This window comes from Rhinatrema bivittatum, chromosome 14, assembly GCF_901001135.1.
Source record: "Rhinatrema bivittatum chromosome 14, aRhiBiv1.1, whole genome shotgun sequence".
Classification (NCBI taxonomy): Eukaryota; Metazoa; Chordata; class Amphibia; order Gymnophiona; family Rhinatrematidae; genus Rhinatrema; species Rhinatrema bivittatum.
This window is the reverse complement of record NC_042628.1, coordinates 14342136-14450237: the sequence shown is the minus strand read 5'-3', so window position 1 is coordinate 14450237 and position 108102 is coordinate 14342136. Positions and strand designations below refer to the sequence as shown.

The 108102-nt window shown below is 43.6% G+C and overlaps 1 protein-coding gene across 17 annotated transcripts; it reads left to right on the top strand.

The window, feature by feature from the left end:
- Positions 1-896: 896 nt before the first annotated feature.
- Positions 897-107482, top strand: SUN1 (Sad1 and UNC84 domain containing 1). Of its 17 annotated transcripts, none has more exons than XM_029577084.1 (23): positions 897-1094; positions 23215-23311; positions 38002-38205; positions 41414-41607; positions 48650-48679; positions 48762-48956; positions 62297-62419; positions 63103-63186; positions 63543-63653; positions 65302-65400; positions 65972-66065; positions 68759-68817; positions 69041-69186; positions 70490-70723; positions 76696-76770; positions 78243-78286; positions 79775-79913; positions 81753-82001; positions 83137-83221; positions 83840-83955; positions 95866-96033; positions 98684-98776; positions 105222-107482. In XM_029577084.1, exons 2-23 carry the CDS (start codon positions 23235-23237, stop codon positions 105333-105335), a joined length of 2733 nt encoding a protein of 910 aa, XP_029432944.1. In that variant the 5' UTR covers positions 897-1094; positions 23215-23234; the 3' UTR covers positions 105336-107482. The 17 variants fall into 17 exon arrangements, with proteins under 17 accessions (XP_029432944.1, XP_029432953.1, XP_029432946.1 ...); XM_029577083.1 differs by lacking the exon at positions 897-1094 and adding an exon at positions 9969-10164; XM_029577085.1 differs by lacking the exon at positions 897-1094 and adding an exon at positions 11454-11496.
- Positions 107483-108102: the final 620 nt, after the last annotated feature.

Here is a 108102-nt window from a genome sequence, read left to right as displayed (position 1 = left end):
GTGCAAACAAGCTGAACCGCTTCCCAAACAGCATGGACTGCACTAATGCAAACCGGAAAAGCAACCCATGAAGACCACCCACCCCCAGTGCTCCTGTTTTGGGGAAAAAAAAAAAAAAGAAATGCCCATGGCAGAGACAATGCATACTTTAGTTTATTTATTTACTTATTAGATCGCTTTTCACCATAAATCAGAGCCTTGTCACATACACAGGGCAGCGTTCCTGCCTGTGACCATGGCTTAACAGACATTAGCCCTTACTCAACCATACTGACTTGTTTTCCTCCGACAGGATGCTGGCTTTAGTGTGGCCCTCCAGTTTCGTTACTACCCGTAGAGTGAATGGTACTGTTCACCAGATGCCCCCATCCTTCAAGATTCATCTCCATGACAATGGGAGGGGAGGGGCTACAAAAGGGTTTGACTATCTATCAATGAGAGGCATGCGGCATATGTGGGGGGGAGGGGGGAGGAGGGGTGCGCTGTTTGCTTGTCCTTTTGCAGAAGTTACTGTGGCAATTCTGAAATATTTGCTCTGTGGAAATTAAAGATGCAGACTTAAACCATGCAAGGTTTACCGAAGTGTGAGAGGATGAAAACAGAGAGAGAGATCTTGCAGGTCCTAAATAGCATAAGTCACCAATGACAACACACATTATTATTATGCCACTTGCGCTCACTCCAAAACCTTGTGGCTGGTCTCATCCGGCACTTTTAATGCAAAGTTGCTCAGTTCTTCACTGCACTGGACAGCTGCGTGGGGAGATAAGCCCCCATTCATTTGTACCCTGCTGTACGTGGGTAGGGTGTTGAAGAAAGATAGGAGAGTTATATAAAACAAACAAGATATCCAAAACAGGCAGGCACAGAAAGATATTAGCTGGCTCTGCCATGTGGTGCTGAAAAGGAAGATCTCCTCAGGTGCCCAGAACCTTACAGCCTTTCTTCTCATGCCCTTGCCTGAAGCCCTTCTGGGCACTGATAGATTTCGGACAAGAAGCAGCTGCAGACTGGAAGAAGAACTTGCCAATCAATCTCAATCAAGCTTTCTCTCTTCCAAAATAAAAGGCCCATCCTTGGAGCTTGAGCCTCAGGTAAAATTCACACTACCTTCTTACGTCCTGATTCTCTAACCTTGCCATTTGATAATACTGAAATATTCTTTTTTCTGACCATCGCCTTCTACATCTATCGCTATTACTCTGCTGTCAACAACTGAGTGTTTAAAATCAGTCATTTCCTGAACTTAAGGTAGCATGGCTCCAAGCACAGAGTTAGTGATAGTTTTTTTTTCTAATTTTTGCTGTGGAACAGCTGAAAGCATAAAGTCTCATGCAGGACAATGTGGCAGCAGTCAGCGGAGGAAAAGAAAGCCTTTTAGGCTGACAGGAGTTCCCTTGAGGAAGGCTATGGGGGAACAGTGAGGGATTTAAAATTTTGCTGCCCCTAGGCACTGTTGCCCTCCCTCCCCTTCAGATAAGAGACAAGAGAACATCTAAAGTACAGCTTTCTTTGTTCTGCTCCAGGCTCACCTCCTTCTCTTAAATCCATGAAAGACAGGAGGAGATGGGCAGAGTGATTTTTCTAGGCTTCCTGCTATGTGCTGTGGCCTCACTTCCCTCCCCCCTTGTTTCCTGCACAGGATAGGAGAGGAAGGGCTGGAATAAGGAGAAGAGCAGTTTTTCTTTGCTCTGTCCCTTCCAGCCTCATCCCTTCCTTCCTGTTCTCTGCACTGGAAGGGGAGGGTTTAGAACAGGAAGGAGGCCAATCTCTGTTGAGTGAGCAGAACTAGGAGGCATCAAATTTTCAACTGACCCTGCTGCCCCTCAGAATTTTGCCACCCTAGGCACAGGTCTAACATGCCTATTGGCAAATTCAGGCCTGATGGAGCGAGAAGTTGAGAGCAGTATTCAAGGGTCTGTTTATGCAAGTATTTGAAGATTTAAAAAAATGTAAATCTCTGAGTGGAGTGGGTTAAGTTTTTCTCTATAGAGTAACTGAGATTTTTAACATGACATAGGAAGTTTTATTTTTATAAAGTAAAATACAAATTAATAGTATTTAATATATAAATATGTTCAAACTCTTGCTGCAGAAACTACTTTTAGTTGCTGCAGAAAACTGGGCGCTGTGCTTCTAACTCTTAATTTGCCCACAGTAAGGTCCTAACTCCAAAACAGCCGCATTGGTATGCTCTATGAGGAAGTTAGCTAGTGAACAAGTTAGCCAGATCACTTGACCCCTATAGTCAGTGGGATATACTTCTGCGGTATCTGTCTAACTGGCTTCTGAAAAGTGAGCTGGCAGCTTCCCTTTTTGATTCGCACAGCATCAATGACTTAATTTTTAGATGAACCTTGTACTTTTTCTCTGACACCCTATTCTACGTTTACCTTACGTTTTCACAAACGCGCATGGTGAGGTGAGGAAAGAGATTCAGCTTTCTCTAGGAACAAATAATCTTCCAGAGCTGCCCTTCTTCAGGAAAACCTCCTTCTCATGGCAGGGACTGGCCGGTGCCACCCAGATTTGGTTCCTTGCTCCTCTGTGACGTATATGTTCGTGGCCCCGCACAAGAAACAAGCGAAAACGCGCAGAGATGACGTTATCCCGCGTTCCAGGGCGCAGCCTCCCGCGATGACGCCACAGCGCGGCCGTGACGTCACGGTCTCGAGGAAGCCGCTCAGGGGAGAAAGCGGAAGGCGGGAGTTTTGATGCGCAGATGTTTTGTTTCTCTTTGAATGGCGTAAGGTCGGTAGTGGAGTTTGCATGGTTCACTGCGGCCCGGCCTTGTCCTGGTGGTTCTGACGTTGCGCTCTGCCTGCGCGGTTCTCTGGAGCCGGTGGAACCCCCCCCCCACCTCCCTTAGGCTTTCTCCGCGGGGGCGGGGAGGCACGGCTGCCGGCGCAGGTAAGAAGGGGAAAGGCCGCGGCTCCGGGGCCAGGCCTAGGTGGACTTCCCGCCCCTAGTTGAGCGGGCACGCGAGGAACCGCGAAGGCCCTCCTGCTCTCACGTTTCGGGTTGTGGATGGGCGGGCTTGGCGACTCTCTGCTCCCCCCTCCTCCCTAGAAGCTGGAGAGACGCTTGGGCGGGAGGCGGGCCTGCTTGCGGATGGGCGTGGAGCGCTTCCTTTTGCCCATTCCCAAGCCTGGTGTGGGCTTCGGAGCAGGCGCAGCCGGAATGCGGACGCTGTTGCCGTTTCTGGTTGTGCTCTGCCCGGCGCTTCCTCCAGATTTTGTCTTTGTTACTCTGGGATACTTAGCGGCAAGTGATGAAAATAGCAAGTAAAGGGAAAGCGTGTTTATAGGCGGTCTTAAATTGCATGGCTTCCCGAGTTAAGGCGACTGTTCAGCCAGTCTGGTTTTCGGCATATCCACAATGAATATGCATGAGCTAAACTTGCACATTTGTTGTGGGATCCTGCGAATCCAAATGCCTGTGCGATGACCAGCACAGGTTTTGGTTACGGAGAAAACTGGAACCCTGAATGCATCTGGCCTCCCCTATAAGGCGCCCGAACTGCTCTCCTTTTTCTCTCCTCCCCCTTTCTCTCCCTCCCTGCTGTGCCTCGCCCTCTTTCTCTCCCTGTTTGTCTCATGCTGGCTGTGCCCTGAAGCACCTATTCCGTAACAGGAAACTTGTTAAACTCGCCCACCTTCCTCCCCTCCCTCGTAAAATAGCCAGAGGTAAATTTGTGGTAGATGAGTGAATTAAAAATAACATGTAATCTGCCTGTATGTGGATAGGCGCATTTACTAATTTTAATTAATAAAAATGTCATGTAGCTTGAACAATCCATATTTGGAACACTGTCACAAAACGCTGAGTGGGATCAATCTCTTTATGCAGTGTGTCATGATACTTGTGATATGATGAGTATCATTGAGTCAGAAGTAAATCTTTACTTCTCCTTGCATACCTAATCCACAGGGCCAGTTCAATAAGATGTGCCCAGCCTAGTGCATGGTTTTAGTCCCGTTTGGTTGTGCGTTTCCGATGCCCAATAATAGCATCCAATGCAGCAAGGATATTAGCGTGTTTAAAATGTGACATAAGAAACGTGTACCAGATAGTGCCCATCACATTTAAATTCCATGTAAATGAAAACCGCTGTTACCACCTGATGCAGGAAAGTGCGCCCAGTGCACATAGTTTTCCAGTGTAAAAAAAAAACTCCAGCTCTGGAGGTCAGCGGTGTAGCCAGAACTGATTTTTTTTGGGGGGGGGGGGGGGGGTGCGCCAGGGTTAACATGGGTGAGCAGATTGGGTCTGATGTTTGTGTGTTTGCTTTTTACATGATATTCTTGTGTATTTATAAGACAAAATACAGATTGATAAACATATTTATTTATTTATTATTTTTATATACCGATGTTCCTGTATAATATACATATTGCACCGATTTACAAGGAACTGAAACTGTCGCCTCTGGGGCAGAATACATTGGAACAAGTTGAAATAAAGAACTTACAGAGAGATAAAAAGGACTACATTCAAAAACTGTTAGCTGAAATAAAGTACAACTCAAAAACATATGTACAGTGTGATAGATGGACCGGGGTCTATAAAGTCATCGACTTCATCGGGCCTTAGCTCTCCGGGAACGCTTGGGTGAAAAGCCACGTCTTTAGCTTCTTTTTGAATGTCATGAGGCAAGGTTCTTGGCGGAGATCCATGATGCATATGTTGCAAACTATTTAGAAATTCTTTGTCAGGTGCACTCTAAGGCATTATTTATGGATAAATATTTCAAGCACGTACCAACATTTTATATGCTTTATCAATCTGTATTTTGTCTTATAAATACACAAGAATATCATGTAAAAAGCAAACACACACAATCAATCATGTAATAAAACAAATATCAATGTATTCTTCATGAATCCTCTTTCTAAAAAGACAGATCATCATAACTACAAAAAATAGCAATAATCATAAGAACAAATGCAGAGCAGAACTAGGACAATTCACATTACAATTCAATATGCAAAACAAAAAAATTTTCAAATTCTGGTATCACCTCAGCGAAACAATCCTTCCATTGCTAAAATTTTGTGAGATAACACAAACCTCTGCAAAAAAAAACAAAAACAAAAAACATCTAGAACCTTGCCTTTGCCATTCCATACAATCACAGCACTAATGCTCAGGAATCAAATACTCTTTTATTTATAAAAGGCAGCAATACAAATATTACACCAGGCCTCAGAACACTAATACGCCATCTTCTCGGGAACGAGAACAAGCCAGACTGGTACAAATCCCTACAGAGAAAATACACATCAACAGAAATACTGCCCCTTGGTCACACACTGGCAGAGCACTGACTGACCTTTATCTAATAGAGAAATAAGGGACTGAAAACTAGAAACCAAATCATGCAGACAAAACAGCCTAAGAGACCAGATTCTGAACAGTGGAACTCTAAAGAGAGAGCAAAATACAATACATAAGAAATGCACATTCCCAAAGATAGCACATTCCATCTGCTTAAAAAAAAAAATCAATTAAAAAAATTGTTTGTTTTTTTTTTACATTTGTCTGATCTTTTCAGTTTTCTTTTCAGTTGGTCCTGGTCTCCCACTCTCCTAATAATTCCTAACATTCTGTTTGCTTTTTTGACCAATGCCACACCCTGAACAGAGGATTTCAAAGTATTTTCCATTATGATGCCCAGGTCCTTTTCTTGGGTGGTACCTCCTAATATGGAACCTAACATCTCTCTCACACACCCAACAGGCTCTCACTTTCAGGCTCCCACACACTAACACAGATCTCCCCCCCCCCCCCCCCATCTACAGTCTCACACTCTCCCCTCACTGCCCCCATCCCCAGCAGTCTCAATCATTCTCTCACTCCCTACCTTGTTCCAGCCCCTTCCATTCCCTCCCTTACCCCCTTTTCTTCTCTCACTCCTCCATTTCAGTTCCTTCCCTCCCCTCTCCCTTCTCCTCCGTTCCCTTTCCATTCCATTCCTTCCCTCTCACTCACAATCCCCTCCTCGGTAAGAGGGAAAGAAAGGAAAGGGAAGCTGAGCGAGTGAGGCAGATGGAAAGGAAAGGGATGAGGAGAGAGAGGCAAGGGAGTGAGGCATTCTTACTCCTCCTCCCTTCCCTTTCAGAGCGTGTCTCCCTCTCCTCCTGCGGCCTGTCACATCACTGAAGTCTTCTTCAGCTCGGTCTTCAGCAAGCCGTCCGATCATCGTTGTCCTCTTCAGCCCGCGGGGGGGGGGAGGCCAGGAAACCTCGTGGGCAGATCTTCAGTCCGCTGCTGTGGTTCTGCTCATGCGCCTCCGGGGGGAGGATGGGATCCCTGCAGACACATCAGTGCGCCACCGCCGCGGTTCAGCTCATGTGCCTGCGGAGGGTGGGATCCCCGCAGACATGTCGTCATTGCGCCGCCTTGGTTCTTGCTATGTGCCCGCATGGATGCTGCTTCGATGTCGGGAAGCTTTGTTTGGTTGGGCCACGGCCCACTCGTGGCTACGGTGGAGTAAAGCTTACTCGCAGTCAAGGAATCATGAGAAACAGAAAAAAAATGTGGTCCTTTGTGTTGCGGTAAATGTGCCCCTTGTAGGGTAGGGTTGTTTAGAGAGAGTAAGATTTTATGTATGTACTATTTATTTATTTATTTTATATTCTGCTTTCCGGGGTTAGAACACGTTTTTTTTAAAAATGTATGTAGGGAGTAGTGGAGCAGAGCGTGATTAGCTAAAGGACACCTTAAAAAGTCCTGGGTGACTCCTTTCCGTTTGGTAAACACACACTGCAGATTTCTGTAATTTCATGTTAACAATGCACTTTTGTTAGGAATGTACAATTTAGACATCCTTTCGCCTGATGCAGTACACTTTTGAGGCACCACAGATGCTTATTTCTCTTTAGTGTGCCCTTTCTGTACGCCACTCCGCTTTCCTTCTCATTTAAATATTGCATTGGGTGCACAGAGGATGTGGTTGCGTGTGCATTAGGAAAACAGGCTTTCGGTATGAACGCCCATTTTTTTGCGCGTCTTATTGCATCAGCCTGCCTATGTAGTGTGTGGGGGGGGGGGGGGGGAAATAACTAGTAAAATGTTTGCAGGGTGGATATTAATTATATGGGCTATTGAAAAATACTGTACAACAAGATCACTTTTTTTTTAAATTATACATTGAAAAATGTACATTGCTCTTTAAAAATTTCCAGGAGGTGTACTGAATTCAGATTTTTCTTTTGCCTCTCTTAGTTATATTTAGAATTGTTAGGTAGCAATCTCTCTTGCATTTCTAAAAAATGTACAGATAAGAACAGAAACATCATTTGTTGTGCTTATTTTAACTTAGCCTGGGTGGTTTTGTCACTAAAACTCACAGTGTACTGTTTTTTTTGCACCTCATCATTTTCTTACATTGGACCACATCTATACACTCTCCAATCACCAGAGCCTATAGTGACCAGGCTCTGTAGACTGTTCATTAGTGGAAGTCTGCATGATTTGCATCGTGAAGCTCAAGGGTGAAATGCTCTCAACCACCTGAAAATTGCTTAAGCTGCTAAAACGTAGGTCTTAGTTTATTGTAGTTATAAAATGATTGTGTGGGTTTGTTTTTTTTTTTAAGCTGAAGGTTATTTTATATTGGTTTCAGTCTTCACCAGATAGTAATGGAGCAGGTTCTTCCTACTGTTTTGTAATAGGTTAGTAGAATCTGCCGTAATATTAGATGTGATGTGCTCACGTGTTCTGCAGGAGGTGAGGAACAAGAAAAGAGGAACGTGCTTAGGCTGCCTTTTTTTGTGAAAACTCTTTTCTTGACAGTGCAATACAAATTTGGTTTATATAGTAATGTATCAACACTTTCAGTCGTTGTGGGAAAACGTTTGCTGTATTACGAACGGTTTAACCCTCCTTGTTTGGCTGTGATCCAAACAGTGCCATATCCCCAATGGTTTCAGGGCAGGGTTCTCTCCTCCTTTTCCCCTCCCCCCTGTTATATACAACCTAGCCAGGCACCCAGTATGGCGATTTGCCTGAGGCTAAGAGACGCATTGATAGGTTAAGCACTCGAACTGCATTAATGGCCAGCAGAGGACTGGTAGGACTGAAAATCAGGATTGAACTCCAGGTTCCCCTGATGATACTCTTTGAGACCTTGGACAGCTCACTTTGCTTGTTGCCTCAGGTACCCATTTAGATTTTTAGCTGTGTGGGGCAGGGACTTACTGTACCTCAATGCTAATAATACTATATTAATAATACTAATAAGGGCATTAAGTAGAACTCCCTGATGCAGAGAGCTATGCTGGCCAAATGCACTCTTAGCCCTGGAAACTTAACTCTGGGATCAAAGATGGAATTAAGCTTCCGGGGCTGCTGTGCCGTCACCTAAAAAATAAAAAAATTTTATCTGCTTCTCTGCCTCTTAGCCGGATAAGTGAGTTTGGCCAGTGTAACTCTCTGCATTGGGAAGTATTACTTAATGCCCTCATTTAGCATGGGATCTCCTTGTAAGGCCACTAAGCAGTACTCTCGTACCCATACGTTTTCTGTGAGTAAAACTCCTTACTACATCGGAGGTAAGATGAACACAGAACTGTGGGTAAAAATAGTGCATTGGGCCAAATGTGCCTTTCTGCATTGGCCTGTTAAATACTGAACTCCCTGGGGATAGGAAAATGCCTACAGTACCTGATTGTAATTAGCTTTGAAGTTTCATGAAAGGTGAAATGTAAATAATTCAGAATTTATTATAACGATCAGGAATTGACAACTGCTTTTAGAAATCTCTAATTTCTTATTTGTGTATAATAAGGCTGCAACCAATTTGGCTGGTTAGTTGAGATTTATAAACGCAATCTATTGATTTTTAATGTATAAATTGGGTCTGAAATATCCTTATTTGTGTGAAGTTAATTCCTTAATCCAGGGCTTCCCAAACCTGTCCTGGGACCCCACTGCCAGTCGGGTTTTCAGGATCTCCACTATAAATATGCAAGCGAGAAACCTGTGTATGGTGGGAGACTTAGTATATGCAAATTTATCTCAGCTGGCTTTGGGGTTCCCAGGACAAGTTTGGGAAGCGCTGGATTAGTCTCTGTGCAAGGGAATGAGCCTAAACATATGCTACAATAAAACAGATATTGTTGTATCAGTAGGCTTCATAGTAAGTCCGACTCCTTTTTTTAGAAGGATGTATATTTCATATTTGAAACTTCGTTTTGCATGACCAGAACCTAATTGTTAGAGAGGTTAAATGTTGAAATCTTATTCCCATCTGCAGAACAGATTTAGTTACAAAAACGTAAACTGTTCGATATTATTTGTCAGCAGTCTCCTGATGTATTCTGCCAGCCTTTTGCACGTTTTAGAAACTATAGGAAATTGATCACAGAAAAGAATGGGGCAATCTAGTCCTGAAGGCGTGCTATTAAAACGTTTGTCTTTTTGCAAGTGGCCTATTTCAAGAATGCTTTGCCTTTCACTTTGTATCAGCATCTGCTAGAGTGACAAATTAACTGCATGTTGTGTTCTTCTGCCTTGTTTCTGTCATCATTCTTCTACAATAATTGTTGATTTTTTTTTTTCCATTTAAAGAAAAATAGAAAGTTAGACAGAATTTTGTGTTTTCCAGCTGTAGCTAGAATTTGCTTTACGCTGTATTACTGAAACTTTGAAGCCTTTTATAGTAAGACATCGGCTTTATCTTAAAGGTTATTGTTACCTTTTAAGTTTATTTAAATAAGAGACTTTGAAATGCAGTACTGCTGCAAAAGCAGTGAGGGACAATGCAGTCCAGGTCTATCTATCTAAAAATAAACTCGTACACAGTGGTGGCAACACGGGGCATTTAAACTTAGGCTGACATTTCTCTCCTAATGGAAGGGAGCCAGAGGGTTAAAGGCTTAGTGGGCTGGTCCAGATACAGCAGCATCCAATAAATTCAAACGGCATCAGACTGACAGGAGCAGCAGTGACTGGGAGGACCGGATTAGTCTGATCCTCCAGGCTTTGTTGAGACTGGGAAGCCATTTTGGGATTCTGCAGCAGTGTGGAATTAGAATATGCTTTAAACTTGGGAACTTCCCTTTTGAGAAATACAGCTGGAGAGGATGAAGGGCATAGGCTACAACCTGATCCTTTCTTCCGAAGGTGTGAATCAGAGAGGACACTGGATTTGAGACATAGGTTTGATGCATCTATTACTCTTAAATCAGTCTGGGAGCTGTACAAGAGAGCAAGTTGTAAATGAGAGACTGTTTTTGAATGTGCATATTGCATGCGGATTTGCTCTTGTCTGTTTCACTGTGGTTGATGTGCTTGTTTACACAGTATTGTACTGCTGCTATTTCACCGGAACAGATCTGTTTTGCATTCATGTGCAGCCCGTAGTTTTGATTTTTTTAAGTGTTTCTGTTGTTGGCATTCTCCGTGTGCAAACCTCATCGTTTCACATGAGCCAGGCTGCATTTCTCAATCAGGGCTACTATGTCACAGTAGCTGTATTTGTTTGCTCTCAGTTTTGTGGTGTTTAAAGCTGCTGGTTTGTTCCATACCTGCAGTATTTCAGACTTCTGATGTGCTGTGCTAAGTGACGGAAGTCATTTAACTTAGTAAATTACTGCATGACAGCCAACGCAGCATTACATTGTACAGAACTTTGAATGCATTGCTCAATCTGTATAATTTTATTGTTACCTGGCTTTGCTCTTTTTGGCAGTACACTAAAACTGTGTTTAAAACAATCAGTAATATATATATATATATATTTTAAAAAGGTCAAAGGCTTTTGTGTATGATTCTTTATTTTTGCCTTAAGTTTGTTTTATGTTCAATCCATGCCCTGTGCTTTTTCAGCCTGTTCAGTTTGGCAGTCTAGCAGTTGTTACCTGTTGGATAGATGATAGTGTTTAAAAAGGTTAAATGCAATACAAAGCAGCAGAACCATTACTTTAAATTTTTGGATATCAATGTCTTATTTCTTTATGTAAATGCACTTGTAAATTGCTTACTTTTTTTCTGTTTTGAACAACCAGAAAAGAAAATTGGTTAGAGCTATAAGACTTTTTGCTTTATAAGTTAATTTTTTTTAGTTTAGTCAGTTGAAAGCAGTGTTCTTTGATCTTTTTTTTTAATTTGCCTATAAACATAAATGCTTTTCTTTCAAAGGGGGAGGCAGCAGGTACAGGTAGCAGGGGTTCATATTGTTTGTAAAGCAGAAATCCTTAGCCACATATTGTGTCAAAGTAATTTATCATTGTAGAGTGACATTTGGGCAGGGGACAAACCTGAAAAACAAAATATTTTAAGTTTTAATTTTTTTCCATATAGATTTGTGTACGCCATACAGTCGTGAAATCCTTTTCCTCACAACTCCCGTCCCGTCCCCCCCCCCCCCCCCCAACCTTTCCAGGTAGTCTCCATGGAGTCACATGACCTGTCGTGTGCCACCCCCTAGGGCATGTGACCCATCTGTAAGAATCCATGAAATATACTACCGTCAAAGAATGGCAATTACAGGTAATTACCCATTTACGGTCTAAATTAATTGGTGCTATGGCTGGTGTTTTACTGTTTTATGGTCACTGCTTGCAGGTTTGCAGCGATGACTGCAAGGTGGCAAGATGGCAAGAGGTTGCATTGAGCTAGACCTGTGGTACAATGTTACTGCTGGCGCATCTTGCTGTGTAAGACTAAAATCTGGCAGCTTATCATAAAGCACCTGTAGACTGTATGTAAAGAGAGCACTAGGTGCAAGCCTGCAGCTTGCAAAAGAGAGGTTAACCTAATCGTAGCATGTCTTGTGCTGTCGGTGTATCTGAAGGACAGGCAGAGTGGGTTGCAGCCAGTCGAGTAATCTGATTGGCCAAATGCCTGTGATGCCTTCACAAGAAGTAATCAGACTTGCACTGCCATACCTCATTCCCGGAAGGAGCTGCATTTTTAGCTCTTAAAACAGTTTGGTTTTCTGCGGTTTATTGTTTTATTTCTGCAGTTTATTGTTTTATTTCTGCTAAGGAGGATAGGTTAGAGTGTAAAGACCTTTTTGTAAAGGTGTGTAGCATAACATGGCAGCATTATTTTCCATGTATTTAAATGAAACAAATACCTCAAGGAGCATAGGCTGCTTGTGCTGATTTTAAATATATGCGCCCAACATTTGTGACTTTATTTTTTTCAGGTTCATATTTTTTTTTTTAATTTTTACTTTAAAACTGTTAGCATATATATTACTAGAACACTTTTCTTGGTACATTTACAATCCCACAGCCACCAGTCCAAGTGCATTATTTTAAGGGAGACGTTTGTTCAGGCAAGGTATTGTGGGGACAGAGGGTGTAGCAAACCCTCTGTACTTAAGGAGAACTTTGCTTGCGGGAATGAGTCCCAGTACTCAGCCGCGTGCTGTGAGTGAATGTTTTAAGCCAAGGGAATACAGGCCTTTTCAGTTTCTCCCCACTCAGAAAGCTACTAAAGTGTAGCACTGTACACCCTCAGGTGATTGAGAACTTAATTTTAAAGTTAACCTTCTCCATGGTTACGGGGCTTGGTGCCAGGCCTTCAGTTCCTCTTGTGCATCCCATGAGGAAGTAGCTACAGGGATGCATAACTCCCTGATGGGATTCACAGGGCTTTGGTTTGAGGGGGGGGGGGGGGGGGGGTATTTTTGTTTTAGGCATGCACCATGTTTGAAGGTGTATAGCATTGTATATATTCTTGGGGAAACTTTTTTTTAAACGTTGCTGAACATTTGAGTTGAAGAAGCTACAAGAAGTTCCGCTTAACACTAAAGGTGCCTACTTTCCAGGATGTGCACATCAGTAGTCCATCAATGTGTGAATTTGAAACACACCCCATCCCCCCATCCCTGTCAGTCTTCATATTCTCCCCGATGTGTCCTGAAACAACAAAAGCTTTTAGGGACACACATTCACACCTGAAGTCTTGTTTCCCACGTCTTAAAAAAAAATAGTCTTGTTTTGGATTGTCCTGACAACTTCATGGCAATGTAACAACCAAATCAGGGGAAAGTGTTCACAGTTAATTAATATCCTTAAAAATATAGCATCTGTAATAATTCATACAATAATTTCCAAAGCACATATACATTTTATATAATACAAAAAATAACAGAAAATCAATATATCTACTACCCACCAAGTACAACATATATATACTCTAAGCCCCAATTTCTTAACATCCAGTCAGATGTATCCAGAACAAGTGGGTTATGCACCTCTACCAGCAGATGTAGGTGTCGCCGTATATATACCCCTGCAGTGACCTCAGCCTGCCGCTCTTGGTGGATGTGCATATCCCCACTGGGGATTGCTTCATTTTAAAGAGAGGAGAATTCAGGAAATATGTTCGCCCCGCTCTCCTGAGGTGATACCAATTGATCCCTCCCCCAGCTGAGAATTCCTGAGGTGATTTTCCATAGACCCTCGGACCAGTTCCTAGGTCCAGTAGCTGGTTTTCAGCTGACGTGGACTTGGCTGCTTGAGCAGCCGAAAGGCACCAGGTGCAGGAAGCTGAGTGCGGCGGTGATGGCACGTGCTCCCCCCACTGCGGCCAGAGACCGCCTCTGTACTCAGCCAGGTACGGCTGAGTTCTGATAAGTTTTTAAACAAACAAAAAACCCAGACTTGGAGGGAGGTTTTTTTTGTTGTGCAGGACTCCCTCCGCTATCGGTCTCCGTGCTCGGTGCACCGGTCCAACATTTCATCCTGCTCCGTGCGGGCTCGAGGGACGTGGGCAGGTTGAGCAGCCTCCCCGTTCCGAGGCTTTTTGCTGCACACCGCTTGGGTAGGCTGCGACAGCTTTTTGCGCGCTTACTAAGGCTTACCCTCCACAGGATGGTCCGGCGTGCGTGTCTGGTTGGGTGCTCAGTTTTTGGGCACACAGTCGGGCCTCTTAGTCTCTGTCCCCATGTTAAGCGCCATTTCCTTCCGTGCACAAGTGGGGCACTGTGCGCTTAATTTTTTTGCCGACTAGATAAGCGTGCCTAAGTGTTGTTTGTGTATGTTTTGGGTGCCTAGTTGGGCGCTAAATAAATACATTAAAAAAACCCAAAACCAAATAAAAAAAAATAGCAGCTAGACTCATGCCTCCGGCCGCCACTCAGCTCACTGTCGGCCATAATGGTGTCTGTACCTAAGAAGACTAAGCATCTTTCCTTTTTCAGGTTTGTACCAGCACTGTTTGGAGGCTCAGGTAGAATTGTCGTCTTCTGATTTCACTAAGCCTGGTTCTGCCCAGTTGGATGGGGGTTCGGGTAAAGACGTCTCAGGTGGGGCACCTGATGTTTAAACTCCCCTAACTGGTTCTGTAGCAGGGGAAGGTGGCTCAGTGAGCACTCCTCAGGCTTCTCCTGGTCTGGATACCTCTACTCCTTCATGGGTAGAATTTTTTTTTTTCCAGGGGATGCAATCTTTTTCTTCAGGCGCAGTCCTCTGCCCTGTCCAGTGCTGCTCGGGCAGAGGCCCAGACTTTCTAGTCAGCACCGGAGGACTCCTAGAGCGGCAGCAGAGGGTGAGGTTCCCCCCCCAGATTAGAACTGTCTAGAGCTATGTGTTGGTTCTTTCATAGAGATGAACTGCCAGCTCTGATTTCCCAGACCTTGACTTCCCATTTTGGTTTCCTTCTCTAAAACCTCTTGTTTTTTTCCCCATGATGGAGGCCATTGCAGTTTCCGATGCCCCTATGGAGTTTTAATTGGAGTAGATTTTAACTTTGCTATGGGTAGATAATGGAACATTATCTACCCATAGCAATGGAACATTAGTGTAACTGAGCAAAAAGCTGGCTGTGTTCCTTCGCCCATATGTACAGTATATTATGTAATGCAAAATGACCTCTAGCACAGTGTTTCCCATCTAGTGTGCCTTGAAACCTGATCAGGTGGACTGTGGGAAAAGTCACCACTGCTTGAGCTCTGCTGTATGCAACTTGCAGCAGCGGCTCTAAAACTTGTAGGAACTCCCTTTCTGAAAATGTGTAATCATGCATGCCCCCTAGCTACAGCATGAACCCCAGAGGGTGGTAGTAAGTAATGGATGGCATGCAGGGCATGGATAGCTGGAATCCGCCTTGGGCACCATACACAATGCACACGGTGCCTGCTCATCTGCGGGTGATACTAAGATCTGCAATAGAGTGGACACACCTGAAGAAGCAGAAAGAATGAAAAAACAATTTAAGAAAGCTTGAAGAGTGTTCAGATTTGGCAGCTAAGTTTCGGTGCCAAGAAGTACAAGCACTTGGGGTGCAGTAATCCAGTTGAGCCCTATGTGATAGGGGGAGAAGTACTAATGTGCATGGACTGTGAAGTAGACCTTGGGGTGATGGTGTCTGGAGATCTGAAAGAATCAAAGTAATGTGACAAGGCGAAGGCTAAAGGCAGAGGGATACTGGGCTGCCTAGAAAGAGGAATAACTAGCAGGAAAAAGAGATAATGCCCTTGTACAGGTCTTAGTAATGCCGCACCTGGAGAAATGTGTTCAGTTCTGGAGACGGTTTCTCCAAAAGATGAAGGCAGTCTAGAGAAGGGCAACCAAAATGGTTCAGGGTTTGTATTGGAAGATCTTTGAGGAGAGGCTGAAGGATCTACCTTGAAGAGATGAGGTGCAAGAGAAGAGAGACAATACAGACCTTCAGATTCCTGAAAGAGTCTGGGCATCATTAAAGTCTAAATCTTTTCCATTAGACTAGGGGTTCTACAGTTTTCTCTGTGGAGAAAGGTGAATAGTGGAGTTAGGATCTATACTGGGATCATTGCTTTTTTACAGATTTGTGGAGGAGCGGGTAGGGTAGTCAAATTGTGCTGATGATATAAAATTGTTAAAAGCTGTTGAATCACAAAATGATTGTGAGACTGCCCCTTGAGTACTGTTTGTAATTCTGGTCACCACTTCTCAAAAAAAGATATAGTTACACTAGAAAAGATACAGAGAAGGGCAACCAAAATGATTGTGGATGGAACGGTTCCCCTATGAGGAAAGGCTAAAGAGATTTGGACTGTTCAGATTGGAGATGAGACAGCTGAGCGGGGGATATGATAGAGATCTATAAAATCATGAGAGGACTACGACGGGTAAATGGGAATTGGTTAGTTACTCTTTCAGGTAATAGACTAGGGGGGGGGCACTCCATAAAGTTAGCAAGTAGCATATTATTTAAAACCGGAGAAAATTATTTTTCAGTCAGTGCACAATTAAGCTCTGGAATTCATTGCCAGAGGATGTGATAAAGGCAGTTAGAGTAGCTAGATTTAAAATAGGTTTGGACAAGTTCCTAGAGAAGTCCATAACCTGCTATTAATCAAATTGACTTAGGAAATAGTCATTGCTTATTACCAGCATGGGATTTTGCCAGGTACTTGTATCCTGGATTGGCCACTGTTGAGCAGGATGCTGGGCTTGATGGACTTTCGGCCTGACCCAGTGTGGCAACTTCTTATGTTCTTAAGGGTCACAATATGAAACTCCAAGACAGTCGAATTAGAACAAACATCAGAAAATATTTCTTCAGAGAGATGGTGGTGAATGCCCTCTCGGAAGAGATGGTGAAGACTAGATTAATGGAATTCAAGAGGGCATAGGATAAGCACTGTGGATGATAGAAATAAAACAAAAAACATTGGGGTTAACCTATATTAACTTTAGGAGTAACACTTTTTTTGCATGGTGTTAACCTGCATGGTGCGCAAATTTATTACCAAAAGCAAGTTACTGGGAAAACTGGATGGACCTTTGTTTTTTTTATCTGCCGTCATTTCCTATGTTACTATAAGAGAACTCTTCCATCTCCTTTATCATTTTTGTTGCCCTTCTGTGTACCTTTTCTGTGTCTCTTTTGAGATGGGGTGACCAGAACTGCACACACATACTCAGGTGCATTCGCACTATGGATCTATGCAAAGGCATTAGGCTATTCTCCATTCCCTGGCTCTTCATTTGGCCATATGAATCCTCTCCATGTCTGCACTACCTGCTCCGTGAAGGGTAGTGTGCCACACGACGGTTTTTGTTAATGTAGGTGTGCTTTGGGCATGAAAGAACAGTGTTTCCCCAATTTTAACATTTGACTTCATTGAGAACAATTTTTTTCACCAACCCTACTTTGGCTGTTTTGCAAACTCCTCCTCTTTGGACAATCAAACCCATGGTATAGCGAAAAGATAAAGGAAGTCAAACGAAAGCTAAGAAAAAGAGAAAAAGAATGGATTTATTTATTTATTTTAAAACTTTTATATACTGATTTTCACGGAGAGTATCCGACCAAAACGGTTCACAAGTTCAATTTATAACAAGGCAAAAATAATAAAAAATTAATAAAAAATAAATAAAAATAAAATAAAAATAAACAGAAAATAAAAATATAGTAAAAGGTTTGAAAAAAATACATCGTGTAGATATAATCTCTGACTCATTTAGAAAGCCTAAACTAAAAATTATTACAAAAAACAAGAAAAAGCCGGAAAATATACAAAAGTTAAAAAATCAGAAGCCATAAATGATTAAGTGATTAGAATAAGCAAGCTGTTGAGGGTCCAGCATATCATAACCTGGTACTGACATTATGAGGAACTTTGAGGAAGGGTATTTGTTTCCTCAATTCTGGCATAAGCTATCGTGAATAGGTAGGTTTTCAAAGCCTTTTTAAATTCCTTGTGATCCGTGATAGATCTCAAGGTATTTGGAATTGAGTTCCATAGAATGGGACCCGCCACAGAAAAAGCCCTCTCCCTAGTTATGTTTAGTCTAGCCAATCTGACAGGCACATCAAGAAGATATTTGGAGGTAGACCTAAGATTTCTAATAGGCTTATATAACCGCAATGAAGTGCAGAGCCAGGTAGAATCCGGGTCATGAATTAGTGTATGTATTAATGACAAAATTTTGTATTTCACCCTAAACTTAATGGGTAGCCAATGTAACCCATACAATACGGGGGTGATGTGATATCTCCTAGGTACTCCTGTTAACAAACGAGCAGCAGTGTTCTGAATCTGTTGCAAAGGTCTTAAGGTGGAGTCCGACAGACCCAGAAAAAGACTATTACAGTAATCTAGACCTGAGAAAATAATAGCTTGAATGACCATTTGAAAATCTGATTTAAATAGAAGAGGCTTTAGCCTTTTTATTGTCTGTAATTTAAAAAAAGAAGTCTTAATCAGATGAGAAATGTGATGAGTTAAGGACAAGTTGGAGTCTAATTGTATTCCCAAATTGCGAACTACTCTTTTTATCTCAATCACCTCTGTACCTAGTGTGACCGATGAAGGCGGACAGTTGATGGGATTTTCGATCACACTTAACAGGAGTAAATCTTCAGAAAGTCTGACTAAATTCAGGAAGCAACTAGCCTATTACAAGAAAGTAATTCTTGATACAAAAAAATTATTCTTCAGCACAAAAATTGAAAAATTTGCTAACAACCCAAGATCTTTATTTAATATTGTAAAAAACCTGACGAATGACAAAACCGAGGCACCCCAAACCCCTCTAGAGAGCAAATGCAACGAAATAGCAATTTTTCTCAGACAAAATCATAAACCTTAGAAATAAGATCCTTAATTCAGCAAAACAGGAAATAAAAATGATCAAAAGAGATGTGACACAATGGTCCACCTTTGACGAAGTATCCGACATCGAAGTTCAATCCATGTTTAAAAAAAAAAAAAAAAAAAAAAGTCACTCCTGCCCCACATAAACTAGATACCATACCTGCTATGAATATAAAAAAAATTTGCCGACATAACCTTTCATACAATAGCCAAAATAATCAACCTATCAATTAACCACGGAGTAGTGCCAGATATTCTAAAAGGGGCAATAATCAAACCACTACTAAAGAAAAAGAACTGTGACCCCAAATATCTTAAATAACTACAGACCAGTTTCAAACCTACCCCTCCTTGCTAAATTAATAGAAAAAAGGTACAGAAACGACTAGCTGAACACCTGGAAAACAATAACATACTTTATCCCTCACAACACGGCTTTAGAAAACACTACTGCACCGAGACACTGCTAATCTCTCTCGCAGATAATGTACTACGAGGTTTTGATAGTGGCAAACACTACATAATGATACTATTGGATTTATCAGCAGCGTTCGACACAGTAAACCACTCCATACTTATAAACAGGCTCGAAGAAATAGGTCTACAAAACAAAACACTAGACTGGTTCAGATCCCACCTAAACAATAGATTTTTTTCAAGTACAGATATAAAATAAAGTTAATGACAGTGCAGAGCCCTGAGGTACTCCTATCAGCAACACTATTTAACATCTACATGTTACTACTGTGCCACCTCCTAGCAAGACTCGGTATAACACACTACATCTATGCAGATGACATTCAACTAATCTTGCCCATAGACGAAACAATTGAAAAAACACTAAACTTAGCAATGATGTACCTAGACATAATTAGGCAATTACTAAGCAAAATGGAGCTAGTGATAAACATTGAAAAAACGGAACGAAAAAACATGGCACTAATACAAAATCCTATCAAACTTAAAAGCGGTCAGGAAGGGAATATAGCCGAGAGAGCTCGAAACCTAGGAGTAATAATTGACACAGAACTTAATCTTAAACACCACATATCACTGAAAGTCAGAGAAGGCTACGCCAAACTCATGATCCTAAGGAGGCTGAAACCATTACTAACCCAGAAACATTTCAGGACAGTCCTCCAAGCACTTATCTTCACAAGTACTGATTACTGTAACACACTATTTCCGGGATTACCGTACTCCACAATAAGACCTCTACAAGTCCTTCAAAACTCTGCGGCCAGAATACTCACCGGCAAAAGGAGACCACATTACCCAAACACTGGCCGAACTACATTGGCTACCAATAGAACAGAGAGTGCAATTTAAAACACTTTGCATAATTCACAAACTAATCAGTGAAGATAAAGCTGACTGGTTAAACACAGCACTACGATTACACGTACCCCAAAGAAATCTGAGGTCAGCCAATAAAGCACTACTAACAATCTCATCAGTAAAAACAGCGAAACTAACACAAGTTAGAGAGAGCGCGCTATCCTTGGCTGGTCCAACGTTATGGAACATATTGCCACTAGAGACAAGATTACAGAGTGATCCAAAAATCTTCAAAAAAGTTTAAAAACCTGGCTATTCAGAAAAGCATTTCACAATGACCTAGGTGTCATAGTGGATAACACATTGAAATCGTCGGTGCAGTGTGCTGCAGCAGTCAAAAAAGCAAACAGAATGTTGGGAAATATTAGAAAAGGAATGATGAATAAAACGGAAAATGTCATAATGCCTCTGTATCGCTGCATGGAGAGACCGCACCTTGAATACTGTGTACAATTCTGGTCGCCGCATCTCAAAAAAGATATAATTGCGATGGAGAAGGTACAGAGAAGGGCTACCAAAATAAGGGGAATGGAACAGCTCCCCTATGAGGAAAGACTAAAGAGGTTAGGACTTTTAAGCTTGGAGAAGAGACGACTGAGGGGGGATATGATAGAGGTGTTTAAAATCATGAGAGCTCTAGAACGGGTAGATGTGAATCGGTTATTTACTCTTTCGGATAGTAGAAAGACTAGGGGGCACTCCATGAAGTTAGCATGGGGCACATTTAAAACTAATCGGAGAAAGTTCTTTTTTACTCAACGCACAATTAAACTCTGGAATTTGTTGCCGGAGAATGTGGTTCGTGCAGTTAGTATAGCTGTGTTTAAAAAAGGATTGGATAAGTTCTTGGAGGGAGAAGTCCATTACCTGCTATTAAGTTCACTTAGAGAATAGCCACTGCCATTAGCAATGGTTACATGGAATAGACTTAGTTTTTGGGTACTTGCCAGGTTCTTATGGCCTGGATTGGCCACTGTTGGAAACAGGATGCTGGGCTTGATGGACCCTTGGTCTAACCCAGTATGGCATTTTCTTAGGCTCTCAATCATTCTCTTTCACATATACAGGCTCTCAATCATTCACATACATGCAATCTCACTCACACACACACACACACATACATGCTTGCTTGCTCATTCACTCTCTTTCCCTCCCTCCCTCCCCGGAACTAGCGGCAGTAGCAGCCTCCTCCCAACCCTAATCTCCTTCATTTTCAGCCCTTGCGGAGAAAGGAGTCCCATCGGCCATGGGGGTTGACGTTCTTCATTTTTCTCCGAGCCGCGCTGCTCATTCCTCCGGCCGCGTCTCTCTTCTGTTCTTCGGGCCGACGCTGAACCCACTAGCATGGTCTCCTCTTCCCGCGCATGCACCCGCTGCTCACCACTTTCTCTTCCGGGCCACGGGGGACGGGAAGAAGAGACCATGCCGGTGCCGCTGACTCCAGCTGTTCAGTGGGGGACTGGGAAGTGTGGAGACACACCTGCGTGTTCTTGGCGACACACCGTTGAGAACCACTGTATTAGGCTGACATAAGGCAAAGCTTCTTTAAATCCTCCATCAAGGGCATGTGATGGTAAGGGCATTTTGCAAGCAAATTAATGCGTTCCTGTTTTCCAAATATTTCGTGTGCTTCCAGCTGCACGTTTATATATAGCAGCCTTGCCTTTGCCTGACTTGTGTGACTGCTGTCCGTGTTGCTTGATTTGAAAAAGCAGGACAGGGTAAACACAGTAGGCCTTGAATACAGCTTCATGCAACAGCAGTAACTGGATTCTAGAAAATCTTCTTGCTTGTTTCTTGGTCTTATTGCTAGATTGCCTTTTTTTTTGTCTTAATTAAAAGATTTAACATATTTAATTATGGCCACATATCCTAGTGTTCTTTATTGCTCTTTGTTTAAAACCAAACATTGGTATCTTTCATGACTATCACCAGCAAGTCGGCAAATTATTCCTACTAGTCTCTGAACAGTAGAAGTCAAGTTTCCTCCTCCTCCTAAATTAGGAAATCCATTTTGTGCTTAGAGGGGGGGGGGGGGGATATGCAATGGTAAGTAGTGTGTTTATTAAGAATATGTGAAAGGGTTCGGCCCAGTAGCTCTTCATCAGCGCTATGCATGACCATGCAGTGAATCCCTGGTTTGACCCCCAGATCAGGACGGCTGGGGCTGAGGACTCTGTGAAGGCAGTGTTTGCAGCCTCCGGTTGGGACTTGAGGCCTATGATGCAAGGTTTCTGAGGGAGTTTGGTGGAAGGGTCCCTGAACGTCACTGGAATGAGGGGGAAAACCTCCCCAGGTAGCTGTGAATGAAGGCTCACGGTGCTAGAATCCTAGCACTGGTTCCATCCGAGCAGGAAGGAAATAAAAGGGCAGAACCACTGGGCCATAAAGACAATTGTATTTATTGCCTGCCTTTGATTAAGAAATTCACCCAAAGAATGTGGAGTCTTAACATGAGAATGGTGTTAAAGGGTGGTTTTGTGATTCAGCCAGCTGTTGCTTTCTTGCTTGGGTGTGTCCTGAATGTTTTTACTCCTAAGGGAAATTTTGGTTGAACCATTGCCTGAAAGATAAAACAAAAACACACAATTCCTTTAATAATTTTATATCATTTAGTTTAGATTTGGAAAGATGGGCAGTCTCCAAACTTTACTTTTTGGTTATAATATTTTGTGCTAGCTTATATACCTAAGGGATGAGTTGTTTGATCACCAATGTTGGTCATCTTTTGAGCAGTAAGGTACATTTGAGCCAAAAACAACTGCTTTAAAACATGCTGTACACATGTTTTAAAGCAGTTGTTTTTTTTATCCATTTTAACAATTTTTGGATTAAATTGTCCAGTTGCATAGTATTATTCTCTAAAACGTTAGGTAAAGCATACTTTCTATGTTTTGGAGTCCTTTTTTTAAATTGCTTTATATGCCCATGTCTTTGATATACACGTGTAAGAAATGCGATTCATCACAATTAATAAATAACTTATTTTAATGGCACTTATTGATTGGTTTACTGATTCAAAATCGCCCAAAGCTATTTTAATAGTAATTGAGGCAAGAGTAGAAAAGAATGAGGAAGAGCAGATATTGACAATGGAAGGAAACTGGCTTCAGCATGTTGCTTGCTTTTGGATAGGAATAAGTCTGTTGTCTTTGCTCAGTAGAGTAGTGATAACTTTATCATGATGCAGCATTTCCTGGTCTGAAATCGTTTACATGTATCTGGTCTTCTGCTGCTTCCAGACTGCAAGCTGAACAAAGCAAGGGCATGTTTTCTTAATTTAAAAAAAAAAATGTTAAATATTTGCAACATGCTTTTTCCACCTTTTGCAGTATGATTTGAAACGGTGAGCATGGATTTTTCACGTCTGCACACATACACTCCTCCTCAGTGCGTGCCAGAGAACTCTGGCTACACATATGCGCTCAGGTGAGAATGAATCTTTTCTAAATTCAAAGTTACAATTGTCAGTATTAAAATACTTTATTTACAGTTTTGCTTGGACTTTCCTGCTAAGCAGTTTTCAAGTAATGAATTGTTACTAATGCTTACGAAGTAAAATGTTTTTGGGTGGGATTTGATGCACATCTCTGTTGTTAATGCAAACTGTATGCTAATAGTTGATTTCAACACGAGCAAGCCGGTGACTCAGAGCTAGTGACTCAGTCGTTATGCATCTTAGTATGAATACTGTTGTCTACCCAGTCTCCACCCAAAAATATTGTGTAAGATAAATGAGCAATTATTCTCAAGGTTCTTCTCCCTTCTTTTGCTAATTAACTTGTAAAATCTGCTCTCCAGTAAAACAGTGAAATGCTTACTTTTTTACTACAGGACTAGTTTTAAGTCTCATTTCTTTTTAAACCAGTGTTACAAAAAGTTATTGAATTAGCTTAAGTTTGAAACTTGCAAGCTGTATTGCCAATAGTCAAGGCTTCAGCCTTTGCTACCATCCATTCATGTAACAGTCGAGTACATTCATAATTCAGTCATCTTTAAAACAAAAAATAAAAATCTAGAGTGGCGAATACATCTCAGATCTACTTTATCTCCTGCTTGGATCAGAAATGGGTGGACATTCAATCTAGTTGCAAACTCTTAAGGAGTTTCTTTGGGAAATTTAAATATCAATAAGGGAACACATTTGTAGGTGGATATGATTGCCCAGGGAAGAAAGCATATTTTTTTTCAGTAGCTGGGATCTTGTCCTGGGGCTTGAGGTTAAAAATCACAAAAAGACATAGCAATGATGTAAACATAGTGTGACGAATAATCGATTGCAATGCTGCGTTTTGTGTTAAGTATTCCAAATCTTTAAAAAAAAAAAAATGTGGGTGTAAATTGTGTTCTATGTATAAATCCCAAATACAGGACCAGGTTCAACCCCCATAGACTAACAATAGTCCCAGAAACTCCTGACCCAGGAGTTAAATTTCCAGTGTTAAGAAAACATGAGTTTAGCCTGTGCACCTCTATGCATAGGGCAGTAATAGCCAGCGCCTCTGTCTCCCACAACAACTTGAGAAGGGCTGCAGAATTTGGGTCTTCTCGCAGAATTGGAACAGGAGCAGTGTCGTCGGTAGCAGCCCTGTATCTCGCCATTGACGCAATCCTGGCGTGTTTTCAGTAAAGCAGCAATGCGGCGCCAAAAGCCGCACGCTCTGTCGCAATCTGAATTGCACGGCACTAAGACGATGCAGACTGAGGTGCTGCAGTGCTGTTCCTACTAATGGGAGGCAGAAGAGTTAGGGGATTTGAGCAGGTGCGGGTGGGTGGTGGTGGTTGAATTAGGGGTGAAAGAGGAGGGAGGCAAGCGTGCGAGAGGGGATATAAGGAGTTGCAGGGAGAGAGTGAGGGGTGAGAGGATTGGAGGCACTGTGGAACGAGAAGGGGAGTCTGGGAAGGAGCGACCTGTGTGGTGTGAATGAGCTTTGGAGGCGGGGGGTGTGTAGAGAAAGGATCATTGTTGGGGTGAGCAGATCATTCTTAATTCTCTGATTTCCAATCCTGCTTTCCTGTCCTCCTCAGTCCCTTATTCCACTATCCTTCAGCCTTAGATCTCTTCTTCTTCTTCTTCCTGCCCTGTACCATTTGCTAAAATCCCTTTTCTTCTAACAAGCCAAATTATCTGGACACTTAAATGTTAGGAGAAGACTTTGTTTATAAAATAAGGAAAAAAAAACATTTTTAATATGCAAGTATATGTAAAATTCTCCAAATTTGTTACTATTACCACAGAATATTGAAAAATCTTCCTCAAGAAACTGGGAATGCTGGTAATAGCTAAAGCCTTGATTAACGGGATTTGCATGGGGCGCAGGGCTCATTTGTGCGCACTCTTTGTGCTCTAGCTTCCTTATTAAATTGGTTGTAAAACTGTACAGAGCAAAATGTGTGCACATCCATCTGGGCCATAGTACCAGCTTTGCATACTGTACATGTTCTTTTGTGCCGGCAGAGAGAAATAGATGTGTTGTGATTTCCCATGACCTGTCCTATTCCAGATTATACTGTGCAAAGTATTTCAGATTCTGCATCAAGAAATTGGTCTTAAAAACCCTCAGATTGTTTGTTTTTTAAAGATGGTGATGTGATGGATGAGCTAATTGTGCGCTTTGGAACGGTCTAGTCCCGTGTTTTCCAAGCTCTCCTGAAGGCATGCCTAACCAGTCGGGTTTTCAGGATTGCCACAATGAATGTGCATGAGATAGATTTGCATATTCTGGGTATGTTAATCTCTCTCATGCATATTCATTATGGATATCCTGCTTAGGTTTGCCTCCAGGAGAAGGTTGGGAAACACAGGTCTAGTGGAATAAAATGGGGAGAGGGTAGAGAAATCCCCTCCCCCTCCCCTTTGATTGTCCAGTTAGCCTTAGCATATGCTGAACTTTATTTGTAAGAGTTGAGATATCTGGTGTCCACTGTCAGTGAGGTAATGATTTCAGGGGCCGATGCAATAAGACGTGCTGAAAACACATATTGAGGGCCCGTTTTGTAAATTCTGTTAGCTCTTTCCTCAAATGTATTTTTATTTATTTAGATTTTTATATTCCGCTTTTTGCACTTTTTCCGGTGCTTCAAAGTGGATTACATTCAGGTACTGTAGGCATTTCCCTATCCCCAGAGGACTTACAATCTAAGTTTGTACCTGAGGCAATGGAGGGTAAAGTGACTTGCCCAAGGTCACAAGGAGTGACAGCAGGACTCAAACCCTGGTCTCCTGGTTCTTAGCTCACTGCTCTAACCACTAGGCTGCTCCTCCACTGGTTCATTCATGCTTTTTCCTTCTGTTCATTGAAATAATTGTCCAAGCTTAAGGGTGGACATCCATTTTTGTTGTTCGCTTTTGTACTTCAGAGCTCTTTGAGTATTTGGATCTGATGCTGTTCTGTATGCCTAGACGCCTATAATAGCAACTCCTTTGAATTTGTAATCTATTTTTATTAGACCCATGCTTGCTTCTGCTTTTGGGATCAGCTGATTCGTGCCGATTCTTTTTTTAATTTTGCATGGAAGAGGTTTCTTGTTCTTGCAACAGACTATTCAAGATCTTTATGCGGCCAGTCAACATTTACAAACTTGTAGGAGAAAGCATGGATTGCAAGTTAATTGATGAATTGTATTTTATGCTGTGCTAGTGAAGTGATTTTTTAATACCAGTTGAATACTGTAGTGTCCTTTTGATGACGGGTGCTGGATTGTTACACCTTCTACTTCTAAATAACAATATGCAGCTTCCTGCTAAAGTTTTTGAATGTTAGCTTTCAGTTTTGCTTTGTTTTGGTTTTTTTTTTTCCTTTCAAGGACTGTTTCCTTAGCACATTTGTCCAATCCAAATGACATCCTGATGCCATCTGAGAAACTCTTTGCTACTCGCAGAAAAGCTTCAATCCATCTACAAATAGTTGATGCAATGTTATCTGTGGATCATTAGTGTGTCTAAGGTTAACTCCACAGCTCAAGGAGTTAAAGTTCTCTGTGGATTTGGTGTTGGACAAAACATGAGAATGGGGAATCTCTCTGAAAATAGTACATTGTCGATTAGTTTTAATTGAGAGAGTGCAGTCTGGTAAGCTTGATGTACTCTAATCAATCCAGAGTTCACGCTGTACGTTTCAAGGCAAGTTAGAATCACATACTCTTGGATAATATCGAGTGCTTTTTTTTTTTTTTTTTTTTTTATAGTCTATCCATGCTATCCTGGGGTTTTGACTTTTCATGCACCTGGCCTTGATGGTTTTATTCAGCATCAACTGGTCTTTGTCCCATATGCTTTCTCTTTTGTTCTGTCACTGAGATGTTAATGTCTGTGATCACATATTCTATTGCGTTGAAAAGCTTGTAGCTTGTTGGTAGGCATGTTGTTAGTAGTTTGAGGGAACGTTATTTGAGTCTCCCTATGTAAGGCGAGGTAGCGTTCTGTTAGCCATTGTGGTGTAGTTTTGGCTGTTTGGTCGGTTGATTTTTGAAGTTTGCCAGGCCTTAATGGAGGGGTGTTAAATGTTTGAGCCGAAAGTTTGACATGCCTTCAGGACAAGGTCTCTCCAATTTGGGTGGGTTGTTTGTTTTTTTTTAAACTGGTTTCCATCTATTTAGTTGGTTTGGGCCATACCATGATTTTGATATAAGTGGGTAGCCATTCTGTTTGTTTATGGCAGGGTTGGCCAACTCTGGACCTCAAGAGCCACAAATAGGCCAGAATGAATATGCATGAGACAGATTTGCATACAGTGGAGGCAGTGCGTACAAATCCGTCTCATGTATATTTATTGAGGATGTCCTGAAAACTTGGCCTGTTTGTGGCTCTTGAGAATCAGAGTTAGCCACCCCTGCTCTATGGGATCCTTCTACAAATTTCTCTACAACTCTTTTTTTTTTTTTTTTCTATTTTAGCTTTGATTTGGTTGTATTTTTAACTGCACTAATACTCTTCCCTAGTTCCCTACTGCAGTGGTGTTCAAACTGGTCCGGGGGGGGGGGGGGGGGGGGGCTCTAATTGGGTTTTCAGGATATATCTAATGCATATGCATGAGATTTATTTGCATACACTACCTCCTGTGTAGGCAAATATTTCTCATGCATATTTATTATGAATATCCTGAAAACCTGTCTTGGGAGAGGGGGGGGGGTTACTCCTGCCCTGTTGAAATGCTTTGTGTTCTCTAAATGTTTTTATTTTAATGTTCATGTCATGCACATAGGGAAATATCCCAACTATAGGCACACAATGCAGGATTCTGTATTGGGAATCACCACCTAGGGAAAGGACCTTTTTAAGTCCTTGTGGACAGTACATTGAAATCCCCAGCTCACTGCACCAGCAGCGGATGTAAATCAAACAGTAGAAAGTACTTTTTCACTCGGTGCATAATTGGGCTGTTGAATCTGTTGCCAGAGGATGTTGTCAAGGTGACAAGCACAGTGGGATTCAATAGAAATTTTAACATAGTTCCTGGAGGACAAGTCCATTTATTTAGGGGTTTTTATATACCGATTGCCATTTGCACATCGTTATCGGTTTACAATGAAAACAGTGCAAATAAAACGGAGAATAACAGATACAAGCATTGTATCTGTTTACAAATAACATCATGATTATAGTAAGAGGCATAACAATTGCATAGAGCAAACTGAGATCCGATAAATATACGTAAATATAAGTCCATAACACATTAGCCAGGTAAACTAAAGAAAGGTATTGCTTACCCCTGGGAGTGAGTAATCTTCTTTATGGGATCTTACGAGTATTTGCAACCTGGACTGTCTGCTGTTGGAGAGAGGATACTAAATTCAGTGGAATTTGTTCTGACCCAACATGGCATATATATTCTCAGGGTTTCTTCGTATCTCTGCAACTTTTGTGCTTCGGCTGTTTTCAGTTTGTTATGGGAGCATTCGAATTTTATTTATTTATTTATTTATTTATATGTCTTTTATATACCGAAGTATTGGTAGAGGCCTTCACTCCGGTTTACATTTATAACAACGCATACATTGAAAAATCAGGTGAACAGTTTAAACAGAGTTAAAGTTATAATGAATATATATAATATATATATAGGATTTTAGATTTTCGTTCAGCATGTTTACCTTGTGGTTTTGATTTTTCTTTTTTTGTTTCCTCAGTCCTTTGAGGTACTCATCTACTGGGTATGGTTCCCCCCCCCCCCCCCCCCCCCCAAAGATGTTATCTGTCCCCTCCTCCTTGTTGGCAGGTCTCTCTCCATTATGGTTTTTACAGCACAGTATTGTCTCAGATTTATTTCTTTGATATCCATAAGTAGTCGCTTTTATACAGTTTGACCTTATTGATCTGTGCTTTTTAGGTTGTGTTTAAATGTAACTTAGGTAGTCTTGCCCCCTAGTGGATCCCATTATAGCATCCAGCAGCTCAGCCACCTTCTCTTGCTGCCTCTGCTTCCTTGACTGTCTTTGCTTTTGTCCACCACAGGTGTGTTGGACCATTATCCTTCCCTGGGATCTCACCCGTTACCACCTCTTAATTGCTGTAGCTGTTCTTTTTTTTCTAGTGCTGCGTTTTTTGTTTTTTTTTTTCCTTTTTCTCTCTTCCTTCTTAAATTTGCCTCGTTTACTTTTTGCAGCTTTTCCTCTCATGGTTTTCCTCGTCCTTCCAGTTTTTGCTGTGCTCTTTGTAAAGCCTCTTGACTTTAAATATGGGGGGTTTGTAGCATAGCAGTAGATTATCTGCTCCCTTTGTATCTTCAGGGGTCCTTCTGACTGTAGCGCATCCTCCTTTAGCTTTTTTTTTTTTTTCCTCGCGCTTCTGCGTCTTAGCTGCAGTGGGTCCATGAACAGATTCACCGTGGCGCATAGCTGCCTTCTGGGATGTTACCGTCACCTGAAGGATCTGCGCTATTGCTACCTCCTTCGTTGGCCCATAGTGCAGAAGCTAAGGGGGACCACTTCTTTTATTTATTTTTTTTTTTTCTGGGTGCATGAGAACATAAGAAAATGCCATACTGGGTTAGACCAAGGGTCCATCAAGCCCAGCATCCTGTTTCCAACAGTGGCCAATCCAGGCCATAAGAACCTGGCAAGTACCCAAAAACTAAGTCTATTCCATGTAACCATTGCTAATGGCAGTGGCTATTCTCTAAGTGAACTTAATAGCAGGTAATGGACTTCTCCACCAAGAACTCATCCAATCCTTTTTTAAACACAGCTATACTAACTGCACTAACCACATTCGCTGGCAACAAATTCCAGAGTTTAATTGTGCGTTGAGTGAAAAAGAACTTTCTCCGATGGCCAGTATGAATTTTTCTTTTGTTCTTTTCATGCTTTCAGTGGTGGCTGCCTTGCTGAGATTTGGTATAGATGCAATACACCACCTAAAGGCGTTCAGGAAGACTTGGCAAGAGAAATTTATTTTCACCCCTTCAGAAATGCACAACGATTTTGCTAAAATTGTTGTAGGCTTCAGGGTTGTAGGGAAATTGCAGTACAACTACTTAGAGAAAAAATTTTTTTTTTTAAAGTAATTATCTGATAGTGGTATTTTATTTCATACCTGGTAATTACTACTTGTCATTTATCCTTTTGAAATACTGCGTAGTAGGCAGAGGGAAACGTTTCTTTTCAGAAAAAATATCTATACACTATTGGAAAAACACTTAACCTAGTACTTTGGGTTTTTCACTAAAAGATGATATTGTGTGAATAAAATTTGGTGAGGACAGAGGGGAGAATATTGTAACATGTTTACCTTCTGAAACTGCTTTGCCAGGGCAAAAATGTATCTTAATTAGCATGCAGTTAGTTCCACGTACCGGTAAAATTCAAGTTTTCTGCAAGGAAGGTGTCCTTGTTGCTGTGAACGAGCTAAATTACTCCCGCGCTTTCACAAACAAGTCCACTTCTAGACAAAAACATCATTGCAGCTGAACGAACAGGGAACCAAGAGATGGTCCTCTGCTTTCTTCTCTTCCTCCATTTCACTAGTTATGCCTCTGACCAGCAGGCTGGGTGCTTTAAAGTGGCTTTTGGTTTCAGCAGGTTATGCAACCCACTTTCAACTGTTTTTGTTACCTGGCTGGAGCCTTGCCCCCATCTCATTGAATTGTATTTGGGTGCTCTTTCTTCTACCTCTCCCTCCTGCCCCAAAATGCTTTCCTTTGGCTTCAGTAGTCTAGTCGTCGTGGACTTCACAGTGTTGGAAGCATGTTGAAATAACTGGTATTGCTGTATCATAAGTGGCGCAAGCAAAAAATGTTTGAGCGCTATATTCTTAGTGGTCAGGAAATGCTACTGTATGTGCTAACATTTTCTAATTGATTTTTTAAAGTTGTTTTAGTCTTGCAGTTTTAAGTGTCACTTTTTCTATGTATTTTAGGTATAGCATGCCTGGATAAAGTTGAAATTGTACTTTAAAAGATTTTTGATCTTGAGCACCTGTGTTTTCTTTCAAAACTCAGTGAGAGAGGATTTGAGAGAGGGAGGTATTTTTTTTTTTTGTAATCCATTTAGTCTGCCTGATTATTCTGACCACATTAAGGATAGATCTCAGCTGCCAGCCGCACTCGGGTCGATACTGTAAAAATTGCGGGAGAGTGTGCCCAGGTACCTCTCCTGGGCACGTGATTCTGTATTTAAATGAGGCCACGCGCTAATAAGGAGGCGCTAGGGACAGATCCTTATTAGTGGTAGGTCTGGCTGTCAGCGAGTCCGACAACCGACGCTCTATTTTACTGGCGTCTGTTTTCAAACCCGCTGACAGCCACGTGTTAGGGAAACGGACGTAGTAAAATTGAGCGTCCGTTTTTCTAACCCGCTGACCGGTGGGCAGATTTTTTAAAAAAAATAAATTTTTTTTAAATTATATTTTAAGTTCCTCGACTTAATGATGCTAGGATATTAAGTCGGAAATGTACACAAAAGCAGTTTTTTTTCTGCTTTTCTGTACACTTCTGGGTTGTTTAGAACTTAATGCCTGCCCTTTGGCAGGTGTTAATTTCTGAGAGTAAAATGTGCAGCTTGACCACACATTTAACTTTCAGTATCCCGGGCGACTAATAGGCTCAACAGCATGCATGAGATGAGCACTATTAGTTTTCGGGGTGTTGGCCACGCATTTTCGCTGTGCTATTGCCCCTTACAGTAGGACTCAATAAGGACATTGGCTTTCTCACAAATATAAGCCCTTTCAACTGCAGTTTTACAGTTTCATCACCTCTGGCATTCCTTTTTCCTTCATTGAGCTATGATGAGATATGCAAACAACCTAATTACCTAGGTGACTGTGTTATAGTGTAACTGCCTGGTTTCTTCACCGAAATGAGGCAGAGAGGGCAACTCTCAGCAAAGGTGTATTAAGTCCAATAAAAAGGCATCTCCTACAACTTACCTGATGCTTAATTAGAGATTTACATAAATCTACAAGTTCATAAGCAAATTAATGAAAAAAAGTTAGTCTAAACAGAAAGCAAAGCTTTAATTTACTTTCAGGTATCAGAAGTATCAAGCTGTTATGCTAGTGACCATACTATGGTCGTCTGAGGATCTCTGGCAAAAGAATGTCCGTATACCTCTTTAATAGATCCTCAGAATTTGCCAGAGAACTATATTATCCAAAAAAAAACAAACCCCGCACAGAGTGAAAAAAAGAAACAAAAAACGAGATTTCACCCTAGTATGCAATGCAAATTTCCAAAAATATATAAAAAAAATAATTTGCTTAACTAAGACTGCACCATGAGAAACGGTGTCCTATATCTTTTCTGCTGAACAGGTGCCTATATTTTATTTATAATCAATGACCCAAGCAGAGTCCAATCTGATATGAGTACCAAATGAACTTGATGATTTATCTTCTAAAATGCACCACTAACAGTCGAGCACAGTCTCTTAAATTATCTGCTTAACCCATAATGAGATCTGCCCAGGATTTAGGGTTTTATGTGTCTTTTTTTTATTTTGAATTTTGTATGTTTGGCGGATCCCTGTGCTATTGTACAGCCCTGTGCACTGCTTTGCCGGGGAAGTGCTCTAGAAATTGATTAAATATTTTCAGAACCATTTACTCGGGTAAATTGCCAGTTTTTGCCCAAATGAAATGGATTGGCTCAAAATTGCCTTGTGCCCAGCTAACGATGTGCACTGACTTTCATAGTGTGTGCACTTTTAGCTGAGTTAAAATGAGGTGTTCCCAGGGGTGTGTTTAGTTCAGGGAGTAAAACAGTACTCGTACGTTTTGATTTTCAAAGGTGTGGTACTATTTTGCCCCCTTTCAGCCAGCTGCATAGTTAGAAGGTGCAAAGTGAAGTGAACAATTTTTAGTGCACGTACATTGCGGCAGCCAGCTTTCAAATGGGAGGAAGCATGGGTGGGTTCTGCTGGAGATCCACCTGTGGGTGGGTTATTCAGAATTGCTCCCACCCCCCGAGAGGACTAAAGATTTTCTAGTCTTCTCCATGTAGTCGTTCATAGACCTCCATACTGATTTTTCCCCCTTTGAATCTTAGTATAGGTTACTTCACCTCCAGAGGAAGTCAAGTATAAAAATGGAAGGAAGACATTTAGATATAAAACAGTCTCGGCGAGCCTGCTCTTTCCCAGGTAGAAATCCTTAGAAATTTTATAGCAGCTCCCCTCGCCTGTTTCTCCTCTTTCTACTGGCAGAGGAAGGCCTAGCTGCCCAAATCCCCCTCCCTGTTTTCTACACCTAGATTTTGTTCCCTTTTGTTCATAACCATCCGATACGTTCATCTCCAAAGGCCACTTCCGGCAGTTCCATCTTTACACGAAGATCTGTTGCAGGGTGCCCCAACTAAAAGCCTCTTCCATCACCAGGCCTGTCTCGGGTAAGTCTCTCTTCCATTTGAGCGTCGCAAAGGTTCAGATTATTTGAGTCTTAGAAAGATGATGAAAGGGCTATTGTTGTTTTTCCCAGGCCTTTGAGCTAGAAGTAACTTTTTTGAATAAATAAGATATGTAAAACCCTTATTGTATGACACCAGGCCCTGCATTCATATACTGGTCTGACCAGTTCCCCCGTGCTCCCATGCATAGAGAGACACTTAACACATCTCATTAGACACCAGCTGGGAAGCTTACTGGAGAAGATCAGACCCATTTTCCCCATCTACCCCCCCAGCATACACACATCCAGCGCTCTGGGTCTCTCATCTGAGTCCTGAAACTAACACCTGTGCCCTCTGAGTTCAGTTCAAAGGCTAGCCAAGCCAGGAAGCTGCAAAAACCACCAACATTTAAAACAAATAAAAAAAAAAAATAATTATTATTATAAAAATTAGGGATACAAGGGGCAATTTTTCTTTTCTGTTTGACAGGGTAGGTTGTTGAGAATTTTCCAGCAGCCATGGTGAGAACCACTGAGATTAACAGAAGGTCCTGCAGATTGTGTTTATAACTTTTCTAGTGGTTTTCAATAAAATAGCTCCACGGACTAAAGAAGCGGTCAGACTCCCATGCCTTTTCCCACTAGAGCTGGCAACTTATCTATTTTCAAAAACTGAATGTTTTTGTAAACCACACTTCAGAATTCAGCTTTATAATATCCACTGTAATAGCATAATATTTCCATCATAAAAGACAGGATTCCAGATACTGTACTCTGACATAATCATACATTCAGGGTCTCCAAGCTGCAGTCAGGCAGCTGCTACAGATTTGTAGATGAAAACTAGTTTATTCTAGGTGAAATGACAACTTTAAGATCTTGATCCATGCACAATTTATTTTGGAGCAGTTCCAGAAGCAAATGAATCTGATAACTTTGCAGATAATCACAGTATTAGCTTTTTTTTGCAGAATATATGTATAAAGCATCTAAAAGATAATTAATACTACTTAAAATGCAGTGATCCCACATGATAACAATTTCTATAGAGCGCTTTCTAAAGTATCAGCAATTCATCTAATGATGAGGATATCCTAATCTGATTAATGAAAATGTTAGATGGAAAAATCAGTTCTGGATTGGAAGACCAGATATAATTTGATGTAGTAGCAAGTTTCTAATTATGGCTTAGAAATTTGTTTTGCATGTTTCAAAAAATAGCTTCCTCCATAGTTTCCAAATGTAATATTCTTTATGTACCATTTCAAATACCATATGAATAGACGGGTGTTTAATTTTGAATTCTCCACCCAGATAATTGAGGGAGATATCAGCTAATTGACTAATGGTAATGTATGAGCTTGTTGCCATGCCCATAGCATGAATGTAACATTGATAGGAAAAGCAATAAGAAAAATAGAAGAAAAACAGTCAGGTCATTCTAGTAGTACCAGATTGGCCAGGGAGGTCATGGTATGAAGGTCCAATAGTAATGGAAGATCTTCTCCATTTTTTTTTTTTCTTATAGCATGGTTCTTATAGCAAGTCAAAGGTTACATAAAGGCTACTTTCTCCATGATTCCTACTTTAAAAGCCAGATCAAAGGTGTTGTACTCGTATAAAGCTGCTCATAAAAAAAGATTTAAATGCCTGCAGAATTGCAGGTGTATCTGTGCATTGTTGACCTCTATATAGTATACATGTAATAAATGGTTTAGTCTTGACATCATGCACTAAATTGGCGAGCAACCTATCCGATTTGTTCTCTCATTGAAACAATTTATATTGGGGGAAAAAAAATGTTTGCCTTTGAAATCTAGAAAAGCATTTAGGGTACAGCTGCTGTTTAAGAGCTGGTGACAACTGTTGCACATGAGCAGCCTTAAGACAAAACAACTCCTTTGGTAATGCCAACATCCGCTTCTCTCTCTCTCTCTCTCTCTCTCTCTCTCTCTCTCTCTCTCTCGAAATGCAATGATTTGCCCTTGTAGGACTGCCTTAATGCATTCCAAAATGCATCTAACTATCCAACTGATTCCCTCACAGGCTTCCTATTTTAAATAGTTTTTATTATGAGTTTTCGCCTCTACGGCCAGCTTCTTTTCAAATTTTCTCATCATGTTTTACATTTAGCTTGCCAATGCTTATGCTTTTCCTATTTTCATCATATAGATCCTTTTTCCAATTTTGGAAGAAAATTGTTTTGGATAAAATAGCCTCTTTCACCTTGTATTTTAACCATGCCGACAAGCGTTTGGCCCTTTCACCTTTGTTAATGCGTGGAATACATCTGGACTGTGCTTAAACAATGTCCATGCCTGTTCTATACTCTTAACTTTTTATTATTTATTCATAAAATTTATATTCCACTATCTCTCTATAAAACTGATGTGGAGTACAACACCTTTCAGCTGCACCTTTTCAGTTTTTTCCCCAACTTTTATCAAAGTTTCCCTTTTGAAAGTTTAAGGTTAGAGCTGTAGATTTACTTATTGTCCCCTTCCAGTCATTAATTCAAATTTGATCATGTTATGATCATTATTGCCAAATGGCCCCAACACCGTTCCCTCTCACCAAATCCTAAATTACACTAAGAAATAGATGTAAAATAGTTCCCTCTCTCATCTGTTCCTGAACCAATTGCTCCATGTCACGTGCATCTCTTCAGAGCCTTTACTGTGTGGTCTTTCGTTCTGCAGAAGCTTTGTTAAACACAGATTAAATGACTACCCACATTTTAAGGTTAAAATAAGTTAGTACAAGAGTCATAGAGTGGCATGTGAATCGGAAATGACTCAGTACACTTACCAATTTATATCATTTACAAACTATGTTACCGACCCTAAATTGGCACCTATGTAACTTAAGAGACGTTAGCCTCATTTTATGTGCCTTGATGTAAACCGTTGTGAAGGTTCCCACCAAACGACGGTATAGAAAAATTGTTAAATAAATAAATCTCTGCAGCAGATAGGATGGCAGCAAGAAATATCTGCAGATACACATGAAAATGACCCTTTAGACTGTACTTCAGCAAGCAGATCCTTTCACACAGCCCAAATTTTTCTGTCTTCTGTTTTGAAATATTTCTTCAAGGAGTGACATTGAAGCCTAGTGCATAGACCACGGTGCCACGGGATCCAGAATCCCACATCTTCCTGGGTTCAGTTTCATTCCATGCCCCTTACTGTATCCTCAAAGGGCAGAAACTACAGCACCTTCTGATAATTTTTTTGCCAACTGCAGATAATGCTTCTAATTCTGAGTAATACCTTTTTGTTGCTCTATATTTTAAATTGAATGTAAACACACAGTTCAGCAGTGATCAAATTTGTTACTTGTGCAAATATATTTAAACAGTTACAGCTGTTGTGCTTGGGAAGTATGTGCGTGCACATTGTGCTGAAGATGAGCCAAAACAGATGTTTCATGGCAAGTAGAAATGGCAAATCTGACTGTGCCATATGTTTTGAGGGAGGGTCTAAAAGTGAATAATGGGCTATTGCAGGACTGCGGGAACATAGACTGTACTTAACACTCAGTTCCTTAAATGAGAATTTCTTCTTGGGATCTTGGTCTGGAATGGGCTGGAATGGGCTTGTTGAGCTAAACCTGCATTTTTATTTATTTTTTTTACATTGGAGGCAAGTTTAAAGCAGAGAGATCTGTCAATGCTATTGACTAGTAAGTATGTGAACCCAGTATCTGCAGCGCTCTCCTGTAGATGCCACAATGTGGCGACTCTTCTAATGATGCATAAAATACTTCTGCTGCTTGCAAGTGTCTGCACATGCAGAAAACATCTGCTGCTATGTTTTCTTTATATCCCCCTGGCTTCAAAAAGAAAAGGAAACTAAATGTTTGAGAGAGCGGTGGTTGAATTCATCTTTATAATTTTAGATGGGAATATTCATGAGATTTCTCATTTCTGATACTTTCAGTCAGAAGAACTGGACTATGAACAGTTTTGCTTATACAGTTTACCATGTTGTACCTTGGAAGTTATTTATAGTTAGGGAACATCTATAAACTGTTTAAAAAATGGTGAGGAGTTAGAGTTGTTTTTTTTTATTTGTTGGTTGCACATGGTATGAGGGTAAAATATAATTTGTTGGTTGCACATGGTATGAGGGTAAAATATAATTTATATAGCTTATTGCCTCCCCACAACATCGACCACTGATTAATATTAAATTATGTGGGGCTTTTTGAACTTTAATATTTCCAGTTTTCATAAAATGTTTAAATCAATTTGATTTTCACAATTTGCATTTTTAAAAAAATCCTTTCATTATAGTTCAAGTTATTCATCTTCTGCTCTGGATTTTGAGAACAAGCACAAGTTGGATCCAGTATTTGATTCTCCAAGAATGTCGCGACGAAGCTTGCGCCTAGGGAATACAGCAAGATATTATTCTCTCGACGATGCCCACCACAGTAACATCAGCAGCAATGCCTCTTTTACTGAGAGCTTGTCATCCGGCAAGGATAGCCTAGCCAAGTAAGCCAATTATGAACTGTATGCAAAATGGCTTATTAAAAAAACAACGTTTATAAATTTAAAGCTTGGTGTAACTTGCGCAGTCCCTCTAGAATCTGTGAATTCAAATGGAATGTGGAGAGTCCTGCTGCCCATCCAGCACTGGCAGGAGCAGATATAGTGTGGGCGTAATTGAGGTTTCTCTCATGAATTTATTTAATAATTTTCTTTATTCTTCCTTTCCATATAATACCAGATTCTTTGTAATGTCACTACCTGTACTGGATCATGTGGTAGCTATATTGGAGCTAGTCTCTCTCTTTTTTTTTTTTTTTTTAAGAACAGCAAATAAGTTGTTGTACATGAGCTTTGTAGACCACACAAGTCCCTCTCTTCAAACATGAGCCATCTGAGGTGGGGATCTGTCTCATCTTGAAAGCTCTTGTATCACCTGAGAAATCCATATTAATATTGAGGGGGAAAAAAAGCAGCTTTAAGATGAGCGAAAGGGGAACCCCTGCTGCCACCAGCGTTTTATTTGTATATATCCTAAATACAACTTCATTGGTGTTTGGGTAAATAGTAACGCAGTAAAAGACCAGATTGGTCCATCTAATCTGCTCAGCTGAGATGCTTTCACTTTGAATTGCTAATCACGTAGGCACCCTACTGCCTTAGCTTGCAAGTTTAAGATGTGAGTAAAGGGAGACTTGTTTGCAAAGTGCCATCAGTGTGCACAGCGCTGTACAAAAAGAAAAGAATCTAGAAGTTGGAATATGCAAGGTATGTTACACGGCGCACAACGAGAGAGAAACAAGTGCCCAAGAGATTTTCTTCCTACCATGAAGCGTGGTCAGAGGGGGATGAGATGCAGAATAGGGAGTGATTTGTAGTAGCTGCAGCATTAAAGGAGCTGGGCCCCTGAATTCTGATAAAAAGGCTTTCTGAAAACAATGGGATATAAAGGTGTGGGAGCTCAGTTGTGAGCAGAAGAGTTTTTCAGGGAGAGAGAACAGCATGCAGAAGATCAGTTTTAACATTTATCCTATGTTTTACAGTTACTGTAGCAATGGTTCTTTGTAGACAAGCAGGCATGAATTAGCCATAATGCGTGGGTGACGTCATCTGATGGTGCCAACATGGAACCAGTTTACAGAGCTGTCGTCTTCGTCAAACTAATGAGTGGACATAATATCCTAATGTCATTAAATGTTTCTACTTTTTTGGGCCTTGTGCCCTCTTTACTGCCTTATTGCTTCTTTTAATTTTTTTATGCTGCTCAGCATGACCTCAAACTGAACCTTTTTAAGTTGTAATTTAAAAAAAAGGCAAAAAACAAAAACAAAAAACAAACATGGTAAAATCTAAGGCCAAGAAGCTGGCAGTCGATGGCTAAGCACACATGATCCCTCCAGCATGCCTTTTGGGAAGTACTCTAAGCTATTGGATGCGTTTTGGTAAGGGGAGAAAGTCTTCCAAGGGTTAAGGCTGAGTGCCCGAATAGCAGCCCACCAGCGCTACATGTGTTCAAAAGCTAAAGCATCTGACAGACTCTGAGCAGGCAGACTTCCACCTTGCAGTTGAGGACACGGAGGAATGTGAGAAGCGCCTTAAGGTTGCATTTTCAAAACTTTTGATTTGGCCAGGACCTCAGCCACTTCTGTAAGAGCCCGATGGCTCACTTGGTTGCAGGCGTGTGCGCCACAGTATATCTCTCCCCACAGGACTCCCCACGTGTTATAGGTGATTCATGCCAGCTTGTCAGCAGAGAAAGCAAGTTTTCTTACCTGTAAAAAGGGTTCTCTGTAGACAGCAGACTAATTTAACCCTGCCTGCCTCCCTGGAGAAACAAAACGACCTCGCTAATGCTTAAGCTCTGGTAGAGAGAGAAGAACTCATGAGGTAGTGCACGTGTGGGGATTCCTGTGTATGCTCATAAGTCTCTACTGACATCTGCGGGCTGGCTTCATGTCTGTGCTATCGGGTGATGTCGCCCACGTGTTGCGGCTAGCTAAATCATCCTGCTGTCTACACAGAATCCCGTTTACAGGCGAGCAAATTTTGCTTTCTTACAGAACTTTCTTGGATAAATCCCTATTTCGATAGCGTGTTGTGTGGTGGTGTGTTGTTGTTTTTTTTAAAAAGAAAAGTCTTGTCCAAAAACAGCCAGACTGTTTGTCCTGTGTCTGTGCCTTCCCCTGCAGATTGTTTGGGAATATTCTCATGTATTTGTAAACGGGGAAAATTCAAACTTCCTCAGGTCAAATTTTCAAAAGATTTGCCCAGTTAAGGTTTTTGAAACTGGACAGCTAAATCTCTTGATTCTGAATGTTTCCCCCCCACTGACAGGCTAAATTTATCCACCCAAATTCAGAGTGCACAAACTTTAGCTGAGTCAGGGGCTTTCAATTTAGCTGATTTTGAGCTAAATTTAGCAGAAGAATCCCAGTAGCTAAAATCACTGGGCAAATTTTTGTCTTGTTAGGTTTAGGTGAATTTTGAATTGTAAAGCGAGCCAGTTAGAAATGGGCTGAAAATGTAGCTCAAGTTAATGGAGTAAAATTATCCAGTTATTTTTGCCGTTCCGCGGTGTCTTGATGATTGACTCCTCTCCCGGGAAGGTCAAAGATCCGTCTACCCCTCCAGCCACTGCCCCCCAGCATACACATGTTCAGCAATCTCTAGACATATCATCTGGTAGGAAGATGTATGAGAGAACCACTTGTTTTCATTGTGATGTAATGCAAAATGGACTCCGAGTTATGATTGCTGTGGCAGCCAGAACATTTAATTTCCTGAAATTTGTGAATCATTCTGCAGATGGAAGCAACATTTTATAGATTTGCTGTGCGTGAGAATATTTGATTGGTAAAATGCACGGATCTCTTATCTTTTATTTTTTTTTCCTGAGAATGTCTGCTTGCTTTTATGTTGTACCCTGAGATTTTAAATGTCAAGTTTCGCCCCCAAATACCTAGCAATTCCTTTCAGAGACCTGAAAATTTTGCACTAGCAAGATTAGCAGTTTCTCACACATGTCCTGTCAATATAATAGGATTAATTTTGTCTCTGAAAAACCCTTTGTATATAAAAGAAACTATACAGTGTGTTTCCTTTCACTGCAATACATACAATAGAATCAAAATGCTACTTTGTCAGATAAGGTTTTGTCTGCTTAAAAGTACATTTCAGACCAAAGCCTTTAATATGTCATCTTATTTTTGGTTAGAACTGCCAAGAAGCATCGGAGTTCAAGCAAGCAGTCGGCTATCGCTGTCAACCACACTCCAAAAAGAAGTGTGTCCAACTCCTCCTTACTCAGCCACAGCAGCTACAACAGCCATGTCAGTGACACATCCGCGATGTCCACCATATTAGACGAGTCCTTGATCCGAGAGCAAACGGAGGTGGACCATTTTTGGGGTGAGGAATGCAAACTTAAGTTCTTTGACGTGCCTGTGTCCTCCGGGTGGTGCCCCCTCCCTCATTGTCTTGCAAAAGGGGAGACCCAGGGAATGTATAAATAGGGTAGTTTAAAACTTATGTATGAAACGTCAACTCTACCTGTAATGGTAGCCAAATAAAACATCTGCTGACCGGCTGGTGGAGGGAGGGGAGATTGCTGCCAGCTAAACTTTCTTCTACTGTAGAGCCCTCTTTTCTTTCCCATTGTAACAAGCCTTTCCTCACCAGTGCCCTTCTGTCTTCCTCCTCTGCAACTCTCTTTCTGCTTACAGTCTCGCAGTCCTCTCCCGCCAGCCCGTTTGTGCCTCGCTGGGAGGCTATAATTACCTTGCATCTGCTCCTCCAGACCCTTTGGGCCAGGGGGAGATTATTCCCCTGCTCCTTTTCTTTGGGTCCTGGGCTAGGGATTCTCTGCGCTCGATTTTGTTCCTTCAGCGCCATCTGTAGGCAGTGTTCTTCCTGAGGTTTGTGAACGGTGTTTTCCACCTGCCAGCCATTAATTGTAAGTCCTCCATTGGCAGCCACAGATTTCTCACCCAGCACGTATGCATGCTTTACGTGTCTCGGTGTTTAGTTATTTCCATTAGTATAATTTGAATCCTCCTTCCCCCCCTGGCTAATTATTTATGGCAGCTCTTGATCCTGCTGTAGCTGATGTGTTTCAGAACTGGTTCTAAGGTACTATGAGGGGAGTTACTGATGCTGTCTGTATCTGATGTAAATAACTGAAAATTCAGTAAGAAGAAAGAAAGGTGTAGAATAAAGACTAAATTATCCTCTCCTAGGAACTCTGTACACTGTTAGCCTTATTATAAAGACGGAGCGCACTGTTAACCTGCAATTGGACGCGCGTTTTCCTTTACCCCTTATTCAGTAAGGGACAGAAAACGCGCGTCCAACCCGCCGAACCTAATAGCACTCTCAACATTCAAATGCATGTTGATGGCCCTATTAGGTATTCACGCGCAATTCAGTAAGTAAAATCTGCAGCCAAGCCGCACATTTTAATGACGTTTAAATGTATTAGACTAAGGAATTTTACTTCCTGCTTATTCTGTTTCATTGTAAACCGGTTTGATATGCATTTTATGCAGGAAAATCGGTATAAAAAAACTAAAAAAAAATAAATTTTACTTTCAGAAATTAGCGCCTACCCAAAGGTAGGCGCTAATTTCTTCGGGCACCGGGAAAGTGCACAGAAAAGCAGTAAAAACTGCTTTTCTGTGCACCCTCCGACTTAATATCATGGCGATATTAAGTCGGAGGTCCCAAAGGGTAAAAAAAAGAAGAAAAAATTTTGAAGTCAGCCAGCGGCTGTCGGGTCGAAAACCGGATGCTCAATTTTGCTGGCGTCCAGTTTCCGAGCCCGTGGCTGTCAGCGGGCTCGAGAACCGACGCCGGCAAAATTGAACCGTCCGGCTGTCAAACTCGCTGACAGCCGCTGCTCCGGGCCAAAAGGAGGCGCTAGGGACGCGCTAGTGTCCCTAGCGCCTCCTTTTGTTCGTTTCTACCACCGGACCTAATTTAAATACTGAATTGCGCGCATAGGCGAGTGGGCATTCGCCCGCTCTCCCGCGGACTTTACTGAATCGGCCCGATAGAGAGCAGTCATCCTAGAGGTTAGCTGTGTGACGTGCTTCTCCTTGGAGATGTCTGAATTTATGGGTTTGGTGCTTGCCGTGAACATGCTCTCAAGTCCTGGTTGGGACTTAGCAGGGAGCCCCATACTCCTGCAGGATTCCATATCTGAGAAGAGAAGCTGCCTGCCTGATAGGGGAAGGTGGTACCGCACAGAGTACGAAGTAGTCAGCAGGCAAAAAATTGTTCCGAGAGGTAGCTGCACAGAGTAGGCGTGGCCGAGGTGGTGAATGAGACGGGTTCACAAAACAACGTGCACTCTAACTGCTGAGGATGGTGCGACCCACCTAGCTGCGTACCGAATGAAGTCCCTGCCTTTCTTGTGGCCATGGAAGATGGCATTGTAGGAAAGTCAACAGGTGGAACACCAAAACTATCTGAAATAGTAGGATACTGAGTTTGCCAAGGCCAGTGTCTCTCTTACTTTTCTCCAAGGACAAGCGGGTCCCACAAGTGGGTGACATAATCAACAGAGAAAGTGACAATGTGATAGGTTTTTTGGGGGGTTTTTTTTATGCATAGTTAAATATTGTTCTCTAAAACATAAAGAATCTGGGAATGTCATTCTGATTTATGTAAAATGGTTTTCAATGGATTTTAACTGCAAAGTACAGCTACAAGGGATCTCCAGAAGGGGTAACACAGGGAAGAAATCTGGTGAAGCTGAAAGCGGCAGGGCAGGTAGTCAAAGGCATGTTTTGGAAGAAAAGATCTCTAAGACAGTGGTTCTCAACCTTTTTTCCATCCTGGCACACCTGACAGACCACGCTCACATGTGTGACACACTGCTCATTACAATTTACGACGGAAATAAAAAAAAGGTCCAGTATTATTTGTATTGTTTAGCATGACACAAGAAGAAGATACATATTCTGTCTGAACAGAAATTGCATAAACAGTAAACATCCCACATCAAAACAGCAATTTCCAGCACTTAACAATAACCACCTTACCTAAGAAAAGGCAACACTGAAAATATTATACCAGGCCTTAAGATACCAATACATCTCCTATTAGGAAAATGAGCCAAGGCTGCTATAGAGCCCTACACAGAAACTACACGCCAGCAGAAAACCTCATCTGAATCACATGTGCTGACCCTCACCTAACAAAGAATAAAGAGACCAAAACGCATAAGTAGAAACATGCAGTCAAAAACTGAATTGGAAACCGCAACAAGCCAGAGTCTCTGTATGCAAAGCAACAAAGGAATAAAAAGAAACATCACCCATCCTTACAAAACAAATCAAGAAATATAAAATCAGTAGCAGTAAAACCATACTAACAAAAATAGATTATTTTAAAACAGCTGATGAATGAAATATCCAATAATTAAAATCTCTTATAAAAATTTTCTAGATACCAATAAAATATTTCAAAATAGCAGACACACAGACCCAGTAATGAAAAATAAGGATACAAACAAACAATTTTTTGCTCTGCATACCTGGGAACGTATGATATCCAGGTGCCCTGGGATTGTTTTGAATTAGCAGGAGGAGGGATGGTTTGCTTGCAACTTTCTCCGCTCGCTCTTTCTCTCTCTCCCTCTCTCTCTCATACGTGCTTTTTCTCTCTCACTTATATAGGCTCTTAATTACACATTTTACACACATACTGTATCTTTTCAGGCTTACACACACAGGCTGTCTTTTTCTCTCACACAGACTCTCATTCGCATGCTTACAAACATGCTCTCAATCACATACTCACATGCTCCCTCACCTAAACCAGTTCTCTATCACACACATACTCTTTCACATGTACAGGCTCTCAATCATTCACATGCACGCACACACAAGCACATGCTTGCTCATTCACTCTCTCTCCCCCCCCTCCCCCCTGAACTAGCGGCGGCAGCAGCCTCCTCCACTTCTAACCCTAAAGGCAGCAGCAACCTCCTTCATTTTCAGCCCTCGCGGAGAAAGGAGTCCTATCGGCCGTGGGGGTTGACGACGTTCTTTGTTTCTCTCCGAGCCGCGCAGCTCATTCCTCAGGCTGCGCCTCTTTTCTTCAGGCCGACACTGCCCGCACTAGCACAGTCTCTTCTTCCCGCGCATGCACCCCGCTGCTCACCACTTCCGCTTCCAGACCGCGGGGTGAGGGGGTGGGAAGAAGAGAGCACGCCGGTGCTGCTGACTCCAGCTGTCCTGTCGTGTTCCGCCCGGGCTATCAACATCTTAAGCCCGGGCGGAGGACCTATTTTGCTCGGGAGGGGGAGCAGCTGGCTCAGCAGGGGAATGGGAAGTGTGGCCACACACTGGTCGAGAACCACTGCTCTAAGAAGGTGAAGCAAAGTGATGAGATTTTTCAGGTGAGGCAGGCCAGAGCTGGGAGGAAAAAGCAAAAATCCTCAACAAATACTTCTGAAGAAGGGAGTGGAAAGGAATGGCTTGTTGGCGGGGATGCACTTAGCATTGGGGTACAGGCCACGCTCTTTATGGAAAAACTGAAAGGGGGGAGAGCCATGGTGCTGGATGGATGGATCCTAGAGGGGTGCTTGGGTCTGCTGAATGTGACCCGTTCAATAGATATTTGGGAATCAGAGTGGTCCCATTGGAAGAATGGTAATAAGTGGCTGGAACATTTAATGGAAGTTTTTCTGATGGAAAGGATAGCGGATTGCAGGAGCTGAAGCGGAAGAAGTTTGTCAGATAAATGTGAAGCGAGAACTAGATTATAGCAGGCACTGGATGTGGTACACTAGCATTTTAGCAAAGCCTTGGATCCTATCCCACATATGCTCAAAAATAAGTGCATGACCTTAGAAACCGGATGAGAGATTGGTCTTAGTTCCGGTTCTCTTCAGTGCCTTTGTAAGCGATTTTATTGCAGGAGTGGAGGAAACCTTTGTGCTTTCACAGGTGCATTAAGATCTACGGCAGAGAAACAATGGAAGAGCTTGAGGACTGGTTAGCTGCCGTGCAGATAAGTTTCAGTACTAAAAATTGCTGTGCAGAAATCTGTGGGAGTGGGATACTGATGTCCACAAACAGGGCCGGTGCTAGGTTTTGTGCCCCCCTCACCCCACGATTCATTCAGTCTCTGTCCCGGCCCAGCAAATAAAGCCCAGCTCCCTCCTGCAATCTATATTTTTAAAAACTGACACGCCCCCCCACCCCCTCACCTCCGTCACAAATGTAGAACCTCACCAAATACAGAATGAAGAGATCAGAAAGTATAAACAGAAAAGTGCTGAGAAGAACTGAACTGGGACCCACAACAAGCCAGGCTCTACATGCAGAGCAACAATGGAAAAACAGGAGCATTACCATTCTTCATAAAACATTAAATAAAATCAAGAAATATAAAACATCATAATAATAAAATCATATTCATTAAAAGAATAGATTTCAAACCAGTTAATGAATAGAATATCCAAAATTTCCCAAACACCAATAAAATATTTCAAAATATCTGATGAATAAAAAAAAATTAATAATTAAAGTGTTCCTGAACATACCCAGATCAGTCCAGAGAAGTGGGTTGTGTATCCCTACCAGCAGGTGGAGTCGGAGAGCAAAGAACTTTGGGCACTGCTACATAACGAGAGCGCCACCTGCAGTCCCTCAGTATTTCTCTGACTCCAGCAGGAGGTAGAGATGCACTCCTGAATTTAAAAAAATTAATAATTAAAAAGTGTTCTATTCCCCCCCCCCCCCCCCCAAAAAAATTAAATATTTCAAAAGAGCAGAAACATCAAATTATACCCAATAATTTAAAAGTAATAAGGATTTAAAAAATCTCCTTTCATACATGGGATTTTTTGATTTCCAGTCACCCTGAAATCATTGTGGATTGGAGGAGGTTGGGCCATACAAACTTTTATTTCCCCCCCTCTCTCTCGTTCCCCCTCTCTCTCTCTCGTTCCCTCTCTCTCTCTCTCTCACAGATACATTGTGTGTGTGCCTGTGAGAGCCTACATGTCACACAGGCACATACATACAGGGCCACCTATTGTCATCTGACCATGGTGGGTTGAACTTCATCACGGCCCAACAGCCTTCCTGCTTGGGGGGGGAGGGGAGTGGAAAGCTGTGTGCGCTCACATACAAACACGGACTTCTTCAGCTGCCGGCGGGTTGAGCTCCGCCTGCGACCTCTTCTCCTTCAGCCGCCGACGGGTTGAATTCCGCCGGTGGCTTCGTGGCTTCTCCTGCTGCCGCCAGCCTGCTGCCATCCCCCCATGGGTGTGCCGCCCTGTGCAAATGCATGGTATGCAAACCCGGTCACATCGGGCCTGTCCCCAAAGCATGAAAGAAATCTTGGTGACGATCTCAAATTACTTCAAGATAGCAAATAAGTGTGACCGGGCAGTGGGAAGAGGAAAAAGAATGGCAAGGTGCACTGGGAGAGGCATAAGATCATTGGTGAACTTCAGCTTGGAGTGCTGTGTCCAATTTTGGAGGCCATACCTCTGCAAGAACATAGTATGATGTCTACACCAAAAGCCCTATGAGTGATTTTAAGTATGGATCCTCAAGAGATGAGTCAGGAGGTATAATAGACACATTCAAATACCTAAAAGGAATTAATGATGCACAGGAGGTAAGACTTTTCAGTGAAAGGGAAGTTCTAGAACAAGGGGGTCATGATACAAGGCTCTGAGGGGGCAGATTTAGGAGCAGTGCTGAGAAATGTATTTTTTTTTTTCACAAAAAGGGTGGTGAATGTGTGGAATGGCCCTCCTGGTGGCTAAGATGGTAACTGACTGTAAGAGGGCATGGGATGAACACAGTGGATCCCTTAGCTGCAAAAAAAAAAAAAAATGAAGTGAGAGCAGAAGCAAAACCTAGGGGTATTATATGTGTTTTAAAGTGCCCCATTTGAAGAATTCATCAAGTAGTTTTGAGGCCATCAGAATTAACAGCAAAATAGGGAACCACGAAGCATAATTCCCAGCAAAGAGATACAGGCACTCGCGTAGCGGCTCCGTTAGGAGGCCGGATGCCAGGGCAATGACCCCACAGGTGAGGGTAACTCTTTAAACTGGAACGCTTTGGGGGGTGCTAGGTGTGAACAAAGTAATGGATGTATGAATTTCTGCTAGTGCTAACCTCTCCAAGAGACAACTGGACGAAATGCAAGGTGGGCTATTTTCTTGTATTCATCTGTAAGAGGCACAGACGTAAATGCAGATTGCCACCACATGAAGTTATGATAGGGTACAGCAGTTCACCACAAATTTGAATGTTTGTTTTTCTTTCATGCCTTATCCTTCCTGCAGCAATTGGTAGTAACTCTTGCCGTATTGGCAGTCGATGATTAGCTTGATAAGTGCAATCATAATTTGCCAAGCATCCTGATCTGTTTCTTTTCTGCCTAAAACAGCCTGTGTTTTGTTTTTATTTTTGTTTTTAAGGTCTGGATGATGACGACGGTGACGCTAAAGGTAAATTGTCACATGGTTACTGGTTACGATTGTGACATGCCGAGAAGAGAGATCCTTCACGTTTCTGTTTCCATTGCAACAGGTGGGGACATGGCAGAGGTTCAGGGAAATGGTGCCATCAAGACAACAGACACGCAGACGACCATGAACAATGGCTATTTGTGCAACGACTGTTCTCTGCTCTCCGACAGGCAGGACGTCCTTACAGCGTTTTCTGCTTCGCAAATGGCATCCTCAAGAGTATACTCCAGGGATAGGAGCCAGAGGCACAAGTCCAGTAAGGGATTTCCTTCCTGAAATAAATTCTTGTCTGTACAAGAACAGTAAATGTATCTCTTGCTTCCAGCTGAGAGCTGTTTAATAGATAGAAGCTAATCTTACGTCTTCCTGGGTAGTGACTGAATTTATTATTTAGTGGACTGGTCAATATTTTTCCTTTTTCATTTTTTTGTCGGCCGGGAGCTGAAAGTTGGCAGCCACTGTCTATTAAATGCAAAATGTCTGGTTACTATTTTCTTTTTTTAAAGAAAAATTGCACAATCCGATTTTAAGGTCTGGCGCTTAAGTGATGCTTCACTTTTGAGGCCAATTGTATGTGTTCCCCCTTCACCCTCTTTCCTACCAGTTATTTACCCCTTATTTCTGCTGGTTGTGCTGTTAACTCGAGATTGAGCTGGGAGGGGAGCCTCCTGGAGAGATGAAACTTGCAGTGCTTTCTGCAGTAAATTCTACCCTGGCAGACATGATGCAGGACTACGGGCGAGCTAAAGGGCCAAGCCTGTTCGATGCGTTGAAAGATGTGGATAAATCCTCACCATGGTGCCCTCCTTTCAACGTTTTCCACTATGAATACATGCATATGGTATTTCAGTGTGTAGGTGTGGCTTTCATGGTTGACTATGTACTTGTTCTGTCTTGCGTGGTGAATGGTTTTGGAGACAAGTGGGGCAATTCGGGTATTGAAAAGGTTGCCAAGGAATGCCTGGAGTTAAAGTTCAGACAGCAATTTGCCTGAGTGCGACTGAAAGGAAAACACAATATCGCTCTTGTAGCGAATATCAGGAAGGATGTTCATTTCCATATACTGTGCTGGGTTTTGCCTTTTGCAGGGTGTTAACTAGAATGAGCATGTTCTGGAACTACTTTCAGTCAAAGTGACTGACTTTGTATAGGAATAGAGCACAACTGTCGGGTTTAGAGTAGTTCCTGAGCACAACTGGATTTGATTTATGCATATTCTTTAATGCCTGTTCTTAAAGGAACCTTCATCTCACCTCTGAATTCAGCACAGTATTAAATGGTTACCTCCTAGCATGCTTGACCTTGGTTGGGAGGCTTGTCTTATTTTGACTTTGTTCGGGGGGGGGGGGGATGGACATAATTACTTGAATCCCTCTCATTTGGGAAAAAACAGATCCTTCGCAGATCTTGAAAGTTTGAGACTTCGCTGCAGTTGTGGGGAGGAAAAATACAGTTCAGGGTACAGTAGAAAGGCTTTACTGTTCTATCTGGATCAATACCGAGTCTCACATAGCAACATAGTCAGTGTTGGCAGAAAAAAGGCCAACTGGCCCATACAGTCTGCTCTGTTCTCTTCTGTACTGCCAAGGAGCTATCCCAGCTGCTAGCCATAGAAGCTAAGACTGCCTGCCTGTAGGATATCTGCTTCTTATCCGAGTCGGTTCTTTTCTCTTTCTCGTTTTTGGTTTTTCAGTTTTGCAGGCAGTGGAGTAGAAGATTCCAAACCCATGAGACTCCCCTCAGCTTATCCACAAGCCCTGTAACTTCCAAGCAGTCGCCAAAATCAGTGAGGCCCATTGCACAAACATCCAGCTGTCTAGATCCCTTGTGGACTTGCTGCTTAATTTCTGGGGAGTTGTGGCCTGCTGTGTTACCAGGGTCTCTTAACTCTGTTCCTAAGATGCCTAGAGCCCATTACAAGTGCCAGCCTCCCTTCACCTCAACTGGTAGGCTGTTCCAGGCTCTGTCGTTGTCCTCTCTAATTCTTATACTCCCAAAGTTAATTCAACATTCAGGCCATCTTCAATTTCTTACCATCAAATCTCGTAGGGGGCTTTATATTTATTTAAATTTCAAATCTACCAGTGTGATTGGCAGGTGGGTGTGGTTGTCAGTATTAACCCACTCGAGTCAGCACTTGTGTAATCTATTTTATTTCATTAGCATTAACATAACATAGACATGACAGCAGAAAAGGATCAAATGGACCATCAGTCTTCTCAGCAAGCTTATGGTAGTATCTGCCATCCATGCAGGTTACCCCCCTGCTTATCAGTTTCCCCAAACTATAAAAGTCAGGTCCCTCGTTGGTTGCTGCCTGAATTCAATTCCCTGTAGCTCCTTGCTGCTGAAGCAGAAAGCAATGATGGCGTAGCATTAACAGAATGTAGGCTTATTGGTTAAGGGTAGTAACCACCGCACCAGCAAGTTACCCCCATGCACTCTTTTCTTCTTTTCCATCCTCTAGTTTTAGGGATCCACAGTATTTATCCAATGCCCCTTTGAATTCTTTCACTGTTTTCGTCTTCACTTCCTCCTTCGGAACGGCATTCCAGGCATCCGCCACCCTCTTCGTAAAGAAATATTTCCTGACATTGGTTCTGAGTCATCCTCCCTGGAGTTTCATTTCATGATCTCTAGTTCTACTGATTTCTTTCCAATGGAAAAGGTTTGATTGTGCATCTTTAAAACCTGTCAGGTAACTGAAGGTCTGTATCGTGTATCCCTTGCACCTTCTGTCTTCCAAGGTATGCATATACATATCCTTCAGCCTCTCCTCATAGATCTTCTGATACCAGAACCCACACCATTTTGGTCACTCTTCTCTGGACCGCCTCCATCCTTTCTTTATCCCCCTTGAGATATGGACTCCAGACTGAGATACGGACCTCCAAATGAGGTCTCACTAAGGACCTGTACAAGGGCATTTTCACCCTCTTTGGAGCCCAGCATTCTTCTGGCTTTAGCTGGCAACCTTGTCACATTGTTTTGCCGTCTTCAGATCTCCAGACACTGATGGCCGTGCACCATCAATCTTACATCCCCCATCACATACGGCTTTTTTGGATTACTACACCCCAGATGCACGACTCTGCTCTTCTTTGCATTGAATCCCAGCTGCAAAATCTTCATACACTCTTCCAGCTTTTTAAAATCACTTTTCATTCTCTCTACTCCTTCAGGCTTCTCCCCTCTGTTGCAGATCTTAGTGTCTTCCACAAACAGGCAAATTTTACTTTCTATCCCTTCCGCAGTGTTGCTCACAAAGATATTGAACAGAACCTGTCCCAACACTAATCCTTGTGGCACTCTGCTTAACAGAGCTCTCTCTTCAGAGCAGGTTCCATTTACCATTACGCGCTGGCTCCTATCCATCAACCAGTTTGTAATCCTCGCCACCACCTTGGCGCTTACTCCCAACAGTCTCTCGTTTTATTCACAAGCCTCCTAATGGGAAAGTATCAAAAGTTTTTTGCTGAAATTCAAGTAGATCACATCTACCGCTCTTCCTCAATCCAATTCTCTAGTCACCCAATCAAAAAAAAAATCAGGTTTGTCTGACAGGACCTTTCCCTGGTGAATCCATGGTGCCTCGGGTCCAGCACCCCACCGGATTGTAGGTAGTTCACTAATCAAACAGGATCCCCTCCACAGATACATTTTTATATAGGTTTTTTTTCTTTCTGCTACACCAGTCCAGAACGATTGGGTTTAGTCCCAAAATATTGGCCGTAATCCCTCTGAATTCAGAAATGTATCCTTATTTAAAATAGTGGTTCTGTTGGTCAGTCCTATCCTTGTTTCCAAGCATTCTGTTGAGCATCCGTGGATTCAGAGATGATTAAATCCATAATCTCTCCTCTCTTCCCCCTCTTCCAGCACTCCCAAAAAAAGTAAATTGGTAGTAAATTATATAAAACTGTCATAACCGCTTGGATCTTTTAGACAGATGACAGTTTACACTCGTCCCTGTTGTGAAAGGCAGGGCAGAGACCCAGCACTGTGTATGTTCGCATATTATGTATTCAGCCTTTGCATTTTCTTGGATACCATTTTTTTTAGCTTAGTGAGCTTGTTTCCTAAAAGAATGCAGAGTTCATGTGCTTTAAAGCTGAGCACATGCAGCAGTGCACTGGAGGCATTAAAATTATTATTTATTTTTTTTTAAACAAAAGTTCAGTACTATTTGTGTTGGTAAAGTTGCTTAGGATTAAGATCTGGTCCGGTGCTTCCATTAGGCAAACTAGGCAATTGCCTAGAACGCCAAGATTTTGGGGACGGCAGAATCTGCCAGCATGAGATCCAGAGGGGGTGCTGGACCAGATCCAATACTACCAAACAATGGAGCACTGTGCTGGATCCACTATCACCAGTAGGAGGGAGAGCTGTGCTGGAGCTGCCTCCGATAATTGTCAGGGGGATGTGTGAATGACCAAAAGCTTGCCTAGGGCCCCAGATTTCGCTTGCACCGGCCCTGGTTAAGAGAGTTGTATTTATTTTTTTTTACATACGCATAGGAAGCAGTGATGCTTTCCCTGTATAAATTTTGAATTTTCCTGCTTATAGCAAAAGCCTCATCTCCCATGACGATTAATTGAATATGCCAGTTAATGGAGAGTGCTCTTTTTTTGCTCCCACTTGCCCACGTTGTGTCTTATGTTTAAACCTTCTTGGCAGAGGTCCCAGTAATCGTCCTTCACCCAGCGCTCGGAGTAGTGCTATGGATATGTAATGGAGTGCGTGTGTGCATTTGTCATTCCATGGGAGTGCCCACCCTTTGCAAATGTGTTTAAAAAAAACAAACAAAAAACTACACTGCTAGCTACTAGATAGTTGAGCTTTCAGTTGGTTGAGTGCTGGATAATGGAGTTTTCACTGCATATCATTTCTTTAAGCTGCTTGCCTTAATTTCACTTATGGCTCTGGAAGCAACCATGTTGGGGAATTACTTCAGTGAGTGTGAGATCACTTTCATTCTAGCCTTTTCTCTGACAAGTGATCACTGTGAGCGATTTCTCAATCGGGTAGAGCGATTCAGAAATGTTGTTTTTAAATGTATCGTCTGTGGCATGCGTGTAGTTTCTGTGACTCGTATCTGGGAAATATAGAGAGCTTCCAGAAAAAAACTTTTAAGCATGCATAGCTAGATACCTGCATGACACCTAACGAACTACCATGCTTCCAGATTTGCCCATCATCCAAGGAGAAATTTCTCTGGATCTCCAAATAATGCTTGGAGAAAGTTATTCTCCAAGCATTATTTTTGCTTGGAGAATAACTTTCTTACTGATTTATTTTTTTGTTCCTGGTTAGGCGTTTTGGCCATTTTTTTTTTTTTTTTGTCATCGTTGCATCAAACACTCTGTATTCATTGTAGCAGCTCTTCTGAATTGCTGAGCCCCATCAGTTTAGACCCTCAACCCATTTGAGGCTTAAAAAAAAATTGTTGGGACATGTTTAGCTTCGGCTTAGCACTCATCACCAGTCCAAAGAAACACCTCTTCCCTGTACGTACCAGGATCAGTCCAGACTCCTGGGTTTTGCCCCCCCTCTAGCAGATGGAGACAGAAGTTTATAAACAAAAAACTCCGCCTACATATAGGCTGGTGCCACCTACAGTCTGGCAGTATTCTTCTGTCTCCTAGCAGGTGGAGAGGGTGCAAAACCTACAGTCTGTGTTAGGCCTACGTTGGTTAGGTGGTTTTTTTTGTAAAAAAAAAAAAAAAAAAAGAAAAGGTAGGAAAGGTTGGTGTTTTGTTTTCTAGTGGGAAGGGACCGCAGAGGCTTGCCTGCTGGTCCCAATCCCCGCCTCCCAGGGGAAGTTAGGGTCCTGAGGGGACTGTTCCCCCTGGTAGAGGCAGCCGAGGAGTGGGAGAGCCCCACGTACCGGCTCCACAGGGCTGGGGGTGATACCGGGGGTCCCGGCTCACTCCCCCCAGCCGGCTCCGGATACGAGGTAAGCAGTTAAAAAAAAAAAAAAAAAAAGAAATTTTTGTTTCTCATTTATTTTGTCTGCTGTGTGTGTGCTGTGTGTGCTTGTGCTTGCTAGGCTGTGCTTGCTCGCGGTGGCTGGGACCCGCCGATCAGGGGAGAATCTTGATTTTTTTTTTCTTCTCTCTCTGCCTCCGTTCGCCTCCTTTTCGCCGCGGCAGTGTGAAGATGCCTCGGCAGGCATCGTGCAGGGCCTGCGGGTCCGCGGCAGGGAGGCTGTCGCGCGACAGCCTCTGTTCCGCGTGCGTGGGCGGCGGAGAAGGAGGGTCGGCGGTGACTTCGGCGTCTCGGCGGGGTAGACAGGACCGCGAGGTAGCAGCGTTCCCGGAGCGGACGGCGGCGAGTTCGTCAGGGACGGCGGCCATTTTGCCAGCGTTTTCGGCGGGAACGGCGGCCATTTTCGCAGCGCGGGCAGCACAGGTGAGCGCGGGCCGGCAGACCAGCGCTCAGGTGCGGGACCCACCGCGTTTGTCCCCCCAGAGGGTGTCTGGAGGCGAAGAAGGGCCGTTAGGGTCCAGGTCTCCTGCGGATGATTCCCCCGAGGATGGGGAAGAGGAGGAGGGGTCATCGGACTCCTCCTTTAACTCGCGGTTCGTGTTACTGATGCATAAGGCGTTTAAAGCTCGCCGCCTGGCTCGGAAGAGAGGTCCCGGGGTCCCGGCTTCTGAGAGCGGAGCGCCAGCGGTCAAGGCCCCAAAATCCAGTACGGGGGGAGGGGGGCTGTCTAGGCCCCGGCCCAGACCAAGGCCTCTTCGTTCCAGGGGGGCGGAGGGGCCTTCGCTCTCCTCGTCAGAGTCAGAGGCGCTGGCGGATCCGGAGGAGGATCTTGACTGCCCATCCCAGCCCCCGAGGGGGGTTGAGGGGGATGAAGAGCTGGAGCCTAAGGATGCAGGGACTCTGCACGCTGCGGATGGGGACGATCCGAAGGTAGTTCGGTTGTTCCATAGGGATGAGCTAGGGCCCCTCATCCCGGAAATCCTGGGGGAACTGGGAATCCCACTTCCCCAGGTAGAATCTCGTCTGGGTCAGACGGATCCGGTTGTCTTGGGCCTCAGGGGTCCCTCGTCGGCGTTTCCACTACATTTCTCGGCATCGGATTTGATGTTAAAGGAGTGGGATACTCCGGATTTGGGACTCAAGGTAGCTAAGGCTATGGATAAATTATATCCACTGCCGGAGGACGTTTTGGAACTTTTGCGCCTGCCAAAACTTGATTCGGCGGTGGCGGCGGTTACCAAAAAGACCACCATCCCGGTAACGGGTGGTACGGCTCTCAAAGATATACAGGATAGGAAGTTAGAGGTTCAACTGAAGCGTATCTTTGAGGTCTCGGCGTTGGGTATCCGGGCCGCGGTTTGTAGTAATTTTTCGTTGCGAGCCGGTTTACGCTGGGCACAGCAGCTGTTGGCGAATGAGTCTCTATCGACAGAGGAGGCGAGACAGGCGAGTCGTTTGGAGGCGGTCATCGCGTATAGTGCGGACGCTTTTTATGATCTTCTGCGCACTTCGGCACGGACCATGGTCTCTGCAGTAGCGGCGCGGCGACTATTGTGGCTTCGCCATTGGGCGGCGGATGGTACCTCCAAGGCTAGGTTAGGCTCTCTTCCCTTTAAGGGGAAGTTGCTCTTTGGTAAGGAGTTGGAGGATATCCTAGAATCCTTGGGGGAGAATAAAGCGCACCGTTTACCGGAGGATAGATACCGCTTCCGGGGTGCTCCAGCCGCTCGGTCGCGTTTTCGTGGGGGCCGTAGAACTCGTGCGGCGAGAGGATCGAACTCTTCGTTCCGTCACGGTGCGGCCCGCCAACAATCGTACTCGCAGTCCTTTCGTGGGCGTCGCTTCGGCCGTCCGGGTGCCGGTCAGGCTGTACAGGGCAGTAAGCCAGCACAATGAAGTGAGGCCGGTCCGTTCCTCGGTTCCTCCGGTTGGCGGCAGGTTAAGCCGGTTTTACGAGGAATGGACCAAGATTACGTCGGATCAGTGGGTCCTAGAGGTGATAAAACACGGCTACGCGTTAGATTTTTCACGCCGTCCGGCTCCGGCTTTTCTGGTGTCCCCTTGCGGGTTTTCAGAAAAGCGCCGGGCGGTGCGGGAGACTCTGGCGCGGTTGCGCGACCTCGGGGCCGTCGTTCCGGTTCCGTCCGGCGAACTCCGACAGGGCCGGTATTCCATTTATTTCGTGGTACCCAAGAAGGAGGGGACGTTTCGTCCCATCCTCGACTTGAAGAGTGTCAACAAGTGTCTAAGGGTTCCGCGTTTTCGAATGGAAACTTTGCGGTCCGTGATCGCGTCGGTCAGAAAAGGAGAGTTTATGGCCTCTCTGGACCTCACAGAGGCGTACCTGCACATTGGGATTCGACGGGAGCACCAACGGTTTCTCCGTTTTGCGGTACTGGGACAACATTACCAGTTTCAAGCGTTGCCATTTGGCCTCGCAACGGCTCCGCGCACGTTCACCAAGATTATGGTGGTGGTGGCGGCGAGACTCCGCCAGGAGGGGCTGTTGGTGCATCCATACTTGGACGATTGGCTGATTCGGGCCAAGTCGAGGACTCTTTGTCAGCTGGCGATTCAGCGGGTGCTGCACCTGTTACGCTCACTGGGCTGGGTGGTCAACCTGGCCAAGAGTCATCTGGTGCCGTCGCAATCCCTGGAGTATTTGGGGGCGGTGTTCAACACGTGTCAAGGCACGGTGGCCCTAACGCAAGAGCGTATCCTCAAGCTACAGAGACAAATTTGCAGGTTGTTGAACAAACCGGTCCCAGTGGTCTGGGACTATCTGCAGGTCTTGGGCTCTATGAACTCCACGCTAGAGTTAGTTCCATGGGCGTTTGCACATATGCGTCCCTTGCAGTCCGCGTTGCTCTCCCGGTGGAGCCCGGTTTAGGAGGAATTTTTCCTCAGCCTGCCGTTGACCCAGGAAGCCAGAGACAGCTTGCCATGGTGGCTCTGCCAGGAAAACTTGAGTTGCGGGGTTTCGTTGGAAACTCCGTCGTGGACGGTGGTTACCACGGATGCCAGTCTGCTCGGTTGGGGAGCAGTCTGTCTCGGTCGAGCGGTTCAGGGAACATGGTCGGCTCGGGAGGCGTCGTGGTCCATCAATCGGTTGGAAACTCGAGCGGTGCGATTGGCTCTGGTGAAGTTCCTCCCGCTTCTCCGCGGGCGTTCCGTCAGGATTCTGTCGGACAATGCGACTACGGTGGCTTATATCAATCGTCAGGGGGGAACCCGGAGTCAGCCGGTAGCGGCAGAAGCTCGGTCGTTGATGATATGGGCGGAGGCCCATCTGAGCAGTATCGCGGCTTCCCACATAGCCGGGGTGGAAAATGTCCAGGCGGATTTTCTCAGTCGGCATTGGTTGGATCCCGGGGAGTGGGAGCTCGCGGAGGCCGCCTTCAGGCTCATTTGCGATCGGTGGGGCACACCAGCGGTGGACCTGATGGCCACATTCCGCAATGCAAAGGCTCCTCGATTTTTCTCTCGTCGCCGGGAGACGTTGGCGGAAGGAGTGGATGCACTGGTAGTTCAGTGGCCGAGGGATGTGTTACTTTACGTGTTTCCTCCGTGGCCGCTTATCGGACGGGTGCTGCGTCGCATAGAGCAGCATCCGGCGGAGGTGATCGTGGTGGCTCCAGAATGGCCAAGAAGGCCCTGGTTCGCGGATCTGGTAAATCTAGCGGTCGAGGGGCCACTTCGGTTTCCGTTTCTGCCGGATCTCCTCCATCAAGGGCCCGTTTGTTTCGACCTGGTGCATCGCTTTTGTCTAGCGGCATGGCTTTTGAGAGGCAGCGGTTGAGCTCTAAAGGATACGCGCCTTCCGTGGTGTCCACGCTGTTGCATTCCCGAAAGAAGTCTACGTCTCTGGCGTACATGCGCGTGTGGCGACTGTTTGAGACTTGGTGTGTGCATCGCGGCACAGCGCCTACCCGGACGACTATTCCGGATATTCTGCTGTTTCTCCAGGAGGGGCTGGCTAAGGGCCTGTCCTGTAGTACTTTGCGGGTGCAAGTGGCAGCGCTAGGATCTTTTCGGGGGAGAGTGCACGGAGTTTTGGTAGCGCAGCATCCGGATGTGGTGCGTTTCCTTCGGGGGGCAAAACAGTTACGCCCTCCGTTTCGTCCTCCGTGTCCGTCTTGGGATTTGAATGTGGTTCTTAAAGCGCTGTGTAAGGCACCGTTTGAGCCTCTGCGACACGTCACTCTTAAGGACTTGACGCTCAAGGTGGTATTTTGGTGGCTATGGCATCGGCGCGGCGGATTTCTGAGCTGCAGGCTCTGTCGTGTCGAGAGCCTTTTCTGAGGATTTCGGATTCGGGAGTCTCCTTGCGTACTGTGCCGTCCTTTCTACCAAAAGTGGTTTCGTCTTTTCACGTCAATCAGACGGTGGAGTTGCCATCGTTCGGTCAGGGACAGTCTTCGGATCCCTTAGCTAGGGACCTGCGGAAGCTGGATGTTCGGCGCGTCTTGTTACACTATTTGGAGAGTACTAATGTGTTCAGGGTCTCCGATCATCTGTTCGTCCTCCATGGTGGTCCCCGGCGAGGTAAAGCGGCTTCCAAGACTACAATTGCTCGTTGGTTGAAGGAAACCATTCGCTCAGCGTATCTGTTGGCGGGGAAGCCGTTGCCGGTGGGTCTGAAAGCCCACTCGACTCGCGCCCAGGCGGCATCCTGGGCGGAATGCCAACATATTCCTACAGAGGAGATCTGTAGGGCGGCCACTTGGAAGTCAGTCCATACTTTTGCCCGGCACTATCGTTTGGATGTGAAGGCGCCAGGGCCATCGGGATTTGGAGAAGGGGTGCTTAGAGCAGGCCTCTCCGGCTCCCACCCTCAGTAAGGGAAGCTCTGGTACATCCCAGGAGTCTGGACTGATCCTGGTACGTACAGGGAAAAGAAAATTAGGTTCTTACCTTTTGCTAATTTTCGTTCCTGTAGTACCGAGGATCAGTCCAGAGTCCCGCCCAGTATTGCGATTGTTTGCCGGGAGAGGATGTGTGGTCTGTGTGCTGTTTTTTGCTGAAATATGTTTGTTTGTTGGTTACCTCGAGTTCGGTACCCAGTTGGGTGGAGTTAAGCGTCAGTTTGGCTTAGTTTGGAGGTAATCTTCAGTGTTCTTTGGGTTATTGTTGCGGGTTATCCTGCTACTTTGACATTCAGTAATACTGCCAGACTGTAGGTGGCACCAGCCTATATGTAGGCGGAGTTTTTTGTTTATAAACTTCTGTCTCCATCTGCTAGAGGGGGGGCAAAACCCAGGAGTCTGGACTGATCCTCGGTACTACAGGAACGAAAATTAGCAAAAGGTAAGAACCTAATTTTCTTTTGCCAACCTCCCCACCTCCGATTTCTGCGCTGCCTTGAGTTGCCATGTTTGTGCAGAGCTTTCGTCATCGTATGCTCCCCCATAAAGGATGCTGCAGTGTCCTACGACAGCATGGGTTTAATCCAGTTGATGAAAGCTGCCTTTTAAGCTTCTGTATTCTTACGAGGTCACATATTTGACCTCAAAGGTCATATTTTTGATAGTGGTTGCAGCGAGCTGCAGGTCTGGGTGACTTATTCCCCTTGCACTAAATTTCCTCAAAACAGGATGCCGGTGCTTTACATCCACCCTATATTTCTGTCCAATGTGGCCTTGAACTTCTGCTTTCATCATCTGTTATCCTTCTGGCATTTTTCTCGCACTTAAGGAGAAACTGAACATCATTGATGAGTTTCTGGGTATTTTGTATGTCCAAGTTACGATTTTGATTTCTTATTTTATTCATTTTCTCTGTGTGCTGTCCATTTTTAAATTTGCTGAGAATAGTTCTGATTCTGTAATTATTTTTTTTTTTTATATCATACAACCACCTTGAGTGGTGGTCCTTTGGTGGCCTGAAATGGTTGGCAAGCAGTTTGTTGTTTTTTTTTAAATGTCTTTATATAAATTACATTGCAAAAAGATCTGTCACCTTCTGTCTGGAGTAGACTAAAGGTTGAGAAAGTCCCTGAAACTTTGACACCAACAAACCTGGTGTTTACAGGGGAAAATTACACCGTCATGCCCTGTTATACAGTAGGCAGTTTGTTCACATTCCATGTTTCTCACTGGCCCAGTGGATGGTGCGCGGAGCTACGTGCCTTCTGCCTGTCTACAGTTCAGCCGCAGTGATGAAGCTGGGCAGGGCAGGCCTGAAGGTGGCAACCAGTGCTAGCCTGCTGAGGTGGAAGCACTGTGCGTCCCATCTGTACATTTTGAAAGCAGGAGAGGCAGCAGCCTGCGCAGGCACAGGATGAATGAAACCACTAGGGAAGCAGCGAGAGTAACGGGGTCTGTGCAGGCCGCCTAGATTGGGAGCACTAGGAAGCCCACGTCAGCCAGTCGTCATTTTTGATGGGCCTTTTCATCTAGTCTCTGAATAAGTAGCAGATTTCTCATCTTGTCCTTTTCGTGGGACTGACTTTGAGAGGGGCACGGCAGAGCCCATGCTATGCAGGTGAGCTCGGCTTCTGCATTACAGGAGACTTCAAGGATGCGGTGTAAGAGTTTAGTCCTGACGTTCACTAAATGCCATTGTCTTGCCGCTGCCTCTTCTCAAGATTTATTGGAACTCAAGGTGCAGCCTTGAGAATAAAGTGCAACTTCCGCCCTCTTTAAGGCTGCGTTTCTGTTGGCTTACAGCGTCGGAGGACGTGAAATTGCTTACCAGAAACGTTTTCTCCTGCCAGCAGTTCGGTGGCATCATGCAGCCCTCCTGCTGTCCCTTGCTGCCACTTGTTCTTTATCACTTTCTCTTTTTGCTAATAATGAAACCGACTGGCATTTGATCAGGGCATTGGACCTGCCTATGCAAGCTCAGAAGCTTTTTCTGGAAATTTTTTACTGACTTTTTTTTCTGTGTGCAATTAACATAACATCTTACATATAACTTCATTGAGCTGCTGCTGTTTGGGAGCGATCATTAAACTGCTGAAGGCGTTTAAGTAGTTCTGGGCTTGCTGATGAGTCCATGTACAGATGTACAATAAACAGGGAAGTGTTCAAATATTGTCCCATTACAAGCTGGTATCCAGTGCTCTTCCCCGAGAGTTTGATTTTAATTAGGGTGGGTTCTTTTTACAATTGCTGCACAGTAAATTGTAAGTTGATTCATAAATTGAACATAAGAAATGTCCATACTGGGTCAGACCAAGCATCCTCTTTCCAGCAGTGGCCAGTCCAGGCCGCAAGTACCCAAACACTAAGTAAAGTGTGTTTGGGTTCTTGTAAAGTGGCGCAACTTAAATTCTTTCTCTGAAATGCAAGCTCACGGGTACCTGGAAACAGGCTTTCATGCAGCAAGGCCTCCATGTGTCAAGCTCGTGAGGGGGGGGTGCTGCCAGGGAGTTAATGCTAGTAAGCATTACTGTAGGTATTGGTGCATAGCCTAAAAAATCCCATCCTCCATCACACGTGATGAGAAGAGGAGCCGAATGCAAATATCTTAAACCTGACTCCTATCACCTGCAACATTACGCGGGTGCATGTGACCAATCTGAGGCCTAATCCAGTCTGTGCGGTGTGGGGCTTATTTTTTTATTTTTTTTGTGGGTAAATAATTGTATCCACACTTTCTCAATAGGAGGCATCTCTTTCTACCTGACTAGAACGTTTCACCTGGTCAAAAACACTGCATCATCCTTAACGTGGCTCTTCATACAACTTTTTCAAACGGTTTTGCTGAAACCTCTTTCTGAAATGAAAGGTACTTGATTTTTATTTTTAAAGCTGTTTTGTCTCTGTCCCACCACAGCTAAAGATCAAACCCTTTGGGCCTTCTTTCTCTTGGTGCGGGGGTTCTCTTCTTTTTTTTCATCACGGTTTCTTATTCTGCGGAGGTTGGGTTGCCTTCTCACTGCTGCTTTACCTCAAGCTGCATTTTGGTGCCGTTTTTGTTGGGGCTTTTATTTAATCATTTGGTGTTTGATATCATTTTATGTTGGCATGTTCGAGGTATTATCTATCTTATGTACAGTGCTCACATGGCCTGCAGCCCTGGCTTCTTTTAGTTAGTTATATTTTTAAATCTACGTTTTCCCTCTTCTGGCTTAAAAACCAGCTGTGTCTCTCTTTAATTATTTCTTTGCAGGCAGTTATGCCGAAAGTGTGCTTTCATGTAAACCCTTTTTTGTGTGATTTTCATAAAGCAAAATAAAGCCTTGCTCCTAGCTTTGAATAATTTTTGGATGGTGTCTGCAGGTGGACTTGACTAATGCATAAACAAATTTCAGGGGTAGCGTAGATTCTTGTTGTCTAGGCTACATGGAAATATGGAAGCCGCGTGACTCCGTAGATGGTTATACTTTGTGTTGTGTTTTTTTTTTTTTTTTTTTTATGTAAGGGGTTTTTTTTGTTTGTTTTTTCTCTTTTTGCATGTGTGTGTTGCAGCTCATTCGAATTTCTGTGGCAGTATGAATGTACAAGAGTTTCTCAGGGAGGATGGCCAGCTCGGTGTAATTGGGGAATCTTTGTGTAAGTATGGCATTATTACATTGTACTGTCTTGCTGCTTTTGGGATTGCAGGTCTTGACGTTACAGTAGGATGTTGGTTTCCATGCTCAACATATTTTAATAATTATATCCAATCACATGCATTGGTTACCTCTTTTTATGTTCAAACTTAAATCAGTACTCCGACAGATCACTCTGTTTGATACATCTGTGACAGCCTTTGCAACCGATACCTTATATATGGACTTTGTCGGCAGATTTGTCATTTTGAGAAATGCTTTCTTTCTGTGCACTTTATTTTATTTTTCTTTCCCTGCTTTTGTTTCATCTTTGTTGGCGGATCCTTGGCATTAACTGCTTGTTACCACAACCAACAGGTGATGACTGTAAAGGGAAGAAGCATCTTGAAACACACACAACAGTCCACATGCAGTCCTCCAGGTCCAAAAGGATAGCAAGGACCTTTTGGCACATCTTTTCTTATGCAGGTTGACTTGCACCTTCTTCTTCTTTTGCTTTCCCTCTCGTCTTCATCAGAAATACTAATGAATTGTGTATGGATTGCTCTAATTTGTTTTGCTTTGCTGTGCAAAAATCAATAATATACCCTACTAACCGTGGCTTTAGACAAAGCAGAAACAAAACTGCATGTTGGCTTTTGTGTCTCCAGTGCCGTGATTGGGACTCTGACCCTTATTATCTGGTGTTCAGGGATTGGCCACAGAGCCAGTCTTTTTCTCCTTTTTAAATAACAGTATTATGCAGAGTTTTGCAAATACATTAACAGCTTCATGCAGTACGTCTCTAAAAAGATAACATCCACTGAGAAAAATTGTAGTAATAACTTTTATAATGTTGCCTTCTCCTTTTAGTCTCTCTCGCAATAATCCATGTTCTGGAGGGGGAGGGACAACTTTTGAACACTTTGTCCACCATTGAAAATTGTTGTTAATTTGGATTAAATAGTGCTTTAATGAAAACAGAATTTAATTAAGCTCCGCAATTTAGTAGGTTAGGAACATGCATACATCTCTCTTTGGGCCAAATGGCCTTGTGTTTTGTTTTGCGGTTTTTTTTTTTTTTGAGAGCTGTGAACTATCAAAGTGCAGTTGAAGGAACAGGTGGTAGTAGCAATATCGCCCAATAATGTTTTCAAAACTGGAGTTGCAAGTAGATGAAGTGAATTTTCCGGCCTCAAACTCTGTATTAGCAGAGATTTGAACTTGTGTCCCAGAACTTCTGTAGGCTCGTGGTTCGCTGTTCTAGCCAGTAGCCCACTGGCTGAAAATGTATTTGTTTTAAATGTAGGTGCACAGCTGCTGAGCACTGTGTGGGTCTCGGCTATCAGTCGCACCTACAGCTGAATTTAGCTTGAAGCATCCGTCGTCTTGCTGTTTCTCTCCGATGCTACCTCGGAGGCAAACAGGAAGCTGATGCAAGTATAATAGGACTGGCCAGGGTTGTGATTGACCGATATCAGAACCCCACAGATAAAGGCTTGTATAACACAGCTTAACAATCTTTCGTCTGCAACTATTGTGCAGCATCCATCTTCTGGATCTGTTGAAAGGGGACGCTTCAGCATAGTGGCCACTTTTTTTTTTTTTTTTTAACTTAATATTGGCTTTTTCAGTTGTTCCTCTTGTCCTGAGGTTTGTGCATTTTGAAGATTTTTATTTCTTTTATTTTTTTAAAAGACTCATCAAATCGCCTTTGTGGCATACGCACCAGAATCCTCAGGCCTGTGCCTTCCCTGATAAGTTGCCTTATGCCATTTTACATTTATGATGGGATACCAGAGCAAACGTACATGTTAGATACATTTAAAGCTATGAAAATGAGGAACTATGCCTTTCTCTTTGAGCCAAATGAGAAATTATTCCTGATATATTTTTTTCTCACATCATTGAAGCACTATTGTATTCTAGTCTTTTTTATAGGGTTATACCACAATAAATAGAAAGCTATACAAAATGCTTCTAAGCTGCTTACTTCCCACTTCAGACGTGTTTCCCCAAGGACTTCTAGAAGTAAAGCTTTATCAGCTATCTTGGTCTTCGACAGTGCTTTTGCTGCAAATATTAGTTGGTGTTTCTGCAGAGCATGTATCCATACACTCTTAATCTGTGTTCATAGGTTACTTTTTACTACAATCCTTGCGAACTGTGGGATCAGCAGGATGGTTTATGTCCAGGAAGATGTTGTCATTTCTTTGGTTGGCCATTGTATCTCCAGGTTATTGGTTTTGCTTTTTGCATGGTACCATGCACCTCTTCTCTGCATATGCTGTGCGCATGACCACAAGAAGCATTTAGGCTCAGCATGCTGGTGTTTTTCATAATGAAATTCATTCTTTGCTTTTGCTACTTAACCTTGTGAATGCAAGCAATCTTCATTCAATATAGAAAACATATGTTTAATTACATAATCACAAGCAGTACTACATTGCATGTGTTAATTAAAAAAAAAAAGTATTGGCTGGCTGGTTCCTTTTTAATCAAAAACAAAGTCTTGTATAAGCTTTATGTATAGTTTTATATCCAGATGTATGCAATTCTACTTGTGCATGGCATTTAGTTGGTATACTAATAGTGATAAGAGCATGTAAGTGTTTGTTTTTTAGTGGGTTATGTTGTAAATGGCTCCATTACATGCAGATCTAGAACTGTCAGCCTCCGTAATCATTTATTCTGCAAAACATCTCCTGAAACATGGGCTTCTGCTTCTGCTGCTCCTTTCTCTTCATTACTACATGAAGCTGCATTCTCAGCTGATTGATTGATTTTTTTTTTTCTTGTTCCTGTAGGGAAAGCTGCCTCAGGAACATTCTGGTGGCTTGGAACTGGATGGTACCAGCTTGTTACTTTGATTTCTTTGTTCAATGTGTTTTTTCTTACAAGGTTAGTCATTTACAGAATACCAGAACAATTTCCTTGCAATTTTTAATTTTAAAAAGTCTGGGGGCTTTTTTTGTTTTTGTGGGTGGTGGTGGTTGTTTTGTTTTTTGGAGTTTTTTTTGTGTCCTTAAGGACTTTATTCTTCTGGATGTCTGGAGGGCAAATATCAGATGATACACCAACTACAATTGCTTATAAAAGCAGGTGTTTTGGAAGATAATGGGCACAAAGGAGAATGTTGCACTCTTTTTTTTTTTTTTTTTTTTTTTTGGGGAAAAAAAATTTGGATTGGACAGGCAGAGTAGCCACCAGGAGTGCCAAGCCCACAAACAGTGATTCACCCAACCACTTATGCAATTGCATTCAAATATATTTGTTCCTGCTGCAGTCTTGATAAGTCTGAGTTGGCATGCTGACAAAGCCATGCATGCCAGTTTTGACACATTAAAACTTTCTACACTGGGAGTTGGGAAATAAGAAACCTAGCTGGAACAAAACCCTCTTCTGTCATCTGATATTACAAATGAATCTGTCATTTTTTTCAAAATATGGTAAGCAGGTTATTTTCCCCTTGAAAAGCTATTTTTAAAAAGCAAATGCCAGGGATTGTGGCACTCGCCTTTGGAAAAAACTGCTTTGACCTACCCTAACTGATAATTCTATCTGTGACGTCTTATTTTTTTCATAATTTAAACCTAATTTTCCTTAAATTCACATCTTTCTTTCTATCACATTCTAGCTGCCTGCTTCATGCAAACCATAATTTTAGCAACATCTTATATACGAGAGAGGATAAGGGGATATTTGCATCCTCCTCATACTTTAATTATGTACACTTAAGTTACTGTGATACAATATAACAATCTTATAAATAAATATGGTGAGTCTTGATTTACAAATGAAAATGTAGAATGCTTATTCCCGCAAGGAATTAAAATTATGTTAAAAAAATATATTTTTTTATGTAGTATTATGCTTTTAAAGATGTGTGTGCTAATAAATATACTCTTATGTTGTAACCCACTTAGCTCAACTGGTTTGCTATAAGCACACTATTAATATTTTAAAATAAATAAATCTTACATGGAGTCTTTAGACACCTAGTAGTCTTGTGAAAGCTGTCAGCCCCACACAGTTCAAACAATCAGGCCGATAAGAAAAACACGCGGGAGAGCTGGCGAGCACCCGCTCTCCCGGCGCGCACACAGGCCACTCTCTTGGGTGCGCGATTCAGGAGGGTGGCCTATGCAAATTAGGGCCCGCGATAAAAGGAAGCGCTAAGGACACTAGTGTGTCCCTAGCGCCTCCTTTTTGACAAGAGCGGCGGCTGTCAACTGGTTTGACAGCCGGCGCTCAATTTTGCCGGCATCTGTTCTCAAACCCGCTGACAGCCACGGGTTCGGAAAACGGACGTCGGCATAATTGAGCGTCCGTCTTCCAACCCACAGGCCGATTTTTAATTTAACTTTAACTTTTTTTTTTTTTTTACTTTTGGGGCCTCCGATTTAATATCGCTATGATATTAAGTCGGAGGGTATACAGAAAAGCAGTTTTTTCTGCTTTTCTGTACACTTCCCCGGCGCCGGCAGAAATTAACGCCTGCCTGTATCGTGCAGGAATAACTAATAGGGCCATCAACATGCATTTGCATGTTGCGGGCGCTATTATTTTCGGGGGGGGTTGGAAGCGTTTTTTTGATGCGCTATTACCCCTTACTGTATAAGGGGTAAAGCTAGCGTGTCAAAAATGCGTGTCCAAACCTGGGCTAACAGTGCGCTGCACCGGAGCGCACTGTACTGTATCGGCCTGTGTGAAATGGCCGGAGCGGTGCCAGACAGGGAGAAGATGCTGGTGATCCTCCTGTAGCTTAGCAGGAACATTGCTTTCAACCATACCTTCTCAATCAGACTTCATGAATATTGCTTTTGCTTATAGCATTCATGGACTCATTTATACAGACACCACTAAAGACCCTAAAAAAATTAAACCCAAAACACCTTATAACCTCCAGAAGGAAGCACTTTTTTGGCACAATTCAACATTAAGAAGAGCATTAGTGAATTTGTGAGAATGAGATCCTATTCCTGTATACCCTGGCTTACGAGGGGGGTTAATTCCTGTCATGGGATGCACAAAGTCACCCTGTGAGAATGTGTTTTATGCCTGTAGATCTGCAGGGGAAAAGTAGAGAGTACACTCGTATGCCTCCCTAGAGGTTTGGGAGATTTCTGCGGATCTGTAGTCCACAACCTTTTTCAGCTTTTTGAAATCCCATCTTACTTACGGATCATAACTTGTGGTTTGTGTGCGAATCATTTCTGGGATAACGGGTTATTTTCTGAGAAATAGGTCTGCAAAGCTTAAAGGAGTTAAGTTGGATCAAAATGCTGCTTGCTGACTTTTTTTTACCTGGCATTTCAACCGTTTCTGCCCATTCATATGGACAAATACGGCAATCACTGGGGGGAAAAGAACTGAAATTTGTGATCCATGATACACAAACTAGATTAATTTTTCTATGCCAAGTACTGGATCACAGATCAAAGGGTGGCCTCTGATCATTGCAAAGTAATTAATCTGTTGAGAGAAGATTGGTAAGCACCAGAATGAAATGTAGAGGCTATTTTTATTCTTTCGAATCTGGTTGGATTGAACACATTAATATACAGTGTAAGTGGCTGAATTTCTGTTTCCAGATGCCTTCGGAAAATAGTCAAGTTTTTGTTGCTGCTTATCCCACTCTTACTTGCGTTAGGTGAGTCCATTTATTTGCATTTGTTGCTCGGGGCATATGAGACCAGTTTAGATTGCTGGGTGGCATGCGTTCGGCTGCTGGTGAAGCCACCTTGGTGACTGACGCTTGTAATGCATCATGAGAAATGTTCCCGTGAAAGAGCTGAGTTTATATATATATTACAAATATCGTGTTTCTAGTCTTCACTTTATTTTCTCTTGTATCTTTTGTTTTCCTTCCTCAGGTTTGTGGTACTGGGGCTTTGAAGGTTTGCTTTCACTAGCTCCCTTCTTAAACGGCACAGGTATATTTACAGCACAACGGATCGAGGAGCCTGCATCTACTCTTCTGCTTGACCCTGTTGTCTCTGACTCCGATTTGCCTCCAAAAGTAGGTTTCATGTCCTGTCATGAGCAGTACCTTTTTTTCTTCCCCTCCGTTTTCGCCTGCATTACTGTCAACACAATGTTCCAGTATGTCTTAATTGCAGCTATTGTTTGGGTTTGGTTTTTTTTCTGCATTTTTATTTTTATTTTAGATTTAACTCCTGCCTTTTTTTTTTTTTACTGGTAGCTCAAGACAAGTTATAATCGGGTACCGTTGGTATTTCTTTGGCTGTCCCCAGAGGATATGCAATCTGAGTACCTGGTTATATTCGGCTTCCTCCCCATTCTGGGTCTGTAGAAAACAAAATTAGTAAATCAGGCCCCACGTTTGCCCCCCCAGACAATGGAGGGCGGAGTGACTTGCCCAGGGTCACAGGGAGCATCAATGGGCTGCTCTACCCACTAGGCTGCTTCTCTACTTTTTATATGGCATAAACAAGAACTCCCACCTGGAGGCTTACAACATTTTAAATATTATGCAGGACGAGTGTACTGGTAAGAGTTTCACCGTATATTAAAGAGAAGGCGACAGCTGAAAAGAGGCAAATGCATTGCGCTGTTCAGTTTGGTTTTGGGAGGGGGGTTTGTGTGTATAACTTTATTTGCATATGTTGTAAATATACAGCAATCGAAGTGACAAAGGAGAGCAAAAGCCACAGTCTCAGACTCTGTTGTATGGCAGTGTAATAAGAGAAGCTGACGCTGCTTATGAAAACCAGCAAAGGGTTATTTAAATTGTAGAAGAGCAGTGTGGGGAATAGTTATTGAAGTAGCTGTAATATACAGCAGACAATCATGCCCTAGGACATGGGTTTTACCCATCAGTTTGCTAAAACTCCTTATTAAAGCCTTCATTTTTTTTTTTTGTCCTTCCCTTGCCACCCCATGCCATCTGTGGGGGGGTCAGGGGGCCACCCTTTTAACTGAAACACCGAACTGATGATTTTTTATCAGAGCAGGGGAAAAGGCGGGCAAAGTATCAGAAGAAGCAGATGGAAAGCTGGGATAAAGAGCGGATGCTAAATTACCGCTAATTAAAACATTTGCTGGTGCTAATATATGTCCAGCTTGAGAAGGGGGGCGCACCGGGTGCAAGCCATGCTTAGATGCACAGAGCGTGTTTTCTGTCGCTGTTCAGATTCCTTGCTACAGTCTCGACACTGCCAGATACGACGTCTCTTCCTGTGGGTTTCGGAAGCCTCTCTGCAGACTTGGTTCTCCTCCGCTATTATATTACCGATTTTTTTTTCCATACCCTTCAACAAGACCTTGGATGGTAACGTTCAGGTTATCTGCTTATTTCAAAGGCTGACCATCCGTTTGATTCTGGTCGCATAAGAGAGCTAGAAAAGCAGCTCATCCTTCTGTCTAGCAAGTGCCACCATCATGATGAGGACTACAGTAAAGTCACCCTGCTGCTTCAGAAACTCCAGGAGCAGGTTCAGCACATGAGTGATAAAAGTGTAATGTCGGCCATGATCATGAATATAGTAAATCAGCATTTTCAAGGAGCGAAGCCAGACGGGGTGGCGGACACAGTGGTAAGTGACAGTTTCTTTCATGCCCGTCCCAGACATCAATTTCTTTAGAGTACACGGATAACTGTTTTGTTTTTTTTTTTCTTTTCTTTGGGCATTTATTCTGCAGAGTGATAAGTTTAGAGCAGAGCTTTCCAAACTGTGTGTCACCAACATGAAAAGTTTGGAAAGCTCTGGTTTAGAGTATACAATCATAGAAAATCTGTTGGTTTGGATTTCTTGTTGCACCTTTTGTTATACAGATGGACTCTGATTTTTCTTTTTCTTAGTAATTGTCTTGTTTAATTCAGATTTTTAGTACTTGTCTTACAAATTTTTAAAATCCCTTTCCTCGGTACTTTCTTGTCAGATGGTCTTTTCATGAAGCATATTTTAAAGGCACTGCAAAGGTGTGTATTGCCCTTCATTTCACAAAACTGTGCATATGAGAGAGTGCCTCTCGATTTCACACCAGGAAGCTGGCAAAATATTGACTTGGAGAGGCTCCGTTTTACCAAAACCCTTAACCGCAGCAAGAACAGTGCACTTACAATCCACTTTAGTTGTGGGGTGTTTGGCTTTTATGTCGAAGTTGTTTGTTTTTTTTATTAATCGGTTTTCTTTACAATATGTAAAATCAGCATGAATAATACAACACCAAACAGGTGAAACAATATCTCCTTCCCGTACAGACTGTATATCGCTTCATCCAAATCTTCTTGAAAGATATTAGACTTTTTTTTTTCCGCTTTTCGCACTTCAAAGTGGATTACGTTCAGGTACTGTAGTCTCCTATCTCAGGGCTGCTGAGCACTCCACACTACAAAGCCCCCAAAGTCTCTTGTATAATTCAGACATGAATGCGCGGTAGAGCTGCTCTCTTCTGCGCATTTGCAGCACGTCGGTCAAGCCTCGTTTATCTAGTTAGATTTTGGGTAAATCTCCAAAAGGAAGTGGAAGAAGCCTGCCTCATCTGTTTATGTAGTAGAGTGAGGTATGCACAATTCGGATAAGTCAATATCCACACGCTGAGAGTAGCCAAAACATAATAATCCTTTATTCGAAGTTGAAAACGCAGCGGTCCAGACGTAAACTGCTCTTTTATTTAAAAAAAAAAAAGTCAGTCCCCTGACACAATTTGTTTCGCAATCGAGCTTCATCAGGAGGGACAATAAAATTTCAGATATGCTGAATTAGGGGAATATAAAGTGACCAACGTCCGCTTTGAGCCCACTATTTCTGCATTCATAAAGGAGAACCTCCCCTCCTTATCCCTCAACTTTATTCAACACCTTCACAGCAACCCCCTTATGAAATGTTCCCACTCCACGTCCTGCTCTTCAAACAGCTGAAAAGAAACCTCATCTCTTCGTCTCAGATGTGTGTCCTGAAGAAAAATAACATCGGCTCGAGTCTGCACTGCTTTGTGAAAAAGGAGCTGCCTCTTCCTTGAGATGTTCACAGGCCACAAACATTTAAAGAGAGAATGTAACTCAACAGCCATAAGTGCCATCAGGAATAATAAGCAATGCCCGTCAACTCCACAAAGAACCTCTCCCTACCCCCTCAAACTAACAAACCCCTCGCTCCACTCAACTCCCCCAACTCTCCCTGTATGATATCCCAGCCCACCAACCCCTCCCCCCCCCTTACCTAAAACCCAATAAACCAACACCACCTCTGTTCTCCCCACCTACGCAGAGATGGAACCCAGGGAGGAACAACGTCCTGACCAAGACAGCTGCTGTCATTTAAAAAAAATAAATAAATAAAAAGGGTCCCATAAAGTCAAACTCTGATGTATCCGGCAAAATAATAAGGCCACCTTGATCGTTCAGCGACCACATCTCACCACCAGAGAGGTTTCAAATGTTCATGCTTGGTGGAAAGAAAAACCCATTTGACATCCCGAATCCCAGGCATGGTTCGGTTTTCACTGGCTGCTGGTCGGGTGATAGCCCAGCCTTACGCAATGCCTCGGCCACGTCCCCCACCGAGTGAGCAGTGAGGTTAGTTCCTCTCACCTTAGAGGCCAAACCAAATGGAAGAAGCCAGCAGTACCTAACATTTTCACTTCTAAGCTTGGCAATGTATTCTGTCAGCTCCCTTCTCTGTACTGTCGTGGAAGCCAAATCATTATAAATCTCCAACTTATGCTCTTCCCACATGAAATTGCCTATAGTTCTTGCTTTAAGAACAATCTTCTCTTTTAAAGGGAAGGTCTCTAAAACAGATCAATCTCCTTATTCCTTCAATTCAGGCAAGCCCTGAATGCAAAAATTATTTCTGTGATATCTGTCTTCCAAGTCTTCTGACTTATTCAGAATCTCGTGCTTACCCTCCTCTAAATTTTGTGTGATCTTAGCATCTCTGCTTAGTTCCTCTGTTCAGTGCTTCGCTTTGTCTATCCAGCCTCCGATCTCCACCACGTCTGCTTGTAAGACCAGAAATTAATTCACTGAGCTGACATTTTGCTCCCACAATGTCTGTCCGGAGTTGCTTGAAATGCAGCTTTAAATTGGAGCGTCTCGCCCTTTTTGGTTGCAGGCGCCATGACTTGCTCTTCCTCCGTGGCCCATCAGTATTCCCTCTCCCACATGGCCACGTTGCAGCCTCCACGCTGCAGTCCTCCTTACCCCGCTGCCGAGAGCTGCTTCATTGCTGCAGTTTGCCGCCTCTTGGACGTAGTTGCTGGGCACTGAGAATCTTAAAGCACCCGGGAGGCGATGCCATTCACTCGCTGAAGCATGCCAAAAGGGCTGATTTGTTAAGTTTACCGCCAGAGCTGCAATCTCACTCAGCCATTTTAGAGGCTGCACCACTTCCTCCTCCTTTTATGTAGAATTTTAAGCAAAGTGCATGCACACAAAGTAACGGGGGAAAATATGAGCAAATCGGGTTGAATCAGTACCAAGCACAGTCTAAGGACAAAGTGAAGATAAGGATGTGCAGTTGTTTTCTTACTTTGCATGCATACATTTTTTATATGCATAAAATCAATAAAAATGTATTTTATGTACATAACTAACCAAAACAAAATTAAAACAGTAATGACATTAAAAATAAAAAGGAATATGATTTTTTTTTTCTGTGCCCACCCTTCACATAGTTCAAAGTTTGTCATGTGAGAACCAAAGAAGAAACTGGGAGGTTAGGGTAGAGTGTTAGCTCCTTGAACGCATGAAATTTGGGATATATTTGGCGAGGCTGGGAGGGGGGAGTCTGTTCAGTAGTAATTACTGAGCGCTGCCAAGTGGAGGGACCTAGGTTTGATTCAGAGGCCAGACTTCTGCTCCCTGGGCCAGTGTAGCACTGCTCTGAATCCCACACACAATGCCTGTTCGGTTTCTGGTTGCTGATCCAGAATCATTACTCAGAAAAGCTTCCGGATTTCTTTAAGCATTTATAGTGACAATAGGTCGTCAAGGCCTTTTATTTATTTATTTTATGCTTATTATTATCGGTGTGTGAATTTAAATGCACCTGAATCTTCAAGAAGCCACTGAGTAGGGATATGCGGCGTTTACTCCAAATCAGCGGTACGTGCGTACCTCGCATCTCATTATTAAAAATATGCGTATTATCTGTTTTCCCATGAGGACTATACAGTCGGCGAGGTATGCACGTACTGCCGATTCGGAGGAAACAAATGCACATCCCTACCACTGAGTACCTCAAGACTTCAAAATTGTTCTTCTTTGTTTGTTTATTTATTTAGTCCAGGTGTATTGAAACCCTTGTCTATCCAGTTTTAATCCTGTAAATGTTAATACCCATCAACTTTATTTTGTCTAAGCCGCCGTTAATTTGTCCACCAAATAACTGTTAAGTCTCTTGCAGTTTTTTGCCTTGGAAATTAGAGGGACACAAACCATAACCCACATAGAGCATTATCGTGTTGTGATAGCTTGTAGAATATTTGTATTGAAGATGACGACTTTGTGCACAAATGGATATATGTACCTCATGTCAACAGTATATAGCTATCTTGAAGTGTGCATAGAGCGAAACAAGGATACTGTAGATCCTTGATAAGCATTACTGTGGATCCTTGATAGGCATTTTTTAGCAACCATTTTTAAAAATATACTGTAATCTTGATTTGTATGTTTAAGGAATTGGTTCAGGATATTTTTTTTCTTTTTAGTATCTTTTTAATTGAGATTTGACATTTTATAACAGAATGAGTTTTTATAGCTGGAAAAGACATAAAACAGTTATACACCAAATATAATTCCAAGGAATTAATAGTCACAAATTTGGTTAATTAAAAAAGGCAATGGCCCAGTGTATATATTAACTACTGTCTACTGAATAATGCATGCAAGTCAGTATTTGGTACTGCTACACAGCGCACTGTGGCATATTACAACTGTTGGTTTTGAAATACCAGTCTGATCAGTAGCCAAATATTGAAAATAAATGCATCTCAAGGCATTCACTGTTTAAAAAGCTAAAGATTTTACTGAAAGATCTTTCGTGCTCTAGGCCAGGGGGGTTCTCAACCTGACCCTTAGGTTTCCAGGATGTCCCCAATGAATATGCATAAGATTTGCTTGCACTGTTTCCATTGTATGGAAATCTGTTTCATGCATATTCATTATGAATATCCTGAAAACCTGACTGGCTAGGTGTGACACAAGGACTGAATTGAGAACCCCCTGCTCTAGGCTGTTGACCTCTCATTTATGTTTCTCATTAAAATAATAACCTAAGAGGTGCACAGAGAGTCCATGTGCCACCACCATCATGAGGGTAATTCACTTTTCCTCCCCTCCCCTAGTTCAATATATTTTCTAAAAAGACTTCTGAGTTCATCACTTTGCATGCATTTTATTGTAATAGTGCAAATTTGTACAAGCCGCATTTGTTGTAAAATTTACACAGTATCCTGAGCATTATTTTTGCAGTAGCTTCCAGGCTAAAGTCAATAGGATCAGGTGTCTTGGGCAAATGTAAACATTGACACTAAATGTTTTCTAATTAACCTTTCCATTAGTTGGGATTCTGCACAGATAAGCAGTAATCCTAGAATTCCATTGTTTCTGGAAGATGTGACTTTCTTTCTCTATGGTAATCTCTTAACCTCAGCTCTATTTATTTGAATTATTTAATTAGATACGTGATTTCCAAAGAGCTCCAAGTGTTGCACAGTATAAATAGGAATACATAATGCATCACAATACAATAAACACAAAGCAGGAAAAAAATATCAGCATGTACGCACGCTGCAGAGCATCAAATATTTAAAAATCTTTTTAAAAAATTACTTTACTCTGTTCCCTAAAAAATTTTAGTTGTCAACTGAGAGCATGAATTCTAAATTTTTTAACCACTCCAAACGAGCATGAAATTCCTTAATAACTGGATATGTTTAACATACCATAGCTTTGCGTTCCTGTGAATACGCAATCCAAAATGCTTAAGTACATCAGTTGCCCACTTTAAAGCAAAATCTGCCCAGTTCTGCAGTAAATTGCCTAATGCTTCAGATTTATCAAGACTTAATTTAAAACTGGAGAAGCTGCCATTTGTAGAGCATACCTCTGTTGTAACGGACTGTGCATGGATATCCTTGCCTCTCCTCCGGACGATATACCGTAGCTTCCTTGGAACTCTGTGGTTTTTGGGCCTGTAGTTTGGTCTAACTTCTGTGACCTTACAGTCCTTCCAGGAGTCTCTTTCAGGCTGAGATGAGGAGGGCTACCTTACCACAATATGTGTGTGTGTATATTAGGCTTTCTTCTGTACAGCTATGTATGGGGGGGGGGGGATTGGAAAAGCCATTAACAATCATTTTTCCCCACTGATTTTTGTTTTGTTTTGTTATAATAGTGAAATTCCCAGGAAACATTAAAATAAAAATTGAAAACAAAAAGTCTGTATATATTGATCAGCTGCTTAGTTCATGCACAGAGAGGACCTGTAATGGTTTTCTAGTGAAAATTTCATGTTCACTTTTGACTAATAGATGTTCCTTTAAAACTGACTTTCAGGCCATCCACCAAGAGTACAATTTACGTGTCTTGAAGCTAGAAGAGCTGCTGGGAAAGTTGTCCATCAAATCAGAGGTATGAAAGTATGATTACGTTCCCCCACCACTACCTTATTCCTTCCAAATCACAATGCAAGTTTGTATAACTTTCGTCAAGAACAAATATGAAATCCTCTCCATATCTATTCTTGACTGTTTGTTGGGGAAACTTTGATTTAGTAGTCCAGGTGCTGTATGTATATATCCTCTTAAGAAACTTTCCACCCATGTCCAGTTTCTATATCTAAAAGCTTTAATTTATTTGTTCCATGGTCCTGTGGGGCTATAGGCTTATTTTTAGCAGGTTCTGCTTAACTATTAATGTGTTCATCCCTAATATTGTCTTCAACAAGTTAGACAAACGTTGCACTTAACCCATAAAAGTAGATTAAAAGGGGTGAAAAAATCAGGTGCTGAAATTTTTGCCTGTTTATAGGAAGCACATTAATAGCAACTGTGGTGTTTGGTTTGGAACAAAAGTTGTTAAAAGATTTAATCTACATTTTTTTTAAAAGGTGTGCAAATTTGAAATTAGTGAGGTCGATTCTCAGCAGGCGAGAAAGTTACCCCCGGTAAAGTTACTTGGATAACGTTGCCGGAGAAGTGTTAAGCTGGCTAACTTTAGGACGGGGAGCTTTCCAACCAGATTTAACCAGCTACCTTTTTCCGACTAGCACTGAATACCTGTATTCACTGATTAGAATTCAGCCATGCCACTGAAACACCTCCATCATGGCAAAATTTTGTCTGGATAGGGAGTCACCTGAACAAACTTTTAGTCAGTCAGCAGGAGGAAGGGTGGATTTTCAAATCTCAGATTTAGTGACAGAGCCTTTCAATAGAGACATCGGTGTCTTTTATAAAATATTCCTTTTAACATTGTGGGGTTTTGTTTTTTTTTTTTAGTACCTCTCGTCTGTATATACATCTTACCTGCAAGACAATTGATATAAAGGACTACTGTCTTATAACATTTCAAATTGTTTAATATTTATATATCAGAACAATCCCGGTGGTTAACAACTCAAAAACATCCATAGGCTGGCCCCATGTCTCAGGATGCAGTGCTGTGCGATGGCGGATTATGGCTCAGATTCCCCAGCCCTTAGGACTGATTGAGGCTGAGCACAGCACAGAAGTGGTGCACTCGGGCCTGGGGAGGGAGGGCGGATGGCTGTTGCCATAGTGGCAGTACTTGCCAGCCAACAAATGTCATAGAGGATGCCCCTTTAGACCCGCAAGGATTCCTGCGGCGACCCAGGCACGCCAGTTAGGAAGAGGGTTTGCATTTATGTGCATACTTTGCAACTTGTGACCATACACGAGTACACTTTCAGGAAAATTTTGTATGCACAGAATATCGGGTCTGACTTGTGCAGGGATTTGGTGGGGTAATTTTCAAAGTAAACACAAATGCCAAGTTCGCTTTAGAAATTGATGTAACTTATGCATATAATTTATGTGAGATGTTTGAAAATGACTGCTCTTATGCTTTTATATTTTTTTTAGGAGCTCCAGAAAGAAATGGAGCAGACCAGATCCAGAATAGTGAGGTAGGCATTTATCTATTTGTCAGGCTTTGAATTAAAGGACCCCATTTGCTGATTTCAGACACCATTGTCTGTACTGCATTCTTTGTGAATCTGTTTATACTGCGATCGGCATGTCCCAAGTGGTCGTCCATCTTTTATATTGTGTCCTCGTGCTGCGAATCCCCCGCTTAACGTGCGCATGGAATGCTGATTCTCTTCTGCTTCCTGGACTGCTTTCCTCTTCCTTCATTCGCACATGCTCCTTGGCATTGTCACATCACCTCTCTATCCAGGAATGTGGCTGCTTGCCCACCTAAAGGTTAAGCTTCTTTTACCCTGTTAATTTCCTTTTGAGAAATTGTAAATGCAAGCTTGAAAACCGGCTTTTCTCAGAAGTGAGTATCCTTACCAGTTGCAATGATGGCTCATGACAGCGAATAAAATCTTTAAAATGATGAATACTGACCTCTAAAGGTTTGCTTCCCAGATGTTCAGACCGTCCAGTCTGCTTTGCTTTGTACCATTTAATCATTTATTTATTTATTTATTTAGGGTTTTTATATACCGACATTCTCGATATACATATCGAATCAAGTCGGTTTTTAATCATGCCATGCTACTGCCTTTTGGAGTTAGTAGAATTGTTTCCTGAAGGTGTAATAGTTATAAAGAATCAGATCTCTCTGAAACCAAACAAATCTAAACGGAGAAGAATTCCGTTACTTAAGATTTAAGATGTTTTGTAGGCATGGCGGAATGGCCTATTACTCAGAACATAAAAACTTCCCATACTGGGGTCAGTCCAAAGGTCCATCAAGCCCAGCATCCTGTTTCCGACAGTGGTCAATCCCAGCATTGTCCATAATCCTATCCGGGTGACGTGTGAGGTCTGCCACCTTTGCACCAGCAGGCTGGGAACCAGGAAAGCCAGAGCGCAAATTCTGCTGATGCTCCTTGTGACTTTGGGCAAAAGTTGCTTCGCCCTCCATTGCCTCGAGCTCAAACGTAGAGAGTATGTAATTCGCCAATGAAAAGGCCCGAGCTAAATCTTGAAAAGGCCATTCGGCAAAAATAATGCATCCAGCTTGGGTATAGTTGACACTTCTGTCAAGGTGTACTGTATTGATTAATAATATCAAGTTATAACTTGCATTCTTCTTGATTATATATTTTGTCACCAGTTGATTCAATTAAAGAGCTATTTTTTTTTTCTGAAAATATACATGACTACACAACCCATTGTGAAAGCACATTTACATTTTTAAAAACTATTTTCCTTGGTGCCTCAAAAAGGAACAAACTATTGCACTGACAACATTTATTGTTTGAATGTATAAAAAACCAACCCAGAAACCAGATGTCATCAGACAACACTGTTAATGGTAGCTCAAGCTTTCAGGTCCATTTGCAATTAGAAATGTTCAAATGATGTCTAGCAGCTACTGTCTGTCTCGAAAGTTTAAGTCTCTCAAGTTCTCTTCTGAAACGTTTTCATTTTCCCTTTACTAGAGGAGGTGATGAGCAGGATCAGCACCTCATGAACAAGATTAACCAGTTGGAGCTGGAGCTGGCGCAAATTAAAACTGATCTGCTGGACTGGCAAAGTTTGAAGACGAGCTGTGAAAAAGTAGATATCACAAATGAAAAGGTACGCCCTGCATTATGGAAAGTTCTCTTGGATTTTCTGTGCATACTCAAATGCACGTTAACAGAAATGGAAGCTTGGACCAGTGATCATGCAGAGAATGTGTCCACGTGTGTGTGTGTGTGTGTGTGTGTGTGTGTGTGTGTGAACAAAAGAACATGGGGGGGGGGGAGGAGAATGGGGAGAAGGGCTGTGGTACATTATCTTGAGAATAAGGTACTTGGCCTGTTCCCTTCATTCTATTGGTTTCCGTACGGATCTTGCTCCTGGGGGGACTGCGCACAGAAATGCAAAATTCTGCAAACTTTATATTGTTTAAAATAACACGGCATACATCAATTTTATTTAAAATTTAATATAGAAAAGTTATTACTCAAAGATGCAGAGGTTTGTTTTTTTTTTAAATATTTTGAGCAGAATTCCCCTAGAAGTACATCGTAAGAGTGTCCCTTTTATCTTCCTACTCCCTTGGCCAGAACTCTCTCACTCTGCCCTCTCAGCCCCAGCTCCTCTACCCTCTGCTATCTCTCCCCTCCAGGCTCAACTCCTTCCACTCTATTTCCACCCCCTAGCCCTCCACTCACAGTTTGGCCCCTAACATTCCCCATCCACACCTACCCTCATTCACGCTCACAAGCTTAGTTTTCTTGCCTTTCACACTGGGCCTTCTCTGTCACTGGGCCCGCTGATCTTTGCCGCTAGCAGGATGGGTTCCACTCGTGGCCCTGCTGCCTCCCTCATCTTCAGCCGAGAGCGGGATGGGCTCCACTCATGGTCTGCCGGGTATCTTCAAATTCTGCATGAAAAAATGAAACTCTGTGCATATGGGGAATGCTGTGCAGAATTTCCCCAGGAGTACTATCTGGTTAGGCTAAAGGTGCTTGGTTGCATGGGGATTGAACAGTCTGCACTTCATGGAAACTGGCCAAAAAATGGGAAATGATGCAAAGCAAATTGCATGAAATCTACACCAGCTTGAGGGCATTTGTCTAGCTGACTTAAAGTTGGCTAAGCTAAAATGCCACCTAAAGGCACCCTGAGAAGTAGAAAAGGACTTCTAAAATTGAAGGTTTATTTTTTTCCTTCTGCAGGCATGAACCAATATCTTTTATTGCTATGTACCTGCAAATTGCATTTCAGCCCTACCAGCCGTGTTAGGTAGCTTAGGTTAGAGAACCCCTTGTACTGTTAAATGTTAACCTGCTCCTTAACGGGTGCATAAAAACACCGAGATGCACTCGGCCCGACCTCGTGTGTATTTTCATAGCAGCCCAGCCACGTGTGTGTCTCCCTGTACGCACGGAAGTGCCAGGTTTTCAAAAAGGGACGGGCGGGGAGTGAGATCTGAGTTGTGGGGGGGCCTGGCCAGCATGGGGTGAGCCAGCAGCCGGCCGGCAGGTACAACATACTTCTGCTCAGGAAGTTATGAAACAAACAAAAAAAAATTTGTTTACAAAATCCTCCACCCCCCCGGCCCGCACATGCATTTGCCGATATATAAAATCAGGTGCACGCGGTATCGTATTTTTGAGGTGTGTCGCCGTGCGCATAGTTATAAAATCAGCGTTTCTGTGTGCAGGCCGGGAACCGCACGCACGTGGACACCTATGCGCATGTTTAAAAATCCACCCCAAGTGAATTCTCTTGATCAAGCCTCCATTCTTCCTGAAGCCACAGAATAGCATTTTTTCCCAAAGTCTTTTTTTGCACAGGTTGACTTGAGGAGAGCGGGGATATGTTTGGTTTATTTTATAATTGACACAACTGGTTATGAAGCTAATAACGAGAACAAAGCAAAATGGATACATAATCACTTTTATGTCTACTGATGGATTTTATTAGGTTGATGCCAGAATTAAAGAATTTGTGAAGATGACGATATTTGGTAATAAAGAAGAATTGCCTGAATCACTGTTGCAGTGGCTCTCATCCAACTTTGTGAGCAAAAATAGCATCCAGGATTTGTTACAAGAGCTGGAGCTAAAAGTTCTCAAAAATATTACACACCACATCTCTATAACACAGCGCTTGCCAACTCCAGATGCCATGGCCAGTTCGGTAACTGCGGGCATTTCTGGCATTACAGAAGAGGTAAGCCTTTTACATAATCAGGGAGAGTTTATTTTCACTCAACGCACAATTAAACTCTGGAATTTGTTGCCAGAGGATGTGGTTAGTGCAGTTAGTATAGCTGTGTTTAAAAAAGGATTGGATATGTTCTTGGAGGAGAAGTCCATTACCTGCTATTAATTAAGTTCACTTAGAAAATAGCCACTGCTATTACTAACAACAGTAACATGGGATAGACTTAGTTTTTGGGTACTTGCCAGGTTCTTATGGCCTGGATTGGCCACTGTTGGAAACAGGATGCTGGGCTTGATGGACCCTTGGTCTGACCCAGTATGGCATGTTCTTATGTTCTTAGTACAGACTGTGAACATTGGGCCCCTCAGTCTCTATGGGAAAAACTTCTTACTTTTGTCTGCCTTGCTAGGTTGAATTTCTAACGTGGCCTACTATGACTTATAGGATTAGCAGGATCATAACTGTAATGTTATATCCTTTTCTTACTATTACTTTATTACTTTACAGCTACTAAGCTTTATAAGATTCTAACCTAACTAGCTTTTGACAAATGGTCTGTCTTACCTTTTGCATCAGATGAGCTTCTGGTTTTTAGGTATTCTTTCTGCACATGTTAGTGTGTTACGTGCCCTGCAAATGCCAGAAAGCACGATCTACCTAATACAGTAAATACAAGTTTTCTAATTGTGTACTTTGCGTGGGTCCATATTGCAAAGACATAATTTGATCATACAAAAGTGCAAGTCAGAAATGTAAGTTATTGCCTTTCATGTTCTCTCTTGGATGTAGTTTTTATATTTGCCAGGGGCAAGTAAAAATTTACTAGCCTGCAGGGGAAAAAATAATTGGGCAAAGTGTTCACGCTTTCAATTCACCTGTGTGGCACTGCGTACGGGAAGCACAGCAGCTCGAGCGCATGTCCCTCTGACTGTGCAGGACATCCCCTAAGATCCCCCAACCCCATGACTGAAACAGAAGTACTGGTCAAACACGCCAGCAGTATTCTGGCATTTTCCGGCCTAATGCAGAAAAATGGCTGGTCTAGGTCGCTGTGACCTTTGAGCCCTGCTTTTATGTAACTGTTCTAATAGGTAAATCTGACACTTGGAAATAATGGGGTTTTTTCCCCTCCCATTCACAGCAAGCGCACATGATTGTAAATAATGCACTGAAGCTCTATTCTCAAGACAGAATTGGTATGGTGGACTTTGCTTTGGAATCTGGAGGTGAGTTAGCAGGAAACACTTGCTCCATGTTCATCGCTACAGTTTTTTTTGTCCAGCTTTTTTTTTTTTTTTAAGTTCTTGCACTTGAATCCTTCCCCTGCATTGTCTTGTATTTTGAAGCATCTGAAAAATTGTCTAAACAGTTGTATTTCCTCAAAGATAGCACATAGGCTGCAAAAATTCTTCTTTTGCCAGGTTAGAATCTTGATTTAAATTTTTAAAATAGCTTAACACTTTACATTTAAAAGTCAGTTAAGGAAATACATGAGGGTTTTCCCAAAGACTTTTAGTTGCATTCTTAACTTCATAGTTGATGTGGAGCAGTTTTGGAAGGATTTCAGTAATCAGAGGCATTCCATTCTTGGCATGACGCGTTCACATTCCATTCATCCGGAAAGGGTAATACGAGTTCTGTTATCAGAAGATTGATGCAACCAGCATTTAAAGAGAAACAAAACCCAGCTTGTTTGAACAGATTCCATCAGAATATGCAAGCTTTTGAAGCTGAAAGAAAAATGTAGCTTAATTTGTAATCTTTGGGGGAGGGGAGAGTGTGTAACAGAAGTTTGTCTTCAAAGAGAGATGTAGTAAACGTTCGCTCATTTTTTACCTTTTAAGGTGGCAGCATTCTTAGCACTCGCTGTTCGGAGACCTACGAGACCAAAACAGCGTTAATGAGTCTCTTTGGAATTCCTCTCTGGTACTTTTCCCAGTCTCCCCGAGTCGTAATTCAGGTAAGGCATGGAAGAAATGGATCTGTCCAATATGGACCCAGCAGTGATATATGGTGGTGTGTGGGTTTTTTTTGGGCTTTTTTTTCTCACTTTATTTTTATTGAAATTATTATTATAACACAAGAACCCTTGTAACAGAAAATCTGAGAGGAATTCATAAGTGATTATACAATACTCTTACGACATAAGAAATATATTCATGAATAAAACAAAAAAAAACCCCTCTCATATTAAGGGAAATAAGAGGAGACCAAGACGAATGAAGCACGAAACAAAAAGTAATACAATCAAAAAAGAAAAAAACTGGGAGGAATATTGTCACATTGTACTTGCCAGGGGGGTACAAAACACTGGCCAATATTAGCCAGAGAATCTAAATAAGATCTCGGTTGAGATGGTTTAAAGTAAGCATATTTTGCATTTGCATGTTTAACCATACATTTACAAGGATAGCAAAGAGTGAGCTGTGCTGCCAATGCTAAAACCTCCGAATGCATAGCCAGAATTTTTTTTCTCCGCTCCTGAGGTGCTCTTGCAATATCCAAAATTTTCTGATCATAAAATAAAGATCTATTTCGAAGAAAAGTCTCAAAATGGAGTCACGATCTTGCACAAAGGCAAAAAGGAAACCAACAAGTTCCTCTCTTAGACACTTGTAATATGTTACGAAGTCTCCAGGAATTCAGGTAGATTTAAGCTAACGTTTTCTGCAGAACTAGAAAATAGTAAGCCATGCCAGTAGGTGGTGTGTAGCCTCAGGAGGAATCTTAAGAATATCATCGGCAACGTATTTTGTAAAAGAGATTTCCCTGTACGTACCCGGATCAGTCCAGACTCCTGGGTTATGCCCCCCCTCTAGCAGATGGAGACAGAAGTTTACAAACAAAACTCCGCCTTATCTAGGCTGGTGCCACCTACAGTCTGGCAGTCTTCTTCTGTCTCCTAGCAGGTGGAGAGGGTGCAAAACCTGCAGTCTGGATTGAGGCCTAGTGTAAAAAAAAAAAAAAAAATATATAGATATTGTGAGTTAATTTTGGTTCCTAGGGGTTTCCTTGGATTTTTGGTGAAAGCCGGGACCGCAGTTGTCTGCCTGCAGGTCCGGTTGGTCTCCTCCCGGTGAGTGGTGAGGTCCCGCTGGGGCCATCCCCCCGGGGAGTTGAGCGCGTTGAGGGTGGGCTACGGGGCCCTTGCCAGCGGGGTGTTGTTGGTCATTAGCCTGGGGGTGATACCGGGGAGCTCGGTTCACTCCCCCCAGGTGGACCCGGAGCCGGCGGCGAACGGTAAAGAAAAAAAAAAAAAAAAAGTTGTTTTTTGTTTCTTGCCTGTGTTGCTTTCTTGCTCTTCTCTCCCTGTCCGGGCTTCTTGGTTCGCGAAGGGGGGGGAACGCGAGAGGCGCCACGGTTTGTTGTTCTTCTGCTTCGGGGGTTGTTTTCCTCAGCATGCCGCGGCGATCCGTCTGTCGGGCCTGCGGGGCGGCCCGTCGCCTCTCCCGGGACAGCCTTTGTTCTGGCTGCGTTTCAGGAGGTGAGGGCGTCTCAGCAGGGCCTGTGGCGATGCGGCAGACGCATACAGCGGCTCCGGGGCAGAAATCGGGGGCAGCAGGTCCATTCCCGCGGAGCGCGGGAACGGGCGCCATTTTGGAGGCGCTTGCCTCAGGGGCGGGAAGATCCGCCATTTTGTTGCCGGCGGCGGCAGCTCCGGCGGCGTGTGAGCCGGAGGATTTGCCTCCGGCCCTGTCCCCGCAACGGAGGGTCTCCGAGGGGGACCAGTCTCCGGTTGATAGCGATCCGGAAGGGGATCCGGATCGCAGCTCCTCTGACTCCTTCACATCTGAGTTTGTGCGGGTGATGCACAAAGCTTTCGAGGCGCGGCGGCAGGCCAGAAAGCGTGGCATACATGGTTTGGATCGGGGTAAGGTGTCCAGTAAGCGGGCCCGGCCTAGCCAGGTAGCGGAGATCCCGGGGGGAACCCGCCCGCTCCGGTTGGGGGTCCCGCGGGGGGGCGCTTGACCCGGAGTCCGACTCCGAGGATCTGGAGGAGCCAGATCCGCCGTCTCAGCTGCGTGGTGTTGATGGGGAAGGTGAGCAGGGAGCTGATGGTTTGGGCGGTCCCTAGACGGCGGTGGGGGATGACCCCAAGGTGGTGCGTCTGTTTCGGCGCGACGAGTGGGCGCCGTTGATTCCTGCTATCCCCGTGGTTTTGGGGTTGCGGGGACCGCCAACGGCTTTCCGTTCAGCTTCGGATTTGCTCTTTAAGGAGTGGGACACTCTTGATCTGGGGCTGAAGTTGGCCAAGGCCATGGACAAGCTCTATCCCCTGACGGAAGACGCGCTCGAGCTGTTCAAAGTCCCGAGGCTAGACTCGGCGGTGGCGGCGGTGACGAAGCGGGCCACCATCCCGGTAGCGGGTGGAACAGCTCTTAAGGATCTGCAGGACCGTAAGCTGGAGGTGCAGCTTAAGAAGGTCTTTGAGGTGTCTGTCTGTAGTAATTTTTCCCTGCGCGCGGGGCTCAGATGGGCTCAGCAACTATCGGCTAACGAAGCGCTCTCGCAGGAGGAAGCGCTGCAGGCAGCTCGCTTGGAGGCGGTATTGCCTATAGCGCGGATGCTTTTTATGATTTGCTCCGTACTTCAGCGCGGGCAATGGTTTCTGCGGTGGCTGCAAGGTGGTTGTTATGGCTGCGGCACTGGGCGGTGGCTGCGGCACTGGGCGGTGGACGTCTCGTCGAAGGCTCGCTTAGGCTCTCGGCCGTTTAAGGGTCAGCTGCTTTTTGGCAAGGAGCTGGAGGATTTGATTGAGTCATTGGGCGAGAACAAGGTCCTTCGGCTGCCGGAGGACAGGCCACGGTCTAGGGGGAATCCGGCCGCGCGGGGTAGGTTCCGTGGTGGGCGTAGACCCCGTAATGCGCGGGGTTCGGTTTCCTCATTCCGCCATAATGCGTCACGGCAGCAATTGTACACGCAGTCCGTTCGCGGGCGCAGGGTTGGCAGACCCGGGGCCGGGACCGGAACCCCGGGCGGTAAGCCTTCCCAATGATGGGCTGCCGGTCCACTCCCCGGTTCCGGTGATAGGCGGCAGGTTGGCGCAGTTCGCCGGGGAGTGGGCCAAGATCACGTCGGATCAGTGGGTGCTGGACGTGATAAATCGCGGCTATGCGTTAGATTTTGCACAGCGGCCCCGGCCTTGTTTCATGGTGTTGCCCTGCGGTTTTTCCGAGAAGCGTCGGGTGTTCAGGGGCACAATTCGGCATCTACTGACGTTAGGCGCGATCGTTCCAGTACCGTTCCACGAGATGCGAGGCGGCCGGTATTCAATTTACTTCCTGGTGCCAAAGAAAGAAGGCACCTTTCATCCGATCTTCGATCTCAAAGGCGTAAACAAGTGCTTGCGGGTACCACGGTTCCGCATGGAGACGCTACGGTCGGTCGTTGCATCGGTGCATCAAGGGGAGTTTCTCGCGTCCCTGGATCTCACGGAGGCGTATTTGCATATCGGAATTCGCACGGATCACCAACGCTACCTACGGTTCGCAGTGTTGGGGCAGCATTTCCAGTTCCAAGCCTTACCATTCGGTTTGGCGACAGCCCCGCTGACTTTCACAAAGATCATGGTGGTGGTAGCTGCGCACCTTCGCAAGGAGGGGTGTCTGGTCCATCCGTGTCTGGACGATTGGTTGATTTGAGCAAAGTCCGAGCGTCTCTGTCGGTTGGCGGTACACCGCGTGGTCGGGTTGCTGCAGAGCCTTGGTTGGGTAAGCAATCGGGCCAAGAGTCGGCTGGAACCGTCGCAATCCCTGGAGTTTTTGGGAGCCCTGTGCGACACAAGCCGGGGCATGGTATATCTGACGCAGGAGCGCAGAGACAAATTACAGTGGCAAGCCCGACGCTTATTAGCCAAGTCCATGCCGGTTGTCTGGGACTATCTACAGTTGGTAGGGTCTATGACTTCTACGCGAGAATTGGTTCCCTGGGCGTTCGAGCATATGCGGCCCTTACAATTAGCGTTACTCTCCCGTTGGAACCCGGTGTCGGAACAGTTCCAGCTTCCACTGCCACTGCCGCAATCCGCCCGCTCCAGCATGGCCTGGTGGCTTTGTGCCAGCAACCTAGCCAAGAGGATCTCGCTGGCAGTGCCCTCATGGATGGTGGTTACCACGGATGCCAGCCTGTACGGATGGGGTGCGGTGTGTCTCCGAAAGTCGGTACAGGGCACATGGTCCCCGAAGGAGGCGTCGTGGTCCATCACTCGGTTGGAGACCAGGGCGGTGCGGTTAGCCCTGCGGGAGTTGTTATCATTAGTACGAGGCAGGGCAGTTCGGATTCTGTCGGACAATGCCACAGCGGTGGCCTACATCAACCGTCAAGGCGGCACCAGAAGTCTACCGGTGGCCGTCGAGGCGCGACAGCTGATGGCATGGGCCGAACGGCATCTTCAGTGCATAGCGGCATCTCACATTGCGGGAGTTGAAAATGTTCAAGCGGATTTCCTGAGTCGCAATCGGCTAGTTCCCGGCGAGTGGGAGCTCGCGGATGTAGCGTTTCAGAGCATCTGTGCCAGGTGGGGAACACCGGTTCTAGATCTGATGGCGACGTTCAAAAAGAAAAAAGAAAAATGCCAAGGCCCCGCGATTCTTTGCCCGCCGCCGGGAAACGGGGGCGGAAGGGGTCGACGCCCTCGCGTTGCCTTGGCCGACAGGGGTACTCCTTTATGTCTTCCCTCCGTGGCCCCTTATCGGACGCACGCTGAGGCGCATTGAGCTTCATCCGTCGCTAGTGATTCTAGTCGCACCCGAATGGCCGCGCCGGCCGTGGTTCGCGGGTCTTCAGAACTTGAGGTTGGAAGCTCCTCTTCGGTTTCCATATGTGCCGGACCGTCTGCATCAGGGTCCCGTTTGTTTCGACCAGGTCGGATGTTTTTGTCTAGCGGCATGGCCTTTGAGAGGCGTAGGTTGAAGAAACGGGGATACTCGGATGCGGTGGTCACGACTCTGTTGCGGTCGCGCAAGCCTTCCACGTCTCTGGTGGGTGTGCGTGTATGGTCGATCTTTGAGTCGTGGTGCCTGGCGCAGGATATTCGGCCAGCGCAGGCCTCGGTGCCCGAGGTGTTGTGTTTTCTACAAGATGGTTTGGCTAAGGGCTTGTCTTGCAGTTCGCTTAGGGTGCAGGTGGCGGCCCTTGGTTTGCTGCGAGGACAGGTCCAAGGAATGACCTTGTCTTCGCACCCGGATGTCATTCGTTTCCTCCGAGGGGCTAAGCAATTGCGTCCTCCGTTCCGTTTTTCGTGTCCATCCCGGAGTTTGAATCTGGTTCTCAAGGCTTTATGCTCCGTGCCCTTCGAGCCTGCCCGCGGAGCTACCGTGAAGGACCTCACGCTGAAGGTGGTCTTTCTAGTGGCTGTTGCGTCCGCAAGACGGGTATCGGAGCTTCAAGCATTGTCGGGTCGGGAACCCTTTTTGGAGAATTACGGATTCGGGAGTGTCGCTTCGTACTGTGTCTTCCTTCTTGCCTAAGGTGGTATCTGCTTTTCATCTATATCAGACGGTGGATCTGCCTTCGTTGTCGGAAGCTGATACGTCTCTTCCAAATTATAGAGACTTGCGGAGGCTGGATGTGAAAAGAGCCCTGTTACGTTACCTAGAGGTAACGAACCCCTTTCGTAGGACTGATCACCTTTTTTGTCCTGTCCACGGCGCGGCCAAGCGGTTTCCAGGACTACAATTGCCCGTTGGTTGAAGGAGGCAATTGGTTCCGCGTGAAGGCTCATTCTACGCGTTCTCAAGCAGCCTCCTGGGCGGAGTGCAGCCAGGTTTCCGCAGAGGATATTTGTAGAGCGGCGACCTGGAAGTCATTGCATACCTTTGCTCGTCATTATCGCCTGGATGTTCATGCATCAGGTAACGGCAGTTTCGGGTCTGGGGTACTTTGAGCGGGACTCTCCGGTTCCCACCCTGTTTAAAATAGCTCTGGTACATCCCAGGAGTCTGGACTGATCCGGGTACGTACAGGGAAAAGAAAATTAGGTCTTACCTTAGTTAATTTTCGTTCCTGTAGTACCACGGATCAGTCCAGAGTCCCACCCGTCGAGTCTGCTGTGATGAAGGTGAGTCTGATAGCGAGACGGTGGGGTTTCCTATCTTTCCGTTTTGTATCGGTTTCTTCAATTTTCTCTGGTTCGGGTCCCGCTTGGGGGATAGTTGAGCCACTAGTTTTGGTTGGTTGATTACTGTATATAGTTCATTTGTGTTAATTTTGGGGCTTCATCTGCTTTGACATTAAGTAAGACTGCCAGACTGTAGGTGGCACCAGCCTAGATAAGGCGGAGTTTTGTTTGTAAACTTCTGTCTCCATCTGCTAGAGGGGGGGCATAACCCAGGAGTCTGGACTGATCCGTGGTACTACAGGAACGAAAATTAACTAAGGTAAGACCTAATTTTCTTTTATCAGGGGAATTCAAAACAGGAAAATTCAGAGCCCTTAAGTTCACATATCTCAGTGAGTCCTTCATATTCTCCAACTTTTTAGTATTGGATCATTTCACTTTGAAGCAAGTTAACTTGCGTGTTTTGAAAGATGGTGACTTTTATCCAAATCCTCAATCTTTTCTTTGTGAGAGGCAGTAGAAATTTCTGAACTCTGTATGCGCTGATTAATATCTAAGGTGGCATCCGCCAACGAAGAGAGAATTTTTTCCAGGGAAACCAAGGCGGACCATACAGAGCCTAAAGTTTTATTACTGAGGGTTTATCCAGAGTCACTCTGTGAATAACTCTCTCACCCCGTCTTCACCGCGGTAACTTCCCCCACCAAAGGAGTCCAGGCCTGAGGCAGGGATCTTTCCAGCGCGGCTCCCTCCAGAGATACCCCACCGGGGCTTTCTGACAGAGGCAAAGACACTGCACCGGTGCCCCGCATACCGGAAACGGAGGCCTCCCCAGCCGCACCTCGATTCGGCCATCCTGCAGACGCACCAGGAAGCAAAACCTCTGCCAATGATGTCATCCGAAGGGGGGAGGAAGGGGCTCAAAGAGGTCGCATCCTCCGGCGAAGCTACTGCACACTCGAAAGTTTGCTCGGCAATGGATCCTGCTCCCGGAGTAATCTGCGACAAAGGGGTGAGAAACTCCACCATGGGGAGAGGCTGGAGTAATCTCCCTGATTTTCCCTTTACGTTCAATTGGGAGTAATGTTAGTAACAAAAGAAAAAAAATGACAGCAGAGGAGCGCTCACAACTGTACCCATCCCAGTAAGACGCCATTTGGCTCCGTGTTTTTAGACTTTGACAAGACAGTTTTCAAGCTCTCTGCTGGCACGAAGACCATGTGTACGTTTCTGCTTTGTATAGGTGCAAATAGTGCTTGCGGTCACTTGCACCTGCTTCTTCTGTGGGTAGATTTTTGCTGGGAAAGTGTGTGATGGTTTGAAAAATAGGCAGTCCTTCCCTGACCTAAACTCACCCCCCCCTGGAATGCAGCTGAGAGTACATCTTCCATGGAACAATGCGCCAGCGTTTAACCATGTTGAGGAAAGGCACTTATTAGATAGCTGGTAAACACCTTTTTTTTTTCTCTCATGTAATTCACATTGAAACGTGTTCTCTGAGTGGCTTTGATTGCATTATAATTTACTTCTCGTATGCTTAGTGTGCTGTGCAAAAGTTACCAAAAAGCCTTTTATGAATCTGATGGGGATAATTATATCAAAGCAGTAGGGTTGCTGGCAGGACTATTGTGGCCCATCTGGTCTGCCCATCGCACTCCTCGGCAACACAATCCCTACCACTCCCTCAGAGATCCCCTGTGCATATCCCATGCTTTCTTGAATTTGGATACTGTCCTTGTCTCCTGCACCACCCCTAGGAGGCTGTTCCATGCGTCCACCACCCTTTCTACAAAGAAATACTACTTTTGATTACTCTTGAGTCTACCCCCTTTCACCCTCATCCCAGATCCCATAGAGAAGATCCCTTTCTTGTGGCTCCCTCATAGGGGATGGATAAGTGGTGGGTTTTCAAGAGTTCACCTGGCTAAAAAAAAAAACAAAACAAAACTGTCTCCCTTTTATTAAGGACTTGGGGATACTCATAAAGCTTTCTGAAAGTGTAAACTGTTCCCTATCTATCTAGGGCAATTAATAAAGGAATTTTTAAGGACTTCCGGCTATCCCTTGTTTTATTCCTTCCCCTATCTATCTGTTCCACTCATGATTTTATAAACCTCTTATATCCCTGCTCAGTCCTCTCTTCACTAAGCTGAAGAGCCCTAACCTGTTTAACCTTTCTTTTGTAAGAGAGCTATTCTATCCCCTTTCTTTATTGCCCTTCTTATTGCCTTTTTCTAGTTCTCTTATCTTTTTGACATGAGGTGACCAAAGCTCTAGGCAGTACTCAAGGTGCAGTCACACAATAGATCTGTACAGAGGGATTATGCTATTCTCAGTTCTGTTCTCCATTCTTTTACAGATAATACTGCATATTCTATTTGCTTTTTTAACCACTGCTGCACACTGAGCTAAGGATTTCAACATTGTCCACTAGGATACCAAGATCCTTTTATCTGGATGCTGACTTCTAATTGAAACTTGACATTGGGAACCTATAGTTAGGATTCTTTTTCCTTAAGTGCCTCACTTTGCACTTGTCTACATTCAGTTTCATCTGCCATTTAGATGCCCAGCTTTCAAGTCTGACAAGGTCCTTTTGCAGTTCCTCAGTCTGCTTGTGTGTTAATGACTTTGAATATTTTGTTGTCTGTAGATTTGATCACCTCACTCTTTGCTCCCTTTTCCAGTTCATTGATGAATAAGTTAAAAAAAACCAAAATAAAAACCAGCCCCAGGACAGCTCCTTGAGGCACTCCACTATTTCTCTCGTTCCATTGGGGAAACTGACTATTGTCTACTGTTTCCTATCTTTTAACCAGTTACCTATCCGCAGCAAGATCTCACCTCATATCTCATGACTTTATAATTTCCTGAAGAGTTTTTTGTGAGGGACTGTATTGAATGCCTTCTGACAGTCCCAATACACTATGTTGACTGGTTCACCTCTGTCCACATGCTTATTCGCACCTTCAAAGAATTGTAATAAATTAGGATGGCACGACCTCCCTTTGCTAAATCCATACTAGCTCTTCACCATTAAACCATGTTCATCCTTGTGTTTAGTAACTTTGTTCTTAGCAATAGCTTCCATCATTTTATTCGGCACCTATGTCGGGCTCACCAGTCTGCAGTTACTCAGGTCACCCCTGGAGCCTTTTTTGAAAGTTGGCATTACATTGGCTACCATTTAGTAGTGCTGGATGTACGATCTTGGAGCCCATAAGCAAGGTTGCAAAGTGGGGAAAGTCTGCCCCTCTGTTCCCACCAGAATGCCATAGCAGAGCCCCTTTGAAGTGGATAGCAGGAGCACATCTCTTGGCCTGGGTATTTGGTGCCTTCAAAATTTGGCATCCTAGGCAATTGCCTATGCCTAAATCCGGGTCTGTCCTCCATTCCTCAGATACAGAGGCAGATTGGAATTAGAAGTTACAGTTTACCAATAGCAGGTCTGCAATTATATATTTGCGTTATTTTAGAACCCTGGAATGAATACCATCAGGACCCAGTGATTTGTTACGATTTATTTTGTCAGTTTACAAATTACTAATCTTACAGTTCCAATTTCTTTGGTTAAGATAAAGGTGTCCTAGAAAACAGTAAATTGATTAAAGTTGGACAGTGATAATGAATATCCCCATAGAATTTGCAGTCTGTTCACAGAGCTGTAAGCTTATTTTGAAAGAGTTTCTGTTTGAAAATGAGAAGCCCAATACACATTATCGAAGGAGGTGCAAAGATTGTGCCAGAAAGTATATGTGCCGATTTGCAAATGCAATCACTGTGCATACTTTCCCTCCTCCAATCTAACCCTGTCCACTTTTACCTACAGTAAGGAATAATCAAAATATATTTTATGCAGGTAAATACACATCTGCATAAAAGCCTTTGATTATTGTCCCCCATAGTCCTTCAAGGTTATAGACCTGACTTTGGGGCTCCAATAGTTGATTTACTCTAGTGGGGTCATCTCTTCAGATATGTTTATCCCCTTTCCAGAGTTAAGTGTAAACCCTTTTGCTGCCAGGTTGAACTAGAAATGTCTGTTAAATAGTGGCTGTGCTGCAGTTTATCGAATGTGTAGTAATTACCATAGCAACGTCCCCTGCAGAGTACACACATGCTGTTCTCGGTCCATAAAAAGACACATTCAGGAATAGTTTTACTAAAAATAAAAATCCTGAGGAAGTTGGTTGATAGCAGGCTCAAGTACAATGTGTCCTTCCCCCACCCCATTATCCCGCGGGTCTTGTTATTGGGGGGGGGGGGGGTTTGATCCAGTTTTGGTTTGGACAGAGGCTGACTCTTAATCACGATCCTTTGACAGTTTTGAAGCAGAGCGTTGATGTCTTACATTTCAGCCGGGCACTTTTTAGTTTAAGCAAATAGCCCCAGTTATTTTAAGACTAGAGCGAGTAATATGACTTGTATGCTTTTTTTTTTTTCCCCTCCTCTTTTGCTGCTTTGCTGTATTCCATCACAGACTTCTCTGCTGCTTTTAATGCTGATTGGGTTTCCTGAAATCCCATTGTGCGAATTGGTGTTTGTTAAATAAAACTTGGATGCGCACTTAACACCCATCCTACTGAATCTCTCAAAATATTGTTCGGTTCAGAATTTTTGCTGTCTATAGTGTGCCCACAACAACGCACAATCCTCTGTGCATGAGTTTGGCCCTTGTTTTGTATTTCTTCCAGGCCTATGTTCAGGGCTGAAACACAGAGCCAGATATTTTAAGCGCATGGAGTACCTTAATATAGGCAGCTGCTGTAAGTTAGGCACCTATATTTGACTGATCTAAGGTGCCTTAACATTAGGCTGAATTTAGGAACCTAATGAGGTTATGAGCTCACAGATTGTAGGAGCAGCCTATGAACCAGGGAAGCCATTGTAGGAGGTGCCTAAAATTAGGCCAGCTATAGCCTCACCTGCGTTAGGCTCCTAGTGCTGGAAATCAGGCTGTCTGGGGGTTTTTTTTTTTCCTTTCTTTTGCCTTTATTTATTAGGCAATAATAAGTAGATTTAAAAACCGAAGTCAGCTCTTGCAGTCAAGGGTAATTACCTTATTATGGAGTCCATCACTTTATGGACTTTCAAGTGTATGAAATGGAATTTTAATTAAAAATACTAAAAAGAAAAAAATCATGGCTGACTGAATCCTAACTTGTAACCGTGAAGTCCCGCCACAGATATGGCCTGTTATAGTAGACAAAAGCGCTCAGCTGTTTACGCGGGTAATTTTTCTGACTGCCTGCATTGCTGCCAGGTTAATGAGCCATGGATTTTGCACCAGTTTTCAAAGTTAAAGTAGGCACCTGCTTTCACTTTGACAGTTACCAGAGGAAAACTCCCCTTGCACGTTTATACCTGCTAAATTGTGCAGGCAATTTTCCTGAGAAGCCCTTGGTCCCATGCTTTAGAGCATTCGAAAAGTGCGTGCAGGTGCAAACTCACCTTTCAGACACACACAGCATTGCACTACCCAGGAAAATGGCGTGGGGAATGGAGGTTTGAAGAAATCGGAGAGAAAATATTCGGATGGTACGTAGTAAATGACAGCAAATGCGGACGAACTGGCCCAGACTGGGAATTTTGTCTGGTCTTCTACCCATTTGGCTAGATGAGCCTGTAAATTCCCCCATTGCCTAAACTAATACGAATACCAGTTCCACCCAACCTCGCAGCCCTCCTTCCACCATCAGCTGTCCCAGGTATCTTCTCCTCCTCCTGATGTTCATTTCTTTGTTTCCCCGGCTCATTAACAATTTACCACGGTGTTGATGTATATTTATGAATTTAATTTCTATTTTGTAGCCCGATATCTATCCAGGAAATTGCTGGGCATTTAAAGGCTCCCAAGGTTATCTTGTAGTTCGACTTTCAATGATGATCTACCCTGCAGCTTTTACACTGGAACACATACCAAAGACACTCTCGCCGACCGGCAACATCACCAGCGCTCCTAAGGATTTTGCAGTCTACGTAAGTCGCACGTGGTTCTGGAAATTAAGTCAGTAGAAATGTAAAGTATTAGATTTTTGTAGAAAGTAAAAGCTCTTAGAGCGGAGGCATGGCTTCATACCTGTTTGTTCATACCCAGGTGTCCAGATGTGAGCATTGCTATTAGCCACGCTGGTGTCAGATGGTCTGGGTGCAGCTTGGGGCAGCTTCAAAGTTCATTTTCCACAAGAGCAACTGGACCCAGTTGTCTCCCTTCATTTTTAATGGAATTAGAAGGAAAGTGGATGGGCTGTGTGACTGACTGGCTAGCAGACCGCCTTTCTCATTATTGTAGTCGCCCTCAGCTTGAAACTAAAGGGGGTACATCAACATCTGTACAGCTCTGAGGGTAGCACTGCCTAGCCGGCTTTTCATTGATAGGATGTACGAAGCTGCAGAAAGACAGCGAATGCACAAATTCCCTAAACACCATGGTCTAGAAACCGTGCATCAGGAACCTTTTTGGTTCTTCCCTGCCAGCCCCCCCCCCCCCCCCCCCCAATATGAGAACCAGCTGCCTCCTCAAAAATGTCTCTACCGTGAGCAGTTTTTCAGACTGATGGGCCAGCAGTTCTCATGTCGTGCACAAAGTTTTTGAAACTGCTCATGGAACAGATATTTGGGTGGCAGTGCCATGCCAACCTGTAGCGCTTTGCAGAATAGGGTGGCCAGCCACCGAGACATTCCCAGAATGCACGACAGCTGCACCAGTCATTAAGGTATTGACAAGGCCAGCCTTTTTCCATCTCCCTGATAGGCAGATCAGCAGGCCAGGGCGCACAGTAAGCGCACACACCCGGTCTCCACAGCTGCTGCTTCTCATCCTAGGCCTCTTGATTGCTGGAGGACGCGTGTTCTATGGAAGAAGAGCAGCTGAGGGGACAGGGATCACGTGCCCACTGTGTCCCTGCTGGCTTGCCACTACTGTGCCCGTATAATGTGCCTCAATAAACTGAGAGGGGAGAGAGCAATTTGAAGGGAAGCTGGAGGGAGGAACCTCCTGGAGAATGGGACAGGGAGAGAGATGAATGAGGACCTTGCTGTGTGAAGAGAGATTGGAAAGGAAACTAGTTAGGAGGAGGTGGAAAGGAACTTAAGAGATGGGGACCTTTTATTTTCAGTTTATTTTTTTTCTCCTGGGAATTTTAGTGTTTTGTTGTAACAAAAATATTTACCCAGAAAAATGATGCATTATTTCTGCCCAGTGATCTCTTGTTTTTGTTCATGCAATAAACACTAACGATGATCCAGGAAAATAAAATACGTGAAAAGGAAGGTCTATAGAGATGGGAGTAATTCCAGAGAAGAATGGATGATGAATACCTTGGAGAAGGAGGGGGAGAAAGGCTTGAATAGAGGGAGAAAAGGGAAAGATGAGACTGAGAGTGGGGAAAGAGTAGGAAGGATGATGCACTAGGATTTTTAAAATCCTAGATCTGCCCATGTCGTATGAAGTTGTCAAAACATTTTTTGACACATGGGACAATTGTGCATTCTGTTCTTGTTTAATCAGGACATGGGATAATTAAAAAAAAAAAAAAAATCAACTGTACTTTCTATAAGCAGGACACCTGGCCACCCTAAACCTGGCTGTCGGCAGTGTACAGAAAAGCAGTTTTTTTCTGCTTTTCTGTACACTTCCCCGGCACCGGCAGAAATTAACGCCTGCCTTTGGGCAGGCGTTAATTTCTGAAAGTAAAATGTGCGGCACCGGAGCGCACTGTACTGTATCGGCCTGTTACTGTTTGGAAGGTCATTCCCCACCCTGGCACCATGTAAAGCAGGCACTTGTTTCTAACAGACCTGATGCCCCCTAGTGGCCCATGGACATTGAGGAACAATTTAGGAGGAGCTCCCTGGAACTGTACAATTGACAGGTCATGTGATTAATAACATACTGCTGGGGAACAACGATTACAAGCAAATAATTACCCTTTTCCAACAATGGCTTAGGTATTTCTGTACTTAAATGTTAGTTCCTGATCACTTAAATGTTACTTTAATACAGGCTAATGTTCTAAATGTCATTAGTGTGGCTAAGCAGAGTACGTTTTTGTTTTAAACTAAGCTGCAGTCGGGAATGTATTGTGAATGCCCGAGTTTAAAGTCTTGAAAAGTGTTGTTCAATAGGACATTGCAATCAGAAAATTGATACAGGTTCAGATAACTTTATTAGCATGACAATTTTACATGTGCTGCCAAAGTAATATATAGAATAATTAAAGAAAGGGGGGGCAAAATGAGAAAATGATGCGGCAAACTCTCCGGTTTTAGGAAAACCTTACTGCAACTAATGTGAAGTAGTGTCCACTATTGTGTGCGTGTGTCATCAGTGAAAAGCACTCGTTTCTCTCGTTGCATCTGTCTACCTTCCCATCCACACACATCGAAGGCCCTCTCCAAGGGCAGATTTGGATAAAATTTGGCAGAAGTCTCTTAAACTGAGGCTTCAGCTCTCCTCCCAAATTTCATTCAGATCTGTCCATGGAGAACACCACCATAGATGTGCTGGAAGAGCAGGGCCATGCATGGATTTGCAGAAGCAGAAAGGCACCTTACTGTCGTGCTGCAGGCATGTACTGTTTCAGTTTAGAGTATTTTATGTTGACCTGAATGACCATTCTGATTACAGGGACTTGAAAATGAGTTTCAAGAGGAAGGAAAACTTCTAGGCCAATTTGTGTACAAGCAAAACGGTGATCCGCTGCAAACTTTCCGAGTGATGGTAAGCATGTTTCAGTAGAAAGTATTTAGCTGTAGTTCTCAGAGGACAGCAGGATGTTAGTCCTCGCACATGGGTGACATCATCCAACACCAAAAAATGTATGTCAAATTTCTAGAACTTTGATTTGGCACACTGAGCATGCCCAGCATGCCCTATACACTTGTCCACGCAGGGTCCCTCTCCAGTCTCTCTCTTTCTGCGGAGCTATTAAGCATCACAGTGTGAGTTTGGCTTTATGGCCTTTTGGAAAACTTTTTTTTTTTTCTCATTTTCTTGCTTTCCGTGGAGATTTTTGTTCACGATGTTTGTTTGACGCAGCGTCCCTCTTGATGCTTCCCCATAATGTTCCTATTCGGGGTTTTCAACGTTTCTGGTAAGTTTCCTTTCATGGTCAATTCCCTTGCAGCGGCAGGGCTTTGGTGCCTGCCAGCCATCAATGCCTGCTGCCTTTGATTTTTGTGGTCCTTTTATTTTGTCCTATCATGGCCATGTCCAGTTTTCGCCAATGCCCACGGTGCCCGAGGACCATGTTCATTATGGACACCATGAGATGTGTCCTCAGCCTGGGGGCATCGCATGATGTCTGGGGTTGCCGCTTATGTGCACAAACGACCTTGAAGGGACGACTTCAGCTCAACAAGATGGAGCAGCTCTTCGGGCCGAAGAAGACAGAGCCGGTGGCATTGACATCTAAGGAACTTGGAGCCGCACCAATGGACACCGTGCCATCAACATCGGTGGGACTGTTGACTCCGGTGCCCTCAGCGGACAGAGGCACCAGAAACCGACCAATCTCCAGGTCAAGGATATCTGGTTCCTCATTGGCCTCGGCACTAGGGAAGGACTGGGCCGAGCACAGAGGGAAGCCAAGGAAGCAATGGCACCGGTCCAGTCGATGCATGGTGCCGGGCACAGGGATGCACTGGCTCATGCCGCGATGCCCTGAAGAAACACTGTGGCGAGGAGCGCCAGTCCTCCATCAATGCTGGAGTCCGCAACAGTCTCAAGTCCTGATGCCAGTTACCGACCCACCTCATGGGTCCAAAGAGGATCTGGCCACCCCAACTTCCTCCCAGTCGGTGTTGGCATCAGCAGCGTTTGAGGAGAAGCTGGAGTGGCGAGTCCAGCTGGCGGTGGAATGGGTGCTGCAGAGCATTGGTCCTGTGGCATCAAAGGCACTGGAGCCAGTACCATCCATCCTGGAACTGCTGATGGAGAAGCTCAGTACTCTCATTGGTGCATTACTGACCCAGCTGGCGTCTGCTCCCAGGACAGCATCTGTGCCTAGCGGGCACTGATGCCTCCCCATACAGATACAGTGGTCGTTGCCGGTTCCTCCAAAAAGGAAGCTCCACCTAGGCCGGCAGAAACACTGAGGGCTGTAGCCCCCCCCCCCCCCCCCAATCCAGCTTTGCCAGTCCCTGCACCTCTGGACGAAGGCCAAGCACCTAGTGCCCCATCCCCTGTGGGTTACAGTGAGGATGAGGATCCCTATTATCCTTGGGGGTATGATATGAGTCCTCTGAGGGTCACCCCTCAGATCCTTTTGCCTCCAAAGGAAGTCTCTGCCTGAAGACTTAACCTTTGCAGGGTTTTTGAGGGTGATGGAGGAAGCCATCCCATGTCAGTTGCTGACAGAGGATGATGCTAGGCACAAAATGCTTGATGTTCTTCAGTTCATGGAACCTCCTAAGGAGATCGTGGTGGTCCCGGTACACGAGATCCTTAAGGATCTCCTACTGAGGATATGGGAACACCACTTTACAGTGCCTCCTGTTAACAAGAAAAATGACAGGGTATACCTCGTCCAGAAGGCTGCCAGATTTGATAAGCGTCAGCTTCCTCACCAATCGGTAATGGTAGAATCCGCCCCCAAGAGGGCCAAGCATTCTCTGACCCATTCCTTGGCATCCCCTGAGAAATACCACAGAGTGATGGAAGGAAGGTGTTTCAGGGGGCCATACTCATTGCCGTATTGCTTCCCTCCAGTTCTACATGAGCCAGTACTTGCGGAACATCTGGAAGCAGGTGCAGGAGATGGCCAAGCAGCTGCCTCAACAGCTGCAGGACACACTCCTATCACTGGTGCATAATGGTCTGGAATGCAGGAAACTTGAGGTATGAGCGACCTACGATGTTTTTGACACTGCATCAAGGATCTCTGCAGCAGGAATTGGCACCCACAGAATAGCATAGCTGTGGGGCTTGGATATCCGACTGGAGGTACAAGAACAACTCTCCGACGTGACGTGTACTGGGGAGAATCTTGTCAGAGAGGGTGAGGGATGCGGGGGCTCAGCTCTAGGACCACCATGAAACCCTCCAACAACTCTTCACCACCACTCCAAACCCATCTTCCTCTTCTAGGAGCCCAGTGAGAACGGGACAGAGGAAGTCTTTCTTTCACCAGAGGAAGTACTGTCCTCTGCCCCCCCCCCCCCCTCACTCCCATCAACACCATAAGGGCTCCCGTGACCATCCCAGGCAACAGCCACCAAGTCCCAGCCGGCGCTTCAGTCAACTCCAGGGACGGGGTTTTGGCTGGGTCATAGAGAGTGTAGGTCAGTCACCCATACCCGGGACCCTCCGGTCGGGGGAAGGCTGCGGTTCTTTGCGAACCAGTAGCCTAGAATAACCTCGGACCAGTGGGTTCTTTCCATCATCCATCAAGGGTACCAATTGAATCAATTGGGTGTCCCGCCAGTTTGCCCTCTGAGCCCATTTTTGGGGCCGGTAACACATCGGGAGGAACAACTAGCGGAGCTCTCTTACTTCTTAACAGCCAGAGCAGTCTATACAGTTCCACCAGGAAAAAGAGGGCAGGGATTCTACTCCAGGTACTTCCTGATTTCAGAGAGGTCAGGAGGACTCTGTCCCATCCTAGACTTATTTTATTTATTTATTTATTTATTTAACAGTTTTTTATACCGACCTTCATAGTAATAACCATATCGGATCGGTTTACATTTAACAGGGAATAACTGGAGTAACAATTCAAGTAAACGAGAGCTAAACAATAGGAGGGAATAAGTCAAAGTTACAATCAACAGGGAAAGAGAACTTGGAAGCTTGCGACAAGCTGGAAGGAAGATAAGGCAGGAGAAATATAAAGTGTTACCGTAGGGTGTACGGTTAAATGCTTAATAGGTGCTTTAACCTGGAAGAGTCAGAGTCCATTCTTGAGTGTAAATGCCAGGTCGGGTAAGAGTGAGGTCAAACTTAAGGTCCTTGAACAAATTTCTAAAAAAAGAAACATTCAAAATGGTTTCCCTGGGCACTTTGATCCCCTTTTACAAAAAGGGGACTGGCTATGCTCCCTCAATCTAAAGGACACATATACTCACATCGAGATCTTCCCCAGTCACAGGAAGTATCTCCAATTTGTGGTGGGAAAACAGCACTTCCAGTACCGGGTGTTGCCGTTCGGGCTAGCTTCAGCCCCACGAGTCTTCACAAAATGCCTGGCCATTGAAATTCCCAGGAAAAATAAAAACAAAGGTCCCTATGTATATCCCCAGCAGAGATTGATGGTGATCAGTTATGCAAAAATCTGTCCATGATTAGATTTTTCTTCCAAAAAATATTAGACCTGCAGAAATTCATTTTATTCAAAATTGTTTATAAACCGCTTTTACAACTAGGGTCAGTCAAAATGGTTTACAGAAGATATATACATAATAAAAACAAAATGATACATAAAGATAAAACTAATATAATACTAATGACAAACAAAACAAAGATAAAAATAATAAGGCCTCAACAAATCTGTAACAAATTTAAGATTGGAACAGAAGGCAATAGAAAATAAATTGGGGGGGATTCATTTTTCTTAAAATCTTTGGTATTAGTTATTTGCCTTAAAAAGTATAGGATAGAGTTCCAGAAAGAGGTGCCAGTGACTGAAAATGTACGTTTCCTGGTAAGATCACGCCTGGCTAATCCGATTGAGGGAACTTCAAGCAGGCACTTATTTAAAAGACCATAGGTGTCTATTGGGTTGATGCACATGAAGAGTGTACCCAGCCAAATGGAAGATTGTTTATGTATAAGATTATGAATAATGGATAGAATTTTATATTTAATCCTAAATCGAACAGGGAGCCAGCGTAAGGAGCATAAAACTTGGGGTGCTATGATGTTTCCTGGATGTACCTGTTAGGATACGGGCAGCAGTATTTTGAGTCAGTTGCAAGGGACGGAGAGTGATATCTGGAAGTCCGAGATATAAAGAGTTACAGTAGTCTTATCTGGTAAGTATCAAGGATTGTAGCACGGTACGGAAGTTGTTTGAGTAAAGAAGAGGTCTAAAATGCTTTAGCAGGTGAATTTTTTAAAAGGGTTTTTTTTTTTTTTTTTTTTTTTACTACTGTTGAGATATTGTTGGACATAGTTCAGAATCGAGAATTACCCTAAGGTTTTGGGCTTTCGTTATGAGGATGGAAAGCCCGCCAAAGAATTAAGTGTGAAGGCGGACTACATGCAGAATGTGGAATAGTGGACAAATGCAGAATTTCAGTTTTAGACATGTTGAGTTTGAGACGATTGTGAGATAACCATGTATTAACGGAATTGATATAAAGATGATGGACAGGGTATTGGGCCAGGAGGAACTGTAAGGGACAAAGAATTGAATATCGTCTGCATAAATTTTGAATTGTATGACAAGTCCGGCAAGCAGGTGGCAGAGAGGTAATAAGTAGATGATGAATAGAATGGCTGAAAGAGATGAAACTTGAGGAACACCAGAGGGAAGGGAGTACCATTCAGAGGAGTGAAAACCTATATTGATTTGTTGTGGGCGGTTTGATAAACGGGATTCAGACCAGTTAAGTACGGTGTCAGCTAGACTTTTTATAAACTTTTAGATTCTTGGCCAAGAGCATACATTTCAGTTTTCAAAACTCTTGGTGCTATCAGACTGACTTCCACAAGATCTGGTCTTTCAGTGCTGAAGGATTACATCAGTACTATGTGAAGTGAGATCCAGCAGCTTTTAAAGAAAATAATTTCATGTTGTGTTGTTGCAAAATCAGAAGAGGGCAATCTTGAGCAGCCCGCATTGTTGGCAGCATACGCCAGCATTTTAACCACCTGCGTTTGTTTTCTTTTCACAATTAGTCTTCAAAGGTTCGTGCCCTAAAAGTGCTGGCACACTGTGCACCTGCTCGTTATGCAGGAGGCAAAATAACATGCAGGTATTTTGAAAATTAAATTACCTGTACGTACCCAGATCAGTCCAGACTCCTGGGTTTTGACCTTATTTGTTAAGTGGTCGGCCATTGCCTGTGGGCCTTCGGGTTTTCTCTATTCGTTCTCAAGCTGCTTCCTGGGTGGAAAGTCATCAGGTGTCACCCGAGGAAATTTGTAGAGCGGCTACGTGGAAGTCGCGCCACACCTTTGCCAGATATTACCATTTGGATGTTCAGGCGTCAGGGACATTTGGAGCAGGGGTACTGCCAGCAGGCCTCTCCGGATCCCATCCCAAGTAAGTGAAGCTCTGGTACATCCCAGGAGTCTGGACTGATCCGGGTACGTACAGGGAAGGAAAATGAGTATTCTTACCTGATAATTTTCATTCCTGTAGTATCACGGATCAGTTCAGACTCCCACCCTATTTAGGGTCTTATCAGTTTGGAGAGTCCACGCTATTGTTTTCATGTGTAGTTCTTTTTCTTGCAGACCGGTTGCGTTAGTCTTCAGCCCTTGGGTGCTGATCCCATTTGGGGGTTACATGAGCCAGTTTTTCCAGTTGTTAGGTTACTGTATATAGATAGTTTGGGGGTTTTTAGACTGCATTCTGCTTTGACATTAAGTAATTCTGCCAGACTGTAGGTGGCACCAGCCTAGATAAGGCGGAGTTTGTTGCGAAGCTTCTGTCTCCATCTGCTGGGGGGGGGGGGGGGGAGAAACCCAGGAGTCTGGACTGATCCGTGTTACTACAGGAATGAAAATTATCAGGTAAGAATACTAATTTTCCTTTACCACATGGCATTTTACATGCCCAACCTGAATGCGCTGATAGGCATGACCCTCTTAACCCAGTATAGGAGCGTGCACTGTGGAAGCCCATGCATGTTGGCAGTGGGCCAGAGGAAGGCAGTTTTTGTGCCGGTCAGTTTAACTGCGTAAATGTGTTTCCAGAAACCTATCCACAATCTTGGGGCTTCCTCTCTCACTGGCACTTGAAGGATTAAATGCATTTTTTTTATATTTTTTCAGATTCTTATTTATATTTAACTTGGACTCTTCAATGCAAAATTCTACAATTTTCTTAGAGTCCGTTAATAGTCTGATTCATTGCATATTGGACCAGCATAAGAATTATGCAAAAACAATGATGTACATGACCTTTCGAGACTACATAGGTCCCATCTTCAGATGATGGCTAATGAAAGATTTTCACATAGTCCTCCACCCCAGACATTTAAAATATAATTTGTTTTAGGTGGAAAACGAAGATCCCTTCCAGATAGTGGAACTACGTGTTTTCTCTAACTGGGGCCATAATGAGTACACCTGTCTGTATCGGTTCCGAGTACATGGGAAGCCAAGCAAATGATGACAGCATGGCCATATGATTGTATGTTTTGCTATTTGTATATATCTGGAAGCCTGGAACACTGGAATTTTTCAGGGATAAGGAAGATAAGTGGGTACGTACCTTCAGGAACAATATTCCTTGTCAGCTGAAGGCAGAAAACTGATGTTCATGCTCACTGTTGCCAGTCAGCTTTACATATCTAATATGCCCATGCAGAAATGTTGCATGCAGCCTGCTCGGGTTCACAGAGAGCCAGGTAACAAATGGAGTATAACTGTTTTTTGTTTTATCGTTAAAAAAAAAAGGCAAAAATTAAAAATGAATAAAGCACTTGTTTTAGTTTTTATTTTACATTTAGTGTATTTTTTTTTTTTAAAGCAGCTTGGCAGATGTGAGCAGAATTAACTGCACTTAATTTGAGTTAGTGATCCCTGAAGATTGACTTTATAGCTGGCAGTTTTATGACTGTGTATATAATGTATATATATTTTGAACAGGGGAATATGGTATTAACCGTATCTATCAACATAAAAACCGTAGTGCAACATAATGGGGGAGGGAAGGGGGGGTTGGGAGGGAGGTTCGGCTATACTAAGCATAGTTGTGGGTATATGGTGATAAAGTGCGTATCACTAAAGGGAAGAGAAGAAAAACCCTTATGTTTATTCCAATAAACTGTTTCATGTTTCCTTTGACTCTGAGCCCCAAGAGAGAGAACTGGGAAGCAGGTCCTGATTGACTCTATCAGGAGGAGGAGGATGGGTGTTTGAGATCTGCTGGAAGGCGAAAGATTGCCTTCAGTCCGGCATATTTATATTTCTAATTTTCTTACAGCTGTTCTCCCTTCTTAAGTTTTCATTATGCTGCTTAGTGGTAACATTAGGGCATCAGAGTTTTTAAGGTTACGTTGAACTTCAAGGGAATAATATAAGCTTGCAAACCAAATCTTTTTCGAAGGGGGGGGGGGGGGTTGTAGCTGCTTTAATCCAAGGTGGAGGATCCAGTCTGTGGATCTGCCAACACCCAAACTAATTTTCGTTTTCTACAGCCTTTCTCCTTTCCCCCGGCTCTTCCCTGACTTCACTCTCACCCCCGCCCCACATGTAGGGCAGGTTCTGCAGAGGGTTCAAGGGAAAACTGGGAGAGAGAAATGTAACTGGCTGCGTGTGAGCTCCCGTAGAACAGGCATTTCATCACAGAGAGGTCTGGTCGGGTCATGGGACGGGCGCAATGTGACTACCACGACACTGACTTGAATAAAAGAACATCTGGTAGCTTGGAGACCCTGTCTACATTTCACTACCATGAAAATTAGTAACCCTCTGTTTTAGATAAGTTTGAAATTGTTTGTTGCCTTATTTCTACTTCCAGTGGAGTATTCAGGTGACACAGAAATATCTGCAGTTTTTCATGACTGTCCTTTTGGTTTGTTTTAGTTTTTTTTTTTTCTTTTCAAACTAGTCATCTATTTTTTATTTTTTTTTTGCTGCATGTTTTATGGTTTGTTTTGGCAGCAGATTACTTTCAACACTGCCCCAGATTAAACTATTAAGCAAAGACTTACTTTGTGCTGTTTTTCTCCAAGCATATTCTGAATGTTTTATTCCAAACCCCCCTATGAATGTATTTAAAAAAAAAAAAAAAAAGCACCAGCGTTCATTATATGAGTTGTTTCAGCTTGAAGTTCTTGTCACGTCTTTATTGTATCAAAGGCCCTGCCATGAAAGCTGGTGTTATCAGAAAAAGAGACGGTGATGGCACTGACGGTTCATGTATATTGCACAATAGTCCTCAAACATAGATTAAAAAAAACAAAAAACTCTGTGCATCCATGTTTGCTTACAAGCAGAACAAGTGGCCTATGCAGAAAAAAGTGAGAGAATATGTACAGGTATTGCATATAATTTTAAATCGGAAGCATATTGTAAACCTAAGTTAGGGGAAAATGCACATGGGAACATTTTGCATAACACTAATTTATTTTTAAAGAGACAGGACTTTGTGCAGTGTATTTTTGTAAATGCTTTTCAAACAATTTGTCTCTGGTGTGTTTTCCTCACTGCCACTAAACTGATGAGATGCTATTGAGATGTTTGAAGAATTTAATTTTTGAAAGAGCATGTAATATTTGAAGCCAGTAATAAACAGAGTATTTCTTTTCTGTATTAAGGCTGTTTCTTCTTTTTAGGAGACTAAAACCCTATCACTGAGTTCTCATCCCTTCTGATTCAGAAATTTTTAGCGAGTCTGATCTTTTTTTCTGCATGCACATTTATTTGAAGTTAAGCTATTCAAAAGCACTTTTCTGAAGTTGATAAAGTTATCCAGTATTTTTTTGAAACCAGAAATTACTATGCATCTTGGTATTTTAAAGCAGTATTTAATAGCTCAGTAATTGCTGGTACTTAAATGTTCCCTTCAGCACATACAGTGCCATCTTACTTGGGAGGAAAAAAATTCAGTCCAGATTTTGCACTGGAAATGATTTCTCTTTGGCATTGCTATAACCCCCTACTGCAGATAGTTGGTGGATAGAAGTGCTTCCCAGGCCTCTTCTGGAGGCACACCCAGCCAGTTGGGTTTTCAGGATTGCCAGGATGAATATGCATAGGAGAGGTTGGCATACACTGGGTCTACAGTGTAATGCAAATCTTTCATTCATATTTCAGGTATCCTAACCAGACTGGTTAGGTGAGCCTCCAGGAGAGGGCTGGGAAACACTGCCCTAGACCATTTCTTTTTTCCCAATCTGACTGGCTACAGGCTACTTAAGAACTGGATTGAG

Bases quoted from the DNA above. Each gene is read 5' to 3' on its own strand.
- SUN1 (XM_029577084.1), top strand. From the start codon at position 23,235: ATGGATTTTTCACGTCTGCACACATACACTCCTCCTCAGTGCGTGCCA. The intron at 41,608-48,649 runs GTGAGGAATGCA...TTTGTTTTTAAG, and splicing joins GGAGGTGGACCATTTTTGGG to GTCTGGATGATGACGACGGT. The intron at 70,724-76,695 runs GTAAGTGACAGT...ACTGACTTTCAG, and splicing joins ACGGGGTGGCGGACACAGTG to GCCATCCACCAAGAGTACAA.